Genomic DNA, 144,179 nt, shown 5'->3' with positions numbered 1-144,179 from the left:
ACATTGATCGAGAATGGAGCCAATCTGACATTGATGGAGAATGGAGGAATATGACATTGATCGAGAATGGAACCAATCAGACATTGATCGAGAATGGAGCCAATCTGCCATTGATCGAGAATGGAGCCAATCATACATTGATCGAGAATGGAATCAATCAGACATTGATCGAGAATGGAGCCAATCTGACATTGATCGAGAATGGAGCCAATATTGATCGAGAATGGAGCCAATCTGACATTGCTCGAGAATGGAGGAATATGACATTGATCGAGAATGGAACCAAGCAGACATTGATCGAAACCTGTTAGAATTCTTTGAAGAGATAACAAATAGGTTAGACCAAGGAGAGCCAATGGATGTTATCTATCTTGACTTCCAAAAGGCCTTTGATAAGGTGCCTCACGGGAGACTGCTGAGTAAAATAAGGGCCCATGGTATTCGAGGCAAGGTACTAACATGGATTGACGATTGGCTGTCATGCAGAAGGCAGAGAGTTGGGATAAAAGGTTCTTTTTCGGAATGGCAACCGGTGACGAGTGGTGTCCCGCAGGGTTCAGTGTTGGGGCCACAGCTGTTCTCTTTATATATTAACGATCTAGATGACGGGACTGGGGGCATTCTGGCTAAGTTTACTGATGATACAAAGATAGGTGGAGGGGCAGGTAGTATGGAGGAGGTGGGGAGGCTGCAGAAAGATTTAGACAGTTTAGGAGAGTGGTCCAAGAAATGGCTGATGAAATTCAACGTGGGCAAGTGCGAGGTCTTGCACTTTGGAAAAAAGAATAGAGGTATGGATTATTTTCTAAACGGTGACAAAATTCATAATGCTGAAGTGCAAAGGGACTTGGGAGTCCTAGTCCAGGATTCTCTAAAGGTAAACTTGCAGGTTGAGTCTGTAATTAAGAAAGCAAATGCAATGTTGTCATTCATCTCAAGAGGCTTGGAATATAAAAGCAGGGATGTACTTCTGAAGCTTTATAAAGCATTAGTTAGGCCCCATTTAGAATACTGTGAGCAATTTTGGGCCCCACACCTCAGGAAGGACATACTGGCACTGGAGCGGGTCCAGCGGAGATTCACACGGATGATCCCAGGAATGATAGGCCTAACATACGATGAACGTCTGAGGATCCTGGGATTATATTCATTGGAGTTTAGGAGGTTGAGGGAAGATCTAATAGAAACTTACAAGATAATGAATGGCTTAGATAGGGTGGATGTAGGGAAGTTGTTTCCATTAGCAGGGGAGACTAGGACCCGGGGGCACAGCCTTAGAATAAAAGGGAGTCACTTTAGAACAGAGATGAGGAGAAATTTCTTCAGCCAGAGAGTGGTGGGTCTGTGGAATTCATTGCCACAGAGGGCGGTGGAGACCGGGACGTTGAGTGTCTTTAAGACAGAAGTTGATAAATTCTTGATTTCTCAAGGAATTAAGGGCTATGGAGAGAGAGCGGGTAAATGGAGTTGAAATCAGCCATGATTGAATGGTGGAGTGGACTCGATGGGCCGAATGGCCTTACTTCCACACCTATGTCTTATGGTCTTATGGAACCAATCAGACATTGATCGAGAATGGAATCAATCAGACATTGATCGAGAATGGAGCCAATCTGACATTGATCGAGAATGGAGCCAATCTGACATTGATCGAGAATGGAGGAATATGACATTGATCGAGAATGGAACCAATCAGACATTGATCGAGAATGGAACCAATCAGACATTGATCGAGAATGGAGCCAATCTGCCATTTATCGAGAATGGAGCCAATCAGACATTGATCGAGAATGGAGGAATATGACATTGATCGAGAATGGAGGAATATGACATTGATCGAGAATGGAACCAATCAGACATTGATTGAGAATGGAGGAATATGACATTGATCGAGAATGGAACCAATCAGACATTGATCGAGAATGGAACTAATCTGACTTTGATCGAGAATGGAGCCAATCTGACATTGATCGAGAATGGAGCCAATCTGACATTGATCGAGAATGGAGCCAATCTGACATTGATCGAGAATGGAGCCAAACTGACATTGATCAAGAATGGAGTCAATCAGACAGGGAATTGGATCCAATTGGGCAGTGATCAAAGCTTTTATCCAAATAGACAATGGACACGATTCGTGGTGAGGTCTCCCAGGCGCGGCCGCTGGGTCCCGGGTGCCGCCAACCGCGAACGAGATCCAGATCACGACATCTCGCGAGGTTCGGTTAAATCTTGCGAGACGTCGCGAATCTCGTGAGAGGCCTCGCAAGATTCAGTGGCCTCATCGCAGCACTAAGTCGGGTGCGACGAGGCTGGTAAATCGCATCCATGTTTTTGATTGATGGGGCTGGATTCTTCATTGTAGTTCCGCCCCACTACTGCTGTTAGCGAGGACGGAGAATTTGGCCGTGGCATTCGCTGGCGGCAAGATTCTCTACTCCTGCCGCTTATAGAATCATAGAATTTACAGTGCAGAAGGAGGCCATTCGGCCCATCGAGTCTGCACCGGCTCTTGGAAAGAGCACCCTACCCAAGGTCCACACCTCCACCCTATCCCCATAACCCAGTAACCCCACCCTACACTAAGGGCAATTATGGACACTATGGGCAATTTAGCATGGCCAATCCACCTAACCCGCACATCTTTGGACTGTGGGAGGAAACCGGAGCACCCGGAGGAAACCCACGCACACACGGGGAGGATGTGCAGACTCCGCACAGACAGTGACCCAAGCCGGAATCGAACCTGGGACCCTGGAGCTGTGAAGCATTTGTGCGATCCACAATTTAAAACATTTTTTTTTTGTCATGCGATTTCCCTTTGAGGCCACCGCACACTCCTGGGAAACCCAGGAGCGGGGGTGCGCTGCCAGCGCGAACAGAGAATTCCGCCTCCTGCGAACAGGTGGAGAATTCCGGCCATGACTTCTTTCTTTATAAGTGGTGGCATATTTTCCCCAACCCTTCAGTTTGGAGTGATTACAGTTTTGCACTCGTACAATAAAAGAGGACTAAGGGAAAGAAAGGAGTACAGGGTAAGACCACAATAAAAATCAGATTTATAGTTTTGCGTGAGTCCAGAGTCCAGAATCACATCTAATAACTTTTACTTCAACTCCACTTGATCACTTCCTTATGTTGGTTCTAGGTACTAGCAATGCCTGTCTTTTTCATTTGGGGATAGGTGGAACATTCCTTGTTCCAGTTCTATTCGAGATTCCTGTCTCTAGTACATTGGTGACTGCTGCCAATTCAAATTCTCTGAAATTCCCTCGCTAATCTCTCTACCTTCCTAAGGTGTTCCTGGAAAAGTACTTCTTTGTTGTCACATCTTCCAATATCTCCCTTGAGGGTCAAGTGTTTTATAATTCTGCTGTGAAGTGCCATTAGACGTTTTGCCATATTTCGGTACTATATAAATGTATGTAGGTTGTTGCATTTGAGCCTTGATGAAGATGTAAAATAGGGGGGGTGCAAGAGGCCAAACTTTATCTTGATTAGTGTCACAAGCAGGCTTACACAGTAATGAAGTTACTGTGAAAATCCCCTAGTCGCCACACTCCGGCACCTGTTTATTCAGAATTTCCAATTCACCTAACAAGCACGTCTTTTGGGAGGAAACCGGAGGACCCGGAGGAAGCCCACATAGACATTGGGAGAATGTGCAGACTCTGCACAGACAGTGGCCCAAGCCGGGAATCGAACCTGGGGCCCTGGCACTGTGAATCAACAGTGCCAACCATTGTGCTACCGTGCCACCCACTTGGAGCGACAGAATTTCCGAGGAATCCTGATGGAATGCGGTGTGCTCTACTCCGAGGGAGAGAGGGATTGCTCACATCGCTGGAGGGATGGTGTTTCCTGTACTCAAGAGGGAAGGGCAGCCATTTACTCTCCTCAGATGAGGGAAAGATGTTCTTTTTGTACTCTTGAGGGATGGAGTTTGCTGCATTCAGATGGGCCCGCGTACTGACACTTGAACAACCTGCATACGAGTGTTGCAGTCGATGGATTATATAGTCAAAGAGGGGAGTGCAGGAGGTGGGGCAGAATAGAAGGTCAGGAATTGGTTGTAGCTAATGGGAGACTGACAAAGATGTCATGGGCACAAAACAAAGAGTGTTAATAGTGGTTTTAAGGACTAAATAAGTTATAATAGTGGCATAAAGATAAGATAGCAGACTGTGTTAAGAGGAGAACAAAGGTCAGTGCTCTGTGAAAGGAAAACTGAAAAACAAGTGACGGATGGTCCTGTGAAGGAAGGGAGAGGTTGTAATGGGACAAAACAAGGCAATAAAAACAAAAACGGAATTGAGGTGGAGGCGAAAGTTCAGTCTAAAGTTGTTGAACTCCATGCCTCCCACTTCATAGAACATAGAACATTCAGTGCAGAAGGAGGCCATTCTGCCCATCGACAGTGACCCTGCGGGGAATCGAACCTGGGACCCTGGCGCTGTGAAGCCACAGTGCTATCCATTTGTGCTACCGTGCAGCCCAAACTCATAACGAGTTAGCTGATGTCCTCATCTTGCACAGCAATATCCATGGCAACAATGGCCCTAAACATTACACCCTGTTTTTCATATGGGTTGGTCCACTGGATGATGTCACTGGTAAAGAGCAGACTATGACATCATTCGGTGGTGCAGTCCACTAGGAACAAGGGGGAGAAACATCCCTTCGACCAAAAGGGAATAGAATGAACAGACAGGTGGTGAGGAATTTTGGAAAGGAATCACATCCTTGCCAAAGATCAAGATGCTCACTGTCAGTGATTCAGATTTGGATTTTATTTTTGTGTCTATTTCCAGAACAAGCTTGCTGAAAGTGGCATTGGCCAGCAACAAGCCATCTTCCCCATCACCTGGTAATGACCGTTTATAACTGGCTTCAGCTGCCCACCAGCCCCCACCTTCACCAAGCCATCGGAGTGAAAAACAAAGCGACTGAGAGTCTTGCATATGATGCTCTCTGGTGAATCCCTCCTGCAACGTGTGAACAGGTGGGCAAAGGTTGACTATGACAGTCCCTTGCAATTGGCTGTGCTTGTTGCTGGTGGCCACAGATGAAGAATTGGGCAAAATACCAGTGCTGGGATTTGGCAGCTGAAAAAACAACAACAACTTGCATTTATATAACACCTGAATGTAGCGAAACATCCCAAGGCACTTCAGGGGAGGATAATCAAATAAAATTTGACACCAAGCACAAGGGAGTAGGCCAAAATGTGGCCATAGGGGGCGGTTTAATGGAGGCTGTTAAGGGATGACAGGGATTTAAGGAGGCAGCTGCAAAATGTGAGGCTTCAGCAGCTGAAGACCATGGTAGGGCGAGTGAAAGAGGCCCAAAGAGTGAGCACTTATTTTACCAGGAGAAAAGCAAAGTCCATCAAAAGATCAGAAAAATCCCCCAAATTAGAATTTTGTTACGACCTGCCTGCTTACCATTGGCTGGGGACTAATGAGAATCCCACAATCCTGTGGGAGTATGAGCTTCCCCAATGAGGGGGGCAGAGAAACCATTAGTAAACTCCATGTATAAATAAAGCTGGCCAGTTTGGAACCAGCAGGAAGGAGAGTGCAGCAAGGGAAGTTGCTGCTGCTGTTATATATACACACATATATATATATATATATATATATGTTATTGTAAATAAATGTTATTACTTTGTATTCTTAAAACTCGTGCTGGATTCTTCGTGGCCCTCACAAAACTGGCGACGAGGGTTAAAATGAATAGCTGTCTACACTGCTGAAGCCACCTCCCTGGATTTTTGTTGGATACAGGTTGGAAGTTGTGTTCTATAATACCATGCCTCTGTATGGACGTTTGGATCTTTTTGATGCTGCGCAGATGGGTCCGCGTACTGGCACTTGAACAACCTGCATGCGAGTGATGCAGTCGATGGATTATATAGTCAAAGAGGGGAGTGCAGGAGGTGGGGCAGAATAGGTCAGGAATTGGTTGTAGCTAATGGGAGACTGACAAAGATGTCATGGACACAAAACAAAGAGTGTTAATGGTGGTCTTAGGGACTAAATAAGTTATAATAGTGGCATAAAGATAAGATAGCAGAATGTGTTAAGAGGAGAACAAAGGTCAGTGCTCTGTGAAAGCAAAACTGAAAACAAGTGACGGATGGTCCTGTGAAGGAAGGGAGAGGTTGTAATGGGACAAAACAAGGAAATAAAAACAAAAACGGAATTGAGGTGGAGGCGAATGTTCAGTCTAAAGTTGTTGAACTCAATGCTTCCCACTTCATAGAACATAGAACATACAGTGCAGAAGGAGGCCATTCGGCCCATCGAGTCTGCACCGACCCACTTAAGCCCTCACCCACCCTATCCCCGTAACCCAATAACCCCATCAAACCTTTTTGGTCACTAAGGGAAATTTATTACGGCCAATCCACCCAACCTGCACGTCTTTAGATTGTGAGAGGAAACCTGAGCATCCGGAGGATACCCACGTACACACGAGGAGAACGTGCAAACTCCGCACAGACAGTGACCCTGCGGGGAATCAAACCTGGGACCCTGGCGCTGTGAAGCCACAGTGCTACCCATTTGTGCTACCGTGCAGCCCAAACTCATAACGAGTTAGCTGATGTCCTCATCTTGCACAGCAATATCCATGGCAACAATGGCCCTAAACATTACACCCTGTTTTTCATATGGGTTGGTCCACTGGATGATGTCACTGGTAAAGAGCAGACTATGACATCATTCGGTGGTGCAGTCCACTAGGAACAAGGGGGAGAAACATCCCTTCGACCAAAAGGGAATAGAATGAACAGACAGGTGGTGAGGAATTTTGGAAAGGAATCACATCCTTGCCAAAGATCAAGATGCTCACTGTCAGTGATTCAGATTTGGATTTTATTTTTGTGTCTATTTCCAGAACAAGCTTGCTGAAAGTGGCATTGGCCAGCAACAAACCGTCTTCCCCATCACCTGGTAATGACCGTTTTAACTGGCTTCAGCTGCCCACCAGCCCCCACCTTCACCAAGCCATCGGAGTGAAAAACAAAGAGACTGAGAGTCTTGCATATGATGCTCTCTGGTGAATCCCTCCTGCAAAGTGTGAACAGGTGGGCAAAGGTTGACTATGACAGTCCCTTGCAATTGGCTGTGCTTGTTGCTGGTGGCCACAGATGAAGAATTGGGCAAAATACCAGTGCTGGGATTTGGCAGCTGAAAAAACAACAACTTGCATTTATATAACACCTGAATGTAGCGAAACATCCCAAGGCACTTCAGGGGAGGATAATCAAATAAAATTTGACACCAAGCACAAGGGAGTAGGCCAAAATGTGGCCATAGGGGGAGGTTTAATGGAGGCTGTAAAGGGATGACAGGGATTTAAGGAGGCAGCTGCAAAATGTGAGGCTTCAGCAGCTGAAGACATTGTAGGGCGAGTGAAAGAGGCCCAAAGAGTGAGCACTTATTTTACCAGGAGAAAAGCAAAGTCCATCAAAAGATCAGAAAAATCCCCCAAATTAGAATTTTGTTACGACCTGCCTGCTTACCATTGGCTGGGGACTAATGAGAATCCCACAATCCTGTGGGAGTATGAGCTTCCCCAATGAGGGGGGCAGAGAAACCATTAGTAAACTCCAAGTATAAATAAAGCTGGCCAGTTTGGAACCAGCAGGAAGGAGAGTGCAGCAAGGGAAGTTGCTGCTGCTGTTATATATACACACATATATATATATATATATATATATATGTTATTGTAAATAAATGTTATTACTTTGTATTCTTAAAACTTGCGCTGGATTCTTCGTGGCCCTCACAAAACTGGCGACGAGGGTTAAAATGAATAGCTGTCTACACTGCTGAAGCCACCTCCCTGGATTTTTGTTGGATACAGGTTGGAAGTTGTGTTCTATAATACCATGCCTCTGTATGGACGTTTGGATCTTTTTGATGCTGCGCAGATGGGTCCGCGTACTGGCACTTGAACAACCTGCATGCGAGTGATGCAGTCGATGGATTATATAGTCAAAGAGGGGAGTGCAGGAGGTGGGGCAGAATAGGTCAGTAATTGGTTGTAGCTAATGGGAGACTGACAAAGATGTCATGGACACAAAACAAAGAGTGTTAATGGTGGTCTTAGGGACTAAATAAGTTATAATAGTGGCATAAAGATAAGATAGCAGAATGTGTTAAGAGGAGAACAAAGGTCAGTGCTATGTGAAAGCAAAACTGAAAACAAGTGACGGATTGTCCTGTGAAGGAAGGGAGAGGTTGTAATGGGACAAAACAAGGAAATAAAAACAAAAACGGAATTGAGGTGGAGGCGAATGTTCAGTCTAAAGTTGTTGAACTCAATGCTTCCCACTTCATAGAACATAGAACATACAGTGCAGAAGGAGGCTATTCGGCCCATCGAGTCTGCACCGACCCACTTAAGCCCTCACCCACCCTATCCCCGTAACCCAATAACCCCATCAAACCTTTTTGGTCACTAAGGGAAATTTATTACGGCCAATCCACCCAACCTGCACGTCTTTAGATTGTGAGAGGAAACCTGAGCATCCGGAGGATACCCATGTACACACGAGGAGAACGTGCAAACTCCGCACAGACAGTGACCCTGCGGGGAATCGAACCTGGGACCCTGGCGCTATGAAGCCACAGTGCTATCCATTTGTGCTACCGTGCAGCCCAAACTCATAACGAGTTAGCTGATGTCCTCATCTTGCACAGCAGTATCCATGGCAACAATGGCCCTAAACATTACACCCTGTTTTTCATATGGGTTGGTCCACTGGATGATGTCACTGGTAAAGACCAGACTATGACATCATTTGGTGGTGCAGTCCACTAGGAACAAGGGGGAGAAACATCCCTTCGACCAAAAGGGAATAGAATGAACAGACAGGTGGTGAGGAATTTTGGAAAGGAATCACATCCTTGCCAAAGATCAAGATGCTCACTGTCAGTGATTCAGATTTGGATTTTATTTTTGTGTCTATTTCCAGAACAAGCTTGCTGAAAGTGGCATTGGCCAGCAACAAGCCGTCTTCCCCATCACCTGGTAATGACCGTTTATAACTGGCTTCAGCTGCCCACCAGCCCCCACCTTCACCAAGCCATCGGAGTGTAAAACAAAGCGACTGAGAGTCTTGCATATGATGCTCTCTGGTGAATCCCTCCTGCAACGTGTGAACAGGTGGGCAAAGGTTGACTATGACAGTCCCTTGCAATTGGCTGTGCTTGTTGCTGGTGGCCACAGATGAAGAATTGGGCAAAATACCAGTGCTGGGATTTGGCAGCTGAAAAAACAACAACAACTTGCATTTATATAACACCTGAATGTAGCGAAACATCCCAAGGCACTTCAGGGGAGGATAATCAAATAAAATTTGACACCAAGCACAAGGGAGTAGGCCAAAATGTGGCCATAGGGGGCGGTTTAATGGAGGCTGTTAAGGGATGACAGGGATTTAAGGAGGCAGCTGCAAAATGTGAGGCTTCAGCAGCTGAAGACCATGGTAGGGCGAGTGAAAGAGGCCCAAAGAGTGAGCACTTATTTTACCAGGAGAAAAGCAAAGTCCATCAAAAGATCAGAAAAATCCCCCAAATTAGAATTTTGTTATAACCTGCCTGCTTACCATTGGCTGGGGACTAATGAGAATCCCACAATCCTGTGGGAGTATGAGCTTCCCCAATGAGGGGGGCGGAGAAACCATTAGTAAACTCCATGTATAAATAAAGCTGGCCAGTTTGGAACCAGCAGGAAGGAGTGTGCAGCAAGGGAAGCTGCTGCTGTTATATATATATACACACACATATATATATATATATATATATATATATATATATAAATAAATGTTATTACTTTGTATCCTTAAAACTTGTGCTGGATTCTTCGTGGCCCTCACAAAACTGGCGACGAAGTTTACAGTGTCTACACTGCTGAAGCCACCTCCTTGGATTTTTGTTGGATGCAGGTTGGAAGTTGTTTTCTATAATACCATGCCTCTGTACGGACGTTTGGATCTTTTTGATGCTGCGCTGGAAAGCTGGAACCAGTACGCACAACGGATGCGTTACTATTTCTGGGCAAACAATATCACCGAAAACGAGCGCCAGGTGGTCATATTGCTCACCGCCTGCGGCCCGCATACGTTTGGGGTGATTAGGAGCCTTACGTACCCAGCTGCGCCGGACACCAAAACGTTTGATGAACTTGTGAATTTAGTGGGGCAAAATTTTAACCCAACCCCGTCCACGATAGTCCAGCGTTACAGGTGTAATACTAGAGGACACCAGGAGAATCCCTTGCCGACTTTCTATCCAGGCTACGCAGGATTGCGGAGTACTGTGACTATGGTGAGAACTTGTCAGAAATGTTACGCGACCTTTTGGTTTGCGGTATTAACAATGCGGCCACCCAGAGAAAGTTGTTAGCTGAGCCAAAATTGACTTTTCAACAGGCCATTCAAATAGTATTGTCCCGAGAGAGCGCAGAATGAGGAGTGCAGGAGCTACAGGGAATGGAGGTGCATGCCTTGGGGCGCAACCCCTTCCATCCGAAAACGTCCCCCCGCACTCCTGCGGTACCTTGGGCGAGGCGACGTCCGGATCGACGCCAGTGGCCGTCGGACATTCCTCCCCGAAGGGAGCCTTCTCCAGAACCAATGGATGAGGAGCCATGTCCGTGTCAGACTTGTAGGCTCTGACCCCGTCGCGGACACCGGTCCTGGGGGCGCCGACGTTCCGACCGAAACTGGGACCAGCCCAGGGGCTGTACCTTCCATGTGGATGAACCTGCGGCAACTACTCCTGAGGACGTGGAGACGGAGGAAGACTGCCTGCAGCTGCATTGTGTGGCAGCTCCCCGTGTGGCCCCCATTAAGGTGACAGTACAGATCAATGGTCACCCGCTTGAGATGGAGTTGGACACTGGCGCAGCGGTCTCCGTGATCGCCCAGAGGACATTCGACCGCATCAAGCAGGGTATACAGACCCTTACATTAACCGACTCACAGGCCAGGTTGGCCACCTACACCGGGGTACCACTGGACATTGCAGGAACTACAATGACCCCTGTTGTTTATGGATGCCAGGAGGGGCGTTTCCCACTTATCGTGGTGCGTGGCCATGGGCCCAGCCTGTTGGGTCGGGACTGGTTGCGCCATTTGCGGTTGCAATGGCAGCACATCCTGCAAACAGTTTCTGGAGGGTTGACTGAGGTGCTAGGACGATACCCAGAGGTATTCCAGCCTGGTTTGGGGAAAACAAAAGGGGCCGTAGCCCGTATCCAAGTTGAACCAGGAGCCACGCCGCGCTATTTCCGGGTGCGCCCAGTGCCTTACGCTTTGCTCGAGAAAGTAGAAGGGGAGCTCACTCGTTTGGAGAGTTTGGGTATTATCAAGCCCGTCCGTTTTGCTGACTGGGCAGCACGAATTGTACCAGTAATGAAGCCAGATGCCACAGTTCGCTTGTGTGGCGACTATAAACTTTGAGTGAATACGGCTTCCCGACTCGATCGATATCCAATGCCTCGCAAAGAGGATCTCTACGCGAAGCTTGCATGCGGACTCTCGTTCACAAAATTAGATATGAGTCACGCCTACCTGCAGTTGGAGCTGGACCCTGCCTCCCGACCATATGTAACGATTAATACACACCGGGGCCTGTATGAATATACACGGTTGCCCTTTGGGGTAGCCTCTGCCTGCGCTATTTTTCAACTTGTTATGGAGGGCATTTTGAGAGGTTTACCGCGTGTCACTGTCTACTTAGATGACATTTTGATGACAGGGACGTCGGAGCAGGAACATTTGGAAAATCTGGAGGCTGTCCTTAGACGCTTTTCGGAGGCTGGAGTCTGTTTACGTCGCACAAAGTGCGTATTTCAGGCAAAGGAAGTAGTCTACCTAGGTTATCGGGTGGACCGCGAAGGTTTGCACCCCGTCGCAGAGAAGGTGCTCGCGATTCAACAGGCCCCCGCCCCGATTGACACTTCGCATCTTTGTTCTTTTCTCGGTCTCGTAAACTATTACGGGATGTTCCTCCCCAATCTGGCAAATCACACCGGGGTTTGGGGTCAGCCGCAAAAAACCGCTTTCCGGCGGGTAAAGCAACAATTGTCGTCGTCTGGGTTACTAACCCACTATGATCCTGGAAAGCCTTTGCTTGTCACATGTGATGCATCCCCGTATGGTATTGGGGCCATCCTGTCCCACAAGATGGAGAACGGGGCCGAGCGGCCGATAGCTTTTGCCTCCCGCACATTGACTGCAGCGGAGAAAAAGTACGCGCAGATCGAGAAGGAGGGCCTGGCAGTGGTTTTTGCGGTGAAACGCTTCCACCAGTACATGTATGGCCGCCATTTCACTGTCGTGACTGATTATAAGCCTCTGCTGGGACTTTTTAGAGAGGATAAGCCAATACCGCCCATTGCTTCAGCACGGAGCCAGCGCTGGGCTTTGTTGCTTGCTGCATACGAGTATTCTCTGGAGCACAAACCAGGTACGCAGATAGCAAACGCCGACACACTGAGCCGATTGCCTTTATCGACCGGCCCCATGTCGACCCCCACGACCGATGAGGTGTTTGCAACCCTAAATTTTATGGACACCTTGCCTGTCACGGCATCACAGATCCGTGAGTGGACCCAGACGGAGCCAGTCTTGTCAAATGTTCGGCACATAGTCCTGTATGGTGGGCAGCATAGACAGCTCCCAGGCGAGTTGCGGGCATTTTCCTCCAAGCTTTCAGAATTCAGCGTGGAAGACGGCATCCTCTTGTGGGGGACGCGTGTGATTGTCCCAGAAAAAGGACAGGAGCTGATACTAAGAGACTTGCACAATGGGCATCCAGGTGTGACCAAAATGAAAATGTTGGCCCTGAGTTATGTCTGGTGGCCAGGCCTCGACACCGACATTGAGAAGGTGACCCAAAACTGCTCTATTTGCCAGGAGCATCAGAAGCTTAGCCGGCCGCGCCCCTACATCACTGGGAATGGCCAGTGCGGCCTTGGGCGCGCTTGCATGCGGATTTCGCAGGCCCTTTTCAGGGATCCATGTTCCTTCTATTAATCGACGCCCAGTCTAAATGGCTAGAGGTGCAAAAGATGCTGGGCACAACGTCCTGCGCAACAATTGAGAAGATACGTTTGTCCTTTAGTACGGATGGCCTCCCCGAGGTGCTGGTCACGGATAACGGCACTCCATTCATGAGTGAGGAGTTTGCGAGGTTCATGAAGATGAATGGCATACGCCATATCCGCACTGCCCTTTACCACCCGGCTTCAAATGGATTGGCAGAACGTGCAGTGCAGACATTCAAACGAGGCCTAAAGAAGCAGTCTTCCGGATCAATGGACACGAGACTGGCTCGCTTTTTGTTTTCGTATAGGACCACCCCCCATGCGGGACTGGGGTAGCTCCCGCAGAACTCCTAATGGGCCGGAGACTTCGCACCTGCCTTAGTATGGTTTTCCCGGACATTAGCGCAAAAGTACGCCGCACACAAGAATGGCAGGGACAGGGTTTTTCTCGGCATCGGCCGATTCGGCAGTTTGTGCCCGGTGACCCAGTGTTGGTTCGGAATTTTGCTGGTGGTGCCCAGTGGGTTCCTGGCGTAATCTTTCGCCAAACAGGCCCTTTATCTTACCAGGTGCAAGCCCAGTGTCATCTCCAGTGCAAACATGTAGACCACGTTTGGTCCAGAAGACTATCCCTTCCAAAGATTCCCCGCCCCCGGAGCTCATTGCTACAGCCACAGAGACCAGAGACAATGGAAGGTAGTCCTCACAATCTTCCTCTGGTGCCTCACTCAAAGCCTGCGCAGGTCGTTACAGAACCACGCAGAAATAGAGACGCCGAGATGACAGAGGCAGCAGACTCTGACTCCGAGATGGAGACACAGGATGCATCAGAGGGGGAATCCTCGGGCCCACGGGCCGTGGATGTACAACCGTTACGCCGTTCATCACGGAAACACCGGTCTCCATCTCGTTACACGCCGCCTGATCCAGCGCCGCGTGCAAATGGTGTCCGGCCTGCGGCAAAACGAGTCCGACGCCCTCCTTCGCCAGGGTCTTCGGTGGATTCCTTGGACTTTGCGGGGGTGGGGGGGAGGGATGTTATAACCTGCCTGCTTACCATTGGCTGGGGACTAATCACAATCCCACAATCCTGTGGGAGTATGAGCTTCCCCAATGAGGGGGGCGGAGAAACCATTAGTAAACTCCAAGTATAAATAAAGCTAGCCAGTTTGGAACCAGCAGGAAGCAGTGTGCAGCAAGCGAAGTTGCTGCTGTTATATATATGTTATTGTAAATAAATGTTATTACTTTGTATCCTTAAAGCTCGTGCTGGATTGTTCGTGGCCCTCACAAAAAATGTATTTTCTGCTTAGTGGAAGATAAGGTTCCGAAGTTAGTCATTAGCCCTCGATCCCCACTTATGTTGCTTCCAGTTACTGCTGGGTCTCACTGCTCCTAAATGAGGTTATTCCACACAAAGGTGCAAAGGTCTAACCAGTGAAGCATTTCCCTCCATGAGCCTTTGTTGCATTCCTCCAGTGCTGTTAAATTTTACCACCGGTTAGTCTTGAGTGACTCCAGGATAATTGGAGGAGGCGATGGGTCAGAGACTAATCCCATTGGAAATTTGCCAGTGAAGATTAACACTTTTAACACTTATTGATCAGTGTTACATTTGAGCTTGTCATGGTCTCCCCTGCAGCAAATCTTTGCCGCATCTCTGAACTCCCTCAGTTAGCACCCCATTATGCAAAGCTTCATTGCTAATCTCTGACACATGTTAATTAAGGCTCCCTATCAAGGGCATTCCTACCCCCTTTAAATCCCCAACCAACATCACCTCCTGGTAACACCACCTGTAAACAGCCCTCAGGAGGTCTTGTGATGCAGTGGATAGAGTCACTGCCTCTGAGCCAGAAGCTCTGGGTTCAAGTCCCACCCCAGGACTTGATGGACAATTAAGGTATGTTTCTGGAGAGGTCACTCAAGGTTGAATATGACAACTTGGAAATCCTTCCAAACACGCCAATGGCTGGTGGTAAGAACTGGAGAGATCGATTGTCAGTCACACTTGATGTAGAGTGGCACCCCTATGCTATAAGCCTCTGGTGACAGATGAGAGATGTGTTCCAGGAATTACTGGCTGTGGACACAGACTAAAGTCTGCCTTAGTGCACCTAGGTGAGGAAAGAGAATGGAAGAATACAGCCCAAAGTGCAACTCCTTCCTTGGAGAAATATACCCCTCAGTTTAACTCCCTCTCTGTGACATAACCAGGGATAGAGAGTGCCTGGTGTGATACAAACTGAGGGGAGGGCTAACAGAGTTATACAACCCAGTCTGTACTTCCGACTGGTAAAATGATCTTGTGTGGATCACTGCCTTCGCTGGGGCAGAGGTGAGCCGAAATACTCGTGAGGTTCGATTTGGTTGATTTCCGGATGATGGTAAGTGAATGTGACGGCCCCGTCCCACCCCCTTGCCCTGTGTACGAATCCAAGGCTTAAAATGGCTGCCACATCTAAATTTGCACCTCCCCAAGTTTGATTACCCTCGAGCGCTCAAAATTGAGGAGTTTTGAGGGAATAAATAAGGAGCAACTGTTTCTGCAGGCAATAGGGTGAGTAACCAGGGGACACAGATTAAATATATCCAGGAGGTGTGAAGAATTGACGTGATTGTGTTTGGTAAAACAACCAGAGGCAATATGAGGGAAAGAAAATTTAAACAGCAATATGCTGTGATCTGCCTGAAACATAGAGGAAGCAAATTCAATTGTAACTTGAAAAGAAAATTTAATGAATGTTTGAAAAGGAAACATTTGCAGAGTTATGGAGAAACAGTGGGAGCAACGGAACCAATAATTCTTTCAAAGTGCTGGGCAGAATGGCCTCCATCTGTGACTATAAATACTAAAACAATAACAATTTATATAATGCACTTCATCAATTGCACTTCACTTCACTCTGTTTCCCGTTGTTCCCTTGATCCCAACAGTAACTCTTCTTTCGTTCCATGTGCTAGGAGATTAACATATTGCATTGCGTTAACCTTTCCTTCCAAGCGCTTTGCTTTGTCCATTGTCCACCATCATTTCAGCTGAGTGCTGCTGCTCTGCCTGAAGATCAGTGCGTTTCACCATGAAACACCTTGACCAGCCTCACAGCTGAAGAGTATGCTCCAAATCTCGTTTTTTGTTCCTCCCCTAGATTCCCACCTCATTCATTCTAGAGCTCAGCCTTTCCCAGCTCCCTTTGGCAATACGTGGTTGATTGCATTTCCAGGCCTCAATTTTCCCCATTACTTGAACACAACTCCAGGACGTCACAAAAGATCTCACAGCCCAAGTTTGCACTTTTTCTTATGAAGTCACTATTGTAGTAGAAGAAATATGGCAGTCAATTTATCCATTGAAGTCTTCCAAACAGCTATGGGACAATCTATTTCAGTGCCAAGGGATCAATATTAGCCGACATGCTGGGAAGAAAACCTGTGCTCTTGATCAAATTAGTTCCATTTGATCTTTACATCTTGCAAGAGGGCAGACTATTGGTTCAACATCTCATCTGAAAGACGACACCTCAGGCAGTGCAGCGCTGGGTCAGTTTGAATTATGGGCTCAAGGCTCTGGAGTGTGACTTGAATGTGCAACGTGCTAACTCTGAGATGAGGGGGTGAGCCAGGCAATACGTTGAGACACAGCATAGGCACTTGCAACTAGGATCCAGTGTTTACACTCGATCCTGCTATTAAAGCTGAGAAAGGGTTAAATGTCTTTGAACAAAGCTTCCTTCTGCAAAGCTTTCCGATGTTGGTGCTTTCCTTCACATTGTAAATGAAAGGACTCTGTGTGAAATGGATATTGAATTGAGTTTTTTTTTGTTGGACGAACACAGTGACCTTCAGTTTTCCTCATCGTATGATGCCAGCAGTGGCTGACACGACATGGAACATTCCGGGGCCTTGATAACATCAGCTCAACAAGTCGAACATTAACAATGGAAGCCTCGCATTTTTTTCTCCTGCTTGGGATGTGGCAAGGTCCAGTATTTATTACATTTCCCTGGTTGCCCTAAGGGAGTTGATGGTGGGCCTTCTGGAACTGCTGGTTCGATATAACTCAGCAACCTGAATGCTAGGCCACTTCAGCGGGTAGTTAAGAGTCCCCACTGTGAACGAGTGAGGTCTTTAGAACAGTTCAGCTGCTTCACGTTCAGTAACCCTCAAACCACAATGATGGGATTTGACAGCTAGCTAGCCGAGTAACATGACCACAGCCTCCCATAGTTTTGGATGTTGGACGCAAGCTGCATGATAACCTGATATTTTTTTTAATATGATGGGATGTGGGCATTGCTGACAGGGTCAGCATCTGTTGCCCATCCCTACCAGACCTAGAACTGAGTGGCTTGCGAGGAGGGTAGTTAAGAGTCAACTACATTCACACATAGGACAGACTAGCTAAGGATGGTAGTGAGCCAGCACTACATTTGAGATTTTGGTCCAGATTATATCAATTGAATTTAAATTCCACCATCTGCGCCGTGGGATTTGAACCCGTGTCCTCTGAGCATAAACATCTGGATTACTAGTCCAGTGATTTTACCACTATGCTATCATCTCCAGTTGTGCTTGTCTACTGTGAAGAATAGCATTGGTGGTTGATAGCTTCCCTCCTTCCTCACCACAGCAATTCGATGGGCAGGTAATTCCCTCTTCAAGGACAGCAGGGAAATAAGGGATATTTGTGGAGGTGGGACAAGTGAACTCTCTTCATTCAAAATATATGCTCCTCCTCATCGCTTAACCTCAGCTGACAAATGTATTGGCATGCCATAAGACATGGAAGCAGAATTAGGCCACTCGGCCCATCGAGTCTGCTCCGCCATTCAATCATGGCTGATATTTTTCTCATCCCCATTCTCCTGCCTTCGCCCCATAACCCCTGATCCCCTTATTAATCAAGGACCTATCTGTCTCTGTCTTAAAGACACTCCGTGATCGGGCATCCACAGCCTTCTGCGGCAAAGAGTTCCACAGATTCACCACCCTCTGGCTGAAGAAATTCCTCCTCATCTCTGTTTTAAAGGATCGTCCCTTTAGTCTGAGATTGTGTCCTCTGGTTCTAGTTTTTCCTACAAGTGGAAACATCCTCCCCATGTTCACTCTGTCTAGGCCTCACAGTAGCCTGCAAGTTTCAATAAGATCCCCCCTCATCCTTCTAAACTCCAACGGGTACAGACCCATAATCCTCAACCGTTCCTCATACGACAAGCTGTTCATTCCCGGGATCATTCTTGTGAACCTCCTTTGGACCCTTTCCAAAGTCAGCACATCCTTCCTTAGATACAGCCTCAGTCAGTTTTGAGTGTGAATCAGTGCAAAGATAGTTGATCTCGGCTGGGGCGGAAATAAGGTGAATATAATTGATCTTAATCTTGTGGTGACAGAGGATAGAGAAAAGAGTTAGGTGAGATCCACAATTCTGATCACTCCTGTGACGCAAGGAAGTGCATGTGTGCATTGGATGAGAATATGTTTGGGCTCCGAGCTCACACCCTTGATCCCCATTGAGAGACGACTAGACTCTATGTGTGTCTGTATTTGTGAGTGTGTATTTGCGAGTGTGTTTTTTTGCATGCGTATGTTTTTAAAGATATATTGTTATTGAAGTTTTACATTTGTAGACTTGTTAGAGATAGATGAGACAGTTACAGTTTGTTCCTTTTCGGCACAATCCTCCCCTCCCTCCTTTTCCACTCTTCCCATCTTGCCTGCCTGCTTTTTGAAGGTTTTTTTTTGTGTGTTGCCTTGTGTTGGGCCCTCTGGTGCCCATGTCAGTCACTCTCTGGCCTCCCCCCTGGTGTTTCCTCCGGTCTCTCCCTGCCTGTCCCCCCCCCCCCCCCCCATGTCAGCCTGCTCTCTGTGGTCCCGGTGGATCTGGTGTGCCCCTCACTATCAATTGTTGTCGTCCAACAGGGCTTGGGACAGGCTGATGAATAGCACCCACACTTTGTGGAAGCCATCTTCAGACCCTCGGATGGTGAGCTTAATCTTCTCCAACGGAGAAATTCCGATAGGTCTGCCAGCCAGTCTGCAGCTATGGGTGGTGCTGTTGATCGCCTGCCGAGCAGGATTCTCCGGCGGGCGATTAGGGAAGCAAAGCAAGGGCGTCGGCCCTCTTCCCCATATGTTAGTTGTGGCTGATCCGATACCCCGAAGTTGCCACTCACGGGCACGGCTCCACCCTCACCCCCTGCAACCTTGGACATTACCTCGAGAAGGCTGCCCAAAACCTGACAGGTCTGGGGCAGGCCCAGAACAGGTGGGCGTGGTTGGCCGGGCCTCCCTGGCACCGCTCACATTTATCCTCCACCTCCAGGAAGAACCTGCGCAGGTGTGCTCTGTGCACCACTTTTACCTGTATTAGGCTTAGCCTCGCAGGAGGAGATGGAGTTGTCTCTGCTCAGTGCTTCGCTCCAGAGACCCCACCCTACTTCCGTCCTTAGCTCTTCCTCCCATTTTTCTCTAGTTTCGACCAGTGGGGAGTGTGTCCTTTCTAACAGTCGTCCGTATAGGTCCCCGCAGTTCCCCTTCCCCAGACTGTCAGCGTCCAGTAACTCCTCCAAAGTTGTGTCTCGCGGGGTTCACGGGTACCTCGTCGTCTCCTTGCGGAGAAAGTTTGTGACTTGCAGCTGTTGGAGTTCCTGTCCGTTCGGTAGTTCCAGTCTCCGTCAGCTCCTCTAGGTTGCTAGTCTGTCCTCCGTGTAGAAGTCCCTAAATGTCAGTCCCCCCCCCCCCCGTCCTGTCTCCACCTTTTAAAGGTGGCATCTAGCATGGTTGGTGGGAACCTGTGGTGGCTGCAGATTGGGGGGCCTTGGTGGATACCTCGGTCAGACCGAAGTGCTGCCTCACCTGGATCCAGTTTCTTAGTGTTCCTACTACCACTGGGCTGGTTGAGTGTTTTGCTGGTGGGGATGGGAGTGCTGTCGTGGCAAGGGCCCGGAGGCTCGTTCCTGTACAGGAGGACTCCTCCATCCTCACCCATCCCCTCACTCTCTTGGCCGTGGCTGCCCAGTGGTAGTATTGCAAATTCGGGAGGGCCAGGCCTCCCGTGCTTCTTCTCCTTTGTAGTACTGTTTTGAGGATTCTTGGATTTCCCCCTCCCACACAAACACCATAATCATTTGACTATTGCTTGGAAAAAGGCATTGGGGATGTGGATCGGAACAGGGTGAGGAACCTGGGCAGCACATTTGTCTTGATCTGTACCCTCCCCACCAGGGGGAGCGGGAGTGCATCCCATCTCTGTAGGTCCTTTTTAACTTCCTCCGCCAGACTGGTCAGGTTCCACTTGTGGATCTATGTCCAGTCCCGGGCTATCTGCATAACCAGGTAGCAAAATTTGTTTTGGGCTACTCCCAAATTGGGCTAAATCCTCCCCCTCTGTCCCTCCCCCTCTCGGGTTCACCGGGAAAACGTTGTTTTTGTCCAGGTTGAGTTTGCCGCCCGAGAAGGCTCCGAAGTCTCCCAGGAACGTCGTGATTTCTTTCATGCTGTTCTGCGGGTCTGAGATATAGAGGAGCAGGTCATCCGCATAGAGTGAGACTCTGCACTCTCTGCCTCCTCTTTGGATTCCCCTCCAGCCTCTCGTGTCAGGGCGATCACCAGCAGCTTGATTGCCACGGCGAAGCAGAGCGGCGACAGCGGGCATCCCTGCCTTGTGCCTCTATGCAGTTGGAAGCACTAAGAGCTGGTGGTGTTGGTCCGGACGCTCGCCTTGGGGGTGTTGAACAGGAGTTGCACCCATGAGGTGAAGCCCGTCCCTAGCCCAAACCACTCTTGTACGTCAATGAGGTACATCCACTCGACTCTGTCGAAGGCCTTCTCTGCGTCCAGGGAGACAATCACCTCTATTTTCTCTCCCCAGATGGGGTCAATATCGCATTCAGCAGCCATCTGATTTTCACAGTTAGCTGTCTACCCTTAACAAAGTCTGTCTGGTCCTCTGCAACCACTTCCGAGAACACTGTTCTGCTGTCTCTTGACCAGGACTTATGCGAGTATTTTCGCGTCTACATTGAGCAGCGAAATGGGTCTGTATGATCCGCATTCCATTAGGTCTTTGTCTTTTTTGGGTGGTGGCTCGTGTTAGCGTGGGAGGCACGGTGCCCCTCACTGATGAATCTGCAAACATCTCCCACATGTGCGGGGCGAAGGCCGGTGTGAATTTTTCGTAAACGTCTGCCGGGAACCCATCGGGTCCCGGCACCTTCCCCATCTGGAACTGATGCTCTCCATGACTCTCCCAGACCTATTGGTGCTTCCAACTCCCTCTGTCTATTGTCCCCATGACTGGCCTTCCAGTCCGTCGAAGACCTGTTTCATCCCCGCGTTCCCGTCGGGGGGGGGGGGGGGGCGTTGCTCAGAGGTGTACAGTCCCCAGTGAAAGGCCTCAAATGCTTGGCTGACCGTTTTTTGTTTCGGCTACCAGTCCGCTTCTGCTGTCTTTACCTGGACTAATTCCCTTGTGGCCGCCTGCTTTCTCAGCTGGTGAGCCAGCAGGGGGGCCAGTCTTCTCTCCGTGCTCATAAAGAGGTGCCCCGTGCCTGGCTGAGTTGGTACACTACTTTCCTGCTGGATAACAGGTTAGAATCCATTTGAGCTTTTTCCTCTTTGCCAAAAGCTCTACCGTCGGGGCATCGGAGTGTCTTCTGTCACCCTCCAAGATGGAGTCGATTAGTTGTTGCCTGGCCGCCCTCTCTCTCCTGTCTCTACGAGCCTTGTAGGCAATAATTTCTCCCCTTATTACACTTTCAGTGCCTCCCAGAACGTGGAAGGTGAGACTTCCCCATTCCAGTTGTTCATAACATACGCGCCAAGGCCTGTGATGTTTTCTGGCAGAAGACCTTGTCGGCCAAGAACATAGGACATACAGTGCAGAAGGAGGCCATTCAGCCTATCGAGTCTGCACCGACCCACTTAAGCCCTCACTTCCACCCTATCCCCCTATCCCAATAACCCCTCCTAACCCTTTTGGACACTAAGGGGCAATTTATCATGGCCAATCCACCTAACCTGCACATCTTTGGACTGTGTGAGGAAACCGGAGCACCTGGAGGAAACCCATGCAGACACGGGGAGAACGTGCAGACTCCACACAGACAGTGACTCAGCAGGGAATCGAACCTGGGACCCTGGCGCTGTGAAGCCACAGTGCTATCCACTATGCTACCGTGCTGCCCTAAAGTCGTGTCCAACCTCCACGTTGGGCATTGGGCACAGCCTGTCTACAAGCGCACATCCATGCAATGTGGAGCAAGGCCGGAGATTACGATCGCGGATTACTCCGCTCTGACCATTTCTGGAAGCACCTTTTTCGTTTTCCCCAATACAAAAAAAGTCGATGTGGGTGTGGACCCTGTGTTCTGGTGAGAAGAACAAAAACTCCTCACCTGGGTGCATGTCCACTGCCCCCATCTGCTGCACCAGAGTTCCCAGTTCCCCAGTCAAGCCTTCTGTTTTCCCCTTCTGGGGTTTGATCTGTCCGTCAGTGGGTCCTGTACATAGTTAAAGCTCCCCCACCCCAATGAACATATCTATGGCGGGGATTTGTGCCATGGTCTTCTTTATAAATTCTGTGTCGTCCTAATTGGGCACGCACACGTTGACCAGGACTACCGATGCTCTGTCTAGGCACTGCTGACCATGACATACCGCGCCCCCCTTGGTCCGTAACCGTCTTTGTCGGTGTCAACACCTGTTTATTAAAATTGCTACCCCCCTTCCCCCTCCCCGCCCCCACCCAGCCCTTGTACTGCAGCTGGAATGGTAGGTGTGTCCCACCCAGCCCTTCCTGACCCGCAATCGGGTCTTCTCCCTCAGGTGTGACTTTTGGAGGAAGACTATGTCGGCCTTCAGACTTTTTAGTGGCGAAGATTCTGGATCTTTTCACTGGGGCGTTAAGTCCCCTAACGTTCCAGGTGACTATCCTGGTGTGGGGGTTTCTGTCACCCCACCCTTCCTGCAGGATCAATCATACTTACCTGGTGGGGGGCAGGACAGTGGCGCTATGGTTTAGCCCTGCAGCCACACGGCGCTGAGGTCCCAGGTTCCACCCTGGCTCTGGGTCACTGTCCGTGTGGAGTTTGCACATTCTCCCCGTGTTTGCCCCTGGTGGGTGTCCTCTAGGGACGAAGGGTCCTGGCTCACTTGTCGACGGCACATGCACAGCCGTGCCGCCCTGTTCCATGTGCTCACCTTGAGACACGGCCTCATCCGAGGCGTGGAATACTGGCCACCATCCCCACTCCATGGGACAGATCTGGGTTGGCACTCAGTGCCCCCTCCTCGCTCGATGCCCATAGGGCCCCGCGTTCACCTTGGCACTGAGGGGCAGCTGGTTGGAGCTCCGGCTGCCCCTGCACCATCTGGCTCTGCCAGCCCAGCAGCTCCCCAATGTTTACACCAAGGTGCTGACGCCCTCAGCGATGCTCCTTCATGATTGGGCCATGCTCTGCAATGGCGCCTCGGCAATGCCCACCTGAGAACGGGGCATGCCCCTCATCACCTCATCAAGGTCAGCCTGGTACTGGGTGACATCTCCAGCGAGGCAGACATTCTGCCGAGACCCTCAGCCGTGGCCCTCACTGACTGCGCCACGCCATGGACACCTTCACTCAAGCTGCCGACATCGTGCACCAGTTTCTCCAGTGCTGGCATCGGTGCCACTCATTGCCGGCAACATCTCCTGTGCCTGTAGCCTCTGGGACTCCTCCAATCAGCGATGGACCAGCTGTGGTGTAGCTGACATCTCCTTCTGATAGTCCTGCCTGCACCCTAACAGCTCCGGGTAACCCTGTATCAGAGGCTCAGCATCAGGCTGGGACCCAGCTGGGTCCTGGGGTCCAGCAGACCTCCGACTGCTGTCGCACCTGGGGGTTCCTGCCTCCACCTGATGTGCATCATCAGCAGTGTGGTGCTCACCAGATTGTGGCCCAGAAGCCTGTCCACTAAAGTTTCCCACCGAGGTGTGTGTATCTGCGCTGGCAGAGGGTAGGGATGGCAGCTGTAATACATCGATTGTGTCTTCCTCGGAGCTCTCCTCCAAGGTGTTCTCCTGGGAGGCTGGGGAGGGGGCTACCCAGGATGGGCTGGTGCCGTCGGCTGGAGGACCTGCGGGAGAATGGACATGTGGTCAGTGGGAGTGATAGTCAGTCAGTAAGGCAATAACAACTCACATTTGGCAGGTCCTCCGGGTGGAGCCCGGTGGTTCCTCACCTCCGCGGAATCCTCCAGCCTCCGCGTTGGTGACCGCTCTGTCCTCGGCCACCCCTGTAACATCCAGAGCCCATTCCTTGAAGGTGGTGAGGATCCGTATGTCTGCCACCTCTCCGCCAGGCTGGGCGCTCTCCTGGTGATTGTGCGAGACCCTCCCATGCAGAGACACCGAGGGCATCATTAATGGGTGGTTCACAGTGGTGGGAGGGTGTGTGTGAAGGATAGGCAAGGAGGGGGGAGGTTGAAGAGAGGATTGGGGGCTGCTTGGTGAGTTGTTGGGGTGGATGCTTATGTGTGGGCAGAAAGGTCTCGGGGTGGGGGAAGGGGGGGGTGGCATTGGTGTCAACTCACCCGTGCTGTCCGGTTAGGTTGTTCACCTTCTTATGGCACTGGAGGCCAACCCTCCTGGTCCCACTCCCGAGCTTACGGCCACTGCCACCTCATCCCAGGCAGCCTTGCTCCAGGACCCTTGAGGGAACAGGACATCCCTCCTGACCTCAACCGCATCGAGGAGCTTCCCTGAGTCTGCAACCCGAATCCTGGGGCGGGACTCCTTGGCACATTGTTGCGAGCTGACTGGGGTTGACTATGCAAGTGCTGCTCGACCTTGTTAGTTGGGGGCTGGCGAGCGTAGTCCTGGCGAATCAGCTGGCGAACCTTTATTTGCGGTGAGAAGCTCGTAGGGCCTCGTTAAGTGGACCAATTAACGTTGGATAGTGTTGCCGGCCTCGCTGGGTTGAGCGCCGGGAACCTCGTTGCAGTTCTTGCTCGCTACCACACTTGGAAATTTTTCTGGAGAATCGTGCCCTCGGTGTCTGTTTCTGAGTGAATACATAACTCTGACAAATACACGTATGCTTGTCAGGGCATGAGAGAGTGTGCTTGTTTCTGTTATTGCTGCATGCATGTGTGTTTGACATGTGCTTGATAGTGTGCGTTTGTACTTGTTTGATATTTACAGCTGTGTCCTGGAGAAATCTCTCCTCAAGTACTGAGGATAATCTACAATAGTCCAGATATGAACCATGTGATGTTTCTGGCCCAGCACAATATCAAGTGACTCATTTGATCACAGCCGTGGGTGGGACATATATTCGATTTGATGCCCAATGTTAATTATATTTTGGTTACTCTTGCAAAACAGCTGTTGTGCTTTGGAGGGCCACTGAACCAATAATGTGCCGTTTGCTAATTTTGTTGCTGTTTCTGCTGTATAATTTCTATATCCCTTATAGGTGCCCATTATTCTATATATAAACCATCTGAATTCCTCGATTAGATTCCAGTCTGTAATTCACTCCCGGGTACCATTATTCTATATATGTTCGACCAGATCCCAGTCTGTAACTCATCCGTTATATCTATTATTCTGCATTAAAAGGCGCTTTACTATAATTAACCCTCTGGATAATGAACAGGATTGCCCTTGGGCAACTCCTTGGAAGGGTAATTGTGATTTGATTCATTGTGGTAAGGGCGCACTACATCCTTTTAGTGTAATAACACTCTTGACTTGGCTTCCTATATGGCTGACTATCTCTTCCCTGTCGTGCAAAGATATCACAGTCCAGTTTAGGAGCTCCTTTTGCACTCTAACTGTGCACACTTCTCACACCTGCACCCATTATATTTTAAGCTATGATAGAGACAAGAATGTTTTGCTTATTTTTAAATATGAAATGCGCTGTTACTATATGAAGGAGTTTACTGGTAGTGGACCACAATCATTTCCGGTAATTTCTTATGACTTGAGGCTGACTGCTTACTTGCTCGTTGCAGTGTGGCCTCCTCTGCTATGTGATCTCTAAGGATACAGCCATTACTATCTCTCTAACCAACGTCTAATATACATGAAGCTCTACAGTCTTCCAATAATGATCTCAATGCACTTTGGTCCTTGCTTGTTTTGTGGAAAGTGCTTCTTGTGTCCATTCCCTGACCATATTAATTATCACAAAGAGGTTCAGTTCATTGATTTATATTGCTGGAACCATATTCATGACCAGTTAAAAGCCGGTTGTGGTCAGGTCGAGCAAAAAGAGCCAGAAAGTCGCCTATTTTATTGGTCTTTTCTATTTTGTGGAGATTGTCCTGGATGTTTTGTCAGCTGACTCCCCACCTCCAACTGCCCCTCCCCTCAGCTGATTGGTCACCCAGCATGTCCATCCTCGTGGTGCCCCACTTTCCTGTGGCCAACTGAGAAAAAAACAGACCCTCTTTGCCTGACTGGATGATTCTTGACTGTCAGTCAAATAGCCTCTGTTCCATCTCCAATATTTTTCAAACAAAGGATTAAAATTAAGTTGGTGGCACAGTGGTTAGCACTGCTGCCTCATAGACCAGGTACGATTCCGGCCTTGGGTCACTGGCTGTGTGGAGTTTTCACGTTCTCCCCATGTCTGCGTGGACTTCCTGTGGGTGCTCCGGTTTCCCGCCACAGTCCAATAATAATAATAATAATCACTAATTGTCACACATAGGTTTCAATGAAGTTACTGTGAAAAGCCCCTAGTCGCCACATTCCGGCACCTGTTCGGGGAGGCCGGTATGGTAATGGTATGGAAAGGGGAGTGGGGGGGTGTATAAAGGAAACATGTTATATTATGGTTTGCAGGTGTTTTTTTGTAACCTAACCTTGTACGAGTTTGGAATACAATATATGTTTGTTTTAAATGAGAGCTCAGTATCAAGGAAGCACATTCCGCATTCCATAATCTCTACGCACATCAAGCTCGCTGTTGATGCACATGATAGCACAAAGTTATTGGGGTCAAGGAGTATCTACTTGGAGTTGTTTACAATTGTGGGTTGTTGGTTGTTTCTGTTGTTGACTTTGGCCTGGAAACTAGTCAGGGGCCTGAAGTAAGGCTCCAAGGATCAATGGGAATTGGTGTTGTGTGTTTGTACCTGTGGGTGGTGGGCAGGAGGGGGTGAGAATACATTACTGCAGACTCAAGCACATGAGCTGCCTAATAGAACCATAGACTTCCGACAATGCAGAAGGAGGCCATTCAGCCCATCGAATCTGCACCGACCCTCTGAAAGAGCACTCTATCTAGGCCCACTGCCACGCCCAGTCCCTGTAACCCCACCCATCTGTACATCTTTGGACAGGAAGGGACAATTTAGCACGGCTGATCCACCTAACCTACACATCTTTGGGCTGAGGAAACCGAAGCATCCGGAGAAAATCCACGCGAACCAAAGATTTTTTTTTTCATGATAGTATCCAAATTTTGTTCCAGTTAAGGAGCAATTTAGTGTGGCCAATTCGCCTACCCTGCACATCTTTGGTTTGTGGGGGTGAGACCCACGCAGACATGGGGAGAATGTGCAAACTACACAAGAACCAAAGATTTGTTAACCAAAGGTTGAGCTCTCCAAGAAAGGGAAGCATTTCCCGGAGAATTGTGCAATCCTAAAGTAACCCATTAAATTAATTTATGGGATGTGGGTGTCGCTGGCTAGGCCAGCACATATTGCCACCCCTAAATTATTTTACACACAGATCACACAGCTAACATGGAGCAAATCTAGGATGTATGGGCAGATGGTAGGCCAATCATGCTTCCACACAGCATTAATACCAATGCAGCATGGCACTACGGAACAGCTCAGATGAATGATTTGACAACCTAGGGCCAGTAATCGGCCCGCAGGAGTGACCCTCCTTCATTTCAGTGGCCTCCAATATTGAAATCGGGGTTGTTCACTAACCATGACCCCATGAATAAGATTAAATACATTTAATACACATGGAATATTTCGTAACAAGTTATTGAAAATGTTTAATCATTTATATATTTATAGAACTATCATCAACTTCAACTTCAAATGGTAAAAACAAAAGAAATATTTACACTTTGGACAGAGTGAGTGCACGGCACTCAGCACACCCCTCATTTCACTGGCCCTTGCTTTATGTGTGTCAAACCAGTCGGGACAAAATACACGGATGGAAATCAGTGAAATGTGGCAACCCTGCACGTGGGCAACGGTCAACAGAATAGCTTGTGGACTGCACTCAGAGTGGGCCCCAAGAGGCCCCCTGGTCTGCAGGTTGCCCAGGGCCGGGTAGTGCCTATTTTGGTGTTTAGAATTGTGTGGCTAAATCTGGTGGCACAGAATACATTCCGACTCGTAAGGATACCAGTGTCACAAACCTATGCGGAATCCAGTGCTTGACTGGATTCCAATCCTTACATTGTCTCCAGTTGACTGTTCCCAGGTTTTCCATTAATACTTAACTTATTCCTGAAGGAGGAAGAAATCCCGGAACTGGAGATTGACATTGATGAACTGCTAGACATCTCGGATGAAGACCAGCGTTCCAAACTCCAGGTAACCGCTGCGGCTGGATGCCCGCTTTAATATTGATAACAATCGAGTTTCAATCCAATTCTGTCATTCCATCTGTTTCATCCATTCTGTGCAGGGAGTTTCTGCACCGAGAACCCAATTAAGAGATTGTGCTTGTATCATAACCACATTAAGGAGTCTTCGATTCCATTCATGTGAATCTCCTCCTCGATGATCCCATTGATGAGATACTGTGACCGCATTGCAGATCAAGGACTGAATTTTCAGGGCCATATGCGGGTGATGATGGGTGGGGTAGATGGGGACCTGAAAATACCAACACTGTCCTGCTAAAATGGAGGAGGATTTTAAAAGATGGGACATGTTACCGCTCTCACTGGCGGGTAGAGTGCAATCGGTCAAAATGGTGGTCCTTCCGAGGTTTTTGTTTGTGTTTCAGTGCCTTCCCATCGTGATCACTAAGGCCTTTTTTAAGAGAGTAGGCAGGAGTATTATGGGGTTTGTGTGGGCGAATAAGACCCCGAGGGTAAGGAGAGGGTTCCTGGAACGCAGTAGGGACCGAGGAGGGTTGGCGCTGCCAAACCTGGGGAGCTACTACTGGGCAGCAAATGTGTCGATGATCCGCAAGTGGGTTATGGAGGGAGAGGGGGCAGCATGGAAGAGGATGGAGATGGCATCCTGCAAAGGAACGAGTCTGGGGGCGTTGGTGACGGCACCGCTGCCGCTCTCGCCGACAAAGTATACCACGAGCCCGGTGGTGGCGGCAACGCTAAGGATCTGGGGCCAGTGGAGACGGCATCGGGGTGCAATGGGAGCATCGGTGTGGTCCCCGATCAGGGGTAACCATCGGTTTGCCCCGGAAAAGATGGACGGGGGGTTCCAGAGCTGGCATCGGGCAGGGATCAGAAGAATGGGGGACCTGTTCATTGACGGAACGTTTGCGAGCCTAGGGGCACTGGAGGAGAAGTTTGAGTTACCCCCGGGAAATGCCTTTAGATATATGCAGGTGAGGGCTTTTGTGAGGCGACAGGTGAGGGAATTCCCGTTGCTCCCGGCACAAGAAATTCAAGACAGGGTGATCTCGGGCGCATGGGTCGGGGAGGGCAAGGTGTCGGTAATACACCAGGAGATGAAAGAAGAGGGGGAAGCGCTGGTGGAAGAGTTGAAGGGTAAATGGGAGGAGGAACTGGGGGAGGAGATTGAGGAAGGTCTGTGGGCTGATGCCCTGGGTAGGGTTAATTCCTCCTCCTCGTGTGCCAGGCTCAGCCTGATACAATTTAAGGTGGTTCACAGAGCTCACTTGACGGGGGCGAGGTTGAGCAGGTTCTTTGGGTAGAGGACAGATGTGGAAGGTGCTCAGGGAGCCCGGCGAACCATGTCCATATGTTTTGGTCATGCCCGGCACTGGAGGGGTTCTGGAGAGGAATGGCGGGAGCAATATCTCAGGTGGTGAAAGTCCGGGTCAAGCCAAGCTGGGGGGTAGCAATATTCGGAGTAGCGGACGAACCGGGAGTGCAGGAGGCGAAAGAGGCCGGTATCCTGGCCTTTGCGTCCCTAGTAGCCCGGCGAAGGATCTTGCTAATGTGGAAGGAGGCGAAGCCCCCCAGCGTGGAGGCCTGGATAAATGATATGGCTGGGTTCATAAAGTTGGAGAGGATTAAGTTCGCCTTGAGAGGGTCTGCGCAGGGGTTCTACAGGCGGTGGCAACCGTTCCTAGACTATCTCACGGAGCGTTAGAGGATGGTCGGTCAGCAGCAGCAGCAACCTGGGGGGGGGGGGAGCTGCCTGGGGGGGTGAATGAGCAAGAGATAACCTGAAGAGTCGGGGAAAGTGGCACATACGGGAGAGAGCCAGTGTACAAAGCTATGTAAATATACTATTTTGCCATGCATATATCTTGCTCCGCGGGATTTCTCGTTTTTTTTTTTTGTTACGGGTGGGGGGGGGGGGGGGTGGTTATTGTTTGTAAGGGAGAAAAATTGTGTTAAAAACTTTAATAAATATATATTTTTTAAATCAACATCAACTGGAATCTCCTGATGTGATTGGGGGGACATGCAGGCAATCAACTGCCTGGTGATAAGTGCCTAGCGCAGGTTGGGTGGGTGATGGGGGGGGCAGGCAGTGCTTCAGGCAGACCTACAGGCACCACAGCCAGCCTGGGCTGGGAGGTATAGCCATTGACAAATCTGTAGAGGGATCGCTCAGCCCTATCCGCACAGTGGTAGTCGAAGCTACATTTTCAGTGTGTTTTTAATTAAAGATGGATGGGAGGACACCTTCCTGTCGAGGAACCCTCCAGGTAAATTACTTTTTCCTGCAAGAGGGTACTCTTCTGAAGCTGGAGGACCTCTGATTGCCCCTCCAGCTTCGGGAGCCTGTCTGTCACCCTTCACTGGACAGGGAATGCCAATTAAGGAACTTTAATCAGCTTTCCCCCACCCTCCTCCACTGGAGGCAGGTTTCTGACCTGAAAACAAACCTGGCCCTTGTTTGCCTGGCTCTGTGATGAAAATTTAGCCCAGAGTCTTACTGGCATCAGGCCCAGTTCCAAATTTGGATCCACCCGACTCCCTTCTTGGATTCAGCGGCGTACTTGTTCCAGTGAGGGGTATATTAATTTTACAATAATTGAATCACACAGCCCATTATTGAACCGCCCCTCAACGAGAGCGAGCTGGAACACGATGTGCATGTCTTAAATTTCTCTCTTCGCAAACCTGAGAGTAATTGAAGAGACAAAGCCAGACACCAATTAATGAGCTGCTTTATTTCTCAATAAGATGAAGGAACAGTTCTGTAATTAAGACTTGGGCTCATTTAATTTGCATCGAACAGAACCTTTGCTCAATGATACAAAGATAAATAGATAAGAGCAGGTGATATTTCACCATATCGGGATTTACCCTGTTGTCTCTTATTTCCTGTTAAAACGTGCTGGTGTCCCACACAAAGGGAACTGACAAGCATTTTATTTTGATATTGCAATGGTTCTTGGCAGCTTGGCCCAGCTAAGCTGCGAGAAAGAAAGTGGGCTACAGTAACGATGAGTGGCACTGAACGTGACCTGATCTTTTTAATTTATCTTTACTCTTGTCTGTGCTTTAAACTGGCCATTTTGTTTTGTTTTTCTCACAGGAAATGCTACACGAATGTTGTAAACCTACAGATGTAAGTGAAATCTTCTACTCAGTGACCTCTCTCTCCCTCTTAATGACTTCATTTATAGGAACAGCAAAATGGAGCATGGGTGATTCAGACTGACTGGATGGTTCAGTGTGTTTTTAAAAAAATTCATTGTGGCCGTTATAGGCTAGAACAGCATTTATTGCCCATCCCTAGTTACGTTTGAACTGGGTGGGTGCTAGGCCATTCCAGAAGGCATTTACGAGTCAATCACATCGCTGTGGGTCTGGAGTCACATTTTGGCCAGACTGTGGAAGGATGACAGATTTCCTTCCCCACAGAACATTATCAGTGTGTCTGGGATAAGGGGCAGGGGGGGTGGGGGGGGATTCAGTGTGTCTGGGACTAGGGGGGGGAGGGGGTTCAGTGTGACTTATTTAGTCCTTAATGCCACCATTAACACTCTCTTTGTTCTCTGTCCATGACATCTTTGTAGATATTGGTTGAGTGGCTGGTGATAAGAGAGTGGGATAATGGTTAACTACTCTAATTGGCAAGTGGTGTGTCACAGTGGATGTGACAAGTGGTGTGCCACAGGGATCTGTATTGGGGCCTCAATTATTCACACTATTCATTAATGACTTGAATGATGGCATAGAAAGTATACCCAAATTTGCTGATGATACAAAGTTTGTGACATTGGAGACAGCCTAGATGATAGCATAAAATTGCAAGGAGATATTGGCAGACTAGGTGAATGGGCAAAATTATGGCAGATGGAATTTAATGTAAGCAAGTGTGAGGTTAAAGCTATTACTGCGGATGCTGGAATCTGAAACAAAAACAGAAAATACTGGACAATCTCAGCAGGTCCGACAGCATCTGTGGAGATAGAAAGGAGCTGACGCTTCTAGTCTGGATGACTCTTTGTCAAAGAATAGTGTCAAAGAAAAGGAAAAAAGGATAGAACTGGGTGCTTTCTAAATGGAAAGACATTAGGTACAATGAATGTCCAAAGAGACTTGGGGGTTCAGATGCATAGATCCTTAAAATGCCAGGAACAAGTGCAGAAAATAATCAAAAAAGCTAATGGAATGCTGGCCTTTATATCTAGAGAATTGAAGTATAAAGACTGAGGGGTTATGCTGCAGCTATACAAAATTCTGGTTAGACCCCACTTGGAGTGCTGTGAGCAGGGTTACAAAAATGATACCTGGACTACTAAGTTACGAGGAACGATTACACAAATTAGGCCTGTATTCACTCGAATTTAGGAGGTTAAGGGGTAATCTGATCGAAGTATTAATATATCAACAGGGAAAGACAGGGTAGATAAAGATTATCTATTTCCTCTGGTTGAAGATTCTAAAACTAGGGGGCAGAGTCTAAAAATTAGGGTTAGACCAGTTCAAGAGAGAAATTAGGAAGAACCACTTCACTCAAAAGGCGGTGGAGGTTTGGAACTCTCTCCCACAAACAGCAGTTGAAGCTAGAACAGTTGTTCATTTTAAATCTGAGATAGATAGAATTTTGTTGAGCAAAGATATTATGGATGTGGGCCAAAGACAGGTATGTGCAGTTAGGTCACAGATCAACCATGATGTAATTTAATGGCGAGACAGGTCAAGGGGCTGAATGGCCTACTCCTGTTCCTTAGCTCCGACCTATCCCTGACCTTCTATTCTGTCCCCCCTCCTCCACCCCCCTCTTCAGCTATATAACCCATCAGACCCAGAATGGACTGCATGACTCCCACACAGGTTGTTTAAGTGCCAGTACTCAGACCCCTCTCAGTACAGCGACCTCCATCCCTCCCTGAAGAGTACAAAAAAAGACAATCTCTCCCTGCACCTGATGAGAGTAAATCCCTACCTTCCTTCGGAGTATAGCAAACACCATCCCTCCAGCGGTCTGAGCAAAGAAAACTCCATCTCACTTCCCCCCCCTCCCTTGGAGTAGAGCACGCCACATTCCATCAGGATTCCTCCAAATTCCTTGTCGCTCCAAGTTTGGCCTCTTGCGTATCCCTATTTTCCATCTTCAACAAGGCTCAAAGGCAACAACCTACATTTGTATAGCGCCTAAACATGGCAAAATGTCCAGCGGCACTTCACAGCAGAATTATAAAACACTTGACCCCCGAGGTAATATTGGAGCAGGTGACAACAAAGAGGTACTTCTTCAGGAAAACCTTATGGAGGTAGAGAGGTGGGGGGATTAGCGAGGAGATTTTAGAGAATTTGAATTGGAAGCAGTCACCAATGTACTAGAGGCAGGAATCCCCAATAGGACTGGGACAAGGAATGTTCCAACCATCCCCAAAAGAAAAAGGCAGGCATTGCTAGGACCCAAGCAGGTACCTAGAACCAACATAAGGAAGTGATCAAGTGGAGTTGAAGTAAAAGTTATTAGATGTGATCCTGGACTCTGGACTCACGTAAAATTATAAACCTGATTTTTATTGTTGTCTTACCCTGTACTCCTTTCTTTCCCTTAGTTCTCTTTTATTGTACGAGTGCAACAAGGGGCATGTGTTGTGAAAACCCTTTCTGTGTTTTGCGCGTGTGTAAAATAAACCAATCTTTGTGGCCGGGATTCTCCGGCCATTCGCTGGCAGCGGGATTCTCTGGTTCGCCGGCAGCGCATCCCCACCGGCGGGAGTAGAGAATCTCACCACCGGCGTGGGGGTGGGACTGGGCCATCATATTCACTTGCCAACATCCTGAGAGAAACCAAATTGAACCTCCCTCACAAAGAGGGAGTTAAACTGAGGGCTATGTTTCTCCAGGGAAGGAGTTGCGCTCAGGGCTGTATTCATCCATTCGCTTTTCTCACCTAGTGGTTCACTAAGGCAGACTTTAATCTGTGTCCACAGCCAGTAATTCCTGGAACACATCACTCGTCTGTCACCAGAAGCTTATAGTATAGGAGCACCACTCCACATCAAGTGTGACTGACCAGGAGTCTCTCCTGTTCTTACCACCAACCATTGGCGTGTTTGGAACGATTTACAGGTTGACATATTCAACCTTGAGTGACCACTCCGTGAACGTACCTTAATTGTCCATCAAGTCCTGGGGTGGGACTTGAACCCAGAGCTTCTGGCTCAGAGGCAGTGACTCTATCCACTGCATCACAAGACCTCCTGAGGGCTGTTTACAGGTAGTGTTACCATGAGGTGATGTTAGTTGGGGATTTAAAGGGAGTAGGAATGCCCTTGTTAGGGAGCCTTAATTAACATGTGTCAGAGATTAGCAATGAAGCTTTGCATAAGAGGGAGCTAACTGAGGGAGTTCAGGGATGCGGCAAAGACTTACTGAAGGGGAGACCATGACGAGCTCAAATGTAACACTGATCAATAAGTGTTAATCTTCACTGGCAAATTTCCAATGGGGTTAATCTCTGACCGGTCGCCTCCTCCAATTATCCTGGAATCATTCAAGACTAACCTGTGGTAAAATTTTACAGCACCATAGGACTACAACAAAGGCTCATGGAGGTAAATGCTTCACTGGTTAGAACTTTCAGTGTGTCAGGGACTGGGGGTGGGGTGGGGGAGGGTGGTGGTCACTGTGTCTGGGACTTGGGGAGGTTGGAGCGGGAGGGGCGGGGGAGGACGGGGAGGTGAGGGGTGGGGGGAGAGAAGGATAGGGGCCAGGTCGGTGCGTCTGGAACTGGAGGGAGGGGGAAGGTCGATGTGTCTGGGACTGGAGTGGGGGGAGGTTGGTGGGTCTGGGACTGGAGTGGGGGGAGGTCGGTACGTCTGGCACTGGAGTGGGGGGAGGTTGGTGCGTCTGGAACTGGAGGGAGGAGGGATGTCGGTGCGTCTGGAACTGGAGGGAGGGGGGATGTTGATGCACCTGGACTTGAGGGGGGAGGTCGGTGCGTCTGGGACTGGAGTGGGGGGAGGTTGGTGGGTCTGGGACTGGAGTGGGGGGAGGTCGGTACGTCTGGCACTGGAGTGGGGGGAGGTTGGTGCGTCTGGAACTGGAGGGAGGGGGAAGGTCGGTGTGTCTGGGACTGGAGTGGGGGGAGGTTGGTGGGTCTGGGACTGGAGTGGGGGGAGGTCGGTACGTCTGGCACTGGAGTGGGGGGAGGTTGGTGCGTCTGGAACTGGAGGGAGGAGGGATGTCGGTGCGTCTGGAACTGGAGGGAGGGGGGATGTTGATGCACCTGGACTTGAGGGGGGAGGTCGGTGCGTCTGGGACAGGAGGGAGGTCGGTGCGTCTGGGACTGGAGGAAGGAGGGAGGTCGGTGTGTCTGGGACTGGAGTGGGGGGAGGTTGGTGCGTCTTGGACTGGAGTGGGGGAAGGTCGGTGTGTCTGGAACTGGAGGGAGGGGGATGTTGATGCATCTAGGACTGGAGTGGGGGGTGGTCGGTGCGTCTGGGACTGGAGTGGGGGGAGGTCGGTGCATCTGGGACTGGAGTGGGGGGAGGTCAGTGCGCCTGGGACTGGAGGGTGGTGCGTCTGGGACTGGAGGATGGGGAGGTCGGTGCGACTGGGTCTGGAGGATGGGGGAGGTCGGTGCGCCTGGGACTGGAGAGAGGGGGCAGGAGGTCAGTGCGTCAGGACTGGAGGGTGGGGGAGGTCAGTGCATCTGGGACTATAGGGGGGAGGTCGGTGCGTCTGGAACTGTGGGGGGAGGTTGGTGCGTCTGGGACTGGGGTGGGAAGGTCGGTGCGACTGGGACTCGGGGGGGGGGGGGGGGGGGGGAGGGCGGGGAGTGTTGGGTGTGGAGGGCGGTGCGTCTGGGACTGGAGGGGGGGTGGAAGTCGGTTCACCTGAGTCTGGAGGGGGCGGGGGAGGTTGGTGTGTCTGGGACTGGAGGGGGGTGGAGGTTGGTGCGTCTGGGTCTGAAGGGGGCGGGGGATGTTGGTGCGTCTGGGACTGGAGGGGGCAGGGGAGGTTGGTGCGTCTGGGACTGGAGGGGGCAGGGGAGGTTGGTGCGTCTGAGATTGGAGGGGGTGGGGGAGGTTGGTGCGTCTGAGATTGGAGGGGGCAGGGGAGGTTGGTGTGTCTGGGACTGGAGGGGGTGGGGGAGGTTGGTGCTCTTAGATTGGAGAGGGCGGGGGAGGTTGGGGTGTCTTAGACTTGAGGGGGAGGGAGAGGTTGGTGCGTCTGGGACTGGAGGGGTTGTGGAGATCGATGTGTCAGGGTCAGGAGGCGCGTGGGCGGAGCACGGTGCGTCTGGGTCTGGAGGTGGGGGAGGCCGTTGTGTCTTTGACTGAGGGTGAGGAGGAAAGGTGGGTTAGGTCAGTGTGTCTGGGACTGGGCAGTTTGGTGATCGACAGGAATTTTGCCAAGGTCATTCGAGTGCAATTATGATGTCTTTTGTCTGCTGGCTGCAGAAGCTCTAAGCAAAATGTATCTGCGCACTCCTGATGTAGTGTTTATTAATCGGCCTGTGATCCAGAGAAGGTGAGTTCAAATCTCACCGTAGGAGTTTGAAAATTGCTGATATCAGTAGAAGCTGTCACAGCATCATAAAAGTTCAGTGGGGTCAGTAGGAAACCTGTTGTCCTTGCCTGGTATGGGCCTATACCTGACTCAAGTCCCTCACCAACATGGTTGACTCTTAGATGCTCTCTGAAGTGAACGGGGCAAAACCGTCAGTTTTATCAAACCATTTGATTTTAGAATGTTCATCACCATTTTCTCAAGGATGACCACGGGTGGGCAAGAACTGGCGCCTGGCAATCGGTCTCAGTGGCAATGGGGCCTACAACACAAACCATCCCTAATTTAGCAGAGAGAGCTGCACAGTGGCTCCACAGCTCCAAGATCCTAGGTTCGATTCCCGGCTTGGGTCACTGCCTATGCGGAGTCTGCACGTTCTCCTCGTGTCTGAGTGTGTTTCCTCCGAGTGCTCCGATTTCCTACCACAGTCCAAAGATGTGCAGGTTACATTGATTGGCCATGATAAATTGCCCTTGGTGTCCAGAAAGATTAGGAAGGGTTATGGGAATAGGGTATAAGTGTGGGCTTAAGTGGGGTGGTCTTTTCAAGGGTCGATGCAGACTCGATGGGCCAAATGGCCTCCTTCTGCACTGTAAATTCTATGTTCTATGATTGGAAATCTCACGCAAAGAAGTGAAGTTTCCTGAGGTGATGGCTCCAAAATCAGAAATTTGTGCATCTGAGCCACCAATCCTAGAGACCTGAGTACACCATAGATGCTGACAAGTTCAGTGCATAATTTACAGGCCCCTTGAACAATACTTCCAAAGTGGGGCATAGTTTAAACCATGAAAGAATGAGGGCTTGTGAGAAGGGCACAACGGTAATCATGGGTGATTTTAATATGCACATTGACTGGACTAATAAAATTGGCAAGGTAGCCTTGAGGAAGATTTCATAAGAGTGTATGAGGGATTGTTTTTTAGAGCAATATGTTATGGAGCCAACAAGGGAGCAGGCTATTTTAGAATTTGTATTATGAAACAAAGAAGGGTTGATAAATAGTCTAGTCATTAAGGATCCTCTTGGAAGGAGTGATCACAGCATTGTAGAATTTCAAGTTCAGATTGAGCAAAAGAAGACCGAGTGCCATACTATAGTTTTAGCGTTGGGCAGAAGGAATTATATAGACCCGAGGAAAGCGTCGGCCCATGTATACAGGGCAGAAATAATTGAAGGTAGGACAGTTGAAGAACAATGGCGGATGTTCAGGGAGATATTAAATGCCTCGCAATTGGGCAGCACGGTGGTGCAGTGGTTAGCATTGTTGCCTCACGGCATCGAGGTCCCAGGTTCAATCCCGGCTCTGGGTCACTGTCCGTGTGGAGTTTGCACATTCTCCCCATGTTTGCGTGGGTTTCGCCCCCACAACCCAAAGATGTGCAGGGTAGGTGGATTGGACACGCTAAATTGCCCCTTAATTGGAGAAAATGAATTGGGTACTCAAAATTTTTTTTTTTTTAAATACCTCTCAATTCAAGTATATTTCTGAGAGGAAGAGGAATTGAAAAGGGAGAAAAATGTTCCATGGTTAAACATGGAAGTAAAGGAGGATATAAAGACAAAAGCTAGGGCATATCATACTGCAAAAGGTGGTAGTAAGCTGGAGGATTGAGAGAACTTTAAGGTTCAGCAAAAGGCTGCGAAAAATAAAATCAAAAGAGTTAAGAGGAACTATGAAAGGAAACTAGCAGAAAACATAAACACTTATACCAAGAGCTTCTATAAGTAAATACGGAGGAAGAGGATAGCTAAAGTAAATGTTGGCCCTTTAGAAGACGATACTGGCGAGGTAATTATGGGGAACACAGATGGCAGAAGCACTGAACCAATATTTTGCCTCTGTCTTCACGGTAGAAGATAATAAAAAGTTTCCAAAAAATACAGTTAATGCATCGGAATTTGGTGCAATAGCCATCACTAGGGAGACGGTATTGAATAAACAAATGGGATTAAAAGCGGATAAGTCTCCGAGTCCTGCTGGCCTGCACCCTGGGGTATTAAGGGTGATAGCAGCAGAGAGAGTGGATACGTTAGTTATGATATTTCAGAATTCCCTGGATTCTGGAAGGGTCCCGGTGGATTGGAAACATGCTAATGTGACCCCCCTATTCAAAAAGGGAGAGGCAAAAAGTAAGAAATTATGACCGATTAGCTTGGCCTCTGTGGTGGGGAAGTTGCTGGAATCAATCATTAAGGAGGAGATGATTGAACATTTGGAAAGACAAAGCTCAATCCACCAGTGTCAGCATGGTTTTATGAAGGGTAAGTCATTCTTGACAAACTTGCTTGAATTGTTTGAGGATCTAACCTGTAAGGTGGATAAGGGGGGACCTGTGGATGTGGTATATCTAGACTTCCAAAAGTTGTTTGACAATGTGCTGCATAAAAGACTGATCCAGAAGTTGGGATTGCAGGGGTTTGGGGGTAGAGTACTAGATTGGATTGAGGATTGGCTGACTGACAGAAAGCGGTCGGGATAAATGGGTCCTTCTCTGGTTGGTGAACTGTTACTAGCGGGGTGCCACAGGGGTCAGTCCTCGGACCTCAACTGTTCACTAGATATATGATCTGCAAGCAGGGACAGAGTGCAGCATAGCAAAATTTGCGGATGATGCTAAAATAGGTGGGAAAGCAGGTAGTGAAGAGGAGGTACAGATTTTACAGACAGATATAGATATGCTAGGAGATTGGGCCAAGATTTGGCAGATGGAGTTTAATGCAGATAAGTGTGATGTTATCCGTTTTGGCAGAAAAAAATAGAAAGGCAAATTATTATCTAAATGGAAAGCAGATTCAAAATGCATCTGGGCAGAGGGATCTGGGTGTCTTTGTTCATGAATCACAGAATGTCGGTATGCAGATACAGTAATGTAATTAAAGGGCAGATGAAATGTTAGCATTTATTGGAAAGGACTTGTTGCAATTGTATAGGGTGTTGGTGAGACCACATCTGGAGTATTGTGTCCAGTTTTGGTCTCCTTATTTGAGGAGGGATGTGGTGGCATGGAGGCAGTTCAGAGGAGATTCACCAGATTGATTCCGGGGATGAAAGGGTTGACGTATGAGAGATTAAACCGTTTGGGCTTATAGAAGGATGAGAGGGGATCTGATTGAGGTATATAAGATACTAAAAAGGATTGATTAAGTAAATGTAGACCAAATGTTCCCCCTTCTGGGGCAATCTGGAACGAGAGGTCACAGATATTTGTTGAGAGGCAGTAGAATTATAACTGAGATGAGGAGGAACTACTTCTCGCTGAGGGTGGTGGGTTTGTGGAACTCGCTGCCCCATAGTGCGGTGTAATCTGAATCATTAAATGGTTTCAAGAAGGAGAAATATATATTTCTGGTTTAAAAAAACAGGTTAAAGGAATATAGGGTCTAGGCAAGGAAGTGGATTTGAGGCCAGGAAGAGATCAGCCATGATCTGATTGAATGGCAGTGCATGCTCGAAGGGCTGAATTGCCTACTTCTCCTACTTCCTATGTTCCAATGCAGTACTGAGAGAATGCTACACTTTTGCAGATGCCATCTTTCAGATCAGATGTTAAGCCAAAGCCGTGTCTGTCCATGAGGTAGGCAAAGTATTCCGAGGCACCATGTGACGACCTGGGGAGTCCTCGGCAATATTTATCCCTCAACCAAAAGTAAACAATCTGGTCATTTATCTCTGCTGCTGGTGGGAAGTTGTATGCAAATTGGTTACGGGATTTCCGACATTACGACAGTGACTGGATTTCATGGCTGGGATTCTCCGACCCCGCGCGGAGTTGAGAATCGGCGGGGGGCGCGAGAATCACGCCACGCCGCTCCAACAACGGGCCGCCGATTCTCCGGCGACTGGAGAATCAGCGCCAATCGCGCCCGTGGGATCACTGCTGCGCCAGTTGGGGGCCATTGAAAGCAGCCCCCGCGGCGATTCTCCGCGCCTCGATGGGCCGTGTGCCCGCCGAGTTCGGCCGAGTCCCGCCGGCATGGGTTACGTATGGTCCTACCCGGCAGGACCTCAGAGTTCTGGCCGCGATCGGGGCCTACTGATCGGCGGGCGGTCTAATTTCGTGGGGGGCCTATGTTCCTCCGCGCCGTGCCCCTGTCGCGCTCCGCCATATTGCCCGGGGGCCGGCGCGGAGACGGCAACCCACACGCATGCGCGGACCCGCGCCGGCTGTGGCGTGCATGTGAGGACCTGCTCCGGCTGAGGGGTGCATGTGCGGACCCCACTCCGGCGCCGTACTAGCCCCATAGGAAGGGGTGAATGCCTGGGCCTGGAGGCCCTTTGACGTCAGAGTCGCTCGCGCCGCTTTTGACGGTGGCGTCAGAACTTGGCCGCGGGATCGGAGAATCCCGGCCCATATGTATGTAACCCGTCGTGTAGGTGCTCCGGGATTCCCTGAGGCTGAGAAAGTTGCTAAATAAATCCAAGCCTTTATTTCTTTAAGCCCATATTGTTAGCATTGGGGGACTGATTAGCTTAGATGGATAGCGTCCAGGGCAGAATAATGTCAACAGCATGGGTTCAATGCCTGTATGGGCTGTGGTAGTTCAAGGTGGCCTGTCTCCTTACCTTGCCCCACACTTGATGTGGAGTGCTGCCCCTCAAGCTAAATCATCAATTATCTTTCTCTTTCTAATGGAGAGAGGGGTCAGTGGTGGTCCTTCGTGGACAATGGCTAATTACTGAGCTACCTATTGTTGGGACAGAGTTAAAGAGACCTGTTGTGTATCCTGCATCTGGTCGGGAGTGATATTCTCCTCCCAACACTATAATTTCACCCTTGTCAATTCAGCTTGACTCTCAACACTCCTGATGGTAACATTATTAGTTGGTGGGAAGTTATACTGCTGGTTTCACGTTTCTCTGCATCCAGGAGATGACAGCTTTTATAAGAAACAGATAAAAGTATTAATAGATTATCAAAGTCGAGGGGTTACATTACGTGTGTATGAGACCTTGATTATACCATACTTGGGATTCCGTGTACAGCTCTGGTCTTCATATCGTAAAAAGAATATTGAGGTAACAGGGAAGATGGAAAAAAGATGGACAAGTATAACGTCAGGAGGGTTCAACTAATGGGAACCACACAACAGGATGGTCTCTTCTTTTCTAGAAAAGGCTGTGGATTGAAGTCTTTAAGATTATGAAAGAGTTTGATATGGTCGATACTTCTACTTGTGGGGAGTCCAAAACCGGGGGCCATCAGATAGGCACTAAAAAAAGTCCAAAAAGGCATTCAGGAGAAACCTCTTCCCTCAGAGCTCCACTGGATACCACATGGATTGGTTGAGGCGAATGGCATGGATGCTTTTAAGAGGGAGTTCAATAAACATGAGGAAAAAAGGAGTTGGAGGGTATGTTGATGTGAAGGAAGGTGGGAGGGAGTTTGTATTGAGCCAAATGGCCTGGTTCTGTGCTGTAAATGCTGTGTACAAAACAATGCCTTCGGACGCAGTGCAATGTGTGAAGCTAAAATGGCACAAGGTTGCCCCCTGGAGGCAACCTGTTGCCAATCGTTAAAATGCAAAACCAAGGCAACCCAGGAAACCTCAGTGCACGTTTTTGCATCAGTGTGAGGCCAAAATGTATAACATAAGTAGTCCTGTTGCCGAAATATAGAACGGTTACCAAGATCAAAGAATATCAGCACACTAAAATAAAAGCAAAATACTGCAGATATCAAGAATAAAAACAGAAAATGTTGGAAAAACTCAGCAAGTCTGTCAACATCTGTGGTGACAGACAGAAACCGAGTTAGGATAGTCTAATATTCTTCAGGGTCACATTGGACTGGAAATTTAATTTTTACTTCTCTTGCCAGCACTTTCTGTTGTTAACTTCAGTGCACGTCTTTGGATCGATGTGAGGCCAAAACATGTAACGTAACAATAGTATAAAAGTGTAACGTAATCTGTAGAATCCCAACAATGCAGAAGGAGGCCATTCGTAATGTAATATAAAATAATATAATGTAACAATCCTGCTGTAGAAATATAGAAAGGCTAAGGACCAAAGAATGTGATGCTTGCAGGAAGTTCGCCCTCCCTTCCCGCTGGGATCTTTCGGCCCTGCCTATGGTGGCACCCTAGCGACGGAGATGCGGGCATCCAAAAGCCTGTCGACATTGATCCCGCTGTTGGCCAATGGTGGACCACCTCTGCCGAAAAAAGTATGGCCCTCAGGGTGGGTGGCAGGGGAGGGTGGGGATTCCCCCTCTCACTTTCACTCTCTCTCATGTCTCTGTGCCTTTCTCTCTCAAATATCAATCTAAATCTGACAACACAATAGAATATAGGACTATGCTAACTCTGTTTCTGTCTGTCACCACAGACGTTGATAGATCTGACAACACAAATACCCGTCTTCACTTTCCCGATAGTACCCTGTAGGCCTCTGTTTAAAAGAGTTATAAATCAGACCTGTCTCTTCACCTTCCACATTCTGGGTGAGTACCCCCTGTGTGCAGACTTTCACGATCATAATAAACCGCAACCTACATTTACACGGCATCTTTAATGAGGTAAAACATGCCAAGGTACTTTGCAGGGACACAATGGGCAGAATTTTACACTCCGGTGCATTTGTAGGCAAGGGGCAGGGGTTTGAGTATAAAATTCCTTGGGTAGGCTTCCCGTTCAGATCACATCCACCCCAACCTCTCTGCAATTTTACGCTGGGGTGGGTGCGGCCTCCGACAGGCTGCCCACCCTTACCCCAATTGAGACCCGACGTAGCCAGTCATTATTTCCGTCAGCAGCCCCCTTTTAACTTTGGGCACCCAACCCCCCCTCCCGCCCCTCTCCACCCTGAGACCAGCAAAATATACTTTATTCATGGACTCCGGGGGACTGCTTGCAGACACAGTCCTGTCCACTGCAGCTTCTGGCACAGCCGGTACTAGAGAGCCAGCTCACTAAGGTGGGAACTCCTCCCGGGTGAGGGCCAGAATCCCTGCTTGCAACCAATTAACAGTCGGTTTGAGTCTGAAATCGCCGTAGGGCTATGTTCCCCGCCAACTCTTCGAATGGCGGAAAGGAAAATCCTGCCGCCTTAAAAATCCTGGCCCATCAGACAAAGGCTGAGAGTGTGCCAAAAGAAAAGGGACATTGAGAATTGTAGCTAAAAGCTTGGGCAATGAGATGGGTGGACAATGAGATGGGCTTTAAAGAGGGTCTTAAAGGATAAAAGAGAGGTGGAGTTGAGGAACGGAATTCCACGGCTTAGCCAATGGAGGAGTGAAGGGATGGTCAAGAGGTCAGGATTGCAGCAATCCAGACATTGCAATAATTTGTGGGGATGGAGGAGTTTGCGGAGAATAGGAGGGGCACAGCCGGGGAAGGATAAGAAAATAAGTGAGAATTTTAAAATCAAGATGTTGTTTGTGGGTGTCAACATAGGGTCAGCGAGTGCAGGGGGCACGGAGAAAAAAGGGCATGCCGTGAATTAGAGTCTGGGCAGCAGAGATTTAGAGGAGATTGACTTTACATAGCAGAGAATTAAGGTTCATTTATTCTTGCCTGTCACTTTGCTGTGCCCTCTTGTCCACCTCCCTCCAACTACTTTGCTGCAGTAGAAACATTGGCACTTCCCACTGAGGAGGAAAGCTCTGAGAATTTTTTTCCTTTGTTTACCCCGTCCTGGTCTAGGATTTTATTAACGAGCTGCTCATCAGAATAAAGGGCCTTCGGAAAATGACAGTCTCGCAGAAGAAATGACACGGAGTAAACACCACCAGTGGAACGGAGTCGTAGAGGCTGAGCAGAGCACGTGGTCAGGCAAGGATTGCCCTCCCCTTGTTTTGGTCAAAAAAGGGACCAATCGCAGGACTGAAATAGCTGTCAGGCTGTGGGTCAAATTCGCGGATTTTTAAAAAGAAAACAGACAGCGAAACAGATATGTCTGTGGTTATTTATGGATTTTTTTTTTGTTTAAATGTTAATAAAATGTGACATGTAAGTGTAATTTCTGCTCTGCTGTTTAGCCCAAGTCAGCTTTGAACCTCTGGGTCATCTACACCTTTCTAAACGCGGGCCTCTTGCTTGAGTCAAAAGGTCACAGGTTCACGTCCTACTCCCAGGGATTTCCACAGACAATCCAGGCCACCGCTCCCAGTGCAACATTGGGGGAGTGCTGTCAAAGGTGCCATCTTTCGGGTGAAATATTATACGAAGGCGCGGTCTACACACACAAAAATGGATGTTGAAAGATCCCATGGCACTATTTCGGGAGTTATTCCTGATGCCCTCGTCAATGTTTATCCCCCCAATCCAACAACTTTTTTAAAAAAATTACTTGGTTGTTATTAAAGTAATAATGTTGGTGGGTGCTTCCCACGTAAATTAGCTGCTGTGTCTCCCGCATTATAACCGTGACTACATGTCAAAAATGCTTCATTCGCTTTGGGATGTCCTACGGTCATGAAAGGCATGAGAGAAATGCGTGATTGTTCATTATGTAAATGATGAGTGAAACCCAAAGCTACATGAAGGATGAATGTAGAAAATTCTAGAACAGGGAGATCTGAGAGGCCGACTAAATGAAATGGAGATCGCATAAGAAGGCAGTGAGCATGTGTCAGCTCGAGAGAATTGCCACAGGGTTGTTCCCCCTCCCAATGCTGCAGTGAATAAATCAAAGGTCCCACTGGATATAGGACTGAATTGGGATTCCTGTAGTTGCGGGAGCGGATCTGATCTGGGATTCCTTGAGGACAGGTGGGCACATACATACATAGTCAGCCAAGATTTCTCCTCTTGATCACTACCCAGTACCCAACAGACTACAGTTCCCCCAAACCCACCGTCCACCAGTCCCAATTCCTGACTCAGCAGAATGTCCCGCTCCTGGGACAAGTGCACATCTAAATACTTAAATTTTATGATGGTCTGTGCCTCCAGTACTCTTTCAGGCAGCGAGTTCCAAACTCCCACCAACCTCCAGGTAGAAAGTTGTTCCTCACATCCCCTCTAAACCCGCTGCCCCTTACCTTAAATATATGCCCCCTGGCCATTGACTCCTCCACCAAGGTGAAAAGTTTCTTCCTGTCAACTCTATATGCCCCTCATAATTTTATACATCTTCATCATGTCCCCTCTCCGTCTCCTCTGCTCCAAGGAAAACAATCCAAGTCTATCCAGTATCTCTTCATAACTAACACTCTCCTTCCCAGAAAATCTCCTCTGCACCATTTCCAGGGCTTTCACTTCCCTCCTATAATGTGGATTCCAGAGCTGCACACAATACTCTAGCTGTGGCTCAACTAACATTTTATACAGTTCCAGCATAACCTCCCTGCTCTTAAACTCTATGCCTCGGCTAATAAAAGCAAGTATACCATATGCCTTCTTAACCACTGTATCCACCTGCTCTGCTACCTTAAGGGATGGGTGTACATGCACGCCAAGATCCCTCTGATCCTCGAAGTGTCCCAGGGCCTTTGCTTTGTTTGTCCTGCCCAAGTGCATCATCTCACACTTATCCAAATTGAATTCCATTTGCCACTGATCAGCCCAGCCCATGTATATCCTCCTGTAATAGAATGCTATCCCCCTCACTATTTACCACCCCACCAATTTTCATCCGCAAACTTACTGATCAACCCTCCTACATTCATATCTCAATCATTTCTATAAACCACAAACAGCAAGGCCCCAACACTGATCCCTGCGGGACCCCACTGGACACAGGCTTCCAGCCAGAAAAACACCCCTCAATCATCAGCCTCTGCTTCCAGCCATTCAGCCAATTTTGGATCCAATTTGCCAAATTTCCTTAAATCCCATGGATACATGTGCAGCACGGTGGCGCAGTGGTTAGCATTGCTGCCTCACGGGGCCGAGGTCCCAGGTTCGATCCCGGCTCTGAGTCACTGTCCGTGTGGTGTTTGCACATTCTCCCCGTGTCTGTGTGGGTTTCGCCCCCACAACCCAAAGATGTGCAGGCTAGGTGGATTGGCCACGCTAAATTGCCCCATAACTGGAAAAAATGAATTGGGGGTAAATTTATTTTTTACAAATCCCATGGAGACCTTCGCTATCAGTCTCCCATGTGGGGCCTTATCAAAAGCCTTGCTGAAGTCCAAGTAGACTATGTCAAATGCATTTCTCTCACCTACCCTTCTGGTCACATCTTTGAAAAATTCAATCAAGTTGGTCAGACATGACCTCCCCTTAACAATCATGCTAATTGTTCTTGATTAATCCCTGACTCTCCAAATGCAGATTAATTCTGACTCTCGGAATTGCCTCCAACAGTTTCCCCACCACTGAGGTTAGACTGACTGGCTTAACCATTCCTCCCTTCTTGAATAATGGTACCACATTGGCTATCGCCCGGTCCTCTGGCACCTCTCCTGTGGCCAAAGAGGAATTGAAAATTATTGCCAGTGCCCCTGCTATTTCTTCCCTTGCCTCACTCAGCAGTCCTAGGGGAGTCAAGGACATAATCTAACTGGTTAGAGTTAAGAACCAGTACAGGCACCATTACACAATTAAGTGTATTCTATAGACCATGAACTACTGGGGAAGATATAGAGCAGAATTTTTCAAACTGTGGGTCGCGACCCATAGGTGGGTCACAGACCACTCTGTCGTGGTGTTCCCGATCACAGAAGAAGCTGCGACCGGCTTTTAAATTGAGAATGAAGGCCACTACCAGCTTTTGAATAGAACAGTGCAGTCACAGGGCAGCATGGTGGTGCAGTGGGTTAGCCTCACGGCGCCGAGGTCGCAGGTCCGATCCCGGCTCTGGGTCACTGTCCATGTGGAGTTTGCACATTCTCCCTGTGCTTGCGTGTGCTTCGCCCCCACAACCCAAAAGATGTGCAGGGTAGGTGGATTGGCCATGCTAAATTGCCCCTTAATTGGAAAAAAATAAATCGGGCATTCTAAATTTAAAACAAAAATTTTAAAAAAGAACAGTGCAGTCTTTAGGCCAGACGTGGCAGCAGAGAGCAGATCATATGACCAGCGCATACACTGATGTCATGTGCCCTGTACATCTGTGCTTTTGGCTTGAAATCACAGAGGAGAGATTCTTCCATTTTCTACCTGCAAGCAAGCAAGGCAACTGGACTGTGAAGAACTGAAGATGGATTGTTTTAAACAAAGAGGTAAACTGAAATCGGGAACAAAGCAATGTAAAGATGATTCCTTGAGTTAATTGTGCCAACGGTGCAAAGCCAATGTGTGTTATATGCAGGGAAGTACTGGCAAATGAGTTTAAAATCCTCAAAAACTTCAAAGGCATTTGAAGACTAAGCTTTGCAAGTTCAAGGGCAAAACTCTTGATTTTTTTCAAAGAATGCAGCGAGAACTTAAATCGAAGTCCTCAGTAGAAATGTAACTTTAAATGACAAGGCAAGTGAGATCGCGAGGACCAAGCAGGCTTGGTCCTCACCTGTGACATTAAAGGTAAGCGAAAATGGGGTGTCATGAAAGTTGGCTGGCATCAGTCGCAAAGGTTGGCCAGTTTGTAAAAGTGGGTCCCGGGAAAAAAAGTTTGAAAAACATTGGTATAGAGGAACAAGTTTGCAGGGAAATTACAGAAATATGCAAAATCGATTCATCGGTAATGGGGGAAATAGTTATCCCAATATAGGCTGTGATTTTCTGGCCTAGTCATGACGGGAGATTCGGCAAGACAGCCAAAATCCGATTGACATTCGACGGGATGATCCTGGTGGCGGGCAGGACTGCCGATTGAGTGGGATAGGAATAATGTAAAGGATAGAGAGGGAGAGGTGTGTTCAGGAGAATTTTCCTGATCAGCATGATTCCAGTCCAGTGATGAAAAAGGCATTGCTAAAAACGGTTCTGGGGAAGGAGGTGGGTCAAGTGGATTACGTGTCAGCGGAGGAACATTTAGCAACAATGATTATAGTATCTTAAGGTTTACGTTAGCTGTGGAAAAGGGCAAAGTTTTTTAAAAAACTGTCAATTTCTGTGGGGTGTGAACAGCGCATCCCGGGTAAACTGCAATCAAGGATTGCCCTCTGATGGCTGTCACGGATCTCTGGGCAACCTTCAAAGGAGGAGATGGGTCCGGTCCAGTTAGGGTACACTCACACAACCGAGAAAGGTAGGGACAACAAAATCAGAGCTCCCTGGATGACAAAAGAGAAAGGGAGTAAGATGAAGCCGAAAAAAGGGGCAGATGTCAAGTTGATAACACAAGTGAGAATCAGACTGAATGTAGAAAGTTCAGAGGAGAAGTGAAAGGAAATATAAGAGACAAAGAGAGTGTATGAGAAGAAGCTGGCAGCTAACGTGAAAGGGAATCCAAAAGACATCTTTGGCATATATGGAAAAAGAATAGTGAGAGGAAGAGTGGGCTAGAGTAGGGACCAAAAAGAGGATTTATGGGTGATGTTTGGGGCCAGAGCTGGGGTACTAAATGAATACTTTGCATCTGTTTTTAACAAGAAGGTCACAGTGAAAGAGGGGGGCACTTGAGATAATAGATGGGTTAAGAATTGACAAAGGGGGGCAGCACAGTGCTGCAATGGTTAGTATTGGGCCGAGATCCAGGTTCGATCCCGGCTCTGGGTCACTGTCCATGTGGAGTTTGCGTATTCTCCCCGTATTTGCGTGGGTTTTGCCCCCACAACCCAAAGATGTGCTGGGTAGGTGGATTGGCCATGCTAAAGTGCACCTTAATTGGAAAAAAATGAATTTATTTTTAAAAAATGAATTGACAAAGAGATGGTACCAGATAGGCTGGCTACACTTAAAGTTGATAAGTCACTAGGACCAGATCAGGATACTAAGGGGGATAAGGGAGACATTGGCCATAATCATCCAATTTACTTAGACATAGGGGTGGCGCCAGAAGGCTAGAGAATTGCAAATGTTACTTGTTCAAAAAGGATGTAAGGATAAACCAACAAATGTAGGCCAGTCAGTTCAATTTTGGTGGTTGGAAAACTTTTAGAAGCAATAAGCCGAGATAAAATTAACAGTCCCGTGGACAAGCATGGATCAATTAAGGAAAGCAAACTTGGATTTTTAAAAGCAAATCCTGTTTTGTTTCTAATGAGGCAACAGGGGTGGGGGGGGGTTGATGAGAGGAATGTGGTTGATGTGGTATAAATGGACTTCCAAAAGGCATCTGACAAAGTGTCCCATAACAGGCTTGTCAGCAAAGATGAGGCCCATGGAATAAAGGGGGCATTTGCAGCCTGGGTGCAATGTTGGCTGAGTGTCAGGAGGTAGAGAGCAGTGGTGAAAGGTTGCTCATCGAACTTAAGGAAAGGCATAGAGTGTGGTTGCCCACGGGTCAGTACTTGGATCACTGCTTTTATTGACATATGCTAATGAAGTACTTTTGGGTATACAGGACACAGTTTGCTGAAGACACAAACGTGGACGTATATTGAGCTGTGAAGTGAATAGTGATAAACTTCAAGAGGGTAAACAAGCTTGTGGAATGTGTGGCTGTTTAAAATTTAATACAGGGTAGCGTAAATTGATACTGTTTGGTAGAAGAATGAACAAAGCAATAGAAAATAAAGGGTGAGATTCTAAAGTCAGTTCAAGAACAGTGAAACCAAAGTGTCAGAGGAAGGCAGAATGATTAAAAAAGCGTAAAGGGTCCTGGGCTTTATAAATGGGGCACAAGAGTATAAAAGCAAGGAAGATATGATTTGTTTTTATCAAGCACTGATTCTGCAGATGGATACAGATAGGCTAGGGCCAGAATTTGGCAAATGGAATTTAATGTGGATAAGTGTGAGGTTATCCATTTTGGCCAAAAAAATGGAAAGGCAAATTATTATCTAAATAAAATTCAGATTCAAAATGCGTCTGGGCAGAGGGATCTGGGTGTCTTTGTTCATGAATCACAGAAAGTCTGTATGCAGGTACAGCATGTAATAAAAAAGGCAAATGGGATGTTAGCGTTTATTGCAAAAGGACTGGAGAACAAAAGTAAAGTGTTGTTTCAATTATAATAATAATAATTGCTTATTGTCACAAGTAGGCTTCAATGACGTTACTGTGAAAAGCCCCTAGTCACCACATATTTGCCCCTGTTCGGGGAGGCCGGTACGGGAATTGAACCTGCGCTGCTAGCATTGTTCTGCATTACAAGCCAACTGTTTCGCCCACTGTGCTAAACCAGCCCCTATATAGGGTGTTGGTGAGACCACATCTGAAGTATTGTGTCCCGTTTAGGTCTTCTTATTTGAGGAAGGATGTGGTAGCATTGGAGGCAGTTCAGAGGAGATTCACCAGATTCATTCCGAGGAGGAAAGAGTTGGCGTATGAGGAGTGATTAAACCCGTTTGGGCTTATACTTGCTGGGGGAAATAGCGTGGATGGATGTTACGGCAACAAGCCCGGTAAGTAAATGCAAATATATTAAAAATTATGGAAATCAGCAAGTTTCTGCCGTTTCTGGGTGTGAACCTGGTCCTGTCAATGGAGAGGGCAGGGGAAGATCTCAAACTAAGGTCTCATTGGTGTAAATCCCGTTAAGGCCCTTATCTAGCAGCATAATGGGATTTGCCCGTGGTAAATGGGTCCAGTAAATCCCACCCATTGTGCGGGACTCTCCGTCGGCAGGATCCTCCGCTTCGCCGGCAGCGCACTCACGCCCGTGAATTTCCCAACGGCATGGGGGTGGCCACAATGGGAAACCGCTTAGCCCACTGCCGGGACGGAGGATCTCTCTGCCGGCGGGGGATGCGCGCTGCAGAAAACATTTCTGGGAATCCCGCACCAGAACTGCGTGCAGTAAACCAGGTATAGGGCGAGATTCTCCGACCCCCCGCTGGGTCGGAAAATCGCCGGGGGGGGGGGGGGGCGTGAATCCCGACCCCCCCCCCCAGTCCGACGCCGATTTTGGGGCGGGGATTGCGACGCGTCGGTGAGGGGCTGTTGGCAGTGGCCCCCCCCAGCGATTCTCCGGGCCCTGATGGGCCGAGCGGCTGCCCGTTTTCGGCCAGTCCTACCGGGGTGGATTAGACACGTTCCATACCGGCGGGACCTGGCTTTGAGGGCGGCTTGCGGAGTCCTCGGGGGGGGGGGGGCGCGGAGAATCCGGCCCCGGGGGGGGTGCCGCCATGGTGGCCTGGCCCGCGATCGGGGCCCGCGATCGGGGTGGGCCTGTGCCATGGGGGCACTCTTTCCCTCCGCAATGGCCGACGCGGAGAAGAAACCCCCTGTGCATGCGCCAGAACATGCTAGCGCTCCTACACATGCGGCAACTCGCGCCGGCCAGCGGAGGCCCTTCACCGCCGATTGGCGCGGCGCCAATCACTCCAGCGCCAGCCTAGCCCCTGGAAGTGCGGAGGATCCCGCACCTTCCGGGCGGCCCGATGCCGGAGTGGTTCACGCCCCCTTTGGAGCCGGTACAGCACGCCCCACCAATTGCGGGAGAATCCCGCCCATAGTCTCACTAAAGCCCCATACAATTGGAGCAAGGTTCCCTCATTCTTGTAATCCAATCCCCTTTCAATAAAAGTCAACATGCCATTTAGCTGCCGAATTGCTTGCTGTGCCTGCATGTTAACTTTCTGAGGCCCTTATACCAGCACACCCAAATCTCCCTGAACATCAACATTTACAAATTACACACTGTTTAAAAAATATTCTCAGCGGGATTCTCCGTTCCTGAGACTAAGGGCGGGATTCTCTGATTACCGACGCCGAAATCACATTCGTCGATTGGCCGGAGAATCCCTTTTGATGCTGAAATTGGGGGCGGTGTTGTTTTTCGAAAGCTCCGTCCCCTCCAAAACGACGACATCGGTGAGTGCGCCGCACGCCGTTGGGACGGCCTCGGGGACGTTACCTGAAAGCCCTCCGCCGATGCTCCGCCCCCAATGGGCCGACTTCCCAACGGCGTGGATCACTTGTGGTCTGAGGCTTTGTCAACCTCGCATGGCGACTGCGGACTGTGTCCAACGCCGCTACAGTCGAGGGGGAGCTGTTCCGCTGGTGGGGGGGGGGGGCTTCGGCGGGGGCTGGGGGGGATTGGTGGGGGTGGTCCGGGGATGGCGAGGGGGGTTACAGGGGGGCTCTCCCTGGCAGGCCGGGTCCGCGCGCGGTCGCGCCATGTTGGACCACTGCAGGTCGCCGCTGTGCGTATGCGCGCCCGCGGACCCGGCAATTCTCTGTCTGTATCTGCAGCGATCGCCTTGGGGAGTTTACGTGGCGCGGCTGCTAGCCCCAGCCGGGCGGAGCATCGGGGGGGCGGCACCGACTTTTCCATCGTAAGACGAGACACATAGATTATCATAGAATTTACAGTGCAGAAGGAGGCCATTCGGCCCATCGAGTTTGCAGCGGCTCTTAGAAAGAGCACCCTACCCAAGGTCAACACCGCCACCCAATCACCATAACCCAGTAACCCCACCCAACACCAAGGGCAATTTTGGACACGAAGGGCAATTTATCATGGCCAATCCACCTAACCTGCACATCTTTGGACTGTGGGAGGAAACCGGAGCACCCGGAGGAAACCCACACACACACGGGGAGAACGTGCAGACTCCGCACAGACAGTGACCCAAGCCGGAATCGAACCTGGGACCCTGGAGCTGTGAAGCAATTGTGCTCCGGACATAGGCTGGATTCTCCGATTCTGAGGCTAAGTGTTGACGTTGGGGCAGGAATCGCAGACTTCTACGACAGCAAAACTGGTGCCGCACCTGGACCAATTCAACGACCGTTAGGAGGCTAGCACCAACGCCACATGGAGCGCAAGCGATTCCAATGGGAAGCAGTGCGGGATAACCGGATTCACGATTGACACACAGGAGGCCGACAAGCTGCAGCCACATATACACACTGCAGCACCCCACATACAGCATCGCAGCCACCAAGATGGCAGTGAGGAGAGTGGCACCCATTTTACGGTCGCCAAGCTCATGACCGTGCTAGGCGCCGTGGAGAAGTGGCAGCAACCCTGTACCCCGCCCGGTAAGGAAGCTGACAGCCACTACTTTTCACATTGCCTGGGCACAGGTGGCAGAGGCTGTCAGCGCCGTCAGCTTCACCGCCAACACCGGCCAGCAGTTCCGGAAGGAACTTTACGACATCCTCAGGGCAGCCAGGGTAGTAGGGCTGCCGAACCCCCACCCTGCACCACATGCAGGCACCCATACCGGCCACCATGGCTGGGTGCCCTGGCTACTGAAGCCACCAGCTACCCACACCTGGGCTGCATGAGTCAGACTGTCTAACGCTGTTGTTTTCTGTCCCCCCCCGCTCCCCAGGAAAAGGCCGGCCATAACCGCCGGGAGTCAGCTGGTGAGTCAGTTTCAGCGGGAGCATTGCGGAAGTGGCTGCTGGGAGGTAAGTCAACCTTTAAAAGCACTTGTCTTTGCAGGGGCAGGCCAGTTGATTTCGGCGGGAGAACAGCTGGTGAGTCAGTTTCAGCGGGAGCATTGCGGAAGTGGTTGCTGGGAGGTAAGTCTGTCCTTTAAAAACACTTGTCTTTGCAGGGGCAGGCCAGTCGATTTCGGCGGGAGAATCAGCTGGTGAGTCAGTTTCAGCGGGAGCATTGCGGAAGTGGCTGCTGGGAGGTAAGTCAACCTTTAAAAGCCCTTGTCTTTGCAGGGGCAGGCCAGTCGATTTCGGCGGGAGAACAGCTGGTGAGTCAGTTTCAGCGGGAGCATTGCGGAAGTGGTTGCTGGGAGGTAAGTCTGTCCTTTAAAAGCACTTGTCTTTGCAGGGGCAGGCCAGTCGATTTCGGCGGGAGAATCAGCTGGTGATTCAATTTCAGCGGGAGCATTGCGGAAGTGGTTGCTGGGAGGTAAGTCAACCTTTAAAAGCACTTGTCTTTGCAGGGGCAGGCCAGTCGATTTCGGCGGGAGAACAGCTGGTGAGTCAGTTTCAGCGGGAGCATTGCGGAAGTGGTTGCTGGGATGTAAGTCTGTCCTTTAAAAGCACTTGTCTTTGCAGGGGCAGGCCAGTCGATTTCGGCGGGAGAATCAGCTGGTGAGTCAGTTTCAGCGGGAGCATTGCGGAAGTGGCTGCTGGGAGGTAAGTCAACCTTTAAAAGCACTTGTCTTTGCAGGGGCAGGCCAGTCGATTTCGGCGGGAGTGGAGCTGGCTGGTTAGTCAATTTCAGCAGGAGCTGAGAATTTTTCTTTTTTTTAAATTAGTTTTTTCGGCGGGAACAGGAAGTCGACCCGCGGACGTCTGGGAAGACCCTCACCAATAAATTCTGGTGGAGAGGAAACCCATTGGTCTGAGGTAAGTACCATATTTTATTATATTATTATTATTTTTTTATAAAAATTTAATTTAGTTGTTAGCCAGATCTTGGTAGAAAGTAAGAGGAATGGCAGGGAAGGGAGTGCAATGTTCCTCCTGCAGGATGTTTGAGGTGAGGGATGCAGTTAGTGTCCCTGCTGATTTTACCTGCAGGAAGTGCTGCCATCTCCAGCTCCTCCAAGACCGAGTTAGGGAACTGGAGCTGGAGTTGGAAGAACTTCGGATCATTCGGGTGGCAGAAGGGGTCATAGATAGCAGCTTCAGGGAATTAGTTACACCAAAGATTGGAGATAGGTGGGTAACTGTAAGAGGGACTGGGAAAAAGCAGTCAGTGCAGGGATCCCCTGCGGTCGTTCCCCTGAGAAACAAGTATACCGCTTTGGATACTTGTGGGGGGGGGACTTACCAGGGGTAAGCCATGGGGTACGGGCCTCTGGCACGGAGTCTGTCCCTGTTGCTCAGAAGGGAAGGGGGGAGAGGAGCAGAGCATTAGTAATTGGGGACTCTATAGTCAGGGGCACAGATAGGAGATTTTGTGGGAGCGTGAGAGACTCACGTTTGGTATGTTGCCTCCCAGGTGCAAAGGTACGTGATGTCTCGGATCGTGTTTTCCGGGTCTTTAGGGGGGAGGGGGAGCAGCCCCAAGTCGTGGTCCACATTGGCACTAACGACATAGGTACGAAAGGGGACAAGGATGTCAGGCAGGCTTTCAGGGAGCTAGGATGGAAGCTCAGAACTAGAACAAACAGAGTTGTTATCTCTGGGTTGTTGCCCGTGCCACGTGATAGTGAGATGAGGAATAGGGAGAGAGAGCATTTAAACATGTGGCTACAGGGATGGTGCAGGCGGGAGGGATTCAGATTTCTGGATAACTGGGGCTCTTTCTGGGGAAGGTGGGACCTCTACAGACAGGATGGTCTACATCTGAACCTGAGGGGCACAAATATCCTGGGGGGAGATTTGTTAGTGCTCTTTGGGGGGGTTTAAACTAATGCAGCAGGGGCATGGGAACCTGGATTGTAGTTTTAGGGTAAGGGAGAATGAGAGTATAGAGGTCAGGAGCACAGATTTGACGTCGCAGGAGGGGGCCAGTGTTCAGGTAGGTGGTTTGAAGTGTGTCTACTTCAATTCCAGGAGTATACGAAACAAGGTAGGGGAACTGGCAGCATGGGTTGGTACCTGGGACTTCGATGTTGTGGCCATTTCGGAGACATGGATAGAGCAGGGACAGGAATGGATGTTGCAGGTTCCGGGGTTTAGGTGTTTTAGTAAGCTCAGAGAAGGAGGCAAAAGAGGGGGAGGTGTGGCGCTGCTAGTTAAGAGCAGTATTACGGTGGCGGAGAGGATGCTAGATGGGGACTCTTCTTCCGAGGTAGTATGGGCTGAAGTTAGAAACAGGAAAGGAGAGGTCACCCTGTTGGGAGTTTTTTATAGGCCTCCTAATAGTTCTAGGGATGTAGAGGAAAGGATGGCGAAGATGATTCTGGATATGAGCGAAAGTAACAGGGTAGTTATTATGGGAGACTTTAACTTTCCAAATATTGACTGGAAAAGATATAGTTCGAGTACAATAGATGGGTCGTTTTTTGTACAGTGTGTGCAGGAGGGTTTCCTGAAACAATATGTTGACAGGCCAACAAGAGGCGAGGCCACGTTGGATTTGGTTTTGGGTAATGAACCAGGCCAGGTGTTGGATTTGGAGGTAGGAGAGCACTTTGGGGACAGTGACCACAATTTGGTGACGTTTACGTTAATGATGGAAAGGGATAAGTATATACCGCAGGGCAAGAGTTATAGCTGGGGGAAGGGCAATTATGATGCCATTAGACGTGACTTGGGGGGGATAAGGTGGAGGAGTAGGCTGCAAGTGTTGGGCACACTGGATAAGTGGGGCTTGTTCAAGGATCAGCTACTGCGTGTTCTTGATAAGTATGTACCGGTCAGACAGGGAGGAAGGCGTCGAGCGAGGGAACCGTGGTTTACCAAGGAAGTGGAATCTCTTGTTAAGAGGAAGAAGGAGGCCTATGTGAAGATGAAGTGTGAAGTTTCAGTTGGGGCGATGGATAGTTACAAGGTAGCGAGGAAGGATCTAAAGAGAGAGCTAAGACGAGCAAGGAGGGGACATGAGAAGTATTTGGCAGGAAGGATCAAGGAAAACCCAAAAGCTTTCTATAGGTATGTCAGGAATAAGCGAATGACTAGGGAAAGAGTAGGACCAGTCAAGGACAGGGATGGGAAATTGTGTGTGGAGTCTGAAGAGATAGGCGAGATACTAAATGAATATTTTTCGTCAGTATTCACTCAAGAAAAAGATAATGTTGTGGAGGAGAATGCTGAGCCCCAGGCTAATAGAATAGATGGCATTGAGGTATGTAGGGAAGAGGTGTTGGCAATTCTGGACAGGCTGAAAATGGATAAGTCCCCGGCACCTGATGGGATTTATCCTAGGATTCTCTGGGAGGTCAGGGAAGAGATTGCTGGACCTTTGGCTTTGATTTTTATGTCATCATTGGCTACAGGAATAGTGCCAGAGGACTGGAGGACAGCAAATGTGGTCCCTTTGTTCAAAAAGGGGAGCAGAGACAACCCCGGCAACTATAGACCGGTGAGCCTCACGTCTGTAGTGGGTAAAGTCTTGGAGGGGATTATAAAAGACAAGATTTATAATCATCTAGATAGGAATAATATGATCAGGGATAGTCAGCATGGCTTTGTGAAGGGTAGGTCATGCCTCACAAACCTTATTGAGTTCTTTGAGAAGGTGACTGAACAGGTAGACGAGGGTAGAGCAGTTGATGTGGTGTATATGGATTTCAGCAAAGCGTTTGATAAGGTTCCCCACGGTAGGCTATTGCAAAAAATACGGAGGCTGGGGATTGAGGGTGATTTAGAGATGTGGATCAGAAATTGGCTAGCTGAAAGAAGACAGAGGGTGGTGGTTGATGGGAAATGTTCAGAATGGAGTACAGTCACAAGTGGAGTACCACAAGGATCTGTTCTGGGGCCGTTGCTGTTTGTCATTTTTATCAATGACCTAGAGGAAGGCGCAGAAGGGTGGGTGAGTAAATTTGCAGACGATACTAAAGTCGGTGGTGTTGTCGATAGTGTGGAAGGATGTAGCAGGTTACAGAGGGATATAGATAAGCTGCAGAGCTGGGCTGAGAGGTGGCAAATGGAGTTTAATGTAGAGAAGTGTGAGGTGATTCACTTTGGAAGGAATAACAGGAATGCGGAATATTTGGCTAATGGTAAAGTTCTTGAAAGTGTGGATGAGCAGAGGGATCTAGGTGTCCATGTACATAGATCCCTGAAAGTTGCCACCCAGGTTGATAGGGTTGTGAAGAAGGCCTATGGAGTGTTGGCCTTTATTGGTAGAGGGATTGAGTTCCGGAGTCGGGAGGTCATGTTGCAACTGTACAGAACTCTGGTATGGCCGCATTTGGAGTATTGCGTACAGTTCTGGTCACCGCATTTATAGGAAGGATGTGGAGGCTTTGGAGCGGGTGCAGAGGAGATTTACCAGGATGTTGCCTGGTATGGAGGGAAAATCTTATGAGGAAAGGCTGATGGACTTGAGGTTGTTTTCGTTGGTGAGAAGAAGGTTAAGAGGAGACTTAATAGAGGCATACAAAATGATCAGGGGGTTGGATAGGGTGGACAGTGAGAGCCTTCTCCCGCGGATGGATATGGCTGGCACGAGGGGACATAACTTTAAACTGAGGGGTAATAGATATAGGACAGAGGTCAGAGGTAGGTTCTTTACGCAAAGAGTAGTGAGGCCGTGGAATGCCCTACCTGCTACAGTAGTGAACTCGCCAACATTGAGGGCATTTAAAAGTTTATTGGATAAACATATGGATGATAATGGCATAGTGTAGGTTAGATGGCTTTTGTTTCGGTGCAACATCGTGGGCCGAAGGGCCTGTACTGCGCTGTATTGTTCTATGTTCTATGAGTAGGAGAAAACTGGAGAGGGCCACCGGATCTGCGGCCCCTCACCGTGGCAGAGCAGTGGGCCTTGGACATGGTCAGCGGGCCTGAGGAAATGGCAGTCGTCGGGGTGGAGGTCCTTGTTGGGTGAGGAAGTGAGACCCTAATGTGCCTTGTAAGATCTACTGGTGATGCGCGGGCCCTTCTGGTATTCCTCGCCCCCAGCCATAGCCACAGCCAGAACCAGCGACGATGATACCGACACTGATGCGAGCTCAAGTCCGAGATCGACACTGACTTCCCGTCACAGCTGTCTCCAGCACCCTCCACCATCCCAGAGACATTCACCTCGGTGGGGCACTTTAGTGAAGAGTCTCCTGTGATACTTTCTGGTGCGCATCCCACACATAGCCTGATACAGCAGGCGCAGGCAGGAACGCCCAAGGGGGTGGACGGTCGGAAGGGCGGCCCTACCCCAGGGACCAGCTGCCATCCAGATGGGTTACAGGCTTCTTGAACTTGGAGATTCAGTCGCAGAGCCAGGGACTACATGAGGGGTTGCCTGCGAGCACCCAGTACCTGCAGGTGCTGTTGGAGAAGTCCAACCGCGTGCAGGAACAGGAGGTGGTGACGACCACGCGTGTCACCCAGGCCAACACCGGACAGGTGGCATCCGCAGCGGAGGCCTTGGGGCGGGGGTTTCTGCTATGGGTCAGCATGTCCAAGGTCCAGGGTTCTCTGTGCAGGGGGTGGCGAAGCCCTCTCACAGACAGCCATGTGCCAGAGCCACCTGGACATTGCAGCGGTGCTCCTGAGCGTGGCCCAGTCATGGCTGAGAGCGTCAGCGGCATTGCCAAGGCACTGGCCGATGTGGTGCAGATCGAGGGAGGTGGCCCAGTCCAAGAAAGTGACAGCATGATGTGTCCCAGTCCCAGGCAGAAGTGGTCCACTCCCTGTGCTCCATGGCCGCGAGCATGCAGACCCTGGTCGAGAAGGCAGGGGGCCTCCAGGACTGGAAGCACCAGGTGGCGGGGAGCCTCAGGGGTTAGCTTTGCTCGCACCCCCGTCCCATGGAGTAGCCCAGGGGCCATTGGACACCTTGAGAGGGGAGGAGGTGATGGGGTCCGGGCTGGTGACTCTTGCAGGGAGGTACCGGAACACCGCAGCACCTCAACCCCCCCACCCCCCCCCCCCCCCCCCCGCCCCACCTGTCCCTCGCACATCTGGTGGGCAGCAGCCATAACAGGGTGGCACCATGCCACCTGGGACACTCAAACAGCAGCCAGGCCCATCCAGGCCCGGTCGCCCCAGAAGACACCCGCCAAAGGGGATCCAGATAGAAGAGCGGGAATCAGAGCAGGCCGCCTCCACTCCTGATGTACTGTCTGGGGGTCCATCTAGACGTAGCGTTAGATCGTATAAGGCCAGTAAAATATACACCAGTTGGCACAGGTGCAGGGCAGTTTAGTGATAGGGCCTAGGGCACAAATCTGAATATATGTTTTAACACTAAACGTCTGTGCACAATGTGACAACCTGCCTCAGTGCTCTGTCAGATGGGTGTAAGGGTTGGGCTGCTCAGAGCTGGCCGCAGAGGTGCAGTGGGGTGTGGGAATGGATGGATGTTGTGGGTGGGCTTGGCTGAGGGGCCACAGTTCAGGCAATGCTCATCGCACCGGTGTCCCAGTGCACCCCCCTGCCCCACCACCATCCCCACCTCCGCCACCCCAGAGATTCGATGGGACTGTGTGATGGAATGGAATGCAGAAATCACCCAGGTGAATGATGGAAAGTGCTATCATGGGCAGGAGCCAGACACTGTCAAACAATGCAGAGCACCAGAGCTCAAAGTGCGGGAGAAGCGCCGAACGGCCGCTACCGACATTTTTATTGAGATGGGTAGCCACTGCCACCTTTTAATTGAGAAGGAATGAGGCTGTGTAGTTTTCCGGCCAGAAGCGGCAGCAGTGAGCAGGTCATGTGCCCTGCACATACACTTGACTTCAAGCACCCTGTACATATGTGCTTTTGATGCCAAATCATGGAGCAGAGCTTCTTCCATTTTCTAGTTGCTGGCAAGCAAGGCAAGAGGACTGTGAAGATGAATCATTTTCTTACAAGTAAGAGACGGTCAGAGACACAAATAGGCAGTGTACCTACTGGCCAGAATCTCACATCTGAATCTGCTGGAGAGATCTGCCCAGGAGAGTCCAGGGTAGGACAGAGCAGTGCGAATACTAGCTCTGTACAGAGCTCCAGGGCCTCTGGCTATCGACCTACAAGGAAAAAACTTAACTTCGGAACAAAGCAGTATAAAGATTTCTTGAGTTATGATTTTGTCAATTGTGTCAATGCAAATATAGATGTATAGCCCATGTGTGTTATATGCAGGGAAGTACGGGCAAATGAGAGGAGAAGTTTGAGATTTTGAAAGAGAAGTGGTGAGTGAAACATTCCTTTTGAGGTTGAGACCCTAGAGTCAGTTATTAACTTACAGTTGACTCCAAATGAAAAGACTCCCATGCTGTACCTGAACTGTAATACCACATTAAAAACACGTCAAATGCCCATGTGACTAGCATTCTGGAGTAGCATCTTCCAGGAGTATCCAGTAATGAGTAAAATAAGCATGTTGTTATTGCCCTCTACAACAACCTAAATGTGAGAGATTGGATTTTCTATTTCCACAAAGAAAAGACGGTACAAAGGAACTGGCTGAAGTCTACACCCGATAGGCGCATTGCTCTCTCCTGCTCTGAACCTGATTGGAGTAAGATTATGAGGACTAAGCAGACTCTCCTTTCGCATTGAAGAGAAACAAATGTGTGTCTCGAAGATCGGCTGGCATGGGTCCCAAAGGTCAGCCAGTTGGCAAAAGTGGGTCCCGGAAAAAATGTTTGAAAAACACGAGACTATACTGTGCCCCATTACAACCATGTGCGTTTTCATTTCCCCCAACTTGAATGGTACCCTTTACCATCGTGCCATGCTCAGTCTACTCATCCATCATGGAGACTAGAACTAGAGGTTTTAAATATTAGATAGTCACTAATTAATCCACTGGAGAATTCAGGAGAAGCTACTTTATTCAGAGCTAGATTGCACAACCTGCTACCAGAAGGCATACAAGCAAATGGCACAACTGTATTGAAAAGAAAGCTAGGTAAGTACACAAGAGCAAGAGAGAAAGCAATAGGGAGGTACGGAGATAGGTTTAGATGAAGGATGGATGGAGGGTTGAGTGAAGCAAAAGTACTAGGATGGGCCGAATGGCCTGTTTCTGTGTAATTTACAGTGTAAACTTCAACTTCTGTGTAATTCCATGCAGTGTTACCCTTCGACAGTCAAAGACCTTGCCCCGTTCAGGCTGACACCCAGGAAATGAACCAGGAACCAGGAGGTCGAGTGCAAAGTCAGAGGCCTCTCATTTAAAAATAAATGTGGACAGCACAATTGCTTCACAGCTCCAGGGTCCCAGGTTCGATTCCGGCTTGGGTCACTGTCTGTGCGGAGTCTGCACATCCTCCCCGTGTTGTGCGTGGGTTTCCTCCGGTTTCCTCCCACAGTCCAAAGATGTGCAGGGTAGGTGGATTGGCCATGATAAATTTCCCTTAGTGTCCAAAATTGCCTTTAGTGTTGGGTGGGGTTACTGGGTTATGGGGATAGGGTGGAGGTGTTGACCTTGGGTAGGGTGCTCTTTCTAAGAGGCGGTGCAGACTCGATAGGCCGAATGGCCTCCTTCTGCACTGTGAATTCTATGAAAAAATAATATGTAGCAATGGTGGGAATTTTCCAATGCAGTTCAGCACATAATTTGTCACTGGAACATATCTCAATCCACCCGCACTACTGGCAATGAACAAGGAATAAAGGAATAGAAGTACCAAGGAACAGATATTACTTTATTCAGACTGGGAGCAAATGTAGGCCAGCGAGCACAGGGGTAACGTGTCTCTGGAGAATTGGGACTTGCTAATACTTTCAGTTGGCCTAACTGTGTTTTGGAGGGAAAATGACAAAAGCTGTGGGAAGGAGAAAGGAGGCAGGGAGAAGTAAACTTTAGCATTTTCATGTTGATCGGATGTTATAAATGGGTTTAAGGGCAGTCAAGCACAATTCTGGAGAGAGAGAGGACAATGGGCTTGGGGGTGAAGCCAAGTAGTCTGGGACTGACTGAGGAAAATGTGATGGGTTTATTGGTCTGAGACAGTCTTTCCTGTTCATAACAATGGTAAGCCCTTGGAAAAGAGGGAATGACACTGGTGTTCGAATTCTCTGGCAGAGACTTCTAAGATTGTTGTGGTGCGAATGTTAGTTATCTCATTTTTAATTCTGAACTAACTATTTTGGTAACATTTTAAAGTCTTTATTTGACATTTATATACAGCTGGTTACACTGCTTACAGGCTTGTCTTGCTTATTCCATAATGACTTGTTGACATCTTGTTCTGTGGTAGTAGCACTGCTCTCTTAAACCATCCAATGTGCTAGCACCAAATGTAAATGGTGAGGACTGCAAACCAGTGCTACTCACAATGCAGCCAAGAGGGGAGTACGACAGGGAAGTATATACACACACACACGCATGCGCACATAAACACACACAAACATGCACGCACACCACACACATACACATGCATGTATACACATGCACACATACACATGCACACACATCTACACCCACATGCGCACACACTCACACGCATACTTGCATGCACACACGTGCGCACATACACCCATACTCGCGTACACACATATGCACATATACATGTGCATGCACACATATATGTGCATGCACACACAGACACGCAGACACACGTGTGTGCATACACATGTACACATACACGTGCACACACACCCACGTGCAAACACCACACACACAGGCATACGTGCACGCACATACACACACACACTCAGCAAAACAATGTAATGAGCAGAGACAGGCTTTACATTCCAGAGTGTGTGAAAGGGACCTACCTACAATATATCTGTCTGCCAAAGCGGTACGTTTATTGTTTTATCGCTGCTCCCTCAGGAGAAAGGTTCTGGACAACTGTCCCAACATGGACCAGGAGCTAATCACAGAGCACTCACCCTCTAGCACAGCATTCAGTGGTGAGGTATTCCTGAGAGTGAACACTATTGTGACCTCTGACATGCTCTATTTTACATGCACTGAGGACAAGATTACAGACACGTTAACCTTTGAACCAAACCTGATTCTGAGATCTTTCGAACCACAGGGGCATGAGAATGATTCTTCTTTCTCTTGTCCGAGTACTGAATGAGGGGCCCCTGTTATAACACAGGGGTTTCAATCCCAGGGCACACTACGTTACTACATTCAGGGCGGCCAGATCAATGCCGATTGGCCACAAAACTGAACCTTCTTTTCACTGTGATTCAGTGCCTACAGTCCCAGATCCTAAACTATTGCAGTGTTTGGTTCAGTTCAGTTACAAAGCGAAGCTGGTTTCAACTCTCTCCATGGAAACATAATTGACGCCTCCTGTCACGCCCACTGTGCAACGTGCTTCTCACCTGGAAATAGAAGAGATTACCTGATTACATTCATTGCCTCCTAAATTTACTTCTCCTTCTACCTCATAGGGGCTGGTTTAGCACAGGGCTGATTTAGCACAGTGGGCTAAATAGCTGGCTTGCAATGCAGAACAATGCCAGCAGCGTGGGTTCAATTCCCATACCGGACTCCCCGAACAGGCACTGGAATGTGGCGACTACGGGCTTTTCACAGTCACTTAATTGAAGCCTACTTGTGACAGTAAGCGATTATTATTATACAAGTCGGGAAGTAGTCATGAAAAACGGGCCATATCCCCTTCTGTCTCAAGTAGAGTGGGTGCCATGAGGTGTTTTACAAACACCCAAGAGGGCAGGTCGAGCCTCAGTTTAATGTCTGGATGGTTAGCTTCGACAGTGTCGCACTCCCTTGGTATTGACACTGGGAGCGTCTTATGGGTTATGGGTTATGAGCGATTATGGGTTCAAGTCACTGGAGCGGGACTTGAACTCACAACCTTCCGAATGAGAGGCGAGAGTGCTACCCATTCAGCCATAGCTGAAATTCAGCTAGTATCCCATGTCGGTAAGTAAATGAATATGGTATTCCATAAAGTCCACCATTGACATTACTGAGACACTTTAGGGCGTTAATATTTTCAGGGCACTGTTCACTGGCTGCTGGAATACTGCAGGCTCAGCTACAGGCTTATAGACAAGAGTGTGCCACAACAGTTGACAGATTCCATTAGCAACAGAAGGTCCATTAACTATCTTAACATTACCACCTTCATTTAGTCAGTAAGAGACTGACAACAGAGAGAAGAAATGATGGCAGCCCAGTATGTTGTGGTGTCACTGAAGTGGCCTGTTGCTTAGCAACCCGAGGGCATTAGGTCCCAAACTCACAAAACATGCCAGGATGGGCAGGCTGGGGAGTGCTGGGTGCTTGGGGGGGGGGGTGGGGGGGGGGGGGGGGGGGGGGGGGGGGGGGGGAGAGAAGGCCCCCTCTCTCCCCCCCCCCCTCGGTAGCTCATTATTGCCCCATAGCAGCCAATTCTCAGTTTACCCTCTTGCATACTGTACCAGGACCTGATCAACTTCACAAGTAAGAGACGGTACTCACTAAACTGGCAGATGTATCTGTTGCGTGTCTTGCATCGCTGGTCATTCCAATTAAAAGCACTCGAAAGCTGCAGCTCAACACAGTTTCCAAACCTGTTGACAATAAAAGGCAGTCCAGTGAGCTGAATTATGATAAACCATAGGGGAATATACTGTGCAGGTGTCCCATCCAATTGCTGTAAATACTGCAGTTTTCACTGTGCCACTAATACTGGAGGGGTCACTCTCACTGGTACCTGAATATGGGAATATTTCTCTTGGTCTGTATTACTGCACTGTGTATTAATGTTTTCTGCCAATGTCACAAAGCTATGTCCTTCCACCATCAGACCTCCTCACTACAGGCTTCCTGAGTTAATGTGCGACGTTGACTCGCTCACTTACCCCTGATTATCCGGCTGCCCAAACGCAAAACTGGAAAAAGTGGGAAGTTCCCCAGAGTCCCAACGGAAAGAATCTCTCGATGTTTTATATGTCAAGCCTGAAAGCAGTAAAAAGAGCCAATTACCTTCACGCAAATAAATCAGATCTGTCTTTATCCACTGACTCTATCTCTACTGTCACTCAGTAACCCCTCCCCCAGCACCCTGTGTTACTGACTGTATCTCTATTGATGTTAATCCAGCTCCCGCACACTGTCACTCAGTAACCCCTCCCCCAGCACCCTGTGTTACTGACTGTATCTCTATTGATGTTAATCCAGCTCCCTCACACTGTCACTCAGTAACCTCTCCCCCAGCACCCTGTGTTACTGACTGTATCTCTATTGATGTTAATCCACCTTCCTCCCCTCCCCAAGCACCCTGTGTCACTGCTTGTATCTCTAATGATGTTAATCCAGCTCCCTCACACTGTCACTCAGTAACCCCTCCCCCAGCACCCTGTATTTTTGACTGTATCTCTATTGATGTTAATCAAGCTCCCTCACACTGTCACTCAGTAACCCCTACCCAGCACCTGTGTTACTGACTGTATCTCTATTGATGTTAATCCAGTTCCCTCACGCTGTCACTCAGTAACCCCTCCCCCAGCACCCTGTGTTACTGACTGTATCTTTATTGATGTTAATCCAGCTCCCTCACACTGTCACTCAGTAACCCCTCCCCCAGCACCCTGTGTTACTGACTGTATCTCGACTGATGTTAATCCAGCTCCCTCGCACTGTCACTCAGTAACCCCACCCCCAGCACCCTGTGTTACTGACTGTATGATGTTAATCCAGCTCCCTCACACTGTCACTCAGTTAACCCTCCCCCCCCCCCCCCCCCCCCCCCCCCCCCAGCTCCCTGTGTTACTGACTGTTTCTCCATTGATGTTAATCCAGCTCCCTCACACTGTCACTCAGTAACCCCTCCCCCAGCACCCTGTGTTACTGACTGTATCTCTACTGATGTTAATCCGGCGCCCACACACTGACACTCAGTAACCCCTTCCCCAGCACCCTGTGTTACTGACTGTATCTCCATTGATGTTAATCCGGCTCCCACACACTGTCACTCAGTAACCCCTCCCCCAGCACCCTGTGTTACTGACTGTATCTCTATTGATGTTAATCCAGCTCCCACACACTGTCACTCAGTAACCCCTTCCCCAGCACCCTGTTACTGACTATTTCTACTGATGTTAATCCAGCTCCCTCACACTGTCACTCAGTAACCCCTCCCCCAGCATCCTGTTACTGACTGTATCTCTACTGATGTTAATCCAGCTCCCACACACTGTCACTCAGTAACCCTCCCCCAGCACCCTGTGTTACTGACTGTATCTCTATTGATGTTAATCCAGCTCCCTCACACTGTCACTCAGTAACCCCTCTCCCAGCACCCTGTGTTACTGACTGTCTCTCTACTGATGTTAATCTAGCTCGCTCACACTGTCACTCAGTAACCCCTCCCCAGCACCCTGTTACTGACTGTATCTTCACTGATATCAATCCAGCTCCCTCACACTGTCACTCAGTAACCCTCCCCCAGCACCCTGTGTTAATGACTGTATCTCGACTGATGTTAATCCAGCTCCCTCACACTGTCACTCAGTAACCCCACCCCCAGCACCCTGTGTTACTGACTGTATCTTCACTGATATCAATCCAGCTCCCTCACACTGTCACTCAGTAACCCCTCTCCCAGCACCCTGTGTTACTGACTGTATCTTCACTGATATCAATCCAGCTCCCTCACACTGTCACTCAGTAACCCTCCCCCAGCACCCTGTGTTAATGACTGTATCTCGACTGATGTTAATCCAGCTCCCTCACACTGTCACTCAGTAACCCCACCCCCAGCACCCTGTGTTACTGACTGTATCTCTATTGATGTTAATCCAGCTCCCTCACACTGTCCACTCAGTTAACCCCCCCAGCTCCCTGTGTTACTGACTGTATCTCCATTGATGTTAATCCAGCTCCCTCACACTGTCACTCAGTAACCCCTCCCCCAGCATCCTGTTACTGACTGTATCTCTACTGATGTTAATCCAGCTCCCACACACTGTCACTCAGTAACCCTCCCCAGCGCCCTGTGTTACTGACTGTATCTCTATTGATGTTAATCCAGCTCCCACACACTGTCACTCAGTAACCCCTTCCCCAGCACCCTGTGTTACTGACTGTATCTCTACTGATGTTAATCCAGCTCCCTCACACTGTCACTCAGTAACCCCTCCCCCAGTACCCTGTGTTACTGACTGTACCTCTACTGATGTTAATCCAGCTCTCACACTGTCACTCAGTAACCCCTCCCCCAGTACCCTGTGTTACTGACTGTATCTCTACTGATGTTAATCCAGCTCTCACACTGTCACTCAGTAACCCTCCCCCAGCACCCTGTGTTAATGACTGTATCTCCACTGATATCAATCCAGCTCACTCACTCTGGGAATTTATGTAACAAACAGAATAGCAGGAAGCTGATGCAGAGATAATCAATGGGACTGGGAAGTGATTTGATTAAACTCACCAATCCAGAAGTTACGTGTTTCAAAATCTGGGTCAGTAACCTCATTTGTATTCTCTAATTGAGTGAGATAAAAAGCCATAATATCTTGCACCTTTTGATTTTTAACTTGTGCTAAAATCCCACCTCGCTCCTAAGAAGTAAAATGAGAAATAGGATGGATTTATTTATATGTTTACCATTTTTAGCTTGCACCCAGCAGGAGACAGTTTAACATTTGTGCCATACTTTACAGTCAGGTACCCTACTTGATATAGAACAGGTTAAATACAGAATAAATCTCATAGAATCATAAAATAATATAATTATTGTCATTAAAGTGCCATTGGAAGGTATCCAGCCAACTGAATCGGTACGAGCTCCAAACCTACCTCATCAAATATCTCCCAGAGCAAGTTTAGCAAGGGGTTGGATACAGAGTAACTCCTCCTCGATACTGTCCCCATCAAACTGTAGCCATCTGAGATGGCCACCTGTAAAGGACCATGGGAATTGTGTCCAACCCAGGACTCAGATAGACACAGAGCTTGTGTGAATTTGCAACCCAGATAGCTAGACCTGATCGAAACCCCCGCTCGTTTGCATTCTAATGGCCCATTTCCCCAGAACAATAGGACTGCACTCAAGAAACCGATACAGACACAGACTGATCGGCGCCACTCCCTTTACTCAGAGAGCCCAACTGCCAAGGTTAATGACCGCTAAGGACCCGCCCAGCCACCAAGGCACCAGCCCCTTTATTGGCCAAAATCGAAGGCAGTGATCGAAGCCTGTCAAATTATTGGGTCCAAGGTTAAGGACTGTCCCAAAGAGCACGAAACCCTAGAGGGATAAAAAGAGACACAGCCATGTGTTCAGACTCTTTTGGACCCGGCCTGTGCCAGCCTCTTTTGGATTCAGCCTGTGCCAGCCCAACTGCAGCATAATGACCAGACAGCCAAGTTCAAGACCAACGATCGCTACCTGACGGCTGAGCCCAGCAGAGACAGAGCCATTTCTTCAAACCAGCCATGTGAATCAAGATAAAGGCCTTATCAATCTGCACAGCGCTGGTCGCCCTGAAGTTAAGTATCGTTTTTTGTAGCTGATAGGTGTAGTTTAACTCATAATAGATATTGTGTTTGCATGTCGAGGTAACCCTTGTCTGTAAATAAACCATCTTTTGAACTGACTAACTGGTTGTGTGGTCATTTGAGCGATAGACGGGAAAGCCTTGTGGTTCAGTAAGAGAAATAGAAACACCCACAGTATTGGCAACGCTGTTGGGACATAACATCATTGATACACCTTCAACTCACCAAGAGGCCGAGAGAGCAAGTGAACATAAGGCTTTATTAGTCGTGAACTTGCCTAGCCAGAGTCGGTTGTGTAGATGCGTGCCACCCGCAGGTGGCCAGGTTATATCATAGAATTTACAGTGCAGAAGGAGGCCATTCGGCCCATCGAGTCTGCACCAGCTCTTGGAAAGAGCACCCTACCCAAGGTCCACACCTCCACCCTATCCCCATAACCCAGCTACCCCACCCAACATTAAGGGCAATTTTGGACACTAAGGGAAATTTTGCAGAGCCATTCCACCTAACCTGCACATCTTTGGACTGTGGGAGGAAACCGAAGCACCCGGTGGAAACCCACGAACACACGGGGAGAACGTGCAGACTCCACACAGACAGTGACCCAAGCCGGAATTGAACCTGGGACCCTGGAGCGGTGAAGCAATTGTGCTAGCCACAATGCTACCGTGCTGCCCTGCTGAGAGTGGAGCCAGAGGCGGAGCCCACCGGGGTTACAGTACAGTACCTGGAAGCAACTCGTATCACCACTTCCACGTCAAAGGTTACAGTAGGTGGATACAATGGTTACAGTGTCATGCATTATGGTGAATACATTCATCCCGTTAAAAAATCAAGTCCAGCGGGGGTGACGTGGGGGTCATTACATATTCAGTCTCCCTGGAGGCCAGATCGTTCTCTTCGACCTCCTCAGCTCTGGCGGTGCGGCGGGCACGGTTGTTGCAGGTGGTGACTCCAGGGACGTTGTGGCTGGAGCTGGAGCCTCAGTCCGGCATGTCGGAGACGGTTTGGGTGTGGGGGTAGACAGGGGAGTGGTGGGTGGCGGCAGTGTCAGCGCGGGACAGTACAAGAGACCCAGGGGGACGTACGGGGTGCTAGGGGTGGGGACGGGTAGCGGGGGGGCACGTTGGCAGGGGATCCAGCTGGTGCCAGGTCTCGTAGGGAGACCGTATCTTGCCGTCCGTCCTGGTGCGCGATGTAGGCGTACTGGAGGTTGGCGTGGAGCAGCTGGACCCTCTCGATCAGCGTGTCTGTCTTATGGCTCCTCATGTGCCTACGGAGAAGGACAGGTCCCGGAGTTGACAGCCAAGATGGAAGAGAGACCCCGGAGATGGACTTCCTGGGGAAGATAAACCAACGATGAGGGGTCTCGTTCGTGGCTGTGCAGAGGAGTGATCTGATGGAGTGGAGGCCGTCGGGGAGGATCTCCTGCCAGCGGGGGATTGGGAGACTTCTAGACCTGAGGGTCAGAAGGACGGCTTTCCATGCCGTCACGTTCTCCCTCTCCACCTGCCCGTTTCCCTGCGGGTTATAGCTCGTAGTTCTGCTCGAGGCGATGCCTTTGCTGAGCAGGTACTGGCATAGCTCATCGCTCATAAACGATGTACCCCGGTCGCTGTGGATGTAGGCAGGGAAACCGAACAGTGTGAAGATGCTGTGCAATGCCTTTATTACAGTGGCCGAGGTCATGTCAGGGCAGGGGACAGCAAAGGGGAAGTGGGAGTACTCGTCGATGATGGTGAGAAAATATTTATTACGGTTGGTGGAGGGGAGGGGCCTTTTGAAGTCGATACTTAGGCGTTCAAAGGGCCGGGAGGCCTTTACCAGGCGTGCCTTGGCTGTCCGGTAGAAGTGCGGTTTGCACTCCGCGCAGACTTGACAGTCCCTGGTCATTGCCTTGACCTCCTCGGTGGAGAAGGGCAGATTGCAGGCCTTAATGAAGTGGGTAAGCCGGGTGACTCCCGGGTGACAGAGGTCATTGTGGATAGCCCGAAGTCGGTCATCTTGCGCGCTGGCGCATGTGCCGTGCGACAGGGCATCTGGGGGCTCGTTGAGCTTCCCAGGACGATACTTGATATCGTAATTGTAGGTGGAGAGTTCGATCCTCCACCTCAGGATTTTGTCATTTTTTATTTTGCCCCATTGTGCGTTGTCGAACATGAAGGCAACCGACCGCTGGTTGGTGACGAGGGTGAACCTCCTACTGGCTATGTAGTGCCTCCAGTGCCGCATGGCTTCCACTATGGCTTGTGCTTCCTTCTCGACCGATGAGTGTCGGATTTCGGAAGCGTGGAGGGTCCTAGAGAAGAATGCTATTGGCCTGCCCGTCTGGTTGAGGGTGGTGGCCGGGGCGATGTCTGACGCCCGCAAACCGTACTGGTCCACCATTCGGTCCATCGTTCTCTGAAAGACCGAGACCCCATTAGTGACGCCGAAGGGAACTCTGAGGAAGTGGAAGAGTCGGCCGGTTGCTTCAAAGGTAGTCTAGTGGCGCTATTCCGGGCGGATTGGGAGCTGGTGGTAGGCCGACTTCAGATCGACCGTGGAGAACACACGGTACTGTGCGATCTGGTTGACCATCTCCGCTATGCGGGGGAGGGGGTACGCATCCAGTTGTGTGAATCGGTTAATTGTCTGGCTGTAGTCCACAACCATCCAGTTCTTTTCCACGGTCCAGCCAACCACCACTTGCGCTCTCCAGGGGCTATTGCTCGCCTCAATGATCCCTTCACTCAATAGTCGTTGGACTTAGACTTGATAAAGGTCATGTCTAGCGTGCTGTATGGCCTGCACCTGGTGGCAATGGGCTTAAAGTCAGGAGTGAGATTCGCAAAGAGTGAAAGGGGGGAGACCTTGAGGGTCACGAGGCTGCATACTGTGAGGGGGGCAAGGGTCCGCCGCACTGTAGGGTCAGGCTTCGGTGATTACACTGAAAATCCAATCCGAGCAGTAGTGGGGCGCAGAGGTTGGGGAGGACGTAGAGCTTAAAGCGGGTATACTCCGCGCCCTGCATCGCAAGATTGGCAATACAGTACCCCCGGATCTGGACCGAATGAGACCCGGAGGCAAGGAGATTGTTTATGAGGCGGGGGGGGTGGTTTAGCACAGTGGGCTAAACAGCTGGCTTGTAAGGCAGAACAAGGCCAGCAGCACGGTTCAATTCCCGTATCGGCCTCCCCGAACATGCGCCGGAATGTGGCGACTAGGGGCTTTTCACAGTAACTTCATTGAAGCCTACTTGTGACAATAAGCGATTATTATTATTATTATTATAGGTGTGGAGGGAGCAGCGCCTTACCGTGTCGGGGTCGACAAAGCTCTACGAGCTCCCGGAGTCGAACAGGCAGGGGGTCTCGTGCCCGTTGACCCGGACGACAATCATGGAGTTCTTTAGCGGTTTCGGCTGCGACGGGTCGAGGGTCACTGCGCCCAGCTGCGGGTAGCCTGCGTGGTCGGTGGAGTCACATGATGGTGGCCCCCATGTGTCGCACGTGTCGGACGGGATCGAAGATGCCGACCAAGATGGCCGCCCTCATGAAGTCGCACGTGTCGGTCGGTGTTGGGGCCGACGGCCAAGATGGTGGCCCCCACGATTCGAACGATGCCGATGACGCATCTGGAGGGGGCGTTCCGCGCAGGCACGCAGCCACATTGCGGGGTCTGTGGGGCTACGAGTCCATAGGTCGGGCCTGGTGCGTTTTCGATTTCTGGGCCTCAGGTCGGCCCAGACAGACTCTCAAGTAGTGCTCCTTTTTCCCGCAGTCGCCGCACGTCGCTGAGCGGGCTAGGCAACGCTGCCGGGGTTGTTGCCCTGACTGCAGAAGTAGCATTGCGGTTCTCCGGGCTTGGCTAGCAGACGCACGGCGCAGGCCTGCGACGTAGGCGGGTCCGACGGGGGCTGCGACGATAGTGTCCACGAGGAGTTCGTCGGGCCCGTGGGGAACGCGCTAAGGTTCTGGCAGGCCACCTCTCGCGAGGTAGATGGCTTTACTGTGTCCCGCAGGTTGGAGGTCCCGTTTTCCAGCAGGCGCTGCCTGATATAGTTGGAGCAGACCCCCGCCACGTAGATGTCCCGGATCTGTGAGTTCATATGCTCCTCCGCCGTCACATCTCGATAGCTGCAGTTCCTCGCGAGTAGAGTCAGGGTTTCCAAATACTCGTCCAGCGATTCTCCAGTGCGTTGACGGCGAGGAGGTGTCTTGTGAACACCTCGTTTACGGGCTTCACGAAGTGCGCCTTGAGGGTTGCGACCGCCTCCTCGTACATGGCCGCTTTCTCAATCATTACCGAGATTCAATGGCTCACCCGAGCGCGGAGAGTTGCAGTTTGAGGGTCTCCGAGGGAGCCGTTGTGGAGGAGTCGATGTAGGTCTTGAAGCATCTAAGCCAATGTTCAAATATTTCCTTGGCTTCGGACGCTCGGGCGTCGAGTTCAAGCCTGTCTGGCTTTAGTGCTCTGGCTTTAATACAGCTTCCATGGTGCTGTCGACGACTAATAAATTGATATACCTTCAATTCACCAAGAGGCCGAGAGAGCGAGTGAACATAAGGCTCTATTAGTCGTAAACTTGCCTAGCCAGAGTCGGTTGTGCAGATGAGTGCCACCCGCAGGTGGCCAGGTTATATATGGCCCCGGTGAGGGCGGAGCCAGAGGCGGAGCCCACCGGGGTTACAGTACAGTACCCGGAAGCAGCTCATATCATCACTTCCAGGTCAAAGGTTACATTAGGTGGATACAATGGTTACAGTGTCATGCATTATGGTGAATACATTCACCACAATCATATCATAAATAGAGCAACATTATTAAAAAGGGCAACAAAACATTCCCAGAGCAGGTACAGCAGAGGATTAGATACAGAGTAAAGCTCCCTCAACACTGTCCAATCAAACACTCCCAGGACAGATACAGCACAGGGTTAGATGCAGAATAACTCTCCCTCTACACTGTTCTATTAAACACTCCCAGGACAGGTACTGCATGGGGTTAGATATAGAATAACTTCCCTCGACACTGTCTCCATCAAATACTCCCAGGAAAGGTACAGCACTGAGATAAATACAGAGTAAATTTCCCTTCCAATGTTCCCATCAAATACTCCCAGGTGTGGAACAGCACAGGTTACCTACAAATTAATGATCCCTCTGCACTATCCCCATCAAACATTCCTAGGACAGGAACAGCAAAGATTAGATGCAGAGTAAAGCTTCCTCTATACCAGGGCTTTTCAAGTGTGGTCCCGACCCGTGGGTGGGTTGTGGGCGCGTGTCAGGAGGGTTGCAAAGCAATCTGTCGCACAGTACTCACGGTGGTCCTGATCATGGGAGGAGCACCCAATGGCTACTCCGGGGTTTTATATTGAGAATGGTGGCTGTGGCCGACTTTTAAATGAAAATAAACTAGGTTGTGTAGTCTTCTGGCGAGAGGTGGCAGCAGAGAGCAGGTCACGCGCCCAGTAGGTACAGCTGATGTCAAGCTCCCTCCATGTACGTGGGTTGGCACCAGATCACGCAGCAGAGTTGCTTCCATTTTCCAGCTGCTGGCAAGAGGACTGTGAAGATGGATTGTTTTTTGAAAAGTAAGAGAAGGCCGGAAACACACATAGGCAGTGTACCTATTGGGCAGGGTCCCACAACAGAATCTTCAGGAGGGATTTGCTCAGGAGAGTCCTGGGCAGGACAGAGCAGAGCTAGTGTTAGGCTCTGTACAGAGCTCCAGGGCCTCTGATCAACTGTCAAGAGAGACGAAACTTAACTCAGGAACAAAGCAGTATAAAGATGATTTCTTGAAGTCTGGTTTTGTCAATTGTGCCAATGTAAATGTGTTTTACATGCAGGGACGTACTGGCAAATGACAGAGATGCTTCAGATCTTGAAAGAGAAGTGGTGGGTGAAAAATTAATTTTGAGATTGAGACCCCAGAGTCAGTTATTAACTTAGAGCTGATTCCAAATTAAAGGACTACGCTGCTATAGCTGACATGTGATGCCACATTAAAATCACTCCAAAAGCCCATGAGGCTGTCAGCATCTCCCAGGAGTATCCAGTGCTGAGTAAATCACACAGTTTGTTGCTATTGCCTTTCACGATGAGGCTAAATTTGCTGTTTTCATAAAAATGAAGACAGCACAAAGGAACTGGTTAAGATCTGTGCCCGATATGCATATTGCCCCCTCCTCCTTTAAACCTGATTCAAGTGAGATTGTGAGGACGAAGCAAGCTCCCCTTTTGTATTAAAGATGATGTGGAGATGCCGGCGTTGGACTGGGGTGAGCACAGTACGAAGTCTTACAACACCAGGTTAAAGTCCAACAGGTTTGTTTTGATGTCACTAGCTTTCGGAGCGCTGCTCCTTCCTCAGGCGAGTCTCCTGATGAAGGAGCAGTGCTCCGAAAGCTGGTGACTCCAAACAAACCTGTTGGACTTTAAGCTGGTGTTGTAAGATTTGTATTAAAGGTAAGTGAACGTGGTATGTGTCACCATGGTCAGCCGGCGTGGGTCCCAAAGGTCGGCTGGTTGGCAAACGTGAGTCCGGGAAAATAAGTTTGAAAAACACTGCTCTATACTCTCCTCATTAAACACTCCCAGGCAAGGTACGTCACAGGTTAAATACAGAGTTAAGTTCCCTCTACACTGTCCCCACAAAATACTCCCAGCAGAGTTACAGCAAAGGTTAGATACAGAGTAAAGCTCCCCCTATACTGGTCAGATATAGAGTATGTTTCCCTCTACAAAATAGATCCATCGAACATTTACAGGGCAGGTCCAGGACAGAGTAGATGTGAAAAACTGCTACATTGTCCCCATCAAACGCTCCAATGCATGGACAGCACTGGGTAATACAGAGTTAGGGTCCCTCTACACTGTGTCGTTCAACACATCACAGGGGTAGGTTCAGAAAAAGGTTCAGCAAGCCCGTTTTCTTCTGCTGTTACCTGACATTTGTTCTTGGCTCCATAATATGTGTCTGCTTCTGGCGAGACCATGAAGCAATCCCCGTCAATCCGAGTATCACAAGTGTGAAACGGAAACTCCATCTTTTCTGAGAAGAAAAAGCCATGCAGGAATTAAGAATTAAAAGGAACAATCCACAGGGTGCTGCGACCATCAATTCACACGAAACCAGGGGTAGAAGTAAACTGTGGCTTTAATCAACTAGAACAATGCCTGCTGCGACTGATCTGTTAGTGGGAGCCGCCCACAGGGCGAGTGCTCTTATACCTCCCCTTAAGGGGTGGAGCCAGGGGCGGAGCCCACACAGGTCCCAACATGCTACATCATAGGTAATATCTTACAATGGTCCATAGGTGGAGCCCACATGGGCAACAGCATAATACAGATATGTACATGGTGAATTGTTACAGCAATACATTCACCACATTCACCCCCTGTTAATAAATGAAGTCCGGCAGGGGTGAAGGGTTCATACGTTCAGCCTGTCCGGCGCACGGATTGTGCGCTGTGATTGCCGAAGCTCTGGTATCGCAGCTGGCTCGGGCGTCAAACTCAGCCGTGCTGGCATCGGTAGTGAAGTCGCCGGTGCGGGCACAGACGTGGACTCCGGGAGCGTGTCTTCTGGGGCTTCATTCCTGTGGATCGGTAAAGGGGGAAGGGTGGGCGGGAGGCCCTGCGGGAGCCATGTAGGGGCGGGGGCGCTGGTCAGCGTAGGTTGGGTGGGGTAAGATGGGGTGGCGGTGGTAGTGGAACCTGCGGGTGCCAGGTCCCGGTGGGAAACCGTATCCTGTCAGCCGTCGGGGTGTTCGATGTATGCGTACTGGGGGTTGGAGTGTTGGAGCTGGACCCTCTCGACCAGGGGGTCAGACATATGGCTCCTGACGTGTTTGCGGAGCAGGTTGGGCCCTGGTGTCTTCAGCCAGGATGGAAGCGAGACCCCGGAGGTCGATTTCCTGGGGAAAATAAACAGGCGGTCATGAGGGGTCTCGTTTGTGGCCGTGCAGAGGAGGGACCTAATAGCGTGGAGTGCGTCGGGGAGGACCTCCTGCCAGTGGGGAACTGGGAGATTCCTAGACCGTAGGACCAGGAGGACGGTCTTCCAGACCGTCGCGTTCTCCCTCTCCACCTGCTTGTTTCCCCTGGGGTTATAACTGGTAGTCCTGCTCAAGGCGATGCCCTTACTGACGCAGTTTGTTGCTCATGAACGATGAGCTCCAGTCACTGTGAACGTACGTGGGGAAACCAAACAGGGTGAAGACACTATGTAGAGCTTCAATGACAGTGGCCGCGGTCATGTCGGGGCAAGGGATTGCAAAGGGGAAGCGGGAGAACTTGTCGATGATGTTGAGGAAATATGTGTTGCGGTTGTTGGAGGGGAAGGGCCCTTTGAAATTGACACTGAGGCGCTCAAAGGGCTGGGATGCCTTTACCAGGTGGGCCTTATACGGTCGATAGAAGTGCGGCTTACACTCTGCACAGATTTGGCTGTCCCTGGTCATGGCTCTGACCTCCTCAGTAGAGTAGGGCAGGTTGTGGGCCTTGATGTAGTGGTGAAGCCGCGTGACCCCCAGGTGGCAGAGATCATCGTGGATAGCACGTAGTTGGTCATCTTGCACGCTGGCGCATGTGCCTTGGGACAGGGCATCTGGGGGTTCGTTGAGCTTCCCAGGACGATATACTATATCGTAATTATAGGTGGAGAGTTCGATCCTCCACCTCAAGATCTTATCATTCTTGATCTTGCCCCGCAGTGTATTATCAAACATGAAGGCTACCGATCGTTGGTCGGTGACAAGGGTAAACCTCCTACCAGCGAGGTAGTGCCTCCAATGCCGCACGGCTTCCACGATGGCTTGGGCTTCCTTTTCGGTTGAGGAGTGTCGAATTTTGGAGGTGGTGAGGGTTCGTGAAAAAAACGCTACTGGCCTGCCTGCCTGATTGAGGGTAGCGGTGAGGGCGACCTCTGATGCGTCGTTCTCCACCTGGAAGGGGATGGACTCATCCACCGTGCGCAGCTGAAGGCCTGGCGTGCCTCAGCCGCCAGTGGGAAGATGGTGGCCTTGATTAGTAGGCGGGCTTTGTCCCCAAAGTTGAGGACCCACTGGGCGTAATATGAAAAGAACCCGAGGCACCTTTTTCAGGGCCTTGGGGCAGTGGGGGAGGGGGAGTTGCAGGAGGGGGTGCATACGGTCGGGGTCGGGTCCTAGAACCCCATTTTCCACGACGTAGCCGAGGATGGCTAGTCTGGCTGTGCGGAAAACGCATTTCTTCTTGTTGTAAGTGAGGTTAAGAGTTCAGGTGGCTTGGAGAAATCTCTGAAGGTTGGCATCGTGGTCCTGCTGATCATGGCCACAGATGGTGACGTTGTCCAAGTACGGAAATGTGGCCCGCAGCCCGTACTGGTCCACCATTCGGTCCATCGTTGTTTGGAAGACCGAGACCCCATTCGTGACGCCAAAGGGGACCCGGAGGAAGTGGAAGAGGCGGCCGTCTGCCTCAAAAGCCGTGTAGTGGCGGTCCCCCGGGCGGATTGGGAGCTGGTGGTACGCAGACTTCAGATCCACCGTGGAGAACACCCAGTAGTGCACGATCTGATTAACCATGTCTGCGATCCGGGGAAGGGGGTACGCATCGAGGTGCGTGTACCTGTTTATGGTTTGGATCATCCGGTTCTTTTCCCCGGTCCTGACGACCACCACCTGGGCTCTCCAGGAGCTATTGCTGCCTCGATGATTCCCTCCCGCAAAAATCGCTGGACCTCGGACCTGATAAAAGTCCTATCCTGGATGCTGTACCGCCTACTTCTGGTAGCGACTGGTTTGCAGTCGGCGGTGAGATTTACGAAGAGCGGGGGAGGGTCGACCTTCAGGATCACGAGGCTACATATGGTGAGTGGGGGTAGGGGCCCGCCAAACTTCAGGGTTAGGCTCCTGAGGTTACACTGGAAATCCAATCCCAATAGGAGAGGAGCGCAGTGGTTGGGGAGCACATATAATTTAAAGTTGGCGTACTTGGGCCCCGTATTGCGAGGATTGCGGTAGTGCACCCCTGGACCTGCACCGAGTGCGGCCCAGAGGCGAGGGAGATGGTTTGATGCGCCGGGAAGATTGGGAGCGAGCAGCGTCTTACCATGTCTGGATGAATGAAGCTCTCCATGCTACTGTAGTCGAAGAGGCAGGGCGTTTCGTGCCCGTTTACCCGGACAGTCATCATAGAGCTCCGGAGACGCTACTTCCAGAGAGGAGGCTAATTTTACCATCTCTTCCAGGTCTAGGGCACCTTTTTCGAGTAGGCGCTGTCAAACGTAGTTGGACCTGACTCCAGCCACGTAGGTGTCCCGGATGGCGAGGTCCATATGTTGAGTGGCTGTAATGGCCTGGTAATTGCAGCTTCGTGCAAGGACTTTCCCGGGATGCGAGTGGTGAGGAGATGCCGCGCGTATACCTCGTTCACGGGCCTTACGTAGAGACGCTCTAGCATCGCGAGGGCGTCTGCGTAGGTGGAGGCTTCCTCGAGTTGAACAGAGATTCGATGGCTCACCTGTGCGTGGAGGAGACTCAGATTCTGTTCGTCGGTGAGGAGGAGGCGGCGAGATAGGCTTTGAAACAGCGGAGCCAGTGCGAAAAAATCTCTTTCGCCTCCATGGCCTGCGGATCGAGTTCCAGTCGGTCAGGTTTGAGGGTTGATTCCATAGCGGCGCTGTAGTTGATTAATTGATGCGACCGTCAATTCACACAAAACCAGGCGTAGAAGTAAACTGTGGCTTTAATCAACTAGAACAGTGCCTGCCTGCAACTGATCTGTTAGTGGGAGCCGCCCACAGGGCGACTGCTCTTATACCTCCCCTCAAGGGGTGGAGCCAGGGGCGGAGCCCAGACAGGCCCCAACATGCTACATCATAGGTAATACCTTACAATGGTCCATAGGTGGAGCCCACATGGGCAACAGCATAATAGAGATATGTACATGGTGAATTGTTACAGCAATACATTCACCACACAGGGCAACCGGCAAAGCACAGGACTAATTTGGATAGTTCTTTCAAACAGCTAGCAGAGGCACGTTGGGCTGAAGAGCCACTTTTTCTCCTGCCTGATTCTATGGTGTGATCAGACATCTTGGATTCCAATAGAGTTTTCTGAGGTGAACGATTCATCACACAGGACAGGACCAAGAAACGTTTCAAAATGCATTATTTTTAATTTAAAAATAAATCAATTTAGAGTACCCAATTCATTTTTCCAATTAATGGGCAATTTAGCCTGGCCAATCCACCTACCCTGCACATCTTTGGGCTGTGGGGTCGAAACCCACGCAGACACGGAGAAAACGTGCAAACTCTACACGGACAGTGACCCAGGGCTGGGATCGAACCTGGGACCTCGGCACCGTGGAGCAGCAGTGCTAACCACTGCACCACCGCGCTGCCCTGTCAAAATGTATTATAATCAACACTGGAAAATATTACTTTAACAGAAATCACAAATTGGCATCACTTTCTGAGCAGTCTTCACTATATAATTCCTAAATCAAAAATAACCTTTGCTTTAACTGCCATTCAGTTAAACTTTGTCTTTCCCAAATCTGATAAGATCTCATGTTACCCATCAGTAGACTAAGCAGTTGGTCTTTTAAAGACCCAGCACAGGTCCCACTAGTCACATTGCCAGCTTATATACTATACGTATTGAGCAGCCTCCTTCTTGACCACCCTCCACTATGGCAGCTGTGCTTTCAATTGCCTTGGTCCTAAATTCCGCATTTTCCTACTGAAACCTCCACACCTCTCTTCAGTTCCCTGCTCCTTTCAGACATTGCCTAAACCCTGCCTCTCTAGCCAAGCTTCTGCTCACCTGTCCTAATGTTCCTTTCCGTGTCCGTGTCAAATTTTGTCCGAAAACACTCTTGTGACGTCCTTTGGGGCACTTCACCACCCTAAAGATGGCATCTATTCATAGAATCCATAGAATTACGACAGTGCAGAAAGAGGCCATTCGGCCCATTGAGTCTGTATCCTCCGAAAGAGCACCCAACCTAGGCTCAATCCCCTGCCCTATCACCGTAACTCTGCACATTGATCAAGGCCAATCCATCTAACCTGCACTTCTTTGTAGACTAAGCAGCGATTTTAGCATGGCCAATCCACCTACCCTGCACATCTTTGGACTGTGGGAGGAAACCGGAGCATCCGGAGGAAACCCACGCAGACACAGGGAGAACGTACAAACTCCACACAGACAGTCACCCAAGGCCGGAATTGAACCCAGAGCTCTGGCGCTGTGAGGCAGCAGTGCTAGCCACTGTGCAACCATATTGCATCGATGCAGCATGGTAGCACAGTGGTTAGCACTGTTGCTTCACAGCACCAGGGACCTGTGTTCGATTCCCTGCTTGGGTCACTGTCTGTGCGGAGTCTGCTCATTCTCCCGTGTGCGATACTCGGGGCACTTAAATTTCCAATGGGGAGAATTACGATGCGTAGGCCCAGCGGAGAATGTCCCCAACTTGGAGACTTCACTCGATGCCTGGAACTTACCCAGACATTTATCCCAAGATACCCCTGCTGTTAATTGCAGGTGTAGGACCTGGGATGGCCATGATTAACAGCGGAAGCTGTATCGGGATAACCTAACTGTTGACTCTCATCTTGCTCCAAATGTCTCTAATTTCTACATTCTCTGCTGATGACTCAAATATTTGTTTCACAATCTTCCATCAGGAACAAAATGACCACTGGATCAATGGGCCTTAGAGCTTTCCACCAGTGGGGTTTTCCTGGCCTCTTGACTGAGTCTACTGTAGATTGATTAGCAGGGATTGATTGCTATGATCAGTCAACAACTCCATTATCACTGTGTTGAGTGACCATTGGATAAGGAGATGGACCACAGGTTAGAACTTGGTCTGGATAAAAGCTTTCTTAATATATATTTAAACCTACCCCCCCCCCCCCCCCCCCATCTTATCCACCTTTCCTTACCCTTTCTCGTCTTTGCTTCCCCCTTTCCCTCCCCCCACATCTACAGTTCACCCTCTGCTGTTTGGCCTTTCACATCTTTTGTTCTCTCAGGGGACTGCCATTAGCACTCTGTCCCTTTGTTTTCTGTGGCCATTAGCACCCGGTTTCCCTGGGTTTCTGTGGCTATGACTCCTCGTTCATTCTCATTCCACAGTATGAATATTTCCCACTTTCTCTGTCAGCTTTGACAAAGAGTCATCGGACTCGAAACGTTAGCTCTTTTCTCTCCCTACAGATGCTGCCAGACCTGCTGAGATTTTCCAGCATTTTCTCTTTTGTTGTAGAACTTGGTCTAGTTGTCTTCTGGAAATTTCTACATTCCTATCATTTTAAACAATGACACCAGGTCCAATGAGGAGGTCAGTCTCCTCTGAAGTTCGATTTCTAAGTAACATCATCCATTTAATTCTATCTTTTCAAGACAACACACATTTTTCATTCCTTGAGTACACAGAGTGGATTAAAGGGCAGTGGGGCTGGGGACTGAACAAGCAGTTTAAATGGGGAGTCCAGATCTCCAGTTAATCTGGTGAGCAGTAGTTTTTCCAAGTACTGGGAGTGTAACAGGTACCTTCCTGCAGCAACTAAGAGCTTGGCTGTATTGTTTTGACACCACAGTTTGAGTAGATGGATAACTGACTGCTCAGAAGATTTGACTTCTAAGTCAGCGAAGCAGACAAATCCCTTTTGGATCCAGTCCTAACCTCTAAACTCAATAGAACCTCCTAACCTAAATCTCTAATCCAATCCTAATCCTCACCATGCCATTTCCCTAGGCCGGGATCTTCCAGAGCCGCACAATGTCAATGGATCTTTGGCTGAACTGCCAAATGTTCCGTCCCGCCTACAGCGATTCCCGCCGTGGGCTGGACTGGAAAATCTCGGCCCTAATTTCTAAACCTAGCATTAACTCCTAATCCTGAGCCCTAACCCTAACTTTAAACCCAGTGTTGTTTACTTTGGCAGCCTTTTATCTCTTTAGATGCTGGTTTGCAAGGTGCTGATCCACAGAACAGACCAGGCTGGGTGGGGGAGGGGGGGGGGGGGGGGGGGGGGGGGTCTGATCGGGGTGTACAAAATGATGAGGGACAAAGAGAGGGCAGATAGGAAGGAGCTTTTCCCCTCAGTAGAAGGTTCAATTACCAGAGGGCATAGATTTAAGGTAAGGGGCAGGAGATTGAGAGGGAATCTGAGGAGAAGCTATTTTCACCCAGAGGGTTGTGGGAATCTGGAACTCACTGCCTGAAAGGATGGTGGAGGCAGGAACCCTCACAACATTTAACATGAGCACTTGAAACGCCATAGCATACATGGCTATGGACCAAGTGCTGGAATCTGGGATTAGAATAGATAGGTTGATGAGCCAATGGGCCTCTTTTTGTGCTGTAAATCTCTATGACTTCAAGACACTCTGTGTTAAAAGGTGTTTTTCGGGAGCCCCGCTCTGGTATGACAGTTTCCCTCACACTTGCTGCAGATGAAGAAAATGGGCTGAGAAGGTGCAGGATATGCTGGCTTCGGTTTCCCCTGGGCCCTCTTCATGGCCAGGTGAGCCTTTTAATTCTCCTTATCTCTTCCAATTACCTTGCAAACAGTCATCCTCCAGCTGTCATGGCTGCCTTTTAGTTATTTGTGTTAATGCCCACTATCTTTGTGTCTCACTTGTTGTTGTTCTTGTAGCGGAGATATTGTGACCCAGTGGCCAGTTCACCAGACAGAAAGTCTTTGGATATACAGCCCTCATCCATCTAATGAATATGGCCGAGCCATTGCGGACATTGTTGACTTATTAATGAACGTATGCTGATGGAATTGGCATGGTTCAGGATCTCTCAGTTGATAACCTTGATCTGCCAAGAGATGCTGCACCTAACCTTAATGCTAATACTGACCCCTAAGTCTAGCCTCTACTCCTAACCTTAACGTCTAATTGCACCCCAAAGCCGAATCTTAACTCTTAACCCTGAGCCTAAACCCGGAACATTAACTTAATTCCAACCTCTAAACTTAACTGCAAACCCAAATCCGAGTTTAAGGAGTTGCGATACGCTTACGGTGAAGCCATTTATGAAGGCTGACCAGTGTTTGTCACTCTTGAGCCACTCTGCAACTATCACCCTGGACCTCAATATGAAATTGTTGCATTCTTTTTTTTAATGCTATTCCTTTCTCCGAGTTATAAAGTCAACGTACAGAGTCGATGGGGCAAAGCTCTTAATCTATCTCCTTGCTTACTCAAAATTTTTTTCAAATTTAAATTGAATCCAATTCGGGGACGTATGAAATCCAAGCTAAAGAAAAAAGCCATTACATCTCATCTTGGGCTTGACCTGTGCTTGATCTTAGCCTGAAGGCCGAGAAGCGATCTGTTGTCACTCACCCCCACAGAGAGCACCACCAAATCCCACATCACACATGCAGGAGCATTCTTCCTCTTTGTACCTTCCATGAATGCACTGCAAACTGCACCTGACTGGGAGAGAAAAGAGAGACAATGCATGACATCTCAATGGGCCAATCTGTACCCATTAGGCCATGGGCAGGCACGGCCGGAGATTCCAGCCCAATTGTCTTTTGGATTCCAATAAACAAAACCCCTTCCCATTGAACCTTATTGTTCAAAACCCCAATCAATAAACTACTCATCTCCATTATGACTCAGTGAATAGTGCTCTTGTCTCTGACTCAAAAGATTACAGGTTCAATTCCCACACCGGAGAGAAAAAGGAACACGATCTAGGCTGGTATTCACAGGGTAGGTCCTGCAACATGGAGATGTTGCCTTTTCAATTCTTCTGTTAAACTGAGGGAACAGCTGTCCTTGTCAGGTGGATATTAAAGTTTGCACAGGAGCATCTGAGGAAGAGTAAGAAAGTTCCCCCTGGTATCCTGGCCAATACTTATCCCGCAATCAATACCAGATGATGTCGTCAATATCTCATGGTTGATTATGGAACCTTGCAAACTGCTGTGTTTCCTACACTATAGATTTTGTTTCCCCAATTAAGGGGCAATTTAGCGAGGCCAATCAACCTACCCTTCACATCTTTGGGTTGTGGGGGTGAGACCGACACAGACATGGGGAGAATGTGCAAACTCCACGAGGACAGTGAGTCGGGGTCGGGATTAAATCCGGGTCCTCAGCGCCATGAGGCAGCGGTGCTAACCACTGCACCACCGTGCTGCACCCCCCTACTCTACAGAATTGATGACATTCTGTACTTCACTGGTTGCCCTGTGCTTTGCGATATCCCGCGGTTGCGATAAACACAAAGTCTTCCTCTTACAAAAACAGCGCAAAAGCTGCCAGAAGCTCCACAGTCCAAGGGGGTGAATGGGTCACACTTCCTTGCACATACCTTGGCAGTATCTCCCAGTGAATCCTGGTAAACACTCACACCGACACAAGCTCACGTTCAGCTGGCCTCTGTTACTGCAGCTCATTCGACACGGGTTCCTGGGGACCTCTGAAAGAAAAACAGGAAAGGCTTGAATTTACAAAGCAGAGAGCAGGATCCCACAAGCAGAAACGTCAGAATGACCAGGACAATCATAGTTTTAGTGATACTGGTGTGGCGATAAGTATTGTCCCGGACGCTGGGGAAAGGTACCCTGCCCTTCTTCAAAAAGGTGTCACGGGATCTTTTGCAAAGCCTTGAATAACTGGGCAGGGCCTTTGTTTGATGTCTCAATCTAAGAACAGCACCTCCGACAGCAGAACTCCCTCAGTGCTGAGCTGGAAGTGGGAGCCTGCTCAAGTTTCCAGGGTAAGGCTTGAACACACATGCGCCTGACTCAAGGCATCAAAGTGCTATCTCCGAGTTATGGATGATGCTTAAGACAGCTAAGGAAAGAGGCAGCTATTCTTTGATTTTGGGTTTCTCTTACAATTAAAACTGAAACTGAAGTGACGAAAGAGACTGAAATATTGGGCTGGATTCTCTGTTCCCCCAGCTGCGTGTTTTCGGCCGCACGCCACCTGCTTGAATTTCCCATTGAAGCCACCCCTCGCCGGCGGGAAACCCACGGGCAGGGGTGCGCCACCGGCGGGAAAAGTGAATTGCCAAGGCTGGAGAATTCCAGCCCTAATCAAGTTGGGTGCTCAGAATACCCTGCTGAGATAATTGTTGCTTTTGAGGCTCAGCCAACTATTCATGACACAATGATAACCTTTGGGAAATTACAACATTGAAGCTGCACAACCAGATGTTAATTTTTCCTTTATGCTTGTTAATTAAAGCAGCCCAGAAACAGGTTTGTAAAAAATCTCACTGACAGTTGCAGGCTGTGTTTTGTTTTCCAAGTTTAAAGAGTGGGGTATTTAAAAAACTTCAGATCATGACAGTTGTACAAACCTGATCAGCCCTTCAATATCATTTATGTCTACTTCATCAATTTGTGATTCCGACACAGCAGGTTAAAGGAGCCAAAATGGGGTCTGTTCGAACTCAGAACTGCCGGTCCTTCTGAGTTCAAGTTTCTCTCCTGTGTGAACCACCTTCTTTTCCCCATCAGCATAAAGTTTTTAAAAATCTCCGCTAATTTCTCCAACTATCTGGACACTTTGGCTTCAATGTTAAGTTTTGAATATATCACCCAATTAGCCATGAGGATACAGTGAACCTGACAGTCCGTAGCAGTGACAGGTTCGTAATGATAACAGGAAAACTGCGCTCCTGCAGCTACTCACCGCACAGTCCACCATGGTGATCCCAGGATTTAAAACAACCTGACATGCGGGAAGTACAGAGGGAACATGAAGGCCCTTCCTTGTAAGGAATGATTGTTCTTCCATTGATTTCCCAGTTTCCCCTGAAACCAAACAATGACACATAAGACGCAACCCGATGGGAGCCCCGGCTGTTGTACAATGCTGAGCAATGCTAAACTTAAACTGGAAACAGCGGCAATGCGTTCAGCTGCACTGGCAAAGCAGCTCATGCTTATATTTCACCTGGTCCTTTTACATGGCAGTGACACAGGCTCCATTTGGCCTGTTCCTGTTGCTACGGCAAACAGGGTTAATACTGTTGGTGAGGGGAGAACATCATCCCATCAGTCTGGGACCAACCTGATCCCCTATCGCCAGAGGTGAAAGGTGAAAGGTCCGTACATCATCTTGGTTCTCTTCAGTCTGTGGAACCTCAAAGGTACCCACTCTGAGTTGTGCCTGTGTTCAGTGCTCTCTGAGAAGCATGAACTGGGAGGAGTACAATTCTTGGCAGAAGCCGATTTTGTGTCCTTATGGTCTGGTACATGCGCCTACCAGGTAGGTCGACTCATTCAATTGGATAATAATCTGGTACAGAATGGAAGGATGGTCACACATGCACCAACTCAGTAACACCACTGAGCGGTGGGGGGGGGGGGGGGGGGGGGGGGGTAGGTCGACTCATTCAATTGGATAATAATCTGGTACAGAATGGAAGGATGGTCACACATGCACCAACTCAGTAACACCACTGAGCGGTGGGGGGGGGTGGGGGGGGGGGTGGGGGGGGGGGGGGGGGGGAAAGAGAGAGAGAGAGAGACTTGTGCCGAGGTTCCATTTTCTTCTTTCCCTGGTTTTGCATTCAAGTATTTGGAGCGGGGATTTGATTGCCTCTCACAGGGGTCAGAGTTCTTCCACTGGGTCACAGCTGACACATTTGGCATCTCACATTTTAAAAGAATCACTTTAAAAGGCGGACAAAACTGGATATTCTACAAAAAGGAGGAGCAGATGCAGTAAACTGCAAATGGTTGTAGTTTTTAAAAAATCTTTGAAGTTTTTGTCTCTTAGTTATAAAAGTATTGGGGGTGGAAAAAGGATGGTTGACTGACAGAAAACAGTAAGCCGATTGGGTAACGAAGAACCCATTCCACTTTCCAACAAGTCGTGGAGAGATGGTGCATTGTGAAGATGGACATACCAGCTGACTAATGGCAGGTGGGCCATTGGAGGGAGGAGGTTATGTGACAACAGTCCCAGGAATGCAGCCAAACTAGATTTGGCAACCGCATCATGATTAGAGTCTTACCCTGGGGAATAGGCACAGATGACAACATCGATCCACTCTCCATTCTGAAAACAAGTGCGTTTCCCACATCCGATCTCACTGGAGGTAGCCCAGACAAGCTGGAAAATAAATCCAAGGACATCAGAGCTCACTCCATCTCCTCTTTTAACATTTCTTTCACTTGCGGGACTCTAAAAAGCACGTTGTGGATGGGATTGGGCTACCTTTGGAGGCAAGCAAAAGGGCATGGCAGAGGGCAAAGAGCGGGTGGCAGAACAAAGATCAGAACACAGGGCAGAGAATGGCACAAGGCAGAAGAGTCCAGCGCAGGATGTTAGTTGTGTACTAGTGTGCTTACTTGTACGCAGGTGGTGGGCATTAACTGGGGATTCACTTGAGCCCCTAAAAATAGACACAGATTAAAATTGTGGTTGCTACATGAGGGCGTGTATGTTTAACATGTGTACCTCTGTAAATAAATATTAAAGTATACATTATTTCCAGTTCCATCTTTCACTAACTGGTTCTCTGGAATGGAGTGTGGGGCAAGGTATAGCACAGGGAATAAAACAGGGTCAGTATAAGGCAGAAGGAAATAGCACAGGATAGTGGACAGCACAGAACAGGACATAGTGGTACATAAGAGCACAAACAGCACAAAACAAGTTAGGTGACATTGCATGTACCAGTCAGTGTGAAAAGACGCAGAGGTTTCAAAATTCCGCCAATTAACTTCAGATGAGCCTCATGATTCACTTTGCCGGGCGCAACGGTGTATCCCAGGAATTGCCCAAATCGGGCATATCAGGCACCGGTCTCATCGCAAGTCACCTGACCCTTTACGTCCGACGTGATCTGGTTCACGCCCTCGCTGGGTGTGACCCAGATAATTCAATGGGTCATTTAAATATCCCGACATTCATTTACCCAATGCTCGGGAATCACCGACTGCACCTGCATATCCTCAACTGAGTGCCAATTAGCACTGGTTTCCACAAGTACCAGGCATAATGGCAACGCAGTGGGGGTCTCGGAGGCTGTTGGCACCCGCCCCGGGTGGTTGGGAACAGGCAGGGTATTACCCTGGCATTCCCCCTGGCACCTGTACATCTTGGCAGTAAAAAATGGATCTCCTGGCAGTCCCAACCTTGCACTGCCAGGGTGCCAAGGGCACTTTCCAGGTGCTATGCTGGCAATGCCAGGGTGTCCGGCTGCCAGATTGTCACTACCAAGGTCAGGGCCTGTGGGGGGGACCATGCCCACGAATGGGGGGGGGGGGGTGAGGGGGGTATGAAGGGTAGGGGGGAGAAGGGGATATGAAGGGGCCTGATAAAGATTGGGGGGTGAAGGGGGTCCTGAAAAGGCGGGACCGAAAGTGGGTTGAGAGCCTGAAAAGGGCGGGGCCCTCAGCGACTCCATAGCGGGGTGTCCTCACTGGGGGGGGGGCAATGCCCATGTCTGCAGGGGGGGTGGGGGGGTGGGGGGAATGCCCATGTCTGCAGGGGAGGGGTGGCATTTCCCGTGGGTTGTGGGGGAAACCCGCAGGCTCACTTAGAGATTGGGGCACCCTTTCAAAATGGCGCCCTGATCTCTCAGGAGCCGGTCTCGCCGGCGAGTTCAGCTTCCCATTGCTGAAAATATTTTGAAGTGTGGGTTAGACTGGGAAGAAACTCCCAAGGTCCAAAAAAATGACCAAGTGTGGATGACCTCACCAAAAGTTCGGTGCGAAACACCCTGCCGAACCTGTTCAAAATTACACTTAAATTGTTTGGGTGAATTGCGCCTGAGGCGTATAGATTGGCGATCTTGGGTTCTGCTGTAAATGGAGGTGGTTTCTCAGTTTGTGGGCACCAACCTGAGTATAATGGTGGCAGGAGGCGTTGTATTTGCACTGACCCGTGTGGTAGCGATAGTTCTGAGCCTCCCGGAACCACAGGTCCATGATTTCAGAGACGGACATCGTTCCATGGGGCGAGGAGTGATAATTCCAACCGATCTCCTCCTCCTCGTCTCTCTGAGCCCACTGGCTCTGGTGTTTCCTGTGGCAGCCTCTGGCCCTCAGCTGTGCCAGTCGGGCGAGTTTCTCACTCCATTCCTGCAGGAGGAAAGCAGATGAGGATAAGACAGTGTTTACACCGGCGCTTCCCCATGCTCATGGCTTCCGTTTATCAGATGAGATGTTAAAAACGGGGATTGACCCACTGATCACCCCACTGCACTATTTCAAAGGTCAGAGGAATTCGCCCTGTTGTCCTCGGCCAGTATCAATAAAACAGATTCTCTGGTCATTGCCACATTGCTTCCAGTGGAATTCTGCTGTGTGCCACAATTCCTACATTTAGAACAGTAACTACAGTTCAAAAGTACTTAATTCATTGTGAAGAGCTCAGGGTCATCCTGAGGTTGTGTATGGTGTTTTCCTTTTCCTGCCAGTATGTCAAAACCAGGACTGAGGCTCCTCAGGGGAAGCAGATCTGTGATCGCTCAAACACTCCTTAGCCCAATTCCTGAGTTTCAATGTTGTGCATAATGTCATGGGTCAGAGTTTAGAGAACCCCAAAGTGTAACATGGAGTTCAACTGACCAACAACTTTTAATAGATTGTGGTGTGGGGAGCACACGGCGCACTCTACAGGTGTGATGCAGCATAACTGGACGTGTTTTTTTAAAACAAAACAATGTTTATTCTATCAACTCAAGTTAACCTTTTTAAAACAACCATTGAATATCTTAACACTCATTAATTCAAAGATAACCCCCAAAGACTAAGTAATCATTTCAGCTGTCCTTTTAACATCCAAAAGACTTAACCAACCTTCAAAACAGGAGCACATTAGGTTACATTCAATATATATAGTGAGACAGGGTTCAACCGAGCTGCTGCTTTTGGTTACTTCAGCTACAGCCCCTTTGTTTTCTTCATGCAGCTCACTGGAAACACACAGGCACACCCAAGCTGCTCTCTCAAACTGAAACTCAAAAAGCAGAAGTGAGCTCAGCTCCCCCCACCCTCTGACATCACTTCAGTAATATGATCAGCTCCATTTCTTAAAGGTACATTGCTTAAACATCCATTTCTTAAAGATACTCTCACATGACAAAAAGAACCATTTCTAAATGTGGCGACGAGGGGTTTTTCACAGTAACTTCATTTGAAGCCTACTTGTGACAATAAGCGACTTTCATTTCATAAATCGTCCTTAGGCACCCTGTTAATTCCTGAATTATTGGCCAGGGTTTAGTGGACCAGTGCTCCCTTTATTACGTTGACTTCTTAAGGGTGTCTGAGTGGCAACTGGTGGTATTTAGGGATCTTTCTCAAAATGGGGGAAATCTGTAGAGCAGGGCAAGCAGCATTGCAGCTCTTCAACCAATCAGACTGGAGGATCCTGACTGAGACATGCAAGCCCCGAAGATGGAAGAAGGTCGTTTAGCAGACCAGGGAAAGCACACCTGTCTTCCAGACCCACAAGCATTGCTGTAAAGGCACTTACCCTCTCCCTAACACTCACCCTGCCTGCCTTCAGCAGCAGGTTTCCCGAGGCCTGAGAAACCCAGGTATCCAGAACTAAAGCCATAAGACAGGTCCCGAGCCTCGGTAAATGTTTAAATGTCCAACCCGGCTCCTGGGAGCAGGCTCACTGCTCACGTCTGGTCCACCTCCCATAAACCAATTAGTAGGCAGGGCTTAGGATCACAGACGGTGGCAAGGGAGAAGGTCATTTGGCCAATCATGGCTCTGTTGACTCTCTCTAAGATGTGCTCAGCTAATCACATTCCTTTTCTTCCTTTCCATTCACATAACTATAAAATTCCCCTCTGAAAACCCCACTTTCAGGCACTGCAGGCAGGATTGTTTCAGCCCTGGGACGGGACGGAGAATCCCCACAGAGCGGAGAATCGGCGCCATTGGCGCCGGTGTGGTTGGCACGGCGCCGGTCGTGGGCCGCTCTAATCGGCTGGGCCGAGCGGCCGTAAGAAACGAACCGAGTCCTGCCGGCGCCGTTCTAACCTGCTCTTGAGCCGGCGGGACCTCGGCGTTGTAGGGTCGGGTGGCGGGGGGAGGGAGGGGGAGTCCGACAATGGGGGGGGGGGGGGGCCTCCGATGTGGCCTGGCCCACGATCGGGGCCCAGGATTGTTGATAGATCGGTGGCCTCGTGGTAGGGTACGTCCGGAGGAGGCATTGTAGGCGGCAGGGCACGCCGGTCAGGTAGCGGGCATGGAACTCTTTGCAGTGCCCGTCTGTTGCGCCGTAGCAGGGAGCCATCAGCCATGCAGGCAAGGAATGATCTTGGGGCCACTTGTTTGAGCACAACAGCTGTGGCTGACCAGCCGCCCTCAGGCAACTGTACGCGAACATGATCAGTTGGGGCCAGCTCGGGCAGATCCGTGGGATGGGCATCGTACGTGGCTTTCTGTTGGGCCCGTGACTGCTGCATTTTCTGTTGGACCGTGAGGTGGTCAAGGTCGGGAACGTGGATGGCTGGAACTGTGGTCCTCAGAGTGCGATTCATGAGCATCTGCGCTGGTGACAACCCAGTGGACAGTGGGGTTGCCCTGTATGCCAGCATCGCCAGGGTAGAATCAGAGCCTGAATCTGCAGCTTTGCACAGCAGCCGCTTTACAATGTGGACCCCTTTCTCGGCCTTCCCGTTTGACTGCGGGTAGTGGGGACTGGAGGTAACGTGACGGAAGTTGTAGGACTGTGCAAAGTCAGACCATTCCTGGCTGTAAAAGCATGGACCGTTGTTGCTCATTACCGTGAGCGGTATCCCGTGCCTGGCGAACGTTTCTTTGCGGGCTTTGATTACCGCCTTCGACGTGAGGTCGGACAGTTTTACTACTTCTGGGTAATTGGAGAAGTAGATTATCATAGAATTTACAGTGCAGAAGGAGGCCATTCGACCCGTCGAGTCTGCACCGGCTCTTGGAAAGAGCACCCTACCCAAGGTCAACACCGCCACCCTATCCCCATAACCCAGTAACCCCACCCAACACTAAGGGCAATTTTGAACACTAAGGGCAATTTATCATGGCCAATCCACCTAACCTGCCCATCTTTGGACTGCGGGAGGAAACCGGAGCACCCGGAGGAAACCCACGCACACACGGGGAGGATGTGCAGACCCCGCACAGACAGTGACCCAAGCTGGAATCGAACCTGGGACCCTGGAGCTGTGAAGCAATTGTGCTATCCACAAGGCTACCGTGCTGCCCTAGTAGTCGAGACCAGGAGTACGTAGTCACGCCCCTTGGCGTGGAAAAGGTCTACACCGACTTTGGACCACGGAGAGGTCACGATCTCGTGCTGCTGCGACATTTCTTTCGGTTGAGCTGGCTGAAACTTTTGACAGGTAGGGCAGTTGAGGACTGTGTCGGCAATGTCCTGGCTGATGCCCGGCCAATAGACCGCCTCCCGAGCTCTGCGTCGGCATTTCTCGACCCCAAGATGACCCTCATGGAGTTGGCCCAGCACCATAGCACGCATACTCTGAGGATTTACGATTCTGTCGAGTTTCAGAAGGATTCCCTCCACCACCGTCAGGTCGTCTTTTACATTATAGAACTGGGGACATTGTCCCTTCTGACAGCCATTGCTGAGGTGCTGCATCACGCGCTGCAGCAGAGGATCCTTGGCTGAATCCTCACAAATTTGGACCACCTGTTCATTGGAGGCCAGAAGGTTCGAGGCACACAACTGCACTTGGGCTTCTATGTGGCAGATGAGGTCACTTTGTTCATGCTGTGTGGTAATGGACCTGGACAGGGCATCTGCAATGATCAGTTCTTTACCTGGCGTGTTGACCAGTTCGAAGTCGTAGCGGCGTAGCTTTAGAAGAATACGCTGTAACCGAGGTGTCATGTCGTTTAAATCCTTCTGGATTATGTGGACTAGAGGCCTGTGGTCCGTCTCTACCGTGAATTTCGGCAGGCCATAAACATAGTCGTGGAACTTGACTATCCCTGTTAGGAGGCCCAGACACTCCTTCTCAAACTGAGCGTACCGTTGCTCAGTGGGCGTCATGGCCCTGGAGGCATACGCCACTGGAGCCCAGGGCGAGGAGTCGTCTCGCTGAAGGAGCACCGCCCCAATGCCGTCCTGGCTTGCATCAGTTGATATCTTGGTTTCCTTGGTTGGGTCGAAGAGCGCTAGGACCGGGGCTGTCGTGAGTTTTGCTTTCAGCTCCCGCCATTCCTCTTCATGCGTGGGCAGCCACTGGAATTCCGTCGACTTTTTGACGAGGTGGCGGAGGACCATGGTGTGGGATGCCATATTGGGAATGAATTTCCCGAGAAAGTGGAGGACCAACTTTTTGTCCTCCGGGGTCTTCATGGCGTTGATCGCCGAGACCTTGTCGGTGTCTGGCCGCACACCCTGCTGCAAGATGTGGTCACCTAGGAATTTGATCTCCGATTGACCAAATGAGCGCTTGCCCTGTTGAGCTGAAGACCATGTTCATGGATTCTTTGGAATACCTTCTTGAGGAGAGCGATGTGTTCCTGGAGAGTTGTGGACCAGATAATGACATCGTCAACGTATACTCGCACCCCCTCGATGCCCTCCATCATCTGTTGGGGATGCGATTAAATACTTCGGAGGCAGATATGATGCCAAAAGGCATCCGGTTGTAGCAGTAACGACCAAACAGGGTGTTGAACGTCCACAACTTGCGACTGGACCCATCCAGTTGTATTTGCCAAAAACCCTTGGAGGTGTCCAGCTTAGTAAAGAATTTGGCATGAGCCATCTCACTGGTCAACTCTTCTCATTTTGGTATCGGTAATGCTCCCTCATGATGTTGCAGTTTAGATCCTTAGGGTCAATGCAAATGCGAAGCTCCCCTGACGGGTACTTGATGCAGACTTTGGAGCTGACCCAGTCTGTGGGCTCTGTGACCTTTGATATGATGCCCTGGTCTTGGAGGTCCTGTAATTGCTTCTTCAGATGATCCTTGAGGGACGCCGACACCAGGAGAGGTGCATGAATTACAGGGGTGGCGTTCGGCTTGAGCAGGATTTTGGATCGGTATGGGAGCGTGCACATTCCGTCGAACACGCTGTGGTACTGCGTGATGATGTCATCTATGTCGGCTTGCAAGTTTCCATCGGGCGAGGCCGTCGCCGGTGATGATGACATGGTGTGGACTCGCTGAACAAGGTTCAGGAGCTTGCAGGCACGAGCACCGAGCAGAGATGCTCTATCAGGCCCGACAATTTCAAACCGCAGCGTCGCCTTGATCGCCTTGTTGGATACCCCTAGTTGACACGAGCCACTGGCAGCTATGGCGTTGCCATTGTAGTCAAGGAGCTGGCAGGCCGGTGGAAGAATGCTTGGTTTGGCGCGAATGGTGTCGAGGTTGGATTTTGACCTAAGGTTCACCAATGCGTCGGTGTCCAGTTTGAACCAGATGCGAGCCTTGTTCACTGTGAGGACAGCAGACCACTCGTCGTCGGGATCCACACTGAGGATCGAGAGGCGTTGCGTAGGTGTGGTGGAAGGCAGCTCATGTGTAGTTATGATGCCCACCCGGTATGAGGACTTGAGGCACTCAGCATCAAGGTCTATTGGGCTGTCAGGATCGGAATCTGGCATGCCTTGTTGTATTGAGCGGACACTTCTGCGCCGCAGCTGGGATCGCTGGCTGCTGAGCGGTGGAGCAGATCTGCAAAGGGCTGCGTAGTGGCCAAGCTTGCCACACTGTAGACACCGGCGTCCTTTTGCAGGACATTGCCACTTTAAGTGGGCGGAGCCACAATTCGGACACGTCATGACGCCGACGTCAGCGTGTTCCATGCGCCATCGCGCATGCGCAGTGCGGTCGGTCGACGTACGCACCTGCGCAGTCCGGTTGTCGGGCTCGTCGTCCACCCGGTCGTGGCACGCATGCGCAGGGACGCTGGAAAAGCGTGCGAAACGGCCACTCTCCTCGATGCTCAGGCCCTGCATTTGTGCAATGGCCTGCACCGTTCCGCCTCGTGGGAGGCCAGCTTTGCAGTTTCTGCCGCCCTGATGTGGGAATAACGATTCTTAGCATGCTCATGGACAACGCACGTCTCGATAGCGACAGAGAGGGTCAACTTTCAGGAGCTGCTACCGAAGGTAGTCGGAGTGGACCCCGAAAACGATCTAATCCCGGATCATGGAATCAGATGTCGAGTCATAGTTACATGACTGCGCTAGGATGCGGAGATGGGTGACGAAGGACTGAAAAGGTTGATCCTTACCCTGAAGCCTCTGCTGGAAAACGTACCGTTCAAAGCTCTCATTCACCTCAATGTCGCAGTGGCTGTCAAACTTCAGCAGGACTGTTTTGAATTTTGTTTTATCTTCGCCGTCAGCGAACGTGAGGGAGTTGTAGATGTGGATGGCGTGGTCCCCCGCGGTGGAGAGAAATAGCGCGATCTTCCTGGCATCCGATGCTGCTTCGAGGTCGGAGGAACTTTTCCTTGAAGAGCTCCCAATTTGCGCCGAGGTTGCCGGAGATGCGGAGCTGCGGAGGAGGCTGGATGTTTTCCATGTCACCGGATGGCTGCTTGCTGGTCAATGCTGATTCACTCGAGGTAGGTCCGTCAATTTTCAGTATCACTCTGTGGCACCATGATGTGTTAGGCATGTCGGTTCGGTGTGGACTGCACTTGATGATGCGAGAAACAGACCTCTAACACTGTAGAAGATCCAACACTGTTTTATTCAACGATAGAACTAACATACATATTTAACTGTGGGTCGACACTATACCGAACTGACTGGAGACCTTGTACTAGCCTGACCAGACTTACTAGCTACCGCATGGTGTTTGCACTGTGCTAGCTCGTGGACTCTGACTGTCTCAGTGGCTGGGTCCAGAGAGAGCGGGAAACCTAGTGCCCTCTGGCTTTATAGTGGTAGTGTCCTGTCTGGCTGCACTGTGTTGTGTGCTTACTGGTCATCCTGTGTGTCAATCACTGCCAGTCTGCATCTCATTATATACATGAGTGGATATTATGACACCCTCGACTACTCAAGAATTTGAGAGGGGAAACAGGGATGTAATTTGAAGTGGAGCCTGCTGGGAAGAATGCCATTCGCCTCCCAAAGAGGCTGCAGTCATGAGGCAAAAAACAGAACATGCTGGGCAATCTCAGCAGGTCTGACAGCATCTGTGAAGAGAGAGGGAGCTAACGGTTTCGAATCTGGGTGGCTCTATGTTAAGTTTGGAGAGAACTGGAAATGCGATGAGATTTACACTGTAGGCGTGGAGCATTGGGGCCGGATCGAGAGCCAGTGATAGGTGGAGATTGTCTTTTTGTCCACAATATATTTGTCAAAGGGGATGTAAATGGTGGTGATAATGACTGAGAGGGGTGCTGATAGTGGCACATTAAGAAATCAGAATGTGTTAATGGCAGAACAGAGTTAAGCAGTGTGTCAAAGGACAACTCAGAACAGATGGCCCTAGTGGAGTGGGGGGAGGGGAGACAATGGTGAGGGGAAAACAGATCAATGGAAGAAATGAAAATAAACTGATAGAAATAAAAATGGGGTGAAGGTGAGGGGAGAGAGCACAGTCTGAAGTTGTTGAACTCAATGTTAAGCCCGGAAGACTGCAATGTGCCTAATCGTAAGATGAGGTGCTGTTCCTCCAGTTTGTGCTGGGCTTCACTGGAACATTGCAGCAGGCCAAGGACGGACATGTGGACATGAGAGCAGGATGGTGAGTTGAAATGGCAAGCAACAGGACGGTCTGGGACCTGCTTACGGACGGGCCTGAGGTGTCTGCGTTTAGTCTCTCCAATGTAGAGTAGATCGCATTGGGAGCAGCAAATGCAATAGACCAGATTGAAAGAGGTACACATGAAGCGCTGCTTCACTTGAAAGGTGTGTTTAGGGCCTGAGATGGTGAACAGGGAGGAGGTAAAGGGGCGGGTGTTACACCTTCTGTGATTGTATGGGAAGGTGCTGTGGGAAGAAGGTGACGTGTTGGGGATGATGGAGGAGTGGACCAGGGTATCCCTGAGGGAACGCTCCCTGTGGAATACTGATTGGGGGAGTGAGGGGATGATGTGTTTGGTGGTGGAATCATGCTGCAGTTGGTGGAACTGCCAGAGGATGATTCTTTGAATGCGGAGGCTGGCAGGGTGAAAAATGAGGACAAGGGGGCCCTATTCTGAATCTGGGAGGGGGAAGAAGGGGTGAGAACAGAGGTGCAGGAGATGGGTCAGACACAATGCTGCCAGGCCTGCTGAGATTGTCCAGTATTTTTTGATCTGTTTCAAATTCCAGCATCTGCAGGAATTAGCTTTTATACAGCCAACTCCAGCCCTGGCTGAGACAATATAGTTGAGAGTGTTCCCCCCTTCCCAATGTGGTGAGGAAATGTCAGTGTTTGTGTCAGGGCCGTAGTTGAAAAAAAAAAGTTCAGACTCAAACCGAGGCTGAAGGCAGAGGTGACAAACCATCTTCGCCCACTAGGGACAGCAGAGGTCACCACCAAGAGCTTGCACAAACCCCTTTCCCAGGTGAGATCCAGGCCGTGAAAGAAGGGTCGGGAGTGACAGTGGATATGAATCTCGAACCCCTCCTCCTCGCACCAAATTGAGGAATGGGATATAAAAGTAGGGATGTTTTTCTACAATTGTACAGGGCCATATCTAGAGTGCCGTGTACAGTTTTGGTCTCCTTATTTAAGAAAGGATGTAAATACGTTGGAAGCGTACAGAGCAGGTTGACTCAACTGATACCTGGGGTGGGGGGATTATCTTATGAGGAAAGGCTGGTTCTGTATCCACTGGAGTTTAGAAGAATTAAAAGTGATCGTATTGAAATATATAAGTTCCTGAGGTAACTTGACAGGGTGGATGCTCCCTTGTGGGAGAACTAGGAGATCACAGTTTGTCATTTAAGATGCAGATGAGATTCTTTTTACTCACAAAGAGTCGCGAGTCTTTGAAAGTCTTCTCTCCAGAGAGCGGTGGAGGCAGGGTCAATGAATAACTTTAAGGCAGGGGTAGATTGATTCTTAACAAACAAGGGGCAGCACGGTGGCACAGTGGTTAGCATGGCTGCCTCACAGCACCAGGGACCTGGGTTCCTTTCCGGCCTTGGGTGGTTGCCTGTGTGGAGTTTGCACTTTCTCTCCATGTCTGTGTGGGTTTCCTCCGGGTGCTCCGGTTTCCTGCCACAGTCCAAAGATATGCAGGTTAGGTGGATTGGCCATGCTAAATTGCCCCTGACTGTCCAAAGGTTAGGTGGGGTTACGGAGTTGCAAGGGAGTGGGCCTAAATAAGGTGTCCTTTCAAAGAGTCGGTGCAGACTTTATCGGCTGAATGGCCTCGTTCTGCACTGTAGGGATTCTATAATTCTATAAGGGAGTCAAAGGTTATTTGAGGTAGTGGAGTTGAGGTTGCAATCAGATTAACCATGATCTTATTGAATGGCGGAGCAGGGCTCCTAATTCGTTTGTTTTTATGCTCATATTTGCAATTAGAGAAGAGGGGACTTAAACAGGTTCCCCTCGCTGCACGTTTCCAGCGTTAAGACAGAAAATCAGCCGAGACATTTTGATCAAAGGTCAGCTCGGGAAAGTAGATGCTAACCTACAGGAGGACTCTCCAGGAGCCATCCAAGTTCTGTAATGCCAAACTGCTCCCGACTGAAAGCCCGAGTGGATTCACAGAGAAGCTTGATCTTGATAACTGGTGCACGAGGAAGGGTGATTCCATCATTTTGATTCCCCGAGAGTCAAGAGCCATTAGGCCATAGAGTGCAGGGTGGTAATAGCATGAAGACAGTGCCCTGCGAAGAGTTGCTCCCCCATTTCCCATACAATCTTTACAATCGGGGAACAGATCCATGGTAACGTTCCTAGAATACCTGAGGCAGCGGCAAATGAAGGCCCATTGTCTAACTAGGAATCTGGACCATCCAGGAACTCAGTGCCGAGATGGTCTGCCCTGGTGAGCTGTTTGAACTGTAGCCACGTGGGGCAGAAAACCCGTGACTGCCACAGTACGTATGTTGTGGAGACTGGCAGTAACAGAACGCCCTGCATTCCCTCTCCTCCAGAGCAACCCAGTCCTGACCTTGTCAAGCAGTGACTTTGACCCCTTTTTTGGGTATTCCTTGACTTCTGGACCAAAATCCTACATACCCGCAGGCCCGTTGCTTTCTTTCATGGGATGTGGGCAGGCCAGCTAATTGTTGCCCAAACCTTATTGCCCTCTGAGCTGAGTGTCTCTCTTTCAGAAGAAATTTAAGGGCCAACCACATTGCTGTGGATCTGGAGTCAAATGTGGCCAGACCAGATAAGTACGGTTCCACACTAAACTACCCCACCCCCATTTACTTTACAACAATTATATACGTGAGGTAGAACCTCACTGGGTACTCTCTCCTGTAAGTACAGCATTGAGTAAGGGCATTAATTAAACAAATGGGTTTTTACAATAATTGTTTCATGGTCATCGTTGGCTTTTAATTCCAGATTTTTATGCAATTCAAATTTCACCATCAGCCGGGTCCCCAGGGCATTACCCTGGGTCTCTGGATTACTAGTCCAGAGAAAATATCACTATGCCACCGCCTCCCCCTTTAGAACTGTATCCTTTGCCTCTCCTTGTTCTTCCTACCAAATGTATCACTTCACACTTCCCTCCATTAAATCTCATCTGTCGATGGTTTCCCATTCTACCAGCCCAGTCTATGTTTTTGAAGTCTCTATCTATCTGCCTCACAGTTCACGATACTTCCAATTTTTACAAATGTTTAAATTGTGCCATGCACACCCAAATCCAGCAGGAAAAGCAGGAGTCCTAATGCTAACTCCTTTTGGGTGTGGGGGGGGGGGGGGGTGGTGGGGCGGGGGGCTCCAATATAAACCTTCCTCCAGTCTGACGATCAATCATTCACCATTACTCCTGCCGGTCATTCAACCTCGCGGCCATGTTGACACTCTCCCTTTTAGAATTCTTGAATATTTTTTAATAAAATACATTTTTTAAATGTACATCTCACCTGACCCCAACTCACCTATTTCTGCAGGTTAAAATTACCCCAAAGAGTTTGGACTACAAAGTATAAATGTTTTATTTAATATAAACCCTATTTACAGAAAGCAAAGTCGAGAAGGGAAGTAAGATGAAAATAAGAGAGCGAGAGATAAATGTGATGGAAAAACACAGTAAATAACAATAACTTTTACTTTTATTCTTTTTAAATGTCCAATAATAATTTTTAAAAAAAGTTTAGAGTACCCTATTCATTTTTTCCAAATAAGGGGCAATTTAGCGTGGCCAATCCACATAGCCTGCACATCTTTGGGTTGTGGGGGTGAAACCCATGCAAATACGGGGAGAATGTGCAAACACCACACGGACAGTGACCCAGAGCCGGGATCGAACCTGGGACTTCGGTGCCATGAGGCAGCAATGCTAACCACTGTGCCACCGTGCTGCCCTGTCCAATAATAATTTAATTCAGAAGGGATGTGACTCCATACTTCTAAAATTCGCCGAGGGCGAAGTAATTTCCAGTCTTTTCGCATGTCCACAGCGGGTACTGGATTATATTTTTTGTCCTGGAAAAGGCACTGCTGATGGGGGTGGTTGGGACCGAGTATTCGGCGATCGTGGTGTCTGCCACGTGCTGCACTGGTTGGATTTGAGGGTGGAGGGCGCGAGCTGCCAGAGGCTGCAGTGCAGGTTGGATGTGGGGTTAGAGGCCAATGAGGAGGTCTGTGAGAAGATAGGGTTGGCTATTCGGAACTATGTGGAGCATGATAAGACGAGGTGGGGGGTCTCGGCAGTTACGTTGGGGGAGGTGGTGAAGGTAGTGGTTAGACGGGAGTTTATTTTGATTAGGGCGGAGCAAGCATATAAGCTGTGGCTGGTGGTGGAGGCCATTCTGGCGATGGACCAGAGATACTCGGTGGTGCCTGAGGAGGCGCTGCTGAAGGAGAGACAGGAGCTCCAAGTGGAGTTTGGGCTATTGTCGACAGGGGAGGTGGTTGGACAGCTGCACAGGACCAGAGGGGAGTGTATGAACATGGAGAAAAGGCGAGCAGGATGGCTTGCGCATCAGTTGAGGAGGCAGACGGTGGCGATGGAGATTGAGTGGATGAGGGATGGGAGGGTCAAGCTTGTAACGGGGCCGGAAGAGGTAAATAGGGGGCGGGATTCTAGACCCCGGGACCGAGTCGGAGAATCGCCGGGCAGGGCACGCTTCACGCGACGCCGCCCCAACAATGGTCCGCCGATTCTCCGATGACCACAGAATCGGTGCCATTGGCGGCGGCATGGTCAGCGTGGCGCCGATCGGGGGCACTCTATGCGCCCCCCCCACCCCCCCGATTCTCCATGCGGGATGGGCCGAGTGGCCGCCAAGATAACCCAAATCCCGCCTGCGCCGTTCACATGTGGTCTTAACCGGCGGGACCTCGGCGTCCATCCTGCGAGGGGTGGCCTGGTGGGGGGTAAGGGGGATCCGACCCCGGGGGGGGGGGGGGCTCCACCGTGGCCTGGCCCGTGATCGGGGCCTACCAATCGGCGGGCCGGCTTCTCCTAGTGGGGGCCTCCTTTACTCCACGGCGGCCCCTGTAGCGTAGGGGCCAGCGCGGAGAAGGAAGCTAGCGTGCATGTGTGCGTTCGCGCTGGCCGCAGCGCGAATGCGCTGACCCGCAGCGCTCATTTGACGCCGGTATCGGCAGCTGGAGCTGTGTGAGTTGCTCCCGTGCCATGCTGGCCCCTGAAGGGCACAGGATCGCTGATCCTGGGGGCCTGTTGACGGCATCGTAAAACGCGACGCCGTTTACGACGGCGTCAACACTTAGCCTCAGGATCAGAGAATCCCACCCAGGGTGTTTGAGGCATTTTATTGTAAGTTGTACAGTTTGGAGCCTCTGGCAGGGGACGAAGGCATGAGCCGGTTTTTGGATGGGTTGCAGTTCCCGAGGGTGGATGAGGCAAGGGTACAGGGGCTGGGGGCCCCAATTGGTCTGGGGGAGGTGATGGAGTGTGTGGGGGCGATGCAGTCACGGAAGGCCCCGGGCCCGGACGGATTCTCTGTGGAATTTTATAAGAGGCTTGGGTCAGAGCTGAGGCTCCTGTCAGTGGAGATGTACAGCGAGTTGGTGGGGAAGGCTGAGCGTCCTCCTACGCTGTGTCAGGTGCCTATCTTACTCATTTTAAAGAAAGACAAAGACCCAGAGCAGTATGGGTTGTACCGCCCGATATCGTTATTAAATATGGATCCGAAGCAAGTGGCAAAGGTGCTGGCATTGCGGACAGAGAATTGTATGCCGGGGGTGATAGGGGAGGGTCAGACGGGTTTCGGGAAGGGGCGGCAGCTATCGGCCAATGTTTGAAGGTTACTGAACGTGATAATGATGCCTTCGATGGACCGGAAGGTGGAGGTGTCTATGGATGCAGAGAAGGCTTTTGATCATGTGGAATGGTCGTACTTATTCGGGGTGCTGGGACAGTTTGGGTTTGGGCGGGGGCTTGTTGACTGGGTGAGATTGTTGTATAGAGCTCCTAAGGCGAGTGTGCAGACCAATAGTGTCAATTCAGAGTATTTTGGGTTGCATCGGGGGGAAAGGCAGGAGTGTCCGCTCTCCCCTTTTCTCTTTGCCCTAGCGATTGAACTGTTGGTAATTGCACTGAGGGCTTGGAGGGGTGGCGGAGCATTGAGAGTGGGGGGGGGGGGTTTGGTGGAGCACCGAGTCAAAAGGTTTGACAGGATTACGTGGATCTTGGGGGGAGTTCAGTCTTTTTTTGGATATAAGCTCAAAATGGAGAAAAGAGGGGAGGGCGGAGTCTGAGGAGGTTGCTGTTTCGGTTGGTAGGGGCGATCTTTCAGTATCTTGGGCTACATGTGGCACACAGTTGGGCCCAGCTGCACAGGTCGAACTGGCCAAACTGGTGGAGGGAATGAAGAAGGACTTCAGGAGGGGGGGATGTGTTGCGTTTGTCATTTGCTGGAAGGATCCAGACGGTAAAGATGATTGTGTTGTCAAAGTTTTTGTTCACGTTTCAGAACCTCCGATTTCTGTGTCCAAGTCTTTTTTTAGTGGGGTGAAGAAGATGATACTGGGTTTTGTGTGGGCGGTAAGTTCCCTAGACCAAGAAGGTGTTTCTGGAAATAGATAGGCGGGTGGGGGTGAGGAATGCTGGGGAGGCGGGGGGGGGGGTGGGGGAATGCCCTGGCATTGCCCAATCTGCACAATTATTATTGAGTGGTGAACATAGCTGTGGTTCGGAAGTGGGCGGTGGAGGAGAGGTCAGTGTGGGGACGGAGGGAGGAGGCTTTGGGTAAAGGGACCAGTCTGGGGGCACTACTATTGGTGCCTCTTCCATTCTCACTGGCCAGGTACTCCATGGTGGTATCAGCATTGAGGTTGTGGAACCAATGTCGGCAGCATGGTAGGATGGAAGGCATGTTCCTGTGGGCGCCGATTTGTGGCAACCACAGGTTTGTTCCAGTAGGGCTGGGTGCGAGGTTTTGGTAGTGAGGGCGGTTGTGGATAGAGTATTTTCGGGACCTGTTTGTGGGGGGGTGGGGGGGTAGGTTTGTGGAATTGGAGGTGTACTTGCTGCTGAAGGGGACTGGGTTCAAGTACCTGCAGGTGAGGGACTTCTTGAGGAAGGAGTTGGTTCGTTTCTGCAGCTGCCCTCCCCAGCGCTACAGGGCAAACTTCTGTCCGAGGATGAGATAGGCGCGGGCAAGGAGTCAGATAGATATGGGGAACTGATGGGGTGGGAGGGTGCTCGAGTGGAGCTGGTCCGGGGCAAGCGGGAGGATGAGTTGGGAAGGGAGATGCAAGCCGAGTGTGGAGTGAGGCGCTGCGAAGGATAAACCCACCTTCATCCTGTGCAAGACTGAATCTCATAGTTTTTTGAAAAACATTTTATTGAAAGCATTTTCAAATATATACATAACAAATAAGGAAAACACAAAAAAACAACCACGGCAACAGCAAACAGCCAAAGCGTCCTTACACACCGTCCAACAATCTCTCCCACCCTCCTAACACACTCTACTCGCTGCCACCCCGGCACCTGCCCCCCCCCCCCCATTCAACCCAACACAAACAGAAAAAATAAACCCCTCTCTCCACTGACGACTCAATATTCCTTGAAGAATAATGAACAGCTGCCGCCTCGATGTGAACCGCTCCTCGGCACCCCCGATTGCGAACTTGATTTTCTCTAAGTGCAGGAACTCTGCCAAATCGCTCACACACACCCCTACACTCGCCGCCTCCGAGTCCCACCAGCCCAACAAAATCCGCCTCCAGGCTATCAGGGAGGCAAAGGCCAATACACCGGCCTCTTTCCCCACCTGCACTCCCGGATCCTCCGACACTCCAAATATTGCCACCTCCGGACTCCGAGCTACCAAAATCTTCAACATTACATCTGCATATTCCGTCCAAAACTGCCTCACCCTCGGACACACCCACAACATATCCGGCATCCCCGCGCACACCCCGCCCCAAATGGGTGGGACTGAATGACGCTCAGGTCACGGAAGTAGGTCATAAACCGACTTACGACCTACCTGCGAGGGATCCAATGGCCTCCCTCAATTCTTTGGCCTCCCCAGGGAGGTTGCAGCCGGGTGCCGATCAGTGCTGGTCCACACAAACTTGGATAGGTGGAATGGCACCCGGGGGGGGGAGGGTTCTCCCGGGCCACTGGAGATCCCTGGATCATTAGTGTAAGTGCAAGATGGCTCCCTGGCCCTCCCCTGGAACAAGGACACCTTGGCACTGCCAGTGGGCACCTTGGCACTGCCCAGCCAGCAGGAGCATTGCTTGGGCGCAAGGGTGCCCGAGTGCCAGGGTAGCACTGCCAAGGCCCAGGGGGGCCATGCCCATGAAATGAGGGTGAAGGGGGGTTTGATGGGTGGGGGTGTGCAGGACAGTTAAGTAGGGGCCTCTGGGAGGTTAGGTGGGTGATGGGGGCGGTCCTAGAAAGGAGGGGGTTCTGTAATGGGGCTTGGGTGGCCTGAAGGGGGGACACCCAGAGGGAGCCCATAGCGGGGTGTCCTCACTTGGGGGGTCCATGTGTGTGAGGGGATGACATTTCCCATGGGTGTGGGGTACCCACAAACTCACTTAGAGATCATGGCACCTTTTCAAAATGGCGGCCCGATCTCTGAATTCAGCTCCCAGTGTTGAAAACAATTCTGGGCGGAATTCTCCGTCGCGTTCGCCCGGCAACCGGAGAATCCCACCCGATGTCAATAGAGTTCTCCCTGAAAAACCCGCCACAAATTAACTTAGAAATTCTGGGGGAGAATTGCACCCAATGTGTTTTCCCATGTACAATGTGTGAGCTACCGCACTGGAAACATATTCAGCACCTGTGTTATCCCATATGCAACACATTCCGGTCTGTGTGCTATTCTACAAGCAGCACGGACTTGACAATAGCAAATATCCTGTCAGTTTGATTTGACTCCCCATGCATCCGAAGTAAACATTTGCCTTTGAATGAGAAAAATCATTCGATTAGTCAGAGCCACCAGCAAGCCATTCTCCTACATATCTGTGGTTACCGAACAACCAGATCACTGGCTATGTAAACACACATCTTGTTTTCAAGCTGACCCCTGGCATCAGAAACCCTCATGTTAGATAAGGTTCCAAAACCCTGGCCGTTACAAATTGAATGATCCGTCAAGCGCTTTGGAGCGGCCATGAACTCTTGGAGGAATGTCCCGAGACTGGAGGCAGCTGGGAGCCAGGTGTCCCAGGCAAACCAACCTCCTCTGCACCCACCCCAGCTCATTAAATACATGCTAACTGGTGTCTGAGGGCCCATGGTTGTCTAGTCAAGGCCTCTCTAAATGTGGTTGCGTGAGTCAGCACCTCTTAAGGACAGGAGTATCCTCCAGAAATAAACTACTTCAACTCAATTTTTCCTTAGGAAAGCTGCGATGCAGTATGGTTCCTCCTTCACATGTTGGGAATCGGTTGGCGGTGGGGCAGGGGAGTGGTGGGAAACAGCAGGTGGGGGGAGGGAAAGGGGGATGGGTGAAGTGCTGCACCCTCACACCGCATGCGGTTGTGTAACATTGCTGGGTACTCTCTCCGTCGCTGTGCTGTGTCCATTAACTGAGCGAGATTCTGCCGTTTTACAAAGACATTGATGATTTGATTTATTGTCACATGTACCGAAGTACAGTGAAAAGTATTTTTCTGCGGCCGAGGGAACGTACACAGTACGTACATAGTAGACAGAAGAATAATCAACAGAGAACATTGACAAATGGTACATCGACAAACCGTGATTGGTTACAGTGCGGAACAAGGGGCCAAACAAAGCAAATACATGAGCAAGAGCAGCATAGGGCATCGTGAATAGTGTTCTTACAGGGAACAGATCAGTCCAAGGGGGGAGTCTGTTTGACAAGGAGGCCGTTTGGAGATAATAGAAGCAGTTCATAACCAAACACTAGCTTTCCCCGTAAAGGCTGCTGGGCAATGCACCTGTATGGGCCTCCCCCGCACAGTGGGTAAAATAGCAGCAGGGGCAGAATGAGGCACTGAAGTAGTCATTAATTGGCCACTTAAGGGCCTCCATAAGCCCAAAGGCGAGTGGGCCATCTAACTACATCACCATCCCCTGTAAAATGGCGAATTGGTCAGGGTGGATGGGCGGGGAGGCCACACGCAATAATTTTAGAGTCAACCCGACCTTCAAACGTGCCAGCGGAGGTCCAAAAAATTCCGCCCATGTTCTAGAGCTTTCCGTAACCGTGTCGTGCATGTAGATTAATTGATTGAGATTTGATTGCAGTAATAAGTCAAAAATGCCATTATCATTGTACCATGTGACAACCAGTATGTTCGAGGGCAAACTAGATGCACCGTGGCCTTGTTCTCATCTCAAATTCTTGCATTCCTGTACCAAAATAATTTCTCCCTTTTAATATTTTGCTCAAATCTGCTTTTCTTTGCATTTTTTTAAGTGTTTCTATTGGGGATTTTTAAGCTATACAAGACAGGCACTTGTGAACGTACGTTGGAAGGTAACATGAGTGAAATAATAGACTAACAATGTAAAACAATAAAACAGTAAAGAACAAAAAGAAAAAGAAGAATTATATGTATATCAGTTGTGTTTAGCTATTGACATTGGTTGCGGCTTCTTGTTTTGCGCTCTCCAGCGAGCGTTTCTTCCCGACCCCCCTTTTCCTCGGGTCGTCTGGCATCCCCTCTTTCCTCTTCAGCACCTGTTTTCTGCTTGTGTGATTGGCATGATGCCGTGTATTTTGTTGTTTACTTGCTGATCTTGGTTGGGCTCCATGTTTCATTGTTCCCTCCCCCCCACCCACTACTCCTTTCATTGGCATACGTTATTGTGTTGGGGCTTTCAGTTCCCTCTGGTTTACTGTCTATCGGCTACAAACAGGTCTTGGAACAGCGGAGTGAATGGCCCCCACGTTTTGTGGTAGCTTTTTTCTGACGCCCGGATGGCAAATTTAATTTTCTCCATTTGGAGAAATGTCGAAAGGTCCGCAGCTTTGGGTAGTGATGCTGATTGCCATCCGAGCAGAATTCTCCGCCGGGCGATTAGGGAGGCAAAGGCTAGGACATCGGCCCTCCTCCCCATGAATCGCTCTGGCTGTCTGATACCCCGAAGACTGCCACTCTTGGGCAAGGCTCCACCCTCATCCCACCACCTTGGACATTGCGTCAAAAAAGGCTGTCCAAAACCCAACAAATCTGGGGCAAGACCAGAACATGTGGACGTGGTTGGCCGGGCCTCCTTGGCACCGTTCGCATTTGTCCTCCACCTCGGGGAAGAACCTGCTCATTCGGGTTCTAGTTAAGTGTGCTCTGTGTACCACTTTCAGCTGCATTAGGCTTAACCTTGCACAAGTGGGGGTGTAGTTGACCCTATGCAGTGCTTCGCTCCAGATCCCCACCCTATTTCAAACCCCAAGTCCTCCTCCCATTTTTCTCTTGTCTCGTCCAGCTGTGTGTTAGTCCTCCCTAGTAGACGTCCATACATGTTGCTGCAGTTTCCCTTTCCTAAGATATCCAGTTTCAGTAGGTCCTCTAACAACGACTGTTGCGGCGGTCGTGGGTATGTCCTCGTTTCCCTACGTAAGACATTTTTGACCTGCATGTATCTTAGTTTGTTCCCCCTTGTCAGTTGGAACTTCTCTGATAGTTCCTCAAGTGTTGTCAGTCTGTTGTCAGTGCAGAAGCTTTGCATCTTGACCATCGGTTTGGTTTGTATCTTCATTGAAGTGTATCAACTCAACCACCTTTCTGCAGGAATTGTAGGTGTAATCCTTCCTCGGTGCAGAAAGTATTAGACTAATTTGTTATTCCATTTTGGGATCACACTTACTAAGTCTGTACTTGTTAATCCTGGGTATATATTTAGGCTGTATGCTCAATAGCATACATTCAAAGGTGTTCTTCATGTCCTCCACTGTGGTGATTCTGAGCAAGCGCCTTGCAATTTGCTTAAGTTCTTCCCTCTGTTCCTCGATGTCGACCTTTTCAATTCTATTCTTGACTCACGCTCCTCTGTGTTTCTCAATCCCAGGGCAGTTGCAAGAGACAACGTGCAGCCAAATAATTATCATTAAACAGCACTGCTGGGTATTCCCTTGGTGTTGTTCTGGCTCTGCAGCCGCACCTCCACTTGAGCCAGAGTTTCTGCTGCATTTCTGGTGCAGTTGAGCAGTGATTCATGGACCACGTCTTTGCTAAATACAGTAGAAAAGGACACTCGCATTTTTTCTGGGGCGGCTGTTATCGTTTCTCCGAGGCTGGCCTGCGATTGTGAACTACCTCAGAAATCTAGATAAGATGAGACCACCAGGATTGATAGTCTCAATGACCTTTTCTCCTTACATATATCTTCCCTTGTCCCTGCATTGTTGACTGATATTATTCCCATCCCTTCCCCAAATGACCAGTATCCATTTATTCCCAGATTTTCCAATCAGCCCTCCCCTCTGTGCTATTCTATTTTACTCAACCTCTGGGACCAACCTTTGTTTCCTTACCACCGCCTTTCATCTTGTACTATCACCTCATCATCACTCCTGCCTTCCGCCCTATCACAGAGCTTCCCCACTGTTCCTTCCTATCATTTTATACTTGCAGAATGTGCAAATGATTGGCAAATGAAGTCCAACACAGGTAAATGTAAAGAGGTAGTGCATTTGGTAGGAATATTAGGGAGGTCCACTTACTGCATGGAGGGTGTCAGTCTACGTGAGGTAGAGGAGCAAAAGGGTTCTCAGAGTCAAATACTGTGACAGACGAAGGAGGGGTGTCCTATTTCCCTTCTCACTACCTGCGCATGAACAGAAAGGTGCTTTTGATATCCCCCCTGATAAGTGGTGGTGTGTTTCCCAAACCCTTGGTTTTGGTGTAATCCAATTTTCCATTAATAACCCCACAGTAAGCTCGAGGTAGGATAACTCAGAGGGCGGAATTTTCCGATATTTTTTCTAAGTGCCGGTATTGGCAGGAAAACTGGAGAGAATCCCGCCGGCACTGTCGGTGAGAAAAGTCGCTTTATATTCAGCCATTTTAAGAAAAAAATATATTTTTCATGAGTTTCACTCCCCCAACCTTATAGATTGATTCACTCGCCCTCGCTACAACTTAATCTCTGCCTGATCTTTGGGCCTCAACATTTAAACGCCTCCCTCGCAGTTGTCCCAAATCCGATTGGGTTAATGGGTGTCAAAGAGTCTGCACCACATTTTACCGAGTGAGCCCTCAGCAAACCTTTGGATGGGGTCGAGCATAGGCGGGAAACCCTCTCGCCACGATCGGGCACAGGTACAGTCAGTTAAGTGACCAACTCCACCTGGGAGGCTATGGCCACGATTGTGAGCATCAGCTTGCTCCATATGACTGCAGGGCTGCAGTGTCAGAAGAAGATGAATGACCTTCTTTGTGCAACCACCTCACCATAGTCCTCCCAGTGGATAATCTGCTCCTCACATCCCCGCTCCCACTCACCTCCCACACATGCCAGGCTTCATTCCCGTCTGACCTGGCACGATTCCGCCTACACTCTCCCCATCTGTCTCATTGCAGGACAAACTGGAGCACAACTGGCATATGCAGAAACAGCCAGCTGGAGTGATGCACAAGCTCAAGACCCCTCACCCAGTTTGAGGCAGGAGCACTTGAGCTTTCCAGCGAGGAGCAGGACCACTCCTGTGGAGAAGGTCAGGTAGGGACAAGAGGAGCAAGGGAGAACCCTCAACACATCTAGCCTTGGTGCATGCTTCTCTTGAGTTACGTTTATCCTACGGTGTTCCCCAGATGTGCACTAATGCCATCTCCCCTCCCTTACAGATCAATCAGCAGACCAGCATGGACCAACCTCACGGTCCCCGGACACCACAGGCCCGTGTAGCTCTGAGGGAAACATCTTGTAGACCAGCATCAAAGAGATGTCACAGCTGTCGCCCGCACCCTCCACCAGCGCAGGTACTCGCACCTTGGAGGGAATAGCTTGTAGGCAGGATTCTGGGTCACTCACTGGTGAGCACCTCATAGCTGATGACCCACAGCAGGCAGAGGCAGGGACATCCCAGGGATCCAGAACTCGGAGGGATGCAGGAGGCCAGGACTCTGGTGGGCCTGGATCAGATCAGTGCCCTGGGGTTCAATTGTCCCAGAGCTGATGGAGCTCCAAAGGCAGAGGCATGAGCATCAGGAAGGGATGACAGCATGCATCCCCAGACTGCAAGACTGACTGGAGGAGTTCCATCGCCTTCTGTCTGAGAAGATGGTGCCGTACCTCCGATGCAATGAGGACAACACTGCGAGGGTGGTGTCCACAGTGAAGAACCTTGGTGCAGGATGTGCAGTCTATGGCGGGGGATGTCCGCTCCATGGATCAGCTCATGACCTTCATGGCTGAGGGCATGAGCTCCATGGTGCTGAGCTTCAACTGCATGGTGTAGGCACCCATGGGAATCCACGACTGGCAGAGGACAGCGGGGCATCTAGATCTTGCTCCTGCTGCCCCTCTACCCCATGGAGGAGCCCAAGGGGCTTAGGGGCACTCAAAGGAAAGAGGATTGGCAGGTACGCAGCTTGTGGCCTCCCATCCAGGAGATCCTGGGGATGTCCAGCCGATCTGACACCCCCCTCCCCAAGAACCTCAAGCCCTGCACACAAGGAGGGCAGCACTGCAACACCCTTTCTGCCTGAATGCAGTCCTTAACCCTCAAGCTCCAGACCCTCCAGGGATCGCCCGTCAAGATCACCTCAGGCAACAGGGTGTGGAGGTCAGCAAGTCACCTCAATCTCAGCCGTGGATCCTGGGGATACACCTACACATAGCCAGAGGCACATAGTGAGCACGGGTGGATGTAGGCACAGGTTGGGATAAGACACCAGTGTAATAACAAACTTGTATTAAAAGTCACATTGATCACCCATAAAGTGCCTCCCCGCTCTCATTGCAGGAGGCTCTGCCAACCCCTGCACAAAGTCGGCGCATCCTCCCTCTGCCCTGAGAGGATGGCAGTGCAATGCTTCTCCCACCTCCCACACTGACGACGCAGTAACGCAACACTGATCCTGACACAGCCCCCTCAGGCTTCCCCCACCAACCCCACTCAGTGCAGGCTCGCACCTCCCTCCCCCCCCCACCCAAAGAGAAATGCTCAGGCCTCGCATGTCTGCCTGCATTGAGGATGCCATGGGCGAAAGCCTGTAAGAGTCTGTCCACCTCATCAGTAGATAAACACTCTGTGACCCTTGACCTCGGAGGAGGCAGTAACAGCTGCGATGTGCCATTCTGTCTCTCAGTGCCCCCAGATCCCCTTGTTCAGTGACTGGTCATGCTCAGCTCTCTGTCAGGCAGGCGTCAGACATTCACAGGAGGGAAGAGGCGCATCGCTCTGTCCTCACTGCAAGTCATCTTCATTCTCCTGGAGCATCCGGTCATATCACTTTCACGCCCCGCTGCCCATGAAAGGAGCGATGAACATGAAGACCTCCTGCTGGCAGGACACAAGTGAAAAGCAGTCAGGCTTCATGAGGGGAAAGGCCTTGCTACCCTAGTCCCGCTCAATCCCAAACAGAGAAGCATTTGGGTGCTGGCCATCGCCTGAGGTCCTTCCTCCGCCTCTTCCATGGGTTGCTCCTCACCGCCCTCCTCCTCGTCTGAGGAGACATGGAGCTCCTCCATATCCCCCTCATCCAGAAGCTCACCCCGCTGCAATGCCAGGTTCTGCAGAGCACAGCAGGCCACTATGATGCGGGACACCCTGTGGGGGCTGCAAGGGAGAGCACCCACCCTGCGACAGGCCAGGCACTGGAACCACATCTTGAGCAGGCCAATCTCTTGCTTGACCAGTGCACGTGTAAATGCATGAGCCTTGTTGTATATAGTCTCAGCTGGTGTCTGGGCCTCCGCACTGGTATCATCAGCCACCTCCTGAGTGTCCCCGAGGAGCCATCCCCCTAGTCGCTGGCCTCTGTCAAAAACAGCTAATATCTGTGAGTGTTGCAAGATACGATTCTCTCCTCCTGTGGCCGGTAGTGTCTCCTCCGAGCCACCTCCAGGTGTGGCCCTACACCCAGTAAATCTGCGGGCTCTGCCTCCCCCTCCTCTGCACAGCACCGCCCCAGCCCACATGCAGCCACACGTTGACGTTGCTGCTGCTGCTTCACAGCAATCAAAAGAACTGCCAGCTCCACTGTCTCAAAGATCCTCTCGAACTAAAAACTGAAAGGAAGAAACATCAAAGCGAACGATGAGGACTGAGAGCACTTGAGTGCATTCAAGCGACCTATGTTCTAAATTCACAGGGGATCAATACCCTGCCACCTGCCATGTCCTGAACGGGCTGACTGATAAGCGCTGTTACCCTACCGCCTTGCATTGAGGGCAATATCTGTGGCACCTCTCCGTCACAGAGATGAGTTTAAGCCTTCGAGTTCAGTGCTTGGGGCTCATCTCTCGAGGGGTCAACCTTTGAGCACCATTCAGTAGCACACTCATGCATTGCAATATTGACTAAATTGGCATACTTGACTTGTCAAGGGAGGGTCGGGGATCTGATTAGGCAACTGGCGTCCCTCTGCGGCAGGTGAGACACACCTGATTCATGTGAAGACTGCAATTTGCAGTCAGCTTCATCCTTAGGCAGCACACACATTCCCCCAGCTCTCCGGGGCTGCGGATCACATGAGCCTCCTAACTTGAACAGCCAGCCACCCATAATTTTGTCATTAAAATTCTAAAAGGTTTTGACCGAGTGGAGAGAATGTTTCCTCGTGGGGAACTCCATAACCAGAGGCCATCAATTTAAGATAGTCACCAAGAAATCCAATTGGGAATTCAGAAGAAACCCATTTACCAAAGGAGTTGTGAGAATGTGGAACTCGTGACCCCAGGGAGTCGTTGAAGTGAATGGTGTAGATGCATCTGAGGGAAACTGGAAAAGCCGTTCGAGGGAGAAGGAAATAGAGGGTTACATTAGCAGACCTGTATAAGAACAGATGGGAAAGGACTCGGGTGGAACATGAACACTGGAATAGACTGGCTGGGTCACATATCCTATGTAATTCTATGTATGTAATCCCATTTCCCCCAGGCCATGTACATGATTAAAAACTGTTAAATCTCTCCTGTTATCCCAGTTTATCTCTTTCCGGGTGCTGCTCGATATACTGAGTGTTTTCCAGCATTTTCTGTTTATAGCAGGCACTGGCCAGGTGGGATAAGCTCCTTGATGAGATGGGGTCATTGCTATCCTGGCTACGTCACTCGGCAACCACCTCTGACCCCTGAGAGAGTCTCTGGTTTTATCTGGGGAGGCAGAAATGGCTTTTTCAGAAGGAGGTTAGTTGCATTGATGCAGAGTCTTTCATGATCTCTGAACATTTCAAAAATACTTTACAGTCAATGTTAAACTGTTGACACTGTTGTAAGGTGGGGAAGATAGCAGCCAATTTGTGCACAGCAAGCTCCCACAAACAACAATGTGATAGTAGCTAGCTATTCTGTTTGGTTGAGGGATAAATATTAGTAGGCTACCAGGGGAGAACGTCTTTGTAAAGTGCCACAGGATCTTTTAAATCCACTCGAGAGGGTAGATGGGGCCTGGTTTAAGGTTACGGCTGAAGGACGACACTCTGACAATGCAGCACTCCCTCAGTACCGCACTAGGAGTGTCAGCCTGCAGTATATGTGCTCAAGCCTGTGGAGTGGAGACTGAGACATGACCTTCGGCCTCAAGAAGAGGTGAGAGAACCAAAGGCGGAGCCAACACGGGTAGTACTCTGGAGTTATGGTGGAGCCAGCTCGGTCCCACAGATCCAGAACGCAGGCTGCCAAAGAGTGGGGTTGTCGGGAGCAGTTCTCACGGTTGGAGTGTGGGAAGGTGACAGCTGGGAGAGAGACAGATGTTGATTGTTTATTTGGATAGTGTTGAACTATGGAACTGTTTTTTTGTTGCCAGGCCAGGAAGCCACCTGTTTCAAGAAAGACGTGAGCCAACAAAACACAGGGCACCGAGGACCATCACACAGTCCTCAAGCTCTTAACCCTTGGAGGGCCGTGCTCATTTGGGTTAGCAGAGGGCCGAATGGATCAGCGGCACCATTCCGTAAAGCCTCCTGCCAACATCTTCCGACATGAGAGGAGACAACAGATGGTTGAGGATGGAAGCAGAGGCAATTCAGCCAGGTTATAAATAAATGAGGATTCTGTGGCTTAAGTTACCCTAATGACTGAAAGGACAGCACAAAGCACAGAGCAGAAAAGGAATTGCGCACTTTGCTCTCCAATTAAACGGCATGCTAGCAAAAATCATTACAAATATTCCCAGTAAACGTCAATCAGTGGGCAAAAGGTTCCGAGCAGGAGGAGCAACAAATAAATCGCCCACTGGTGTTACAAGGAAATATTCTTCCTTGTGACCGTGAGGATCAAGGATATAGTATCCTGCGGATATTATAAGCACAGTTACAGTGACAGGGGCAGCTGATGTAAGTGTACAGTACAAACACAGAGCTCCAGCTCTCCTACAACCACACGAGTCAGAATGCAACTCTGATGTGAGGAGTTTCCTGACACAAACGAAGGTTTGATGTCGGGTGTACAGCTCTTTTCACCACCTGGTTCAGGTCCAGCTCCGCAGCCTTCAACATTTAAACCAGGCCTACATGGCCTGTGGCGTGCTGAGGGAGTTCTCCACTGTCAGCTGAGAACCCACCTGTCCGCTAAGGTAAAAGGTCCCACCACAACTGCTCGAAGAAGGGCTGGGGTAATTCCCGGGTCTCCTGGCTAACATTTATCGTTCTGCTGATATTATACCTGGTCATTATCACATTGCCCTTTGTGGGATTTCGCTGTGCTCAAACTGCCTGCCGTGTATCTAATTGTAGAACAGTCACGACACATCAAAAGCACTTAATTAATTGTGAAGCAATTTGGGAGCTCCTGATTTTGCGAAAGACACAAGATAATTACATATATTTCTTTGTGATATATACTCAGTAAGAGGTGTAACTGATGTCCCAGAGTCTCGAATTCCAAGACTGGTACAACCTATCCCATGAGAAAATATAACTTGCGGCTGACTCTTACCAACTTTTACAGATGCACCATAGAAAGCATCCTATCAGGCTGCATCACAGCCTGGTATGGCAACTGCTCGGCCCAGGACCGCAAGAAATTACAGAGAGTCGTGAACACAGCCCAGTCCATCACACGAACCTGCCTCCCATCCATTGACTCCATCTACCCCAGCCCTGGGGAAAGCGGGCAGCATAATCAAAGACCCCTCCCACCCGGCTTACTCACTCTTCCAACTTCAAAAGTCTGAGAACACGCACAAAGAGATTCAAAAACAGCTTCTTCCCCGCTGTTACCCAACTCCTAAGCAACCCTCTTATGGACTGACCTGATTAATACTATTCTCCTGTATGCTTCACCCGATGCCGGAGTCTATGTATTTACATTGTGGACGTTGTGTTGCCCTATTATGTAATTTATTTTTCTTTTATTTTCTTTTTATGTACTATATGATCTGTTTGAGCTGCTCGCAGAAAAATACTTTTCACTGTACCTCGGTACACCTGACAATAAACAAATCCATCCATCCAGGTTAATGTTGTGGCTCTTTCTCCTCCCACGTCCAAACATTTTGATCTGCATTCTATAATCCTCTTTGTATTAAAATCGAGCCCCACTTCCTCCACCCACAACTTGTCACGCTTGAATTCACAGTCACTGAGGACAACCCCACTGGTTGTTCCTCCTGCCCTCAGAACTACCTCTTTCCCTCGACACTGTGCCCATCCCAAGCTCTACTTCCCTCCTTCAGCTCTCCCTCCCTTTCTCGGCTCAACCTCCCTCCCCAGCTGTCCCTCCCCGGTTCCTCCTCCTTCGGCTCCTCCTCCCTTGGCTCTGCATTCACTTCTCATACAGTATAAAGTTGCCGTTTCTCCTCACATTCCTATTCTTGCGATTGTCCTAATGAGTTGAAGACGAAAAGCTTTGACAACATTTTTTTTTTCAAAATACAATAGCAATGTAATAGTTATGATACTGTGCTCACAACCCTAACGTCATGATTTCCGGTCCCACCATGGCAAATTGTGGCTTTGAATTTGTTAAATCTGGTACTTGAGGAGATGGCACAAGGGTAAAAAATGACCATTAAAATATTCCAGACTGTTGTAAAACCCAACAAGTTCCAATATCTTTTGGAGAAGTAAATTCACTTCTAACTCTGATTGCCCTGATAAAATCATAGAATCTCTACAGTACAGAAGGAGGCCAGTCAGCCCATCGAGTCTGCACCGACCCTCTGAAAGAGCACTCTACCTAGGCCCACTCCCCTGCCCTGTCCCTGAAATCCCACCAAATCGTTGGATCTGTGGACATTTTTGGACTGTGGGAGGAAACCGGAGCACCCGGAGCAAACCCCCGCAGACACGGGAAGAACGTGCAAACGCCATGCAGTCACCCAAGATCGGAATTGAACCCAGCACTCTGGCGCTGTGAGACAGCAGTGCTAACCACTGTGCCACCCATCTGATTTATTTTAATGGACTTAGTGGGGAAGTGCATCAAGGGATATGATCTAAGTGAGTGGTAGAGTAGTCCCATGGGGCTGAAGGGCCTCTCCTTTATCTTGCACTCTCTGGTGGCAATAAAGCCCGACCTTGCCAGTTTTTCCAACTTCCCCAAAACAAACTGGAGACAAAAAACTTCAACAAAATGTAATTTCTTGGTTAATCACGTTCACCAAGTAGCCCTTGTTACTGTACCCTCCGCCTTCTCGCCTCTGCCTAATAAGGTCAGCCCTCCCCCTCCTTATTCACAAACAATGACTGGCAGTGCTGAGTCTAGCAACAACAATATAAAGCAAGAAATATAAAACAAGATTCAAGGTCAGATGCCCTAGTAAACTCAGCCAGGGCGAGGCACTTCAAACAGTAACACTTGAGAACTGGAACAATGCCCTGAGCAAAATGCATGTTCCCAGCAATAGCATGCATAATCTACAGCGAATAACTGTATAATGTCAGAAAGCAAAGCCCTGGAACAGAGACTTTTTAGAGTATCCAATTATTTTTTTTTCCAATTAAAGGGCAATTTTGCGTGGGCAATCTACCTACCTGCACATCTTTGGGGGTGAAGCCCACGCAGACACGGGGAGCATGTGCAAACTCCACACAGACAGTGATTCGGAACTGGGATTGAACCCAGGTCCTCACCACCGTACCTAGAACAGAGCTGAGCGTCTGGATTTTCCGATTTGGAGACGATGTCCCGACGCTGGCGTGGGAACGGTCGCGTTTTACGACCGAAAAATCGTCGCTATCAGGCACGCAGCGGAGAGCACCCGGCTCTAGCTGCCCATACGGCTGGAGAATTGCCGTGTCCATGACCGCGCATGCACACGGCGGATCGGCTCTACCACGACTGTGGCTGCGCTGGACTCAGTCCGCAGCCGCTATGCCGAAATCCCGGTGATGCGACCATCAATTCACACGAGATAGAGAGTTGAAGTGAACAGTGGCTTTAATCAACTAGAACAGTGTCTGCCTGCGACTGCTCTGCAATGAGAGCCGCCTACAGGGCATCTGCTTTTTATACCTCCCCTCAAGGGGGCGGAGCCCGCAAGGGCACCAACATGATACAATCAGTGTAGTACAGTACGATAGTCCATAGGTGGAGCCCACATGGGCAACAGCGTGGTACAATGCAGTACAGTGGTGAATGGTTACCATAATACGTTCACCACACCCGGAAGAAAATAGAATGTGAGACCCACGCCGTCGGGAACTCGGCGGGTCTTGGGTGGAGCATCGGAGGGAGGGCTTCAGGTAATGTCCTGAGGCCGTCCATACGGCGTACATGCTGTTTTGGAGGGGGAAGAGCATCGCAAAAACGTCGCTGCCCCCGGTTATGACCTGTCAGTACCATACCTGGCTGACTGTATACAGAGCTTACTATGGATGATTTAGGGTTCACCGCCCTTTTAGTGGGAGAGCTCGTATTTGGCGAGACTCACAGGGAGCTTGATTGCTCCAACCCCGTAGGTCCCGTGAGGGTTATAACGTTCCTCCCCACCCAAAGTTTGAAGATTCCTCTGACAATTGCGGAGTAGAAGGAGGCCAAACCTTCTTTGCACCTGGTGGTGTTTTTGTGATTCATGGTGCTGGATTGGGCAGTGTATACCTGGAATGGGAACGCCGCTTCTGACATGAATGTCATGGTGGATGCAGTGTTGGAGGCTGCTGCACAGTAGCTCCCTGTCGGAGACCTTGAATTTGTTAAATCTGGTACTTGCGGAGTTGGCACAGGGAATAAATAAATGACCATAAATATATTCCAGATTGTTGTAAAAACTCTGTGTCATGTGAGAGTACCTTTAAGAAATGGGTGTTTATAAATGGGTATGTATGTAAATATCTGTAGTGAGAGTATCTTTAAGAAATGGGTGTTTATTATTGCAGTGATGTCAGAGAGTGGGTGGAGCTGTGCTGTCTGTCAGCTTTTTACTTTCGTCTTAGGCTGTTTGCTGCAGGGTGTGTTTTAGTTTCGTTTTCAGAGCTGGATAGCTGCAGTCACAGCCAGAAGGTGTATGAATATCTCTCTGTAATCTAAAGACTGTAAATCAATCCTGGTGATTTAAAACTAGTAACAGTAGTGACTTTAACCTGATGTGCTTCTAGTAAAAGGTGTTTTAAGTCTCATGGATGTTAAAAGGAAAGCTTAAAGGATTACTTAGTGTTGTATTCTTTGGAGGTTGTATTTGAATTAATTGTTGCTAAGATGTTCACTGTATGTTTTAAAATCGTTAACTTGAGTTCATACAATAAACATTGTTTTGCTTTAAAAAATACCTTTCCATTTCTGCTCTACCACAGCTGTAGAGTGGGCCGTGTACACCCCATACCACAATCTATATTAAGTTGTGGGTCAGATGAACTCCAAGGTACACTTTGGGGTTCTCTAAACCCTGGCCCATACCAAATTGGGGCTCGTCCGGGATCAAAGTCTATCTATTGGATTGGCTTTGTGAACTTAAAGACAGTGAGGGGTGAGCATATTGTGGTTGCTTTTCAGGTGTGGTATTTTAGTTTAAGTAGAAAGTGTGTTGTGGACAATGGCTCTTTCAGATGTTTTGGGGTTGGTCACACGCATTACCTTACGGACAGAGACTAAAAGCAGACTGTTAGATTTGGCAAGAATAATGCAGTTAACATTACCTGACAAAATGTGAAAAGATGAGGTAATTATGGCGGTGGCAAAGCATTTAAGTAACCTGAGATACAGTTTGACTAATTGGAAATAGCAAAAATTCAGTTGCAGATTAAACAAATGGAACATGAGAAAGAATTAAAGCAGCTTGAATACAAAAGAAAGAGAGAGGAAAAAGAGAGAGAGAAAGAGAGAGAGAGGAAAAAGAAAGAGAAAGAGAGATAGAGGAAAAAGAGGGAGATGAAAGGAAAACAGAAAGAATAGCCCTAGCAGCACAAAAAGAAAAAGAAAGTTGGATACAGATCAGGGAAAAAGATAAAGAGAGGGAGTTTGAACTTCAGAAAATGGCCATGAAACCTAACAGTCAGTTAAAATTGGCAGGCGTAAAGGGAAAGAACAGTTGGATGATAGCGATGAGGATAGTGAGAAAGAGCGTTGTAGTCGAAGGCTTGGTGGGAATCTATTTAAATATGTCCAAGCATTGCCAAGGTTTGATGAGAAGGAGGTAGAAGCCTTTTTCATTTCATTTGAGAAGGTAGCTAAACAAATGAAATGGCCACAGGACATGTGGGTATTACTGATTCAAACAAAGCTGGTAAGTAGGACGAGTGAAGTATTTGCATCTCTACCGGAGGAGGTATCTGGGACGTATGAGGAGGTGAAAAAATACATCTTAGGTGCATATGAACTAGTACCTGAAGCCTACAGACAAAGGTTTAGAAATTTAAGGAAAGAATTTGATCAAACATACATGGAGTTTGAAAGGATCAAACAGAGTAATTTTGATAGGTGGATAAGGGCTTTGAAAATAGACCAAACGTATGAAGCTCTCAGAGAAATTATACTTTTGGAGGAGTTTAAAAATTCAATTCCTGATGTAGTGAGAACTCATGTGGAAGAGCAGAGGGTTAAAACTGTGAGATTCGCAGCAGAAATGGCAGATAATTATGAATTAGTTCAGAAATCAAAGCTTGGTTTCCGACATCAGTTTCAGCCTGTGAGGGAGAGAAACTGGGGACATGAGAAATACTCAAGTGGTAAAGGCAAAGGTGATCTGATGGGAGATAATAAGGAGGGTGTAGCTCAGATTAAAAAAGAAATCCAGGAGGGTGGAAAAAAAATGAAAAGTTTCAAATGTTTTCACTGTAATAAACACTGTAAATGGTTAAAATGTGTTAGTGGTTGAAGAAAAGCACTGGGAAGGCTGATGTGGTAAAACAGGATAAGACAGTAGGGTTTGTTAAAGTGGTAAAAGAAAGCCCAAGTGAAGCGAAGGAGGTGCAAAAGATTGTACAGCTTGTACAAGAGGTAATTGATAAGAAGGTGCCAGATCTCTTTAAAGAATTTAATTGTATGGGTAAAGTTTACTCATGAGTATCAGGAGGAGCAGGTAAAGAAGTCACAATTTTAAGAGATACGACCTTCTTGTTCAAAGAGACTGTCAATCGAGAAGGAATTCAGTTGGAGGAAGAAAAACGAAAAAAAAAAAAATAGACTATATTATTATACCTGTTTGCGTGTGTTATTTTTTGAAACAAAAAAGTATATTTACTGTGTGCATTTCTTAAAGGATAGTGAAAAGGTGAAAAATGAAACCATCTTGAAGTTGATGGTTTATTTTTTTTTCTTGGGGGGAGGTGTCCTGTGAGAGTACCTTAAGAAATGGGTGTTTATAAATGAGTATGTATATAAATATCTGTAGTGAGAGTACCTTTAAGAAATGGGTGTTTATTACTGCAGTGTTGTCAGAGATTGGGTGGAGCTGGGCTGTCTGTCAGCTTTTACTTTCGTTTTAGGCTGTTTGCTGCAGGGTGTGTTTTAGTTTCATTTTCAGAGCTGGATAGCTGCAGTCACAGCCAAAAGGTGTATGAATCTCTCTCTGTAATCTAAAGACTGTAAATCGATCCTGGTGATTTAAAACTAATAACAGTAGTGATTTTAACCTGATGTGTTTCTGGTAAAAGATGTTTTAAGTCTTATGGATGTTAAAAGGAAAGCTTAAAGGATAACTTAGTATTGTATTCCTTGGGGGTTGTATTTGAATTAATGGTTGCTAAGATGTTCATGTATGTTTTAAAAAGGTTAACTTGAGTTCATAGAATAAACATTGTTTTGCTTTAAAAAATACTTTTCCATTTCTGCTCTACCACACCTGTAGAGTGGGCCGTGTGCTCCCCATATCACAATCTATATTAAGTTGTGGGTCAGATGAACTCCTTGATACACTTTGGGGTTCTCTAACCCTTGGCCCATAACACTCTGATAACCCTCATAGAATCTCTACAGTGCAGAAGGAGGCCAGCCAGTCCATCGAGTCTGCACCGACCCTCTGAAAGAGCCCTCCATTTAGGCACACTTCCTAGGTTTCATATCCGAATCAGTTTCATTGACCTCTCTCACGGTGGCGTCAGGATCGCCTTGGAGCAATGCTCTGGCCTATTCGGGCAAAAGATTTGCCTTGAGAATAACATTCCTCCCTGAGGAAATATACAAAGAATTGGTCATTTGGAACGAATGTGGTCAAGGGGCTTTTGCTTTGTGGTCAAGATGTGACCTTGCGCCTGTACTTGATAAGATATCGGTCTTGTCTGGAGGACGATAGTTCTGGAGATCCACTGGGCACTGTCTGCAAAGCTTCTAACATAGACTGCATTACCTGGTACAAAGAGTCTGGGCAGTCGTTGATAAACCGGGAAACGTCCTTGTAGCTCCTGGCTACAGTGTACTTCCCCTTTTCTCTGAGGGAAAACCATACTAAGAGGACTCTGGCCCATCAGCAATTCAGCCGGAACTCCCTGGTCGAGGCATGCAGAGTGGTTCCGTGGCAGAACAGAAACCTGGCCAGCTACCTGTCTATGGACCCCGAGGACTGTTTTTCATTCCATGTTTGAACAGCTGCACCGTCCTTTCCACCAGCCCGTTCAAGCCGGGTGATGGGGGGGCGTGCAGATGCGCCACATCCCGATAGCTTTCATCAATCCTGAGAACACTTCACTTGTGAAGGACGTTCCATTGTCAGTAACTGACACCTCTGGGATGCCATGAGCACTGAAGGACAAGCACAGTTTTTCAATGGCTGCTCTGAAGGTGGTCACCAACATTTTATGGACCACTAACCCTACAGTGAGCATCGATCAGGAGGAGGAATATCGAGCCTTGAAACAGGACGGCAAAATCGCTGTGCAATCGAGCCCAAAGTCACCTTGGCCATTACCAGGAGTGAAGGGGTGTAGCTGGCAGAGGCAGCGTTCAGACCCGGCCACCAAGCATTGCTACGTGCTAACATTTTCATTTTGGACACCTCGGGGTGTCCGTTATGCAGGCCTCTCAATATCAGGTCCTGGCCTTTTTCCGGAGTGGTGACGCGCATAGCCCACAGCAGGAGACCATCCTCCATGCTAAACTCAGACATCCTCTTCCAAAATGCCTGCAACTCACCTAGAAAGTGTCCGTGCTGACTTGCATACAGGGCAATATGCCGAACGTTCAAAAGGACAGGATCTATCGGAGTCCACTTGCAGATCTGGGATGCAATGACAACCGATAAATCCACAAAGTTGAGCGTGGCCATTATCTCGTCAGTCCTGGGAGGAGAAGGAGGGTTTGTCAGCAAGGGAAGTCAGCTCAATGCATCCACATTTGTGATCAGGGTGCCGGGACGATGCTCAAATGGGTACTCGTAGGCAGCCAGCAGAAGGGCCCAATGTTGTATCCTGGCAGAGGCGATGTGTGGAATGGCCACATGCTCCTTAAAAAGGTCGAGCAGTGGCTTGTGGTCCCTGATCATCAAGAAACGTCAGCACTACAGCTTCACGGCACTGAGGTCCCAGGTTCGATCCTGGCTCTGGGTCACTGTCCGTGTGGAGTTTGCACATTCTCCCCGTGTTTGCGTGGGTTTTGCCCCCACAACCCAAAAGATGTGCAGGGTAGGTGGATTGGCCACGCCAAATTGCCCCTTCATTGGAAAAAAGGAATTGGGTGCTCTAAATTTATTACAAAAGAGATCATCAAGAAACGTCGGCCATACACGTGTTGATGGAATTTCTTCACAGCGAAGACAACTGCCCCCCCTCTGGTGGGGGAGCTCCTATTCGGCGAGACTCACAGGAAGGTTGATTGCTCCAACCCCGTGGGTCTGGTGGAGGTTCTAACAATGTGCTTAAAACTATGGAGTAAGACTTGAACCCACAAACTTCGAAGGTGGGATTGCCGCCCACGGAATCATGCGTGAGATCTTCAGTCGAGCTAGTGCCCCTTTGTTGGTGTTCCCGTTCAAAGTCTCAATACTCACAGAGAGCCGTTTACTCTCTCACATTTTTCAGGCAGGAAAGTAGAACACCTCCACAGTTCTGGTACACTATTATAGAAAGGATATTATTAAACTAGAAAGAGTGCAGAAAAGATTTTCGAGGAGCTGACCCCGTCTTGATTCCCAAAGGTCGGGGAGTCTAAAAATGGACGGCATAGGTTTAAGGTAAGAGGGGAAAGATACAAAAGGATCCGGGGGGACTTTTTCACACAGAGGGTGGTGAGTGTCTGGAGCGAGCTGCCAAAGGCAGTAGTAGAGGCGTGTATAAATTTGTCTTTTAAAAAGCATTTAGATAGTTATATGGGAAAGCTGGGAGGATATGAGCCAAATTGGGCAATTGGGACTAGCTTAGTTGTAAAAACTGGGCGGCATGGCTAAGTTGGGCTGAAGGGCCTGTTATCATGCTGTAAACCTCTATGACTCTATGACACTGGCCATCTCCCTCTCTCTTTCCTGAGTTGCAGTGAACATTCGACTCAGTTTTCCCAAAAGGACCGGCTGATATTGACTACTGCCAAGAAAAGATCGTCAATTAGGCTGACAGGAGAGGTTAATGTAAATACTTCAGCCGCTGACTTAATTGGTATCCGGAGAAACTGTTGAAGCCCCAAATGCTGCTTGAAAACAATAGGAAGGAACCTTTCCCCTTAGTGGAGGGGTCAATAACCAGGGGGGCATAGATTTACAGTAAGGGGTAGGAGATTTGGAGGGGATTTGAGGAAAAACGTTTTCATCCAGAGGGTGGTGGGAGTCTGCAGCTCACTGCGCTAAAGGGTGGTGGAGGCAGGAACCCTCACAACATTTAAGAAGCATTTAGGTGAACACTTGAAACACATGGTTACGGACCAAGTGCTGGAAAATGGGATTAGAATAGATAGATGCTTGATGGTCAACACAGACATGTTGGGCTGAAAGGATTTTTTTTTGCGCTGTAAACTCTATGACTTCCTGTCTCCCATTATAACCCGTTCCTTAGGCTGGATATAAAATTGCTTAAGATCTGAGGGGTTGTATTCTGAGGATCGTTTCAATCTGTTGACTAATCCAAGCAAAGCAGAAAGGCCAGAGCCCCTTTTACTTGGGTATTGTTAATACTTTAGGCCAAATGGCCTAATTCTGCTCCTAATCTCACGGTCTTATTATCCATCATGTCCAGATCTATTTTTCACTATTCTTTCATGGGATGAATGTGGTGGTTAGCCACTTTCTTGAACCCCCCCCCCACAAGTGACGGGTAATGGCCGTCTCCAACACAACAGAATCAACCACCGTCCTTTGACATTCAATGGCATTGCCATCACTGAATCCTCCAGCATCAACATCCTAGGATCACCGTTGAAAATTAACCAGGCAAGTCATACAAATAGCATGGCAACAGGATCAGGTCATAGGCTAGTAACTCACCTCCTGACTGATGGCCATCAATTCAGTCAAGACACTGAGTAGTAGTGAACCGATGCTTTAATAGACTAAAAGTGTGCCGACCTGTAGTTCCTCCCGCACTGCAATACTGCCCCAGATCAACGGATTTTATACCTCCTCAGAGGGGCGGAGCCACGGGCGGAGCCAACAGCAGCACCAATAACAACATTCCAACAGTACAACAGCAACAACCAATAACAGAACAGCAATAACAGTAAGTATATACAACAGTGGAGATAATGATGGTACTAGAACAGTAGAACAATAGTGAACATATATACAACAGCCTTACGTAGCCATACGTGGCTCACCACATTCACCACCCGTTAAGAAAAAAGTCCGGTGGGGGTGAAGCGGACTCACAAGTTCAGTCTCACGGGAGGATGAATTGTTCGCTGCGAACGCCTCAGCTCCGGTTGCGGCGTGGACACTGGCGTCGAGACCTTCGGCTCCGGGGGCACATCGTCCGCACAACAGGGTCTCGGATAGGGTGACGACGCAGAGGCAGGGCTAAAGGACCCTGTGGGAGATGTTGGTGAAGGTGTGGGTGGGGAGGTGAGTGGGGAGGTGGCGCGGTGATAATGGGTGCGGGGGTACCCGCGGGAGCCAGGTCCCGGAGGGAGACTATGTCCTGTCGTCCATCGCGGTGTGCCACATAAGCGTACTGAGGGGTCGCGTGGAGAAGCTGAACCCACTCGACCAGGGGATCGGCCTTATGGCTTCTTGCGTGTTTCCGTAGGAGGACCGGCCCAGGTTTTGTTAACCAGGCCGGGAGTGAGACCCCGGAGATCGACGACCTGGGAAAGACAAATAGACGGTTGTGAGGGGTCTCGTTTGTGGCCGTGCACAGAAGCGACCGGATGGAGTGGAGCGCGTCAGGGAGGACCTCCCGCCAGCGGGAGACTGGGAGACTTCTAGACCGTGGGGCCAGAAGGACGGCCTTCCAGACCGTAGCATTCTCACTCTTCACCTGCCCGTTCCCCCGGGGGTTGTAGCTGGTAATCCTGCTCGAGGCGGCGCCTTACTGAGCAGGTACTGACGCAGCTCATCACTCATAAAAGAGGAGCCCCGATCGCTATGTATGTAGGCGGGAAACCAAACAGGGAGAAAATGCTGCGCAGGGCCTTGATGACAGTGGCAGAGGACATATCAGGACAAGGAATTGCAAACGGGAAGCGGGAGTACTCATCAACAACGTTGAGAAAGCGCACATTACGGTCAGTGGAGGGGAGTGACCCTTTGAAGTCCATGCTGAGGCGTTCAAAAGGGCGGGAGGTCTTCACCAGGTGAGCCTTGTCCGGCCGATAGAAGTGCGGCTTGCACTCTACACAGATTTGGCAATCCCTGGTCACAGCCCTGACATCCTCAGTAGAGTAGGGCAGGTTACGGGCCTTGACGAAGTGAAGAAGCTGGGTGACCCCCGGGTGACAGAGGTCGTTGTGGATAGCCCGTAACCGGGCATCTGGGGGCTCATTGAGCTTCCCAGGGCGATACAAGATGTCATAGTTATAGGTGGAGAGCTCGATTCTCCACCGCAATATCTTGTTGTTCTTAATCTTGCCCCGCCGTGTGTTATTAAACATGAAGACAACTGACCGTTGGTCTGTGAGGAGAGTGAATCCCCTGCCGGCCAGGTAATGCCTCCAGTGTCGCACAGCTTCCACAATGGCTTGTACCTCCTTCTCGACGGAGGAGTGTTGAATCTCGGAGGCATGGAGGGTACGGGGAAAAAAGGCAACAGGCCTTCCTGCCTGGTTGAGGGTAGCGGCCAGGGCAAAATTAGACGCATCGCTCTCCACCTGGAACGGAAGGGATTCATCCACAGCGGCATCGTGGCCTTGGCAATGTTGGCTCTGATGCAGTTGAAAGCCAAGCGGGCCTCAGCCGTCAGGGGAAAAATGGTGGACTTAATGAGTGGGCGGGCCTTGTCCGCGTAGTTGGGGACCCACTGGGCATAATACGAGAAAAACCCCAGGCATCGTTTCAGGGCCTTGGGGCAGTGGGGAAGGGGGAGCTGGAGAAGAGGGTGCATGCAGTCGGGGTCAGGCCCTCGGACACCATTTTCCACGACATAGCCGAGGATGGCTAGCCGGGTTGTGTGGAAAACGCATTTCTCCTTATTGTAGGTTAAATTAAGGAGTCGGGCGGTGCGGAGGAATTTGTCTAGGTTCGCATCATGGTCCTGCAGGTCATGGCCGCAGATGGTGACATTATCCTAGTACGGGAACGTGGCCCGCAGCCCACCATTCGGTCCATTGTTCGTTGGAAGACCGAAACCCCGTTGGTGACGCCGAATGGACCCTGAGGAAATGGAAGAGGCAGCCATCTGCCTCGAAGGCAGTGTACTGGCGGTCTTCCGGCCAGATAGGGAGCTGGTGGTACACGGACTTCAAGTCTACCGTAGAGAAGACTCGATACTGCGCAATCTGATTGACCATGTCAGATATGTGCGGGAGGGGGTACGCATCAAGCTGCGTGTACCAGTTGATCGTCTGACTGTAGTCGACTACCATCCGGTTCTTCTTCCCGGTCCTGGCGACCACCACTTGCGCTCTCCAGGGGCTGTTACTAGCCTCAATGATCTCTTCCTCCAGGAGCCGCTGAACCTCTGACCTGATGAAGGCCCTGTCCTGAGTACTGTACTGTCTGCTCCGGGTAGCGACGGGCTTACATTCTGGAGTGAGGTTCCGAAGAGCAAGGGAGGGGCGACCTTCAGGGTCGCGAGGCTGCAGATCGTGAGAGGGGGCAGGGGTCCCCCGAATTTTAGAGTTAGGCTTCTAAAGTTGCACTGGAAATCTAAACTGAGCAGGAGGGGAGCACAGAGATGAGGAAGGACGTAGAGCTTAAAGTTAGTGTACTCCACGTCTTGTATTGACAGGTTTGCGACGCAATACCCCCGGATCTGCATGGAGTGCGAACCGGAGGCGAGGGACATAGTCTGCGAGACGGGGAGGACCTGCAGGGAGCAGCGCCTTACCATATCCGGGTGGACGAAACTATCTGTGCTCCCAGAGTCGAAGAGACAGGACGCCTCCTGCCCGTTGAGTTTGACGGCCATCATACGATTTCGCAGGCTGGGACTGGTCGAGCTGGATCGAGCTGAGGTCATGCGGAGGACTATCTGTGGCAGCAGCATGATGACAACATGGTGGCGTCGACGATATCGGCCAAGATGGAATCCCCCACGGGTCGCACGTGGCAGGCCGCGTTGACGACGTCGGCCAAGATGGCGGCCCCCACGGATGACGCGTCGGAAGGGGGCGGTCCCGGCAGGCACGATGCCACGTTGCGAGGTCTGTAAGCCTCAGGCCAGCCCTGACAGACTTTTGAGTTTGGGGCTTTAGAGCGGCTCAGACATACCTTCGCAAAATGACCTTTCTTGTCGCACTCATTACACACAGCGCTGCGTGCTGGGCAGCGCTGCCGGGGATGCTGGCCCTGCCCGCAGAAATAAACAGCAAGGTCCTCCGGAGCTGGCCAGCAGCCGTGCGGCGCAGGAGAGAGGTACGCCTGGGTCGGGTGATGGCTTCGCCTCTGACGTCCCCGAGGATGCCACGTGGTCGGACGGGAAGGCCACTTCTAATGAGGTAGCCAGCTTCACTGTCGCCTCGAGGTCGAGAGCCCCTTTTTCGAGGAGGCGCTGCCGGATATAGCTGGACCGGACTCCAGCCACATAAGTGTCCCGAATCATTAGCTCCGAATGCTCCGATGCAGAGACCGCCCGGCAGTTACAATTGCGGGCGAGTACCCTCAATTCACGAAGATATTCTGCGAGCGACTCACCCTGGCGCTGACACCGCGTGGTCAGGAGGTGTCGAGCGAGGACCTCGTTGACCGGCCTCATAAACTGTCCCTTTAGTACGTCTCCAGCCTCCGTATACAAGGCCGCGTCCCTGATTAACTGGAAGATCCGATGGCTCACCCGGGCGTTGAGGAGAAGCTGTTTGAGTGCCAGAGAAACCACAGCAGTCGAGGAGTCAAGGTAGGCCTCGAAGCAACTGAGCCAATGCTCAAAGATAGCCGGTGCTTCAGCGGCCTGCGGGTCCAGTTTGCGACGTTCAGGTTTGAGGGCAGCATCCATTATCAAAAAAAACTTTTAGTCTATTAAATTGATGGACATCAATTCAGTCGAGACGCTGAGTAGTAATGAACCAATGCTTTAATAGACTAAAAGTGTGTCAACCTCTAGTTCCTTCCGCATTGCAATACTGCCTCAGATCGACGGGCTTTATACCTCCTCAGAGGGGCGGAGCCACAGGCAGAGCCAACAGCAGCACCAATAACAACTTTCCAACAGTACAACAGCAACAACCAATAACAGAACAGCAATAACAGTAAGTATATACAACAGTGGAGATAATGATAGTACGAGAACAATAGAACAATAGTGAACATATATACAACAGCCTTACGTAGCCATACGTGGCTCACCACACTCACTCCCCAAAGCCTGTCCACCACCCACAAGACACAAGTGTGTGACGGGGTTCTCTCCATTTGCCTGGATGCATGTAGCTCCGAAAACACTCAAGAAGTCTACATCATCCAGGCCAAAACAGCCTACTTGATTGGCACCCCATCCACTGCCTTAAACATTCACTCCCTTCCCCTTTCTGCGATCGGCCGGAGAATCCAGGTTTATGCTGGAATCGGGGGCGGGCCGTGTTTGCAATGCTCCGCCCCCTCAAAAAAGGCGAACAGGATGGCCTCAGGTCGTTATCTGAGACCCTCCCCCGATGCTCCGCCCCCGATGGGCCGAGTCCCCGACGTGGGCCGCGTGTCCTCACAACGTTCGGGGACCTCGCGTAGCGGCTGCGGACTATGTGCAGCGCCGTCACAGTTGGGGGGGGGGGGGGGGGAGCTGTTCCGCTGGCGGGGGCTTCAGCGGGGGGACTGATGGGGGTGGTCCAGGAGTGGCGAGGGGTTTACAGGTGGCAGTTTTTGGCAGGCTGCGCCGTTGCACGCGCATGCAGACGTAGCCATTCTGCGGGAGCTTTACGCGACACGGCTGCTAGCCACCCACTGGGTGGAAGATCGGTGCGGGGGTGATGCCGACTTTCTGGTCGTAAGACCAGACGGATCCTATGGACATAGCCACAGAATCGGAGAATCCAGCTTAAGAGTCTCGCTCTATGCGGATGACCTAGTCCTCTATGTCTTGGACCCGCAAAGTGGCATGGAAGGGATCATGAAACCCCTGAGAGAGTTTGAAGCCTTCTCGGGTTACAAGCTCAACCTAAGTAAGAGTGAAGTCTTTCCGGTGAACCCGAAAGGGGGAGGGACAGAGCTGGAGGGATTGCCATTCAAGCAAGCCCAAAACAAATTCCGCTATCTGGGGATTCGGATTGCCCGTGACTAGGCACGGGTCACTGAGCACTGAGCACAAATGGAATCTGACCAGTCTGACGGAGGACGTTAATCATAGAATTTACAGTGCAGAAGGAGGCCATTCAGCCCATCGAGTCTGCACTGGCCCTTGGAAAGAGCACCCTACCCAAGGTCAACACCTCCACCCTATCCCTATAACCCCGTAACCCCACCCAACACTAAGGGCAATTTTGGACACTCAGGGCAATTTAGCATGGCCAATCCACCTAACCTGCACGTCTTTGGACTGTGGGAGGAAACCGGAGCACCCGGAGGAAACCCACGCACACACGGGGAGGATGTGCAGACTCCGCACAGACAGCGACCTAAGCCGGAATCGAACCTGGGACCCTGGAGCTGTGAAGCAATTGTGCTATCCACAATGCTACCGTGCTGCCCACAAGACATGCCCTAAAAAGGACCTAGAGAGATGGGACACACTTCTGCTCTCCCTAGCGGGGAGGGTGCAGACGATTAAGATGAACGTACTGCCCAGGTTTCTCTTCCTGATCAGATCCATACCGGGGAAGGGGGGGGGAAGCGGAGAGAAGAACCCAAAGATCCCCAAAAAGGTCCTACAAAGAAAAGGAAGCATGGGGGGGCCTGGCCCTCCCAAACCTACAGTACTACCACTGGGCGGCCACAACAGAAAGAGTGAGGGGATGGGTGAAAGAACCGGAAACGGGATGGGTGTGGATGGAGGAGAGCTTCTGCACAGGAATGACACTCTGAGCCCTCGCCATACCGGCACTCCCATACCCGCCAGCCAAGCACTCAACAAGCCCAGTGGTGGTAGCCACACTCCGATCCTGGAACCAAATGAGGCAGCACTTAGGCATAACCGAAATGTCCACCATGGCCCCCAACTGCGGCAACCACAGGTTCGCACCAGTCATGCCAGATGCCACCTTTAAGAGGTGCAGACAGGAGGGGGGGGGGGCGCTGACAGTTAGGAACTTGTACACGGACGATAGACTAGCGATGTTAAAGGAACTGACAGAAAAACTACAACTACTCAACGGGAATGAACTGCGACACCTACAGGTAAAGAACTTCCTCCGCAAGGAGACAACAGCATACCCATGGACGCCGAGACACACAATGTGAGAGGAACTACTGGGCATGGGTAACCTGGGGGGAGGGAACTGCGGGGATCCCCCGCTGGCTGCTAAGAAGGACACGCTCCCCACTGGACAAGGCACAGGAAAAATAGGAGGACGAACGTGAGACTGAAATAGGGTGGGGACTCTGGCACTGAACAGGGCCAACTCCACCTACACTTGCGCAAGACTAAGTCTCATGAAAGTGAAAGTGGTACACAGAGCCCCACAGAGCCCACTTAAATAGAACCCGAATCAGCAGGTTCTTCCCAGAGATGGAGGACAAGAATGGTGCAAGGGAGATCCGGCCAACCACACCCACGTGTTCTGGGTGTGCCCCAGACTGGTCTGGTCCAGGGAGGCGCACCAACCCCCTCACCGAGGGAAGGGGGGGGGGGGTGGGGGGAAGGGGTTATTCCTATGTAAATTAGCTCTTTCTGTAAACTCTGTAAAAAACGCAAAAGTCTCAATAAAATCTTTTTTAAAAATGTTTTTCCAAACACGTTTGGATGTCCCAAATTCTGTAATCTCACACCCCTCCCAATGATTGACCGTCCCACGATGCGCCACTCCACAAATTGCCTCACTCCTTATGATATCCTACCCCCATGTGTATGAACCCCACCCCTGCGATTTTTGACTCCTCTCCGTGATATTCTACCCCCGGTGTCCCAAACACTCATCTCCTCCTCAATTCCCACAGCACCATCCCAAACTATCCAATATCTGTTCTCTTGCTGATTTCCCACCTGACCGCCTGCGATCCTGACTGGCTGCTGGGCGTATAAAACTGTTGAGAAAAACATCCATTTGGCTGTTAATTGTGGTAGGACGTGGAGCAAACCCAATTACTCCCACACCGCTCTCTTCTCAGCTCTGAGGAAATATTGGAGCCAATAATTTCCTGGTGCCACTAATGACTTCTATTTATATCCGTAGCCTCCCCCAGTCAAATAAACTGAGCCTTCAGCTGCCTAGACCCGAAGCTCTGGGATACCTTCCTAAAACGTCTCTGCCTCGCTACCTTTCTCGCCTTCTTTAAGAAATGTATTTTTTTCTAAATCGAATTGGCCACGTGTCCAAATAGTTCCTTGTTTGGCTAAGTCTCATTTTTCTTTTACGTATAATGCTGCTGTGACACGTCTCGGGATGTTTTGCTGCATTAATGGTGCTGTTTAAACGCAGTTGTTGTTGCGTTGGCAGCCTTTGGTCCAATAGGTTCAGTAGTAAGGCTCTGCTGTATATCATCACAGTCTACTCTGAGCAACAGGGAAATACCTGACCAAAGCCTGGGTGCCGACCTACAATTTTCATCTGCCTTTATTATGGTTTATTCCGTTCACCTTTCACTGAGTCTTTCGTTGAAAATATATCTTTGTGGGAACTAGGGCACAATCTCCTAGCGTCGGCAGGGAGTGCCAGATTTGGGAGATTAGTGCTCTTTGACTGGATATCATTAGCCTGGCTGATTTTTTTCCCCTCTAATGCTCCTGACCCAATACTGAATACCTTCCCCCATGGTACATTTTTTTCGGAAAAGGATTTTTTGGGGGGTAAGAAAGGGTGTGCTTTTTGTTGTTGTTGCTGGGTCGTCAGAGCAGCAGATCTGAAGCAAATGTCTTCAATCATTTGAAAGCTCTTTATTGGCAGGTCTTCTTGGAGATCATATTACTGAATATTAGACCGATTAATCCTCCACTTCTCTCCTTTGATGGAAAATTTTCCTGAACCATGGTTTAAGTTATAGTTGGTTGATTGTTCATTCGAAGTCTGCATGATTTAGAACACTGGTTACCATGGCGATTTCCCCATCAAACACAGGCCAACATGTTGAAAAGAAATCATCCTTATCTATAGGAAGGGAGTTGGAATCCTTCCCCCCCCCCCCCCCCCCCTCCCAATCTCCCTCCCACCATTTGAGGTCAAAACCCTTTCCTTATTCCGGCATACTTATTAATTGCCCAGCGACCACAGAACTTGGTCATTTTGGAGTTAGTCAGGCCAGTGCACCAGGAGTGGAGTATCCAGGGCTCGTGGGAATGGGAAATATCAAATCTCGACCAAAGCAGAATCCAGGCTATTAGAATAAAGACGTGTGCCATTTATACAGTGCTTTTCATAATCTCAGGATGTCCTAAAGCACTTTACAGCTAGTGACTTGGATTTGAAAAGTAGCCACTGTAGCAAGGAAGCGAAAGCACCAGTCAATGTGCACACACAGCAAGGTCCCACAGACAGATAGGTGATAATGACCAATAATTAATATGTTGGTTGAGGGATGTATAGCAGCCAGGATACGGAAAGAACTTCCTGCTCTTCTTTAAAGTAGAAGTACTGAATCTTTTATATCCAGCTGAGGCCTCTTGTCAAATTCTCATCTGAAAGAACCATAGAGTGCACCCTCAGTAACAACCTGGACCATGTACTCAAGTCTCTAGAGTGGACATTGAACCCATGGCTGTCTGGCCCATTGGTATGAGTATCTGCTGCCTTTTGGTTAAGATCAAGCCCGAGATCAGGTGTAATGCTTGCTTTTTGTCAGAGTGGATCTAGTATATCTTTTTTGTGGGGACCATGAATTCAAATTCAAATTGAATCCAATTGTTCTTTGGAGTAAGCAAAGAGATGGATGAAGGGCCTGCCCTGTCCACTCTGTGCATTAGCTTTGTAAATCTAAGAATGGAATTATTTTTTAAAAAATGAATCCCGTCAGATCCTCATCACCACATGCTGCCCTCAAAGCGGCTGCGGGGAGGGGGGTGGGGGGGGTGGAGTGGGGGGGGGGGGGGTGACATTCACACACCTCGTTGTGGAATGTGCCTTCGCAAAGGCGGTCTGGAGGGGGATGCAGTGGTATTTGTCGAAGTTCGTCCCAAGCAGCTCCATGGTGCAGGACTCTAAGGGCCACGCGCTGTTCCCAGGGGGACGCATCGAGACAACTGCGGCTGGAGGATCATCAACTCGGTAAAAGATGCATTTTGGTCTGCCCGAAACTTGTTGATCTTCCAGTGCAAAGAAATGTGGTTGATCAAGTGTTGCAGACTGGCACATTCCAGGGTCCAGGGCTACAAGCTGAGGGTCGCACTCAAGCTTAAGGCAACCGCCGCCAAGGCACACCAGAGAAAGGCCTCTATGTAGGCCTTTCAACCAATGTAGACTGGGGGGCTGGTAACTATGTAAACCCCTGTGACTGTAAGCTCAATCCTGATTGCACATGGTAAATGTAACTGAAGCACCTCAGAGTGTGACATGACCGATGTATATAGTTTGAACAGCATTGTACGGAAATATTGGAATGTTTCTAATGTTCTCATTACTGTTTTGAAGCACCTCCGAGCGCATCTTGATCTGTGGAAAATGTGAATATCATTGCACCTTCCTGTTGAGACAATTTGGTATGTCTTGCAATGTTTCTTTCAGGTATTTTATGAATAAAGTATGTTTTTGCAACAAAATAATGAGTGCCACCACTGAGCCACAGCTGATTCAATCATATCAGTTAACATTAGCCAATAAAGAACAAATAACAATACAGCACAGGAACAGGCCCTTCGGCCCTCCAAGCCCACACTGGCCATGATACCAACCTTTGCCAAAACCCTCAGCATTTCCTTGTGCTGTATCCCTCTATACCCAATCTATCCATGTGTTTGTCAAGATGCCTTTTGAATGCCGTTAATGTATCTGCTTCCACAACCTCCCCTGGCAATGTGTTACAGGCACTCACCACCCTCTGCGTAATAAACCTGCCTTGCAAATCTCCTCTAAACTTTGCCCCACGGACCTTAAACCTATGCCCCCTGGTGACTGCCCCTTCACCCTGGGAAAGTGTGCCTGCCCATCCACTCTATCCATGCCCCTCATAATCTTGTAGACCTCTATCGGGTCACCCCTTAACCTCTGTCTTTCTAATGAAAACAATCCAAGTCTATTCAGCCTCTCCACATAGCTAACACCCTCCAGACCAGACAACATCCTCATAAACCTCCTCTGCACCCTCTCCAAAGCCTCCACATCCTTCTGATAGTGTGGCGACCAGAAGTGTGCGGCCTTACCAAGGTTCTATACAACTGTAGCATGACTTGCCAGTTTTGGTACTCAATGCCCGTCCTATGAAGGCAAGAAATCCATATGCTTTCTTGACTACCTTGTCCATTTGTGTTGCCACCTTCAAAGATCTGTGGACATGCACACCCAGATCTCTCTGACTTTCTATATTCCTAAGAGTTTTGCCATTTACGGTGTAATAAATCAGCCAGAATTTGCTACACTCGTAAACAAATGGCACATTTGCCCTTGCCCATTTAATTTCCATTAAATTTTGCACTGTAAGACCTGGGTTCTGTGGCCAAGGGTGAAGCAAGGCAGCTCGCAATTGACTTTAATGAAAGCTGCGCTGAGAGATGTAGCAATGCAATTAATTGTGGTGTTCTTTAATGGGGATTCCGCAATGATGTCATCGAGCTGCCCATGCAGCCAATCACTTTAAAGAATTCCCACTGACTGCCAACCAGGAAATGAAAAGCACTTAAAATCAAAGTACTGTTTACAAATTTTACGCAGAGCAGAATAAAGGTTGGGACATGGAATAACGATAGAAGCTGAAATGTGGTGAAAAAAAGCTCTTTTGTAAAACATATTTCTGAACATACTTAGTTAAATAAATCTTGTGATTAATCAATTGAGACATTTAGCAACACTCCACAAATATTAAATATTGTTTTCAGGGCCAGAGCTGTAGTTCAGCAATTGTTAATACTCAGGTCACTGTTGAAGACCCAGTTACACCTGACTGAATGATCCCCCCATCAACTGATAGAACCATAGAATTCCAACAGTGCAGAAGGAGGCCATTTGGCCCATCAAATCTGCACTGACCCTCTGTAAGTGCACCCTACCTACACCTACTCCCACACCCTATCCCCATAACCCCACCTAACCTGTGCATCTTTGGACACTAAGGGCAACTTAGCACGGCCAATCTACCTAGCTTGCACATCATTGGAGTGCGGGAGGAAACAGGAGCACCCAGAGGAAACCCAAGCTGGGAGAGTGACTGGGAAACTGCAGCTGAGTTTGTTCCTGATACTGTCTGACTATCTTTGATTTCTGTGCATGAAACAGTGAGCATCTGTGCACATGCACACTGTGCTCTCCAGTTGAGAGAGAGAGAGAGAGCGAGAAAGACAGGGGGAGAGAGAGAGAGAGAGAGAGAGAGATAAAAGAGACAGAAAGCAGATGTTAAAGAAATTACAATTAAAAGCTGAAGGAATGGATTAGTTAAATTTCAGAGGTTGTTTTAGTCGGAATTATCAAACCATTAAAAAGAACGCCTGAACTGAAAATGTCCAAGTTTCTGTGACAGCTCCGCCTGCCTCCGCAGCATGTGCTCACGCATTCTCCTCATTTGATTGGGGAGCAAGACAGTGTGATGTGGTTCCTAGGAAGCTAGAAGTAGAATGGCACAGGTGCCCACGTCTGACGTTACCCTACAATTTGCACATAAATACCCACTAGTCTCACAATTATGTTGGCAGTAAATTTTGGCCCATGTTTATTGCCTCATGTGGTGAAGCTGATTATGTGATGACCATAGCCTCAAGCAACTACTGCAAGGTCAACTAAACAGATCGCTCACCACAGAATGATCCCGCTAACACTGTGTAGCACAATCAATCACTCACGAGGCGAGAAGAGATGAAGTCAATCGATGGCTTTATTACGCAGACTTGTTCCCCAGCAGCTCGGTTACAGAATGCGGCTGCTGGGAGAACCAGGGTTCTTATACTCCGCCTTACTGGGTGGAGCCAGCAGGCGGCAGATCCAATCAGGACCCAGTGTCTGTCCACCAATAGCCTCTCGGCATCACTGGGTACCGTACTACCCCTAATACATACCACCACACACTGTAACGTATAAAGTCTTACAGTCAAATTAAGAGCTTCAGAGGTAAATATCAGAGACCAATTATTCTGATTTAAAGGGTCTTTTCTGCCACAAGAACTGATATCCATCAATCCTTTCATCACCCAAATTACAGACAACTGATATATGGAATGTGATGAATGGAACATATTACATCACATTCCATATATCAGCTGTATACATATTACCTTTAATACGTAGGCCCCTTTAAGACGGGGTTTGGAACCCTGGGGGACACCGCCTCCGGCTCTGCCCCCAGGGAGCTGTATATAAGATTACGTTCAGTGGGCAGCGTGCAGTGAGCACACTTCTCGGCAGCTGTCTGGTTCTCTGGCAATTAAAGCCTTTGAATTATCAAACTCCTCTCCTGAGTCGTAATTGAGGGTATCTCATGGAAGGAATAGAATTCACTCTCTCTTATACTGCATGCATGTGAACCAATGATTAGAAATTACTCCTGCCACGACCTCTGTCCAATCCCCTAGAAGGATAGTCAGGATTTTTACCCTTCATTATCTTTACTGTGGCTAATTAAACTCAGTTCAAAGCCTCAAAGGTTAAGGAGGCTGAAGAATGACAGTGGTTCCTATTCAACTCTGACCCTGGTACACTCAATAAAATTCACTGACAGTCCCTCTTACATTGTACACCTCTCTCTGCCCTGGTACACTGTACATTTCCCTGTCTGTCCCTGATACACTGTTCATCACACTGCTCATCACATTGCCTGTTCTCGATACACTGCATATCTCACTGCCTGTGCCTGTTACAATGAATACCTCACTGCCTTCCCCTGTTATACTGTATACCTCACTGCCTGCCCTGATACGCTGTTCCATTACACTGTGTATCTCAATGCCTGTCTCTCTTACACTGCATTTCTCACTGCCTAAGCCTGTTACAATGTATATCTCACTGTCTGCCCCGTTATACAATTTGGGCGGCACAGTAGCACAATGGTTAGCAATGTTGCTTCACAGCGCTATAGACCCGGGTTCGATTCCCGGATTGGGTCACTGTATGTGTGGACTTTGCATGTTCTCCATATGTCTGCGTGGGTTTCCTCCGGGCGCTCCAGTTTCCTCCCATAAGCCCAAGAAGCCATGCTTGTTGGGTGAATTGGATATCCTGAATTCTCGCTCAGTGTCCCTGAACAGGCGCCAGAGTGTGGCGACTGGTGGATTTTCACAGTATCTTCATTGCAGTGTTAATGTAAGTCTATTTGTGACACTAATAAAGATTATTATTACCTCACTGCCTGTCCCTGATACACTGTGCCATTATACTGTATATCTCACTGCCTGGCTGTGTCGCATAGTATATCACATTGCCTGTCTGTGTTACACTGTATATCTCACTGCCTGTCCCGATATAATGTATATATCACTGCCTGTCTGTGTTACACTATATCTCGCTGCCTGTCCCCATTATACTGCATATCCCACTGCCTCTCCCTGTTACACTGGATATCTCACTGCCTGTCTGTGTTACACTATATCTCGCTGCCTGTCCCCATTATACTGCATATCCCACTGCCTCTCCCTGTTACACTGGATATCTCACTGCCTGTCTGTGTTACACTGGATATCGGGGCTGGTTTAGCACAGTAAACTAAACAGCTGGCTTGCAATGCAGAACAAGGCAGCAGCGCAGGTTCAATTCCCGTACCAGCCTCCCCGAACAGGTGCCAGAATGTGGCGACTAGAATGTGACAATAAGTGATTATTATTATTTTATCTCACTGCCTGTCCTTGTTATACTGCATATCCCACTGCCTGTCTCTGTTACACTGTATATCTCACTGCCTGTCCCCGTTATACTGCATATCCCATAGGCTGTCCCTGTTACACTGTATATCTCACTGTCTGTCTTTGCTACATTGCGTATCTCATTGCCTGCCCCGAAACACTGTATATCTCATTGCCTGCCCCGATACAATGTGGGCGGGATTCTCTGCTGAGGGATTCTCCATTGCCATGGCAGCGCACCCACACCCGCAGGTTTCCCAGCGGCATGGGGTGGCCACAATGGGTAATCCCATTGGCAGGTGGCGAGAATGGAGAATCCCGCTGCCTGCGAGGACGCGCCACTGAGGAATATGCGGCTGGGGGACCGGAAAATCCTAAATATCTCGCGACCTGTTCCTGATACAGTGTATATCTCACTGCTTGTCCTTTTTACTCTGTATATCCCAATGCCTGTCTCTGTTAAACTGTATATCTCACTGACTGCCCCTGATACACTGTATATCTCACAGCCCTTCCCTAATATGCTGTATATCTCACTGCCTGTCTGTTACACTGTATATCTCACTGCCTGAATCTGTTACACTGTATATCTCACTGCCTGTCTGTTACACTGTATATCTCACTGCCTGAATTTGTTACACTGTGTATTTCACTACCTGTCTGTTACACTGTATATCTCACTGCCTGAATTTGTGACAGTGTATTTCACTACCTGTCTTGTTACACTGTATATCTCACTGCCTGAATCTGTTACATTGTATATCTCACTGCCTGTCCTTGATACACTGTGTGGTAGTCACCACGGTTGTATTATATTGTATATACTGCACTGCATACGAGGGTATTACGGTAAGGCCCCTGTACTACAGGTACGGGGGTAGATCCCTGCCTGCTGGCTCCACCCAGTAGGCGGAGTATAAATGTGTGTGCTCTCCGAACTGCAGTCATTTCGGCAGCAGCTGTAGGAGGCCACACATCTCTGTGTAATAAAGCCTCGATTACTCTCTACTCTTGTCGTAATTGATAGTGCATCACACTGTTTATCTCGCTAACCGTTCCTGATACAGTGTATATCTCACTGCCTGTCCCAGATACACCGTATCTCATTGACTGCCCTCTGTCAGACACTGTAACTCACTAACTGCCCTCTATTACTCTGTCTCACTGACTGTCCTCCGATACCCCCTGTGCACCTCACTGACTGTCCTCTACAACCCCTGTGTATCTCAATGTCATGACCTCGTACTCGTAGCCACCTACTCCCCCCCCCAACCCCCGGTAGTGCTGACTTGTGATAAGCTCAGTGGTGGCACAGTCGTGAGCACCCAGCAAACAACTTCTAATGACAAGTTAGGGTTAAGCTGAGAGTTTGAGAAGTTGCAGGTACTGCGCACTCACAACTCCGAAAACAATAAGGTAACTCACCATTTTCTGCATGTTCGCTGCAGGGGGTTGAACTTTGCTCCTGAGTCGGTTGTGGTGGGCCAGGATGGCAAAGCCTTCTTTGGGCGTCAACTCTGCAAGGAGAAAGTGATAAAAGTGTAAAAATGCAAATGCTGGGGGCCTGGCCTGACGATCTCCATGGCAACAACTGAATGTGTCTCAAAGGTCCAATTCTGACACTGGGCACTAACAGGAATATTTTACTTATTCATTGCAAACAACACTTAAAAAAAATCTTTGGTAACTTCGAGGTACAATTTGACCCCTTTGCAAGATCTGCTTCTAAAATTAGTCACATTCTGCACAAGTTGGTCAATAAAGATTGAAGCCATTCTGCTGATAAAGGAGATGATAAAAGTTTTTGCCACCTGCAAACTTTCATCTGAAGTTTTTTATTGGAAGAAAAGTAGTCCTATTATTTGCTACAACCTTCTCAGAGAATAATTGGGGCGAGTTTAAATTAAATGCACCCTCCCTCCCCTTTTTTTGGTCAATACACAGGGACTTAAGAGAGTTTCCAATCCTTTACCTTTCAGACCCCAGTGCAGGGTCCCTTTCCCGGGCTCTGTGTCTGCAGCTGCCAACGCCAAGCTGGCCAACAGGACCGGTAGCACAGCCGCCCCGTTCATCTGAACCGTTGATCAGTGTTGAATGTTCGAGACTGCGTCTTCTTATTGCTGCCTGCTCACCAGTGTCTCCTTCCACTGCAGCAAAGGGGGTTGGAGAACCAGAGAGGGAGACAGAGAGAGAGAAAAAAACAAGCAGACAAGGGAACAGGGAATGCGACTCCCCGCCCCCCACAGCCAGGGACTGCTGCACTGGGGACAGTTACACACACTGCACCAGTCAGCAACTGCATCCAGCGCTTGCGTGTACTCTGCACCGCACCGCTCACTGAGCTGCATGTAACTTGCAAAGTGTCATTTCATCCTCGGAAGGTGCCAGGAACAGTGTGACAGATCTCGATTCCTGCCCCCTCAGGGTGTGGTTTTACATTCCACCCACCTCATTTGTTTGTCTCTTATCATTGCTTCTGCCAATTTTTGGCTTGATCTCCGATTGTGAGGAGCCACAAGACCATAAGAAATAGGAACAGGAGTAGGCCATTCAGCCCCTCGAGCCTACTCCGCCGTTCAATAGGATTATGGCTGATGGGCATTCCTCACC

General features: G+C 49.6%; 2 protein-coding genes across 2 annotated transcripts in view; one reads left to right on the top strand and one right to left on the bottom strand.

Annotated features, from left to right (window-relative positions):
* Positions 1–45,153, top strand: part of ppp1r14d (protein phosphatase 1 regulatory inhibitor subunit 14D) — a 53,233-nt gene extending 8,080 nt beyond the window's left edge. Inside the window, exons 2-4 of the mRNA XM_072486137.1 lie at positions 28,546–28,626; positions 31,744–31,776; positions 44,838–45,153. Coding sequence (XP_072342238.1) covers positions 28,546–28,626; positions 31,744–31,776; positions 44,838–44,906 — 183 coding nt within the window. The 3' untranslated portion in view covers positions 44,907–45,153. The remainder of the gene's footprint in view (positions 1–28,545; positions 28,627–31,743; positions 31,777–44,837) is intronic.
* An 18,533-nt stretch (positions 45,154–63,686) lies between these two features.
* On the bottom strand, positions 63,687–143,880 carry LOC140397179 (C-type lectin domain family 18 member A-like). The gene is made up of 12 exons (XM_072486136.1): positions 143,542–143,880; positions 142,995–143,086; positions 90,841–91,080; positions 89,007–89,104; positions 87,677–87,798; positions 86,346–86,453; positions 85,367–85,459; positions 76,949–77,055; positions 68,945–69,074; positions 66,372–66,468; positions 65,989–66,080; positions 63,687–64,883 (listed from the first exon to the last, which is right to left on the bottom strand). The coding sequence occupies exons 1-12, from the start codon at positions 143,639–143,641 to the stop codon at positions 64,855–64,857; spliced, it is 1,308 nt and encodes a 435-aa protein (XP_072342237.1). The 5' UTR covers positions 143,642–143,880; the 3' UTR covers positions 63,687–64,854.
* Between the last annotated feature and the right edge of the window lie 299 nt (positions 143,881–144,179).

Source organism: Scyliorhinus torazame, chromosome 2 (genome assembly GCF_047496885.1).
Source record: "Scyliorhinus torazame isolate Kashiwa2021f chromosome 2, sScyTor2.1, whole genome shotgun sequence".
NCBI classification, from domain to species: Eukaryota; Metazoa; Chordata; class Chondrichthyes; order Carcharhiniformes; family Scyliorhinidae; genus Scyliorhinus; species Scyliorhinus torazame.
This window is presented reverse-complemented; position numbering and strand designations above follow the sequence as displayed.

What these genes read in the sequence shown, in the direction of transcription:
- LOC140397179 (XM_072486136.1), bottom strand. Translation starts at nt 143,641, where the DNA reads ATGAACGGGGCGGCTGTGCTACCGGTCCTGTTGGCCAGCTTGGCGTTG. An exon ending in TCACCATGGTGGACTGTGCG is followed by an intron (nt 86,454 to 87,676) that starts GTGAGTAGCTGC and finishes TTTTTCTTTCAG; the next exon opens with AGGTCCCCAGGAACCCGTGT. An exon ending in CACTGGGAGATACTGCCAAG is followed by an intron (nt 85,460 to 86,345) that starts GTATGTGCAAGG and finishes TTTCTCTCCCAG; the next exon opens with TCAGGTGCAGTTTGCAGTGC.